Consider the following 144,179-nt stretch of genomic DNA (forward strand, 5'->3'; position numbering starts at 1 on the left):
GCACTTACCCATTGTATCTTGGTGTGCACATTCTGGTTGTATAGCTTCAAAGTACATGGGACAAACTATCCATGTAAAGAGCTTACAATCAAAGAGCTAGTAGAGAGTTTACATTCATACGTAAGAATGAACTTAGCCACTGGTAATTATTAGCAAGAGTTAGCAGAAAAAGTTTCCACTGGAGGAAGACAACAATAGCTAGATTGTTATATGGTATCTTGTAGGCTAAGTGGATGGCACAGGTATGGGTATATAGCAGAAATAAAGTGAAGGAAATAATGGCTGGCAAAATGGCATAGAAGGGGCAAGATTTCTAGAACATTTGGGGTGGAATTTGGCTAAGACAGGATTAGCCCACAGAAAAGACAAGGAAGTGAATGAAGAAATAAAAGGGTTGAAGGGGAATATAAAGAAACAGAGGAAGTCGTGTAGAGAAGACAGAAGGAGGGGAGTTAACAGCCAATCCAATGCCAAGTCCAAAGTGAATCCTCTGTAGAACAATCTGTTGATATGATAAGGATTTGTTGCTTCCCTCAGCAGCACCTAATGAGGAAGTTTTGGAGCATAGTCTATGGCATTAGAGTGTCTCCAAGACGGAGGGACTGACTCTTTCCATGATTGTTATTTTTGCTCAAATGACATGGTGTGTCATCTAGCTCCTTATTCCCAGAAGTGGATGAAGCTGGGACATCTCTGATTAATTCTTTGAGCTAGAGGAATGCTTTAAAAAGTACAGATGAATGCACTATCAATCCTCTTATAATACTGCACACCTTCTATGCATTCCATGTGGCCATTATACTGCCTTGAAAGCCGTATCATAATTGAATTATGGTCCTGATAATTTTTCTATAGAAAGTTTTTGCTTTGGAAGTGGACCGTAAATATAAGATCCCTAAAACAAAAGGAAATCTGCTGGCATTAATTACTAAGAAAGCCCACATTGTGCAAGTTCTTCACCTGTAACAACAAAGTAAAAAGTAATGCAAAAGAAGCTCTGATTTGGCTCATCTAATCACTGAATGCTGAAAGAATAAATTCTCTTAGGCTTGAAAAACTGGGCCAGAAGTACCATGAGAATAGATTGTCTCCTCGTACTGCTGCATGGAACAAGGACATTTTAATAATAGCAAAAATTAAAAATAATTAAAAGCAGAAGGCCTGATTCTCACTGTATCAGAACGTCCTTATATATTTTGCTAGAAAGGGGAAGGAGTCTATTTATCACAGGACCAGGTCCAAATTATACATACTATTTTTTCTCTAAATCATTTAAAGACTCTTCTAACTCTTTACAAAGAATCACCTCACTTTTTATTTTTTCTAAATTGATTCCCATTTGCTAGTGACTTACAACTGGAAAAATTCTGTACTGGCTAGGTAAATAGTTGGTTAAGGTTGTGGTAGTAGCTAAGGGTGGATGAATTAAATGACCTAATTGTTTTCTTCTGTCTTCATTCTCTGATTGTTCTGAGCCTGTGAAATGTTTCTGTGACCTTCACTACAGAATTAATGGGAGTTATTTCCTGTATTGGTGCAAAGCAATTATGCATGCCATCTTGCTTTGAGATGGTGTAAATGAAAGTTGCCACTAGGAATGTTAACCTTCACCTGTCATAATGCTATTATGTTATCTTGGGCTAATGGTAAAAAGAAGTCAGGATTTCATTTCATTTAAATTTCAGCTGGGTATTTGACCATAAAATTATTTATAAAAGGAAACATAATAAGGACAGTAGATCAAGAGTTCAGCACTGAAAAAAAAAGTGTTGTGGTATCGTCTCATGTTGTCTGTAAATACTATACATGAGAATGGCTGATACAGCATCACAGCCAAAACTGTTGGATCAGAACACCCATCCTAAATAGTGAAAATTAGAGGTTGGTCTAAGGTTGAATAATACCCTTGTTAGGTAAAAATACTTTGAGGCCAATTTTTATTTTATATTGTTATATTCTTTATAACCACAGTTTAATGAAAAAGAAGACTAGATAGTATGGATTCTCCAAAAGTAGCATCGAATGTAGAATAGTAATGCCACTTCTGGTCATTTCCATGTATGTGTGTGATTTTATGAGAGAGAAGAGTGAAAGAATATGCAGGTAAATAAATCAGAGAGAGTGGGCTGAAGTGAAAGTAGGTTTTTGTTATGGAAATTAGGCTTGTCGGCCATCATAACAGGGCCCAACTCTAGGTTCCTGCAAGTAAAGTTCAGAGCCAATCAAAGCAAATTAAATAATTAAATTATAATCACGCGGGTGCCGTAATTACAGCTCGAGCTGGGTGCCTCCGAAGAGGGAACCCAACAAGAAAAATCCTGGGCAATTACAGTTTTCTCAACTTAAGTTTCCCACCTTTCACGCAGTAGTTAGACCAATAGTAATTTTTAGGTCTGGGGTCTCCTACTTCTCATTGGATCTCATCGTTGTTCCTAAGTAAGCTGTTTTTCTCCTTACCTTTATTTTTGTGGTCTCTGCTGACGGTTGTACCTTTATTTTTTGTTGGGTCTTGCGGTTGTCTCCCAAGGTCTTATTTTCAAAGTTTTGACGTCTTCCCTTTCGGAGTGGGTGACACAGGAATGCAGACTGTGTGTGGCTTTCTTATCTTCCCAGCCTGAACCAGCTCTGAGGCACTTTTTTTTTTTTTTACTAAACTAAGTAAAGGTTCATTACTTTATCCAAGTGCGGCCTAAGGCTTCAGCAGATTTAGCTACTCATGCTAAGCAAGTTTTATGTAAGTTGTGCTAAGCGGTTATCTCTAGACAGTTTCAATTCACTATTCTTTAACAGTTTTCATTTGAATACATATGCCAAATAGGGGGCTGGGATTAAAAAAAATTGGAACAGTATCTGCTTGAAGATGTATGAATAATTAACCATTATTTTGGAAACAGTGGAATAGAGATGGGCTCCAGCACCCAGCACTGAGTGACCTGTGATCAAGTTTTTGCTTTAAATCATTAAAGAGTTGTTTGTTCTGGGATAGGCTTCTCCTTTTCTCACTTCAGTTCTGGACATAAGAAACAGATAAAAAAAAAAAAAAAAACAGCATTTGATCAAGCTGATATGAAGCAATTCATTGTTGGCAAATCAGCATTTTTCAGCAGAAAGAGGTTTCCTTGGAAAATTTCTGACCAACTCTAATAAAAAATGAATCACAGGCTCAGCACTACATTGAACAAACTCTAAGCTCATGTGAATTGCCCTTGCTCAGCTGAACTATTTGAACAACGATTGCTTTTTTTCATGCGGTAGAGTCAACCCCTTGATGAGAATATATCTCCGCTGATATTAGTTTTCTTACAGAGCAACACTGTTTCATGTAATAAGAAATGGAAGTGCAGGCAGTGAGATCTATCTTTGTATCTTATCGTAGACATCATCTCACTATGCCTTTGTTTCTCCCTTCACCATATGCCTTGGAGATTCTTTACACTGGGAACTCTTTGGAAAGAGGGTTCCTAAGGATGTGCACACATGCTGCAAGACCTGTGGAGCTTCCATTTTGGTTTGAGGCTCCAGCCACTGCTATAATGCAAACGATTAATAATTATATTTGACTGAAGCTACCCCTCAGTTTTGTAACATAAAGAATTGGTGTTTGAAGCTAAGACACTGTGACATATTTTTTTACTATTAGGTGACTATACCTATCCAGCTTCCAGGACCCATTTAGTTTTCAAAGAGATTCACACTCTGAGAGAAGTGTGGACCATATATTTTTCTTCTCAGGTGGTTTCTTTTTTTGTCATTTTTCTTAATCTATTGTAGAAGCTATTGAGGCTGGAAGTACATGGTGGTCAGTGTATAGAAGGATGGAAAACTGAATCCAACTGTTCCAGCTGGGACAGGACTGTACTCTGACAAATACTATTTTTGACCCCATACAATGTGCTAATCCACTGCACCCTCCTGGAAAACCTGCATAAACATAAACCTGCAGTCAAGAAAAGTGTAAGGGAAGAAATGCTCCAGTAATAGAAACAAACATTGCTTCAAGGAAGTTTTTGAAGGATCTGCTTTTCAGCATCTGAGGATCTGTATCTGTTTTCCAAAGTGTATGAACTCTAACAGCCCCCACTACGCCCTTTGGGAATTTATCAAAATTTCTGATTGAATATGGTTACAACATTTAATCGTCACGATTTTCCATTAGTTTGTTTTCACTAATGATCCATGCTCATTTTTAATCTTTGCAGACTGTTTAGATTGCACTATCAATGAACTTAAATTTTTTCCCCTCTGTTTTTCTATCAGGGTAGGAACAATGTGAACTCTGTAAATATATCAGTGAGATTTCCCATAGCATTACTATTAATAACTGTACAATATTTGGGTTAAGTACAAAGTACAATCTAACAAGGAAACATGTAGACACTTAAATTGCATCTTGGCATCTATATGGAATATCTTGTACCACTATAATTATATTATCAAGGTGAAAGATGGGTAAGTATGAAACAGTCATTGAAATGAATAGCATGAAGTGCAGTATTTACAAAGGAATATATTATATTTGTTTCAGCTGATGTTGAAAAGGGCATGTGGAATTACTCTTTTGTATCCTTTAATATCTTCCAGTTGTAAAGGATCTTTTGTTTAATGTCACCTCCTCAGGAGTTTAGCAAACACACAACTAGCTTTTTTTAATGAGGTCATTTTAGCAAGATAGTTCTGTTCTTATTCTCATTTCCATTGCACATTTCATTCCCTGATACTTCCTGCCATAGTTTCATGAGCTTTTGGAGAGTACAATTCTGCCAGCGTTCCCACCTTTCAATGTCTAATCTCTACGTGATTTGAAGTTGCAGAGTTAGAATATAAGCCTTAAAAATCAAACTCATGGTATCGTTTATGCTGAGCATACACTCTTCCATTGAACTCTTCTGCTTTTGTATTGCAAATGTGATGATGAGACAATGTGGCTATTTGCCAAATCTGCAATAAGATAAATGGAGACATTTATAAACATATCAGTTTTGTATAAAATGTCTGTAACAAGTGTGAAAGAGATTGGAATCATTTTCTGATCATACTTATAAACTGAGCTAGGTGCTGTGCAAGTGAAATGCAATCCGCTTGCCTCAAAGACTTCATAACTTAAAACAGCAACATAGATAAAGGGAATACTATTCATCTTTAAATGTGGGAGATAAAGTTGCAGAAGGATGAAATGAATTGCCTGGGGTCAAGTGGACAGATTGTTGGGGACTCAAGAATTGACCTGCAAACCAATTGCATCTACAGCCACTGCTGTATTGCAAAACTATGTACTCTTCAGCTGTCATTCAGACCTTTGTCACTTAAGTTGACAATGTACATTCTGTGAAGAGGCTGGAGCCGAATAAAATGTGTCAGTATCTTATGTCTTCTGAAATGATGTGAAAAGTCTGTACTCTGAGCACAGCTTACAAATTTAAATCCTATATGGATGAAACAAAGATGAAGGGACACATGAAAGATTCTTGGAATGCCTATAATTGGTTTTGAACTCCACAGATTCATTCACAGAAGTCAGTTTTTGTTTAGATGCCATTAAGGATAACGACCAAGCTGGGACTGAGGGGAAAAACAGTAGTCCCTTAAACTGGATCCATCTGCTCTGATTTAGAATAACGGTGCATGATTCTACTGAAACAAAGATCTTTAATACAACAAGCAGCTCTGGTTTGCAGAAGCAGAATCTATGAACGGATGACGACTTCCAAACTGAGATATTTATTGCTGCATATAGTGCTGACTATTTCTATGCTATTCTCAGATGAGAATTATGGATGCATCAGAAGTCATGTGATGGAAAAGGAAAGTTAAAAAATTAATTACTTTATGGTACGCAATTTCTTAGTTAGGGCTTTCTTCCTTGTTCATCATACTCAGAATTATGAGTCAGGTAATTACTGGTTCTTTTCCATTTCTCAGATCATGTGGAGATCAGATCAGTACAATTCTTCTTACAGTCACCCAATACAGTGGAAACAATGCTTGTCTGTTCTACATTGGAGACAAAACACTAGCTCCTTTATTTGAAGAAGGAAGGACAGGTGCAAGATGAAGAGTCACTTGCCTTTTATTCTGTTACTGTCTCCCCTATGGGCTGCCTGCTTGACAAGATGAAAGTCAACTGACTGTTGTGGGATTCTCTAGTGGAAAGGAAGAAAAAAAGCAGCCTGTGGGGCATGATTAGCTACTAATTATAAAATGCTTTAAAATTTTCTCCTGAAAAACTTTCTGGAAGGGTCCATCAGTGCTACCACAAGACAAATAAAAAAGTGTAATGCTTATTATTTAGTAAAGTTACCTCTTGCTGATACATCACCTTCCCACTCCTTATGTTACTCTGACACTACAGTGGCAACACTACCTTAAACTACACGCATATTGCACCCTCCGGGGGGGAATGCTTGAAGGAATCAGCAGTGTAAGCGAGTGGACCACTTGCATTTCAACCTAAAACCTGCCATTTCCATACCATTTATCTCACTGCAGTTTCCACTAGTCTCAGGCACACACACAGAATGGTTGAGGTTGGAAGGGATCTCTGGAGACCATCTAGTCCAATCTCCCTGCTCAAACAGGGTCACCTAGAGCATGTTGCCCAGGACTGTGTCCGGATGGCTTTGGAGTATCTGCAAGAACGGACATTCCACAGCCTTTCTGGACACCCTGTTGCAGTGCTCTGATACCACATGCAGAAGACCTACTCCTCCCTTTTTCACTGGCTCCCATGCTGTTGTCTTGCTCCTCAAGCACTGAAGCAAACATCTGAAATCGATACTATTATGGAGAAGAAGGAGCAATATGAGGTGGCACCAGTTTATTCACATTTGTTGGCTTTCAATAAGACTTAAAATGGGTTGAGCAACCTCCACTCAATCCAAATACAGCTTCAGTTGGAACAAGAAACATTCAGATTAGGTTGCAGGAGAACCCTTTTGATGCAGATAGTGCAGTAGAGGAATAGACTGCATGAGGAAGGTGCACAGTACTCAGCACTGGGAGCTTTTAAGGAGAAATGAAATGATATGTCAGGAATAATTTAGACACCATTCCTTTGGCTTTGAGAGGAGGGATACAGAGAACACACCTCCTGGACATCTCTTCCAAATCTGTGTGCCTGTTACTCTACTGTTCAGTCTGGGTTTAAAGCCACTGAAGATGCCTAGAAAGAGCTGGAATATAGATCGGTGTCTGGCTCATCTCATCTTACCAGGAGATTGGTTTTACGATGCTGTATGGGTGTGCATTAAAGAGCCCTGGCAGAAGTTTCATCATCACTTCCTGGTCCCAGACATATGACAGGGGTAACGATATGCAAAAGACCAATGTTCCTCTCAAGGTCATCCTCTGGGTTCCAGAGTCAATACCATCATATGACGCTCTGGAGGCTCCAAAAGAGAAGTAGAAGGGAGAGAGGGAGTTCATTCTGTAGACTGATACCCATTACACATCAAGACACATGTTTTAAAGTGTATTGCTGACAACTTGAAGATGCAACAGTATTTCAGTCAATGTCAGTCTCAAAGTTAAAAATAATCCAAACAAGTCTGTTCTGGATTAGAACAAAAGCAATTAAAAATCTGGGAAAACAAAGAACCTGGGGAAAAATATTACACAAATTGAAGTATTTTATTTTGATTTCAAGCTTTAAACATTTCAAATGAAATTAAAGAAAATCTTGAAAAGAAAAGTAATTTCAGATTTTAATAAAAGGGAAATGTTTAATGGTGAACAACTCATACTGGCTCATCACGACCACAAATTAGTTACCATGGCTGTGTAGCAATCATTATTGCAAAGCTGTTCATCTTCCACTTCTGAGTCCATCCTACAAATTCTGTCTTACACATTTATCTCGCTTAGATTTGATGTGTCAATCTACAGAAAAATAAGTAACTAATAGACAGAAAGCCTCTTTGATCCTTGAAAAACTAGCAGGGAGATGGAGATATTGTTAAAGCAGCAACAAGCAGCTGATAATGACCCTTAAAATCAAGTAACTGGGTTATAGTAAAGACACTAATCTCGTTCCTTATCTTTCATTTCTAAGGGCACTTGGATGCTTCATGCTACTAGACTGTATCTACTGTTCTCTCACATACCTCTCCTTGTAATACAACTAACTCCAAGCACTCTGTTTTTTTGGAAGACTTGTAATGGCAAGTCATCAGAAACTTTCTTTCTTTTCAATGCTTATTTTATGGAAAAAAAAGCATATTTAGTTTAGAAATTGAGTAAACATACAAAGATGTAAAAATAAGTTCTTTTGTACTATGGTTCTTAGATAGTCTTGCCTCTTTTTAATTGCTGGATCCTGTTTATAGTAGTAGAACATTAAGCTTGAATCAGCCCATCAAGTTAATTTTCGTCAAGTAATCCCTCAAAGTAAGGGTTATGTTGATCCAACCACATTCTATCAGCCAATGTGTATTAAACAAAAGTCCTTCTTCCCTCAAGATGTTAACATAGACTTTTTAATGAATTCCCAATTAATTTTATCAAAAATATTTTAATAAATAAAAGATGAATAGACAGATGAGTTAGAACTCTGCCCTCTAATGTAGAAAGAAAGCAGAAACAATTTTCTTTTCATTTTTGGTTAATTAACTTCGTCTTTTGGGAATAAAGATGAGTCTTAAACTGAAAAGGAGAAGAAAAGATGGAAAAATGTATATAAATGAAAAATCTCTAAGGAATAAATAGGAAGGGTAAAAAAGAGTAGAAAGAAAGCAATTTTTTAAAGATACCTATTATTTTATATTTCATTATAATTACATTAAATTTATAGTTAAGGCTGACATCACTTTTAGGAAGGCTACAGGCACTCAAACTTCAGTATTGACAGGACAAGTACAAAGTTTAAGGCAAAATATTTTCATAGGACAACTATCCCATGTCTGCTCACTGTAGACTGACATTCACCTGTCTTTGAAGAGTTCATTACTAGTCATTATCTCCGTACTGAAATAAAAGGAAAAGAAGTCTGAGCCAGCAGAAGAGTTCCTAACTTCTTATTTGTTTCATGCACTAGCCAAAGAAAAAAGGAAAAGTGAGCTCTTGACTGCTGAAGAATGTTTTGGTAATTTATTCAGGTTAATATGGAGTTCAAAAAAGGCAATTCTTTCACTTTTTCAATTCACATGAAAACCTTTAGCTTGATTTTATATGGAATGTTAATACAAAGATAGATGATCTTAGTACAAAATTTGTGAAGAGTGTATGCATGCAAAGGTTCTTTTAAGCTTGGTTTGATTTTCTCAATGGTATTCTGTAAAATTGTGCAGGATGAGGCCATAGAAAGTTCATCTGATATTAACAGCTCTGGCTTATTATAAACATGGCTTCTAGGGCATATACCCAGCATTTCTAGGTGTTTTCTGGTCAGCTGGGAGCATAGGAAGAGTGTGTCTCACTGCAACTGTTTGTTTAGATGTTCCCTCAAGGCTAGCCTAGGGTTCAGTTACTCCTGCTAACAAAATAGGGGAAGATGGCTAAATGTCAGCATCTCTGAAAGGCTAGAAAGTATTTCTTTCTAACATAACCGAATGGAAGGAAAATAACACCAATATCCTCAAAGTGGAGTACTAGGCAAACCCCAGTTTGTGAGACAGGGATGTGTATAAAACTATCCTTAAGTCTAACTTGTATAATCACTGCTTGCTTAAAACTCCTACCATATTTTCAGAACTTCTGCTCTGTGTACCTCCTCTTTTATACTATTTGCCCAGTAGCTATGATTTCTGAGACTCTAAGAATAGGAGCCAAGGTGGGTCATCATGTTACTTGCACAGAATACCTCCATAACTCTCTCACTTCTTCGCTCCATCTGGAGCCTTTTCACACCTAGCAAAGTTCTCTTACATTTTTATTGCACAGTACATTATCGTTCCTCGGTTCTGCAGGCTTGCAAAGATGATAAAAGGTGACAATAGCAGGACATTAAAATAGAATCTACTGCAAACACATCCATGGATCTCATAGCCAGATTTTTTTTTTCATTTATCCATTCAGGGGATTTAAATTAAATTTAAATTTCCATTTTTATAGAGGGTGGGGATGGTGAGGGGCTGCAGTGAATACCTTAATAAAGTTGCATAGCAGCATTAATTGTCATTCCTATGCCAGCTAAATATTCACTAACGATAATGACTCATTTTACCTCATTATATTTCCAGTATGCAGCATTAAAAGTTTTACATCGTCAAGGGTTTTATCTTTCTTCTTTCTTTGTGTTTGTATTTCTAATTCACTAAGGTCTTTCCCACTCTTTTTTCTCCTCCCTTGTTCAAAGCTAGCAAAGTTTTCATTATCCTTGTTCTCCTAGGAACAACCTATTTATGATTTGGCCCTGCATTTTTCAGTGTTCAATCATCTTTTCCTTTTCTTTGTTGTCACTCTTTTAAAGATGCTCCTCTTGCTTTCCTGTAATTTATAGCTCCTCAAAAAGTATAATCAATTTATAGCTTCCCCACAGGTTCAGATCTGACTTTTGGCATTGGCTGTTTGGAATTCACAGTAATAGGTGTTGCATTTTTGATAACACATTTACTAGTGGGCTAGCCAGGATGATTTATAAAGGGTGTGTGGGAAGGTCTGATTTTTTGCCATCCTTAACGCAAATGAATTAGGTGAAATATTTCTCAATCAAAAGCTGCCACACAAAGCTTGACTCTCCGCCAAAGCATAGGCTTGCTGAGATGGGATCTCCGAGCTTGAGGCATGTTACAATGTACAACAAATACTACAGCGGACAGATTCTTAAAAGGCAGCTTGTAGCCATGCGGAGTAATGAGATTTTTCAGAATACTGCTGGAACCCACTTAAATGCGCTCTGCAATGAGCACAACAAATAAATGCTACTCTCAGCGGTCATTCATTTGCTTAGGTTAGTCGCTACAGAGGGTTGTGGCCAAAGTGTTTTCCAGTTTACTTCTAGATGGAGTAAGAACGCCGATAAAAAATATGAATCAATTATCCTTGATTTTTCTGCATGAAGGCAGAAAAATCCCCTTAAGGCTTTGGTACTAACGCTCTGATTCAGATCAAAATCTTGCATGGATGGAAAACACCAACATATACTCATCCAACGCCCAATGACCTTTTCTAAAGTTGGCCAGTCCATTTATAAGTGATTATTGCTGAATTGGTTCCCTCTGCTCCTGCCCTGCAGGCAGAAAAAACAAACACAAGTGTTTCTGTTCCACCTAATGTCTGAACCAGAGGGTCATCAGGTATCTTCCAGCTTCTACAGAGCAGATCTGAGATCCTATTCCACTCAACAGCCCATTCATAGTCAACTTATATAGCATATCTGATTGCTTTAATATCTCAGTAGTTGAGTATGGAAAAGTACCCATCAGAATGTCCTTCAACAATATTGCCAAGGCTAACTCACACTTACTGGACAGAAATAATATTTTCTTTTTATTATCTGACACTGTAATAATGAATCAGTCCAATATGAAATTACATCATTTAATGTTCTTCTAATTGAGTCTGTTTTGCAAATTTTTATGCCACTTTCTCTTCTCAAATAGAAATCTTTCTACTTCTTCATTTCACCCCATCTCACAGTGCAACTTCAGTGAAATGGTTATGACGGTCCATTTTTAAGAAGGTAGAAAGCTATCCATCCTTGAATGTGGGGCACTGGCTAAAACCTGAAGTTGCTTGGCCTTGAGAATCTGTTTTCTGTTACCATTTATTAGAATGAGCATAACTAGTTTTACTGTAGCACCTGGAGCTAGCAAAGCACAGGAAGTCTGATGTATCCCTAAAGGAACATGAATATGCACAGAATAATTATATAACACAAAATAATTAGTACTGTCTGGGAATCTTGGATAGAAATACAGGAATCCTACTGAGAGCCCTAAGGGAGATTAAGGCAGTATAGTCTTAGGCAGAGAAGAGAGTTCTGCCTTGTGAGATAATTGATATTTCAAAATTTTCTTTAGTTCTGTTAAGAGAAAGAGCCCTCATAATTGTCAAAGTTATCAGTGGAAGAGAAGAGTTCTCTCTTGAACAGAGTTCTCCCTAGAGTTGTCTGTTGAGGTGACTGCCCTGAACTCCCTCTTGAACCAAGACTCTGAAACAAGTATTTAGAAGGCTGTTTTAGAATTACAAATGATGAAAACCCTGCAACTCCTAGGCTCACAACTTGCTCCACAGCTCTGGAACCTGAAGTTTGGAGGTTGGTTGTACAATATTTGGCCTGAAGGATGTGGGAAATTCTGGCATTTACTACCTCCATATCATCTACCTGCTGGAGTACTCTAGAAGCTCAGACTCCCCAGGAGGCTAAGGGGATGAGCTGTCAGGAAAGTATGTAAGTGAGGGAAACCTGCCTGAGTTTTATGAGGGTTTTGGCAGAAATAATCTTGCTTTTTCACGTTTTTTGCAAATCAGTATAGTGCTGAAATTCAAAAATTCTGACTGACTATAACATTCCTAATTGCCTTGCTGTAAAAGCCCCTGATAAATAACTTTTCAAAAGCCACACAAAAAGCTTTTCTAGAATTCAGTCAGACTTCTAAGGTAGAACCTTTATGACAAAATCACCTTTCCTCTAAGCTGGACATTCCTAAAGTATGGATATAAGAGGAAACGATGAATACAGCCAGGAAGGAAGTGGCTATTAATACAAGACCCAGGCAGGAACTCAGCAAAATTCCATAGTCATTCCTCAACTATTTCTGAGAGCTTTCGTCCAGCTTTCATGAAGCTTCCTGCCTGATTGATTAACTTTACGGCAATAAGCAATTTATTGCCACTTCACTCCCAAACAGAAAACATAACTCAGTTTCGGGCAGCAATACAGATAACCAGTAATCACTGGTCACTGTTTCTACCAGGGTTTACTTAAGTATATTGACATTAATGTCTCTCCGGCAATTAGCATTAAACCATATTAATTCATATTACTGTAAAATTCACTTAAAATCATCGGCATACAGGGAAACATTGTTCTCTCTCCTTTTTCCCCCAGAGTTCTTAATTACTTGTAATATTTTCAAAGTAATGGTGAATGGTCACTGGAGATGAGATAAAGCATCCACTACAGCTCTTGGAACCAAGAAGCATTATTCAATGAAACTGAGTGACTAAGAGAGAGGGAAAGGGTTTAATGGCCTGCTTGTTAAGGAATGAGAAAAGACTATGGCCTGGGGGAAATGGCCCAAATTTGGCCCTTGGAATTGACGGCAAACACAGCTGAAGGTGAAATCTCTGATATTCTTAAATTATGGAGATGAGTGGATCTCTGTCTCATTGGGTATGTGTGCCTGTGTGGCTGCATAGTGAATATGCAGTGAATATACAGTCTGAAACCAGAGCTTGGTCAGACTGGCCCAGGCTTGCCACAGGGCAAAAGCACTACCCCTGACTTTGCCTCCCCTCTCCTTATGGCATACTGTTCTGGTGGCTTTTGATTTTTCTGCTGTAAGCTTTAATCTTGCTACAGAGTGTGGGAAAAGTCTTGCAGGGAAGAGCTGTTCTCTGGGCAAGTCTTATTTACATATCTCTTACGTAACTTCATTTCTTCATAACCCTGAGATCTCCCAGAAACAAGGGCTATTCTCAATGCTTGGAAAGTCTCATGCAGTTTACAGATGCTCTCCTGAAGAAATAAGACGCCACTGACTGTAGTAATGATGTCTTCTGGTCCAATTTTTTTCTGATTTGATATTTTTGTAGGTTAAGAAATGAGGGAGAATGTGGAAGTCAGAATTTCTTGTAAACCAAAAACAGTCAAATGCAAAAGTATCTTGTAGCACCACTCTATGTATCCTGTCAGCAACCTGACTTTACTTTAAATGATGGCTAAAATACATTGTTTGCCGTGCCCCTTGATTTGTCAAACCATAATCATGAAATAGAATTACAGGATAGGAACGATAATAATAGATGAAACTATTATGTGTCATAGAGAGGCAATTATGCTGTAGCTAATGATCTTTACTAATAGGATAAGATATACTGCCACACGTGCCTCGAAGACCATCATCAGATAAAATGGAGTCATCCATCAACTAAACCTTTAAGGTAGTGTTTAATTTGAGAGGTGAAAGAAATGAAATTGGGCTTTGGAGGACACTGCAAATTCCATCCATGTAATGAGATGGAATATTGATCTAATGAACTACCTGAAGTCTAGACTGTATCATTTACCTGAAGCCTGGAGCAATTGGATGCACACACATGCATAACCAAAAGGTTGGTGGAGTATAAATTAACTTTTCTTACTCAAAGGCAATACAGTGTTCTGTATAAATTTGAATATGATTATGTCCTGTCCACATATTACAGCATCATGCACTGATAGCAAGATTTCTACTGAATGCTGTCTGGTGGCTTAATCAGGAAACCTGGATAATGGGATTCTTGGGTTCATCTTTGCCATTGACTTATGATCAGGCATTGGTGCAGTCACCAAGGTCTACATTAGCAAGTACAGCAGTGCAATAGGAAAGAAGATGTGGAGCAAAACAGTGTTAAAACTCATTGCCCACTATGCATATTTTAGAAGGTTTTACTTTCCAGCAGACTCACCTTGGTCTCATGTACTAAATTCTCCTTAGTGGCAGGTGTGTAAGTATGTATCTTGATGATGATCAGGTCATCCTTTTTGGAATATGGCCCCGTTTTAATTCCCATTCTTTCCTTTCTTTAACCCTTCCTCACTCCTTTCCATGTTGCCGTTAGATGTGCCTTGCTGTCCTCTCCAGTTGTCTTCCATTATCTTTTTAAGGTGATTTTCTGAAACAGAGACTGACAGTGATTGTAGACTTCTAAGCTTGAGCTAAATATCACTGTTGGGCTCTTAATCCCCTTACTCCCTCAGTTCATCAGTGAATCTCACTGAGCAATGGGGAATGGCAACTGGTTGTACAATCACCACAAGCAGTGCTTCCCAGGGAGCCCAGACTGCATGTGAAAAAGGGGTTGGACAAATGGGAGGTGAAATTCATCACGGGGATTTATGGGTATGCAAAGGCACAAGGACTGAAGAACAGCAATGGAAAGCCCTGATATGCTTGGTACATGGTGTCTTTAGGGATCTCTGGCCAGAAGTTCAGGGAAATTTCAAGACGGTGAACAGGTGCCGCTCCAGCCCTAGCTAGAAAATGAGGTATAAGATTTGGGAAAGCTTTGCTAGGGAGGCAGAAGGGAAGAACTCAGATGGCTTTGCTGTTGCTTGGAACAAGGAGTTACTTTGGAGAGAAATCAGACAGAGTGGATTATTGCATCTATGCGAAGCCGAGGGAAGCTAGACTGTGTTTAGGGCTGGCCTTGACTGTACAGTCTTCAATAATTAGGGCTCAAAGTATCAATCTTTTACAGCTGGCAAGAGGAAACAAGTGTTTACACAACAGTTTTTTTTGTTGTTTTCTTCACTGGGTAATTTGCTTTTCATTAGCTGGACCCATCTCTCATTTTCCACCATGCTCAGTTGCAAAAGCAGTTCTTCAGACAGCTCTGTCCAATGGCAGCAGAGGTTACTCTTGGGCCACCTACACCAATGGAGCTGCCTGGTTACAGGTGATAGCAAACAGTCAACCAGATTACTTTCATGATGAATATCCCTGTGCAGCAAGAGGAGGAGGTATTTAATTTTGTATCCAAAAGAGATGCCTACAAGTATTTGTGTGGGGGATATATATACACTTTTTTTTCTGAAGTGTCTCATTACACTGAATGGTATCTAAAACAATTGCAATTCATTTGCAGCAGCCTGAGGGAAGAAAATGCCAACAGACAGATATGACATTTATAAATACTGGCTAAACGAACAATATAAGAACCAAATAAACCCCAAATCCCCATACCTCCCCCCTCCTCCTCAAAAGAACTCATTCACCCCCCTCAACCTTTAAAAGAAAGACAGCAAAACCAAGTGGGAATGAACAGTTCTTGAAATATTAATTGACTTTACTCTTGAGTGTTCTACATGATAGGTGTTGACGTATACTTGCGCCCACTGTATAAATCCAAGTAAAAGGGGCTAAAAATGAACATGACCCCACATTCTTTTATGTGTTCCTGCTATTTTGAGTGTTGATAAAACCATTATTGATTAAGTGGGTTGGAAGAAGCATGGTTTCATTCTCAGAACAATGTTAAATGTGATATAGGCTTTCTGTAAATTTCAGAGGATTTGCATGAGACTGAGCCAATTACCTAAGATGCAGCCAGCAGAACGGCAGGAAAAGCACAATCTAAGTTGATCTAAACAAGCTGAGTTTGAGTGAGAGACTGCACAGTCCTCAAAAGGTATGAACATAGTTCTATCTCTGACTAAAAAGAATGCAGAATTTTGACCATGTTTTCTGTACATTGCCACAAATATGTAGTATTATTCTAAAGAAAATCCCTAATTTATTATGGATTTCCTCTTAAACTATCCTATTTAGCACAAATGATTTCTTAAACCAATTACTTTTTACAGTTGGAAGTTAAGGTAGTAAAAAGACGGGGGGTAATTCAACCAATTACTCCTTTTACTTTTTTGTTGTGAGAGAGAGAATAAGGCTGATGGCTACTTTAGATTTTTATAAAATTCAACCTATCCTGGCAGGGGGATCTGTGAAATTTCCCTTTAAGCAGATTTTAAATCCTCTTGTCTTCTCTGTCAATAAGATGACACAATATGCATAAATATTTAGCCATATTAAATGCAAATACAAAATGCTTAACTGGAAAGCAGTATGTGCTTAGTAGCATTGGCAAAATATGAAGACTAAGCCAAAGGCATGTCACTCAGAAAGTAAGCAATTTGGATATAAAATTGGATCCAGCTCTGTTAGAGAGAATTTTCATAGGTATTTTACAGAAACTAAGTATTCTACATAAAATAGAAAAAAAGCATCCTCTTCAAAAGCAGACATGCTGAATCAGTGTAATCCAGCCTGGAGTGGCCATGGTATAGAACAGCGGTATACAGAAATTTTTACACATTTGTTTAGTAGAAACAAAATTGATTTATATTTTTGGACAATCTGCAATGACTTTTTTCACAGATGATTTTCAGATAAAAGGAAAAGTGCTGCTTTGGAGCAACCAACACTGCTAAACTTATCCAATTGAAAAATTTTGTCTGCTCATACGATTTTATAGTGAAATTCAGCTAAGTTTAGTTTTAAAATATTTGAACATGAAAAGTTCCTTTAAATGGCAAAATATTTTAAAATCTTTTCTCCATCTTCCCACATTTTGGCATCCAAAATTATTTTCAATTAGTTTCAGTTGAACTGAAACAGCATTTTATTGTAATGGTGGAATTTTTTGGAAAAATTATTTCCCTATTCTAGCATGGATGGCCAAGTCAGAGACTATCCTAGCAAATGTGTCATTTGTGAAACTGAACTACTTGAGTATTCAAGCGAAGTCATGAACAAAAGATCTTGCTGGTTGAGGATTAGTGTTTCACACCTGTACAGGGAAAACTGACAGCATTATCCTGCCCATTTTCTGTGAAATTTTATCTTCTCTCTGCAACATCAGTCTTGATGGAATTCTGTGTTATCTAGTTTAGGGGGGCTTTAGCTACTTTTTCTGCCTCCAACATCAGCTTTCATGTAAATCTTCTCACCTTTTAGTTGTAGAATTCATCTGAGAACAAGGTATGATATATTACTGTTACATTACTGGCACACTAATCCATGATTTTTTCCTATCTTTAATATAGATACCGAATAATATGAAACACTTGCAAAATCCCTTTTAAAAAACTGCTGATTTGGGAGGGAGGAGCAATTGATCTTGCCTGATTATCAGTCTACAGAAAAATAAATATTGATCTACCGGTCCAATCGCACTTGCCTGTTTCATGGTTATGTATTACATTCACATTGATTGGTATTTTCAACAGAAAGTATAATTCTTCAATACTGGCCTTAAAACAGAGATATGAGTTCCCAGAATATGGGATCATAAAATTCTAGAATACAGAGTAATCTAATTATGATAATTTTAGGAATTTTGTTTAGGAAGAACAGATTCTAGTGTTCATCATTATTGAAAGCATAACTTGTAAAGTTTCAGAGAAAGAAAAAATTGTGAAACAATTCTTTATTTACTCTCCTTTTTAAATTCTACCTTTCTCCTTAAGTCAGAACTTTTATGCCAAGATTTTGTGGAGAGCCTGGGATACACTTTTAAAATCTTGTGAGAAGCACAAATATGGCAGGTTGCATAAGACATCACAAGATCAATCCATGTAAAACAATTTTGGAAGTTGTTAGGCTGCAATGTAATGCATGAAGGACAGGAGTTCTTCTAAAGAATCTTCCCCCATGGGGAAGATCTGTGAAAGCCTAATAATATGAATGAAGCATTCTGTTTGTTCCTCTGTGAAGGGGACATCTAATTAGCATGCTGGCATGAAGAGTATCAGAGGTTACGCTATCTCCTCAGGGAGTTCCTCTAGGATTAAATACAAGCTCTCATTTAGTTTGCTTCACTCAAGGGGTCAAGAAGGCAAAAGACAAATTCAGTCACCCAGTGTCTGTACATTAATTGACAAGCCTCATAGTTGTTCAAATGAGCTAAGCATGTCCCAACCTTGAACAGGTCTGTGGACAAGAAAAATTAAATCTTTGAGCTGCATTCTCCCCTTTTCACACTGGTGTAAGACCACAAGGGTATCACTGATACGAGAGTGCTGCTGCAGAATTATAATGAAGTCCCTGCAAGAAGGATATGGTCACTCACTGTGGCTAGCCAAAGCAAACAAACAATCAAAAGGTCAAAATTAGCTCTGGTTTATTTTTCCCCTTGCTGAGAATGCCCTTGGGCATATGGAAAAATAAATATCATGAAAAGATACATGGAATAGATTTCCTTAACATGTAAGGGCTTCCCCTGCTGTACAGCAAATATTTCTCGAGCTTGACTTTGAGCTTTACAGCTCAACAGTTGACTTACTGAGAGTATGTACACACACACTGAGCTCAGCCACTAGACTCTGTACATGGGAAGCTGAGATCCACTCATTGACTGAAAATTTGCGATGAGGCAGAAAATGACAGGAAATTCATCAGACATCTATCTTAAGGCTACAAATTGCTTAAAGGTGACTTCCCAGTGATTTTTGAAGCACTAAGAATGTTGTTTCTTTTCCCTGCATACAGAAGTACTGAAATGTGTCGGTCTGTGTGGAAAAGGCAAAACCATTTCTCCCCCCACTTGCTTTTACTTTAAAGTACCAGGCATGTGAAAAACTAGCCTCTTTCAGGCACCTGAGATTTGATTTGGCCTATGACACTTCAGTTGAGTATTTGATAGAAATAATATTTCAATGTAATCCTTTCCTGGAGTTACTGTGTACCATTAGCAGTACAGTAAAGAACGGGGTTAAACAGACCAACTAAAAATCAAGTCTCTGAGTGCTTCAAGACTGATAACATTTGAACAATTTTACAATAACTGTAGAGTCTTCCAGAGTAATTAAGGCATCGGTAATACCCCTGTTCAGTCTGCGGCATTGTCAGTTGGTTCCCACGTGCTGTTCTCCATAATATAATATGACAAGTGCCAAATTTGGTAACTAGGGTGAGGACTGACGTTGCTTTTCTGACCCCAGTTGTTTTGTGATCATGAGCAGCTTTTAATGGAATTCTTACAAAGAGGAACATGGGAAAGGAAGGAACAAACTGGGATACATAGTCCAGTGTCCCATAACTGCAAGCATCTGTTCAGCACAAATCTAAGTTCAGAGGGTCCATACAAGGTAAGTGTAACATGCCACCATATGTCAGGCTATGAAACACTTATCAGTGTTTAAGTTCGAGACTGATGGAAAAGCATTAAAAGAATTATAGTGAACAGTGAGAGTTTTGCTAGTTTCTACAGCCTCTTGCTTAGTTGAGTAAAACTTCTAGAGATTCTAGGAAAAAAGCGTAATTTCACACTGCAGAAGAAAGAAAAGGCCTGTGGCGTTTCTTATCAATATCAGTTTCCTCAAAATCTGCCTCTTGGTGTTTTGAAATAACTTGAACATCAACAATTCATGGCTCTGAATCAACATGACCATGTAAAAAAGCTTTAGGGTTTCCAGGCTTTCTACAGTATGGTTAAGACTGCCAAACCTCAGAGCTCCTATTTCAGTAGTGGCTTTTATGGCTTCTAATCTTTCCCATCTCCTGATATTTGACAGGCAAGCTCAAAGCCTGACAGTCTGTAATTAAACTTATTCAAAATATGTCAGCATAATGTTTTGTCAGATTATCCTTTCATATCAATTTACTCTTTTCCCCTCACCCCTCAGGTGGAAATGAGTATTTTCAGACTTTCCTGCGGGGGACAAATTCTAGCTCTTGACCAGCTGGGATTAGGAGAGGGTATATTATGTTTTTTTCTGCAGCTGGGATTTTGTGACTGCAGATGGACAAGGCAAAAAGTTAGGAAATGAAAAAATGAAACAGTAGCCATTTTACATAGTGTCATTTAATGCAGACTAAGATAACTTCTTTGGAAATTTCTGAATTTGCTTGTGCTGGCTAAAGGTGGTAGCTTAATTGTTTGAGTGTAGTGCTGGTGAAAGCAACACTGCTGTTGGTGAAAGGAAAAAAGAAGCAACAACTGTTGTAACTTCTTGGGAAATTTCCACTTTTTTTTTTTAATTGCCAAACTTCATCAACTCCAGCTAGCTCTCCTCGTAGGACAAACTCTTTCTTTCTAGTATCTAGTACCTAGCATCACGAACTAGAAAAATTCGATACTATGGGTTGAAATTTACTGTATTTCTTACTTCATCATTTTTTTTTTTTTTAAAAATAACATCATTTGGTTTGTTATTTAATTTTATAGGAATAAATGAAAGGACATAACGATGAAAGGACAAAGTAAGAGCATCTGCACTGTTTCCTAACAGTACAGGAATGTTTTGATTAAGGTACATGTCTGAGAGAAAAGATTGGTTCAGTTCATGACTCTTCTATTCTTCAGAACATCATCTGTGTCTCTATGCGGTTTGTATTTTACACAGGAACTTCAGGTGCCAGCAGAATATAAGTAATTAATGCGTAAAGAAGTGGTATGAAAGGGAGACCAGAAAATATTGCATGCACATAGCTTGAGAGGAGAGTCTGTCCATGTACAAATCTCATGATAAATAAAGGCCTGGTTCATAGCTAAGGGAAAGCTGCCATCTGCATATTTCAAAAGAACAACTGTCGGAGGAAGGAAAATAGATAGCACCAATGGTAAAGCTCTTTCAGTTTCACTCAAGGTGGAGTCAAATTTTCCCTGAGCAAACCCACTGTATATTTCTTCAGCTTTTTATTTCATGTATTAGACTACTGCTATTAGAGAAGCAACTGGAATAACAACAATGTCTAATGCTGGTTTCTCACATATCTCTTTTCCTATTTAGTTGTTTCCATTAGGCTGTTATCCCAAGATAATGTTCAGCTTTTATAGTAATGGTAATATCCCACATAGGTCACGGGAATACATTTCTAGTTTCCGGCTGCAAAGAGGGGCCGGCTAAAGCAAGGTTGGCTGCGCTCCATTTGAAAAAATCTCAGGGTAGGATCATCACTATTAGTAACATTGCAAGTGTTTAATGGAGTGGGAAAATATTCTGGATTTTAAGACAAAAAATAAACAAATACGAGAAAATCTGAAACAAAACTGAGCAACTAAAGGTATAGATAGAAAACTTTAACAGTTTTTTAGACATGCACAGATGGGTGAAAGAATTGGTAAAATTAAATTAGAGAGCCAAGTGCAAAGCTTCTGTTGAGAAAAAAAGGAGCTTAAGACTTAAAGAGCATGCATACACACAGTTGAAACTTGAGTCAAGTGTCCCTTTAGGCTTTAGTGCAAATTGAATAGACATTGACAGATCTGTTTTCCTTTCAGATTAAATTGAACTTTTGATTTGAAAGTAGTTTACCTGCTCCTGAACTTGAAAGCTACATTTTTCCTTAACTAATTTTCTTTTGTTTAGGCGCTTTAGTTTCATAGTGGTTTTTAGTGGTTTACAAATTGGCACCGTAATCCTCAGGAAGGAGCAGAAAAAGTGAATCACATAAATAACACTGAGCAGTACTTTCCTGAATTCCTCTACCCCCACAGTGGCAAGTTCTCCTCTTTAAAAAAGTCAGTTTTGAGCTGTTATGATTTTAAACACACTTGAACTTATTTCTAGAGTCAGATCTTACAACTTCCATTGAGCACAAGCCTTTCTGACCATTTTTAAGATGCAGCTGCAGTATAAGGGATTATACTACTGTCTAGTGTTCTCGGGTTATGTTCATTAGCAGCCTGCTCCCTGGGACTGGGCAGGCTACAGAAAATGGCTTTGTGGCTTCGGCTCTGCTGACCCCTGCAGAGCTCTCAGACCTGCTCTCACATCAACTCTGCCAGCACTGCAGTGCTTGGGCAGCCCTCCAGCCCAGCTCTGGAGTGGCCCACTCAGCACAGTTCAGGGGAAAGCTGTGCTCTGACTGGTATCTGGCTGCAGACTCAAGAGCATGCTACATATTGCAGGTGCAGGCTATGGTGCCCTGTGCTTGGGCTGAACATTCAATGTGACCTATCTACTCTGTGGCAGTGTCACAAAGTTAACGTCAGACAGGTGAGTGAATTCTTCCCACAACAGCCTCAATCTGGCCTGCCTGAAGGGCAAGGAAGTTTTAAAAGCACAGTGAGCTCAGGCTGGGTTGATGCTACTTGCAGTGCAACACACGTGTGTGGAGATCTGTCTTTGGAACTGTGTGGTTGGTCTTCTGGCTGGCCTGATACTGTCCAGCTCAGGTAAATGTACACTAAATACCTAAGCTGACATTTTGATACATTCAATGTTCCAAGGAACACCCACTTTGAAAAGAGAATCTTTATACTTGTTTTTTTATGATTTTTTGGAGTACAGTGAAATGAAGAAATTCCAGCTAGGGACTGAGATACTGCTTAGACCCATAGCAAGCTATATTCCTTTCTAGAAAAAAAACTCTCCCAGTCTAAATATGCAACTAGAGAAGGAATTATTACATGCTGCTGGCATGCTGGGTAACTAAGGCACAGAGAGCTTGCCTGGCTTGCCTGGAATCATACAGTGAACCTCTGACAGAGCTAAACATTGCTTTTCCCAAGTCCACTCCAGTGGTCAAACCATGGATAACCAGTTTGACTCAGATCAAGCTGCAGGTTCATGCCTGCAACCTGCACTACCCTGCAGGTTCATGCCATTATGCCATTTAATTCTATGGAAATACTCACATATGTGAGACAGAGGCTTAAACTACACAAAATGATAGCTAAAGCACTTCTGAGCAATCTCATGACAGACTCTGTTGAGAATATGATCCTAAGGTATAGGTGATTCATTGTATGTAGTTTGGCTGGACCAACTATTAAGGAGTGCTATGAATTGTATCCTATTCCTACTGGAAGGGCACCAGATTGTCTGTTTTGCCCAGTGCTTCTCTTTGTTACTTTGCATTTACATCTGATCCAGGGAAATATCAGTCAGTGGGTTTTCTGTTTCACACACAGATTAGTCTCATAACATCAAAGATTAATGACATATGCTCAAGGAAAAGGCAAAAAGTTCTTTGTGTTCACCTCAGCATCCTGCCCCAATCTCTGCCATGTCTCTCTTTTCAGACTTTTTCATCCTGGTATAGAGGAGTGAAGGTGGAGAGTGAAAGCTGAGAAAACTCATTAATAACTTCCCAAGCATCAAAAATAAGCAAAGGAGAGAGAGATGGGGGTGGGTGAGTTGGTGCTGTTTTGCATCTGCCAGCAAAGTAATATCACAAACACAGACAGCAGCTTCTCATGCCCTTGTCATGTTACTGGGTGCCTTGGCAGGTTACCACTTGTGTCAATGATATTCAGCTAGAAATCCTTCCCTGCTTGTTTCATGTTCAAATGCACAGAAATACTGAACCCAGGAACATAATTTGATTTTTTAAATGTTTTACAAATGAAATGATTTCCTACAGCACCAGATGCCCAGGACCCAGGCGTTCAATCAAGGTAAAGTACGTATCTGCACTAGCTGCACTTGAGCTCTGATGGTTAATGCAAATCAAGGATCTTGCACTCTGCATTACATTATTTCACAGGAAAGATGTAGCCTTGAATAGCTGCAGAGGCAACTAGTGCTCTAGAGATATGTGAAACACAGTCCCTCAGGATTGTTTGATTATCATGGTCCTTTCAGTCTGGGAGTTGCTGCAGAAACTTCTATTGCTAGTGGCAGAGTTTAGGCAGGTATTTGTCCCCAAAGTCACCCTCGCCACCCAAACCATGAAATCACTTTCATCTGGTAACAACTTTTTGTTAGTAGCTAGTGGTCAGATGTGGGCTACGTGAATCTAAGTTAGGCTGTGTATATAATTCAGCATCTAAACTGGAGCATAGAAACTAATGTAGACAAAGCCCCACAGTGCACAGATGTGAAGACTTACACAGGTCAACTGATATTTTGCTGCAGGTGCAATGGTTCAAATCAGGACAAAGTTTATAGCTGGGGCTGGTCTCTGTTAGACAGAACAATCTCACAGAAGTAGTTTAACTTTGTATTTAAAGCATTACTCTGCAAGTCATTCAATAGCATCTCAACTCCTGGTCTTCTATGACTTACCCAGAAAGCTTTATTTCCCTCTGTTTCCCCATTTTGAAAGAAACATGTGTGAGGCAAGGAACAGTGGTGGGATGAAAGCCTCTTTCTAACCTTAAATTACACCTTACTCCTTGAATAGACCAACTGAAGACAAGTATTCAAGGAAATCCTCTTTTAGAATACTGGCAGTATGGAGTTTATCCTGTCCCCAGAACTGTGGGATCCTACTCACCCTGGGACCTTCATTTTTGGGATGCAGATGAGTAGTCAGAAAGACAGCTGTTACTTGTCTAAAAAAAGTAAATGGTGGAAAATGCCAAAATTCATCTTCAGTCTTCGGTGTTTTAGTTTGATTTGAATTTTGGGACATGACTCAGGATTTCAGTAACAACAGAGTCTTTCCTCTTTCTTCCTTGTTGGACATCTCGTCCCTAGTTGTTTCTCTATTCCAATACGAAAGAAATTCATTTAGTATAAGAACTGGTGAGTGTCAGTCTGTGTATCCCATGACAATCCCTGTGCTGTTTGAGCCACTCTCTTAAGTTATGCTTGAAGTTTTTCCACAGTGCCCCTTTTTCTTTCCTTGCTTCTTTTCTCTCCCTACCAACAGCTCTGGGGAAGGATTCACAAACAGTGAGAATAACAATAACAACAGTGGCTCAAATTCATCCTTGAGGGGACTGAAATGCTATAGAAATCACCAGAATTAAATCAGGAATGAATGCAGCCATTTATGTGGGCAAGGGAATTGGGAAGTGTTGACTGCACATGAAATTGCATACACTTTAATGTGCCTGCTTGATCCAAATTCAGGAGGAGTATGCTGAGTGAAGTAAACTTTTTAAATTTCTGTTTGAGAGGCTGTCATCTAGGATCATGATGTTGTATAATATGATGCATCATATCCCATAATATAAAAGGGGAAGATAAGCTTTTTTATTTAAAACCTGTGACAATGCCCAGTGTTGTTGTTGACTGAATTCCAATTACCTGAGAAACATTCAGCACATCACATTTCAACATGTCATCTCTTCTAAGTGGAACCAGTTGCATTAAAACAGTCATGAAACTTCAGGCCCCCACACTTCAGTAAAAATGTAATCATAAAAATTTAAAATGCATATATTCATTTTCCCCCTTCTTCAACAATGTCAGGCAAATATGCCTCATCGGGATTCACCACAGGCACAATTATCAATGCTCTGTCTGCAGAATTGTTAATGGAAAAATTACATACACAGACTCTTGATAAACTGTGCATCTGATTTCACTGTTTGTGAAGCACACAGATAATAATTATTACAGCTGTCACTATTCTGGTTACTGCAAAAAAAGTGGTGAAAGTTTTCCATAAGTGTATCTCTGTTTCTTAAGCACTCTGCAACTGGAGTCTAGAGGAAGACACCGAAATATCTGTGGTATGGTTGCACCAAATACTGATTTATTGGAGAACCCACAGCAACTTTCAATGCTGCATTGTTTGTTTTTGTTTTTGTTTGAAAGTGCTGCAGAAAGCCTCAGTTTATACCCTTCTGGACTGTATTGTTCTCTAACATTTTTATAGTATATCTTAGTCACCTATAAATAGGAACCTGAGATAGGCCAGCAAAAGTTAATGTCTTCATAACAAAGATTTAAAGTTTTTCCTTAACTCATTTTGTTTTGCCTAAGCAACATAGCCCATGAAAACCCACATCTTGCTTCAACTGGAGGCAACTGCAAAGCGTTAATTAGAGAGTGTCATTTTGCTAAAATGTGTGAGGTCAAGCATCAAGTAATGACAACTAACGAGGATGTCTTAAGCAACTAGCAGCACGCCCCAGACCCTCCATTATTTGAACTTCTGCTCATATTTCCAACTATATTGAAGTCCAAGTATTTCAGGCACTAGACGACTTGGATGAATTTGATCTCCCATTGCTCTTGGAACAAGATCTGTTTAACTCGTCTGTCAGAAATTGAAGGCTTAAGCTTTGTAGCCTTTTTTATTCTTCTTTTTTAGATCCAGCACTTCGTTGGCTGCAGTTCTCTAGATTTGCACAAATTAAAACTGCTAGGGCTAGAGTGTGATCCTCTTCCAGCTTAGCTGACCCAATTTCAGACTAGCAGAGGTCCTCAGCATTCAATGTCACCTGCTATTAAGTAGCAGAAACTATTCCACTTTCATAATTAGCTCTTCCATCTGCATACAGGTATATAAAGCCTCCTGCATAGTCGATGGACATATAGTCGCTATTCTTCTTTGAACACGGCTTTCAGATAGACTACTTACAGATCAGATATTAGTCCAGGCTACTGCAGTCCAGACTAATGTACTCAGAGACATCCATGAAGCCTTCCCTTGCAAGTCTGTTGCAAGAGTTTTGCTTTTCCTCCACCTTTTTATATAACTTTTATCAGGTGAAGCCAGCCCTAACATACTGTTGACATATTGTTTTGCATAACAGTTGCTAGTTTAATTTATAAGCCAATATCTTAATTTTCATCACACATTAACTTGCATGCAGGAAGTTTTAGAGTTGTATGTTAATGTTCTGAATATGTATAACTCAATTGGTATGATATCATCTCTTTAACATTCTTGCTGTTGTACACTGGTTTCCTAAATAACTTAGGGGAATGCATTATTTCCTAACTTAGTTTTTTTCACTGGTTATTATTTTCTTAAAATAAAAAATATATATGTTCTAAATAAAGAATTCTGTTATTGCTCATTTTTAATTCACTTCACTTATTTCTTTCTCGCGGGAAAGAACAAACAATAAAGATACTATTATCCTGATATGCCCATAAATATACTGTATCACCGGGCAGAATGTTACTGAGTTACTGAACGTCAGCCAAAATAGCTTGAGAAGGAAACTGAATGAAGTGAACATTGTAGATAAACAAAATAATGCAAAATGTCTGAACCACTTAGATCGTGTTTGCAAGAAGAATGTTGAAAGTTGTTTGGAAAGCGTTTGTAATTTGTGAGAATACTGGATGATAATTAACCCCAGGTGACAAGTGAGATCTTAGTGAGAACTTTTGTGTGTGGCACTTCCAGGGCATGAGAGTTGCACTATCACACTGCAGGGGACAGAGCAGTACAGTGATACCAAGCATGTAGTCAGCGGCTTCCCCAAAATATTTTTCAGGTAAAATGCTCTTTTCCCTCCTACATCTTCCTGAAAACCCTCTAAAAGCTAGCGTAATAAAGAGGATATCAAGAAACTCTATTCACCTGAGATTTTTCTTCCTTTAACTTCTATTTTCTCTGAGCAATAAAAAGCAAAGATTTTCTTTCATCAAACATTTTCTGTGATGGCAGTGGTTTGGAGCAAATGTGTGATAAGAATATCTGCAACATAAAGATAGCTGGGAACTCTGAATTAGTCTCTTGGCTGACAGTGGGCAGCCCTGGGTGTTACAAAGGAAGGTATGAGAAATCTTACACTTGGCAGAAGTGGAATAGTTTGCAGCCATCCTAATCACTACTGCCTTAGAATTGATTTAACCCTGAAACATGAGGTGAGACTTCTTTAGCTTTTTTTTTTTTTTTTTGCATTAGCTCTGGATATTTTTATCAGAGTAAATGCCCATTTCTTCCTCAAACAGAGCCATACTTCGTATCAGTGAAATCCTGTAGCAATGAGTTTCATTGTTTAACTATTCAGTAACAGTGAAGAATTTTTCTTTTCATATAAAATGCGTCTTCCTTTAACAAAATATGTTCCCTTTTCACAGTTGCTCTCTTCAAATTTGAATGACTCACCCTTTTGTCTTATACTGACAGAGAGAAGCTCCCAGTGTAGCTGCTCTATATTGTGTATAATTGCATATGCTTTTTAGAGTCTGCCTTATTCATCTTCCGAAGGTAAATATGCCCAGTCTTTTCAATTTTCCTTTGTAGGGGAGTTTTCATGACCATATAATTCTAATCACCTTTCTCTGGACCTCCTTTAACACTACAGTATTTCTCTTCATCTGAGATGCTGCACACAGCATTACTATTGATTTATATCATTGTATTATATTTTCCATATTAGATCTCATCCAACTAAACAAGCAAACAAAAAACCCAGGGTGAACTATTCACAAAGATTGCCAGATCTCATGCCAGCTTGCCGAAATTAATATAAAGATCTGTATCAAGTATGCGAAAGCCGTATTTTCTACTCCACTGCACATTGTTTTTCAGGGTTGACAAATGGTCTTTATCTGCCATCATGTTGTTCACTGATTTGTTCTTGTTAAATCTCTCTGAAGATCTGACTTGCCTAGCCTAACAACTTAGGCCACCTACACATTTTGTTATGTCATTGCTCCCTTGCCCCACAACAATTATATTAATAATTTGATTTAATATGGAAGCTTCTAGCATTACTTAATTGAGGATGTCTTCAGAAGAAAAGCAAAAGAAAAAGAATCAGTCTAGAAAACAATAAAGCTTAGCTCTTCAAATGATCATTTTAATTTCTCTGAAAGTAACATGAAAATTTGGAGATGAAAAATTGGTTTCTTTGGATTTCTGCAGAGTTACTCTAAAAAACACAGAAAATTCCCACTTACAGTTCCAGCTCACTGACTTTTTGTCCTTGGGATAATTTTCCTAAACCACAAACAGGGCAGATCTTTAGTAGGATGCCACTGCAGGCCCATCTACAATAACACAGATCAATCATCACTGTCACTAATAATTAGTGAAAAACTGTAGTTGCTTGCCAAACTAAATGTATTGCAAAAGACAGTATTGTGAAAATATGATATAAAAATTTACAATGGGGACAGATTTTCTATTACAGTGACACTCAGTGTAGGTCAGGGTCCCATGGGGCTTGCTGACATAGGTTTGTCTGTGTATGTACTTATTTCCTGACCTAACAGGCTATCCTTCAAGCATTTGAGGGAAACAAAAGTAGTAGTTGTGGTGCTCAACAGTTATGCTCAGCAACCATATTATTTCTACTTTTATGGGTGGAGGGAAAGATTTACACACAAAGACTGGGATCTTGCAATCACTTACGTAATTTAATGTAAAACACAGGAATAATCAGACTGACTGCAATAGCACTATTTACATGGTTAAGAATAATTAAGCTTGAATGAACGTGGTTGTGGGGACAGGACTTTTCTGTGTAATCAGAAAGGTATTAGGTGTGAGAGGAAGATGCATGAATTGGATTATTTATTGCTTAAATTATTGGCTTTGCAGGGTATGAGTAGACTGTTACATCTACTATGGACACTGTGAGAAATCACACAGCATGAATGAAAAGAAGTCAGGAGAAATGCAACCAGCATTAGTGATATAAAGTTATTGCTGCATTTTACTGCAGGTGTTTGTTGAAGTGCCTCTGCAGGTGGTCATTAATTCTTCAGAAGGTCAAACCTGCCGCTACAAGTTGTTCTTTAAAATAACTATTGGAGGGGTCACAAGAGTCTTTGGGAAACCAGGCGAGACCTTCAGTCAGATCCCCAAACGAGAACTGAACAAAAGATACTAGTTAATAAGATCTACAGATGTGTCCTAAGCAACAGATGGGATGCAAGATTTTGTTGCAGAATGAAACAATGTTCTTAAAAACACTGCTTATGCCACCTTGGAAATATGGTGTTTGTGGATAGGGAATGTGCTTGCCGTTTATTTGCTGTTTGGAAGTGACAAAGCAGAACAGATGCTTTTTCTTTTGCTACTTGAGTGGAATAATTCCAGAGAAATTTGGAAAGTGGTGATGGAATTTTGAGAGATCTCACAGAAATGTTGCAAAAGCTTTTTTCTGATGCAGAAGACTTAGAAAGAAGTTACCTGTTGAATTAAATAAAGCAAAGAAGTATTCACAGATTCCAGAGAAGAGAGGTGAATGATGTGAACCTCAAAAAAGCAAGCTATTGGAAGGGAGCAGTTAATGCCTGTGCTAGAGATGAGACCACCTCTACAGAGTGGGTAGATACGGTGCTTACATGTACAAGTAAGAAGTCCTAGAAAAGTCTTCTGCTTACAGAAGGCATAATGAGAGGTTAGGAAACATATGTGACCCCACAAAGTAAAATTTCTCACTAATGTGAGTTTGGTCATCTCTTGACACAGAATTATCAGGGTGAGACGGTGGAGTGGTTCATATTTTCACCACAGCAGTTCCCTTAGCTCAGTGTTTCTCTCCTGTCTCTACACATGCCTGGTGCTTGGCTCACAAAGAATTCTGTACTGAGCAGTGTTGCATCTGACAGTGCTAGGTAATCTCAAAAATATAATGCCATACATTATTAATAATGGTAAGTGTTCTGAAAAGAGAAGACATCAGATATGGAATCATGTTCATGCACTATATGCCAACTGATCTTGTTCCATCATTTTATGGCAAATACAATTACACATTATCGATATTAAAGATGCCCATGTCATGGATAATGTGGATACTTACTGCATAGGGGTAATAAAATTCGGAATATCTCATTAGTCATGGGAAAACTACTTAAAAAAAAAAGAGTATTATATCTACATTTCCAACATCATTTTTTACACTGAATGACCAATTACACTTCTATTACATGCCATTTATTTTGCATATTTTAATTTCTAATTAGGGATAAATTGGTGATTAAGATGACACTGATCCATTAATGTCTACTGAATGTTTAATTCATGGATGCCTTAAAACGCTCGCCATTACAAAGGATTCTGATAGATCTTGGCTAGACCTCCAAAGGAGTGACACGTTTCTAGCCTCTGACTCCAGTATATCTACTAGCAAATTGAAGCATCAATGTCACTTGATTGAAGTGTCAATGTCACGGCACCCTATCACAAAATTATTCCCTTTAAATTATTAAGATATTAGGCTGGAATTAATCCCAGAAGGGAGCCAACATAATGCTATGAATGCACAACTTAAGTCTGTAAATGATTGCTGTCTGTTTTCACAGTAGGTATCTTACTTCTAATGTATGTTATGCTACCAGACAGCTAATTAGCAAATGATGTGCATTATTTTCCTCTTTGTGACTTATGACCATGCTTTTAGGTGCAATGTCCTTGTCAAATAGAGGCAAGGCAACAGGTCACCGAAAAACACATATGACTCCATAAACTTTAGTAACCAGAAACAGATCAAGCTGAACAAGTAGGTTAGTGCTTGCCAATCTTTTTGGACCATCCTACTACTGAATCTCTCAAAACAGTCTGTGGATGTCATGTTGCTGTTATCAGCAAACCTCTATTAGAAAATGCAGTAAAGGTTGTAGAGTAATACAGTCCTTTGCCTCATGGCCTACACCTCTGGAGATGTGGCTGAACCTGTACTTCGGGGTGGATGAACATCTTGATGACTCACCAGTCCGGATCTCCAGTTGCATGCAGTAGATACATCCTGCCTGTCCTGCAGAAGGTAACCTGGGTGCATGTGCAGGACAGGAATTGTGCTGTGCAGTAATATACCTCCCTGAGCCACTGTGGTGGAAGACATCGTCGAGGAGCAGCTAAGGCTGGCTGCTCCGCAAGGGAAGGCGAGCCAGGAGCTGAGCACAGTAACAAGGCTGTTGCGAACAGTGGCTGCACTGACAAGGAGCCAGGATGCTGAGTGGCGAGTCAGGGTCAGGATTGGTCCAGAGACAGTGATCAGGCTCAGACACAGCCCAGCCATCACCTGGCCAGTCCAGAGTGAGAAGGCAGGTCCAAGGTCAGGCCAGGAAGCACAACCAGCAGGTCAGGGTAGGGGCCAGAGTGCGGAGGTGTGAGACTGGGTGCAGATGTAGCTGCCACACAGCTGTGATATAGCACAGGCGGGGGCCAGCGGTAAAGCCTCAGCTTACGACCAGCTCCAAGGAAAAGGAGGAATAGGCCTTCTCCTCTAGTTTTTTTCACAACAGCTCTTACCAGAGATGGAGCGGATATTGGACTCAGACATGTTAACGCCTTAACTCAGTCAACAAAACTCCCAGACAGGGGCAAATACATGCAGGGCCCTGCCAGAGCTGCACTGCGGAGTGCACAGGGAACACAATTCCCCTTTCTCCAACGTTGAAAAATGATTTTAAGACATGTGGCACTATTCCCCAAGCAAGCTATGAAAAATACCCTTACATTCCTCAACAGCGTATTGTGCTTACAGACAGTTACTGGAGTCACAGAGGTCACAAAAGCACCAGGCTTTGTAGAAATGCAAATGTAAAAATCACATGGCAAACACCTATGGCTATGAGTGCTTTTTATATGAGTAGAGGTATTGGCAACAGGCATTTTTGAAAATCCTAGCTCTGTTTTCTCTGACCCTGTCACAAACCTCATTGGAGGAGGATACGCACTTTCTTGAGTCCTGTTAAACAGCAGCTGTTTTATACCCAGAGACAGCAACATTCCTACGGAGGGCAAAGTGATCCCTGTATCTTGCTTCTGGGTAGTGATATTAGGAGGCTTAATCAATTAGCATTCATGCTCCATAGCTAGCTGAGATTTTCTTACGAAAAGGCATGCAGAGTATTCCCTTTTGTCAGGAACCATCATGCCTGGCTGCTGTTAACAGTGAAAATGAATTTTGGGTGGTCGTGAGGTGGTGCTGGAAAGAAAAAAGACGTATTGCCGCATGTTAGTGGAAAGAAAAGTAGTTTGTGCCGCCCGTAGTTCTATAGAATAGGGCTTTTTGTTAGTTGAGATCCTGTGGTAAATACGTTCAATTTTGTCCTCAGTCGTAACTGATATCCTTGCCAAGCAACTGCCAAAGAAGGAGCTCTGAGATCAGAGAGTCCATTTCCCAAAGAAAAAATGAGTTTGGGAAACCTTTGTTTTCACTCGATTTTGCTGCCCTCATACACATACTCTAACTGCCACTGTGGTCACTCAGATTCAGTGCCAAGGTAGCCATAAGCCTTCAGGATGAGTGAGATACTGCTTTGTTTAATAGAAATGCCAGTGCAAATAAGGCAGCTTTCTGGAATCCCTTCACTCCTCACTTTGAGCACATGGCGCACACAGCTTTCACGAGAGGTGCACAACAAACTACTCTCTCACACACATGAATTGTTAAGAAATTATAGTATAGTCAGGGAGAATGTAAGGAGAAAGTGCCCTTCCGTAGACCTTAAGCCATGAGTGCAGTTCGTCGTAACTCATGAGTACCACAGCAAGAGCACTACAATTAGCCATTTGTATGCTTCTGAAAAGTACAGGTACAGTATTGCCAGGGATATGCCACATGGAGCCCATAAAACAAAACCTAGAAGTTAATTATTAATCAAAGCCAGCAAATATGTGTTCTGCTTTAATATGACAATGCCAGTGCATAAACTCTTTAGCTAACAGACACTTTAAAAAATGAATGGTGATTACAATTACACCAGCTGTTTCATCAGCGGCTTTAGAATCCACAATATGTTAGTCAGCAATATGTTAGGAAATGACATAACGACAGTTCAGAGTTGAGACTTTCCATACTGCAGGATTCAGTAAAATAATTAGCATCTATAGAAATGTCTTGTTGAGAATTCAGCAGAGAAGTTACAAATAGGGAGCTGGAAGGTGAAAAACCAGTGATGGTGTATTTGAACTGTCATATATCTATTTTGTCTAAAGAGGCTCAATTACATACATGTGGAAAAAAGTACACCAAATTCGGAGTTGGAAAGGTTGTATTCTCTTAGTGAGCGAGTTCCCCGGTACACGGTGACTCCACATCCTTGCTCCCATCTGCCTGTCTGGTCTATTTAAATTGTAAGTTCTCCAAGGCAGAGACCATCTGTTGCAGTCTGTCTGCAGTACTGAAACCTGGTTCTGCATCATTCTTTCACATATTGCTATATATAATAGACAACTTAATCTCCGGGGCTTTCAGTCTTGACACTTCACCAACACTAAATCCACTACCTGTACAAACTTAAAATTCTTAAATTGTAATTTATACAACTGTTGGCTCTGAAAACTTTTATTCAGGGGATCAAAGGAAGTTTAACAAGGTAAAATACCAACTACGAGAGCTGTAAAGATCCTATGTCGGACATATCCATCTTAAATGTGACACTGTTCAAAGCTCCACACTAGAATAAGTTACTGTGATTTAAAGTAACTTGATTATGAACTACTAGCAGGATTCATCCTCACTGTAGCTGGTTGGCATTCTAAGGGAAATTAATCCACAAGGAATTCCTCTGGCAAACTAATGGATAATGAATGAGACTATTGCACTGGGGAAGAATAATTAAAAGTGGCTTCAGAAATACACGAAACAAGCTGGCAGAAACTTTGATCTCTCCGGCCATAAAAAATAACCTTTCTAGCAATCCAGTTGCTGCTGGCTGAAGCAAACCCACTGCCCATACAAACACAACTGTGTTAATTGCATAGACTCTTTGTGACCCAGTGTTACTTCACACCAAGGTCCTGTTCAAGAGCCATGGCTACCAGAATGCTCGATTTAATAGAAAATGACTTAAAAACTCAGCCTGTAATTAAACCCCAAAAGCCTGCTGGAAAGTGCCATTACGACTCTCTCCTCCCTCTTTTATCTCATTTTTCTCATTCAGTAATTTAGCAAAAAAAACCCCTCCAAACTCCATACATCACCACTGCTCCCAAACCTCTAAAGACTGTTAAAGCATTGCTAGTACATCAGCAGGACTGACCAGAAAATTTGCACTAATTTCTAGCAAATCTTGCTGACTCAAGCAATTTAGATAAGAATCTCAGTTTGCATTTGTCGACTATGGTGAGAAGAGAAATTAAAAAAACCAGACAACTCTGGAGATTTTACTGTGAAATGTGTTCTGTCCTTCTGTGCTTTAATGTGTGTGACTGCTGTGTTTGTTCGATAGCTGGGTATCTGTGGTATTTGATTATGCCAGTTATTTTATAAATTTCAAGATAGAGATAGTCCACAGAAAACGAGCAAACAAAAAACCCCAGTACTTTTTCTTGCTTCATTTATGTTCAATATTTCTTCCCACTACAGTCTGTCAGAAAAAAAGGGCTAAATATGTTGCCTTTTTAGTTGACCTGTTCAACAACAAAAAAGCTTAGCAAACACTTCCAACTCCATAGTCCTGTAACTTTTCCTAGAAGGTTGAAGCAAGTTAAGCGCTCCACCATGGTGAGCGTGGCACAAACTGCACCTTGAAGAACCTGAGCAGACCAGAGTAGGGACTTTGACATGGAAGCAATGCCATGGGAAACAGAACTCCAAAGAGAGACTTCCACTTGACTACAGCCAGAAGCAGAAATAAAGCCCAGACTGTCCAAATCGAGAGTGCTGTTGAAAACCCTACCCTTCCTTTCTGCTTACCTGTTGCTGCACCTAACGGCATGAAATGGTTCTTCTGCCTACTTCAGTTGTTGATCAGGGAATGGTGCCAGTACCTCTGTCACCTCTGTTACAAATTGGTCCTGTACTGTACAGTGACTTTTAAAATTTGTTGCTTGCCCTCTGTTTTTTATGTCACAACTAAAATTCCTGCTGCTTCATGATGCCAAGCTCAGCCATCTAATAAAGACAGCCTTTGCATTATGTACTTATAATGCAGAATTAGTCATAGTGGCAGTTTCGAGGGCACATTTATTTCTACAATCTCCTGTTTAATTTATGATTCTGTCTTGTCTTTCACAGCTCACATTTTTCTCAGTAATGCTTCCAGTTCCACAGGTTTACCCATCCAAGGAATTTCTCTGACAACAAAAATATGATCCTGTGGTCTGTCATAAGGATGCTTGCTGTTATTGATTCATCCTTGCTTTTTGAGTACTGGTCCCTTTGGATGCTACACAGCAAGCGGTTCTCAAATCCTCCTTCTTTTCCCTCCTCTGGCACAGATGAACAGTGCCAGCATTGATCCAATACAGAATTTATCCTAGTGCACTTTTTGTCCTCTCAATCATTATTGCACAGACGCTTTCTCCTCCCACTTGCATTTTGCCGGCTGCAGTGACTGTTCATGAGTGAGTAACACGGGAATGAACAGCGCTTCCTACAATTTCTGCTGAAGTAGCTGATGCTCTACCCTTCCAGTTGGTACTCCTCATACTGCCAGCTCTTCTGTTAAATACGAACACTGTAGTGTGCTAAGATTTGAAGAAATAAATACTGTAGTATATGTACTCGTTTTCTTGGTTACCCTACTCCACACACACTCCAACTATGATTTCAGGCTACTTTGCCTAATGAAAGGAATCCCATATAATTGCAGGAGAAAGAGAAAACAATTGATTTTAGAAAAAAATAAAGTAAGCTTAGTTCCTTTAATTGCTTTTACTATATGAAATGTCAGCACAACCAAAGGGGAGATGTCCTCAGGATAGTCCAATGTTTTCCTTCTGGTATGCCTGTGCGCTCTAAAATGGAACAGTCCCATCACCAGAAATGCATTTTAACAGTCGTATTTCCAAGGTGTGTAAATGCGAGCCATTATCCTAATCTTAATTACATAGCTGGCTTTTACCACGATGTGAATAGTCCCCCTAGAAATTCCTTATAGTTGAATGCACACGTAAGCGCTTTGATTGGAGGGACAAATACATATTCCTCTCTTTTTGGACTCCAAGATAGAGATTTTTACTCAAGCAAATAATAAAGAAGAAATGCTGTATTAGAGAAGACAAAATGGCTTCCAAGTCTCAGAAGCACTTCACAGCGTCATTTTAAATTTGCTAACTTGTGCAGAGGATGGCTGGTTGCTGTCAGTCAGAGGGGTAACATGCATTAGCAAGCTTAACAGTTAGTGCTTGAACACTGCCTTGTGCGCTGACAGCACTTCACTTGAAGTGCACTTTATTTGTTCACCTAGGCAGAAGAAATCTCTAGGAACTTCTGCACCCACTTTCGCTCTATTCGAAATCAGCTGGAGTTTTGTCATTGACTTTATTAGGCATTGGATCAGCCCTTATGTACTGCATAAGTGGCAGACACAGGAGCAATTGAGAATAAACGGGCAAAAGGTGTATTGTTGTTGTTTATTTTTCTTTGCCAATGCATAGGTACTGATGAACTTAATTTTCCGTCTCATTGTTGAAATGGAAACTCTTAAAATAATTTTACATTATGCCATTTTTGTGTGTACTAAAATTACAATCTTAATCTTACTTTGAGAAAACTATTTGCAAGGATCAATGTAGTTTCAAGCATCACTTTAATGTTAGTTTGCTCTACCAGCATTTAGGACCCTGACTTCCGAAGCAGAACTGAGATAGAATTTAGACACACAAATTTAAAATTGGCATCCAGAAAAGTCTTGCTTAGCTGTTACCCAAATTGCAGTTTTCTACATTTTACTTTGAAATACCCAAGATAATGAAAACTTCTTTTCCATGCAAACTATAAAAGACTATGCCATGCAACAGTCTTTGGCAGTGTATGTATCTCACAGCTACACTTGGCTGACTGCCCACACCATCCAAGAGTGCCTGTTTTAGTGTGTCCATACCATCCGTGTCCCTTGGTGTGGCAGGCATTTGCAGACCATGCTGCACACTTTGTGGGCTGGACTCCATCAGAAAAAAAAACAGGGCTGGCAGATGGTTTCCTGTAGCTTTCGGCTATTTAAAGTTCAAGAACTGTCTGACCTTCCTGCTGAAACTACTTCTCTGAGGATAAATAAATTTGTTGGGCCAGGGAGAGTCCTGGAACATAAGTATGGGCTGTATCAAAATGATGTGTGTTACCACTGGTATCCTGGGCTCAGATGTCTCCCTTTAGGATCTCCAGTGTCTGTCAGACACGAATGAACTTTTCTTGGTGCCATGAAACAGGCTCCTGCTGTCCTACTGCCTGCTGAATCCTCTGCCACTGCAGTGACATGTACTGTCACTTTCTAACCCAAAGGATCATGAATGATTTGCTGCACATCAGCTTCCACAAGATGGATGGAAGTTATGTGCCACAGTCCAGAAAAAAACTGTAGTCTGGAAAACACTCTTATTGAAAGCACAGGTCTGAGCCCCTTCAGCAGAAGGAGAGTTGACAGTGTGACCTCCATGAACTTTTGAAGGTAGAGGGTCTCTGCTAATACTACAGCCAAGAGAAATTACATCTGTACTGTCATTTAAAGAAAATTTGTAGGCACCCATGTTCAAAGAGCAGTCCAAGTCATAAGCCTCATTTCAGAAAAGAGACTGCTGCCCTGTGTGAGAAGATATGGAAATCAGGAAATGTATGGCCAGTCTCATCTTAACATACACAGGTATCCTGAGCCCAAACAGCACCGCCGGGCAGCAGGGGCTGCAGGTGCCCCACATGCGAGGAGGCTGGGAGCCACGCGGCGCCGGTCACAGCTGGTTCCAGCCGGTCCTGTAACGGCTGCCAACAGTCCCGCGCGTGCCCAAACCGCGGCCAATCAGCGGGGCGCCCGCGGGGCCGCCGCCCCGGCAGAGCCGACAAAGGGCGGCAGCGCCGAGGGGCAGGACGCGTGGGGGGCGCTGCCCGCCCGTCTGCGGGGCCTGCGGCTGGCGGAGCAGCAGCAGCAGCAGCAGCAGCAGCAGCAGCAGCAGCAGCAGCAACAACCGCCGCCGATACAGAGCGAGCAGCGGCCCGTGGAAACCGCCCTGCAGCGCCCCCAGCCTCCTGCACCGCCCGTCGCCTGCGCGAGGGGTTTGGGCGAGAGTGGGTGCAGGGTGCGAGGGCAGCGGGGCTGGGGGGAGGCGTGGGCTGGCGGTGAGCCTGGGAGGGGGCAGGGGAGGTGTTTCCCGAAGTGCTCGTCTTTTTGAGAGTCGAGGCTGTTTTCTGCCTGCTTCAGGATAACTAGTTACAGCTGTGAGTGAACCAGTAATTTCCACTCTTCCTGGGGAGATCTAGTTTTTCAGATGAAGGTATTTTCATGATGCTGGCTGTTAAGTATAGGATGCATGAAAGTTGTATGATGCTTGAGAGCCAGAGGCCCTGAAGTAAGGCACCACAGTGTATGGTGGTAAGTGGTTAGATGCTAAATCTTACCTAAATTGTTGCAGGCTTTTTTTTTAACAGCTGCATTACCCTGTGTTTCACTCCTAAGCTGCTGTTCTTCAGTTGTCCCTATTGAACACATGGTAATTTGCTTTTGGGTTAGCTTGGTTGCTTTAAAACATAATCATCTGATATGCCCTGAGGACTAAGAAAACTCGGCCCTTGTTCTCTGACTTAGCAAAGTGATTTGGCACAAAGTGAACATTATTTGGAGTCAACTATTGCATTGAGGAGGGGAATGCTTTATATTTTCTTTTTACTTTTTGGAAAAACAGGGAGAAAAGTTTATTTTGGGCTGCTCAGGAAGAAATACCACTAATTGTTCTGCTAAGCTTTGAAATTTCAGGTGGTATGTGCTACATCGGCACTCCCACAAGGAGAGTGTGTGGGGGAGCATTACATTTATAGTGGAAAGTAAAACTAACAGGGTAGGCAAATACTTGTGTGTGTGTGTGCACCTGCCCTAAAGCTTAACAGGATTATCAGTAAAAATGATAGCTGCGGAGCTTTTTTGTTTTTATTTTTTTTAATTTCACTTTACAGCAGCTATTTCTTGGGCAGCAACTGAAGTACCAGAGTTATGAAATTTGGCTTTTGCCATTTCAGGGGGGTGGTGGGGGGAAAGGCAGTCATTTCTAGTCAAGCAAATGTGACTTACACAACAAAAAGGAATCTGTCATCTGGGAGATAAGGGAGCCCTGCTAGCTAGGAGATAAACGAGTAAAAATTATCTAGCTGCAACAGGTCACTGGAAACTTGCTTCAAAAAGCATCTCTAGCCTGATGTCCCTAGATGTACAGAATCTGGCTTATGTCTTGGAGGAATGTGAGAAGGCATATGCTGCAGCTGAAAGAGAAACTGGTATACTGGAGTACACTGGGAGAGTTGCTGAGATCTGCTGGTCATAAGGGAACATGGCAGAGGAGCTTTGTGCAGGCATCAAATCCTTCAGGCCAAGGCCACCTCTGAGTTCCACCACTGATTTCCTCTAAATGCTTGCAGACTTGTCCGAGTGTCTCTGCCCAACTATCTCTCTGGGTAAAACCCTCTGTGCATCACCTGCTTCTGGGAGACATTGCATCTACTCTGCCTGTAAAGGTGGGGTTTTTTTTAGGCTTGAGCTTTAAGGATTAATGTATCTTAAGGTTTACCTGGCAAATGGACATAGACTGCTGATACTGCAATATCAAACATTATTGTGTATCTCCAGTTTGTAGATTGCAGAAGGATAGAGGTACTGTCCAGTCAGATCTGAAGCCTGTATTTCAGAACATCGACTTCTGTCAACCTGGCAGGCATTTTATTCATTTGCTGACTTTTTCATTTTTCTATGGAACAACTGGTACTGGTCAGCATCAGACAGTGTGCTGCACTGGTGGGACCACTGATTTCTGCATACTTCGTGTTTCCTAATAGTGATACAACCTTTGTCTAACAGAAGAAACTGGGCTGCTGGAGCAGAGGCATATTAGTAGGGCAGGCTAATTAAGCTTGTAGCAATGCAATTTTTTGCTAATAAGAAAATTAATTTGATTTTGCTAAGCATCTGGAACAGTTGTAATACTAGTGTCTGGAAAATTAGAGTATGGATAACAAGAAGGCGCAGTTAGTTGCAGATGTGAGAGGAAAAGTAAATAACAGGGAAGAGTGTGGGTAGATAAAGGCTTAGAATACTTAAAGACTAATAGATGAAAAAGACAGCTTAGTGTAGATATAAATAATGAGTTCATGGCAAAGTATTACCAACACTTCTAGATGCTTCATACACTTGGAGAAATATAAAATATGGGAACAGATCATGCTGTAAATTAGCATAACTACAGTGAAGCTAGTGGAGCTTTGTTGATTTATACCTCTGAAGGACTGGACCCTTCCAGAGTGAGAGTTGGTGATGAATGATGAGAAATGAATAAATCAGTTTCTTTAGAAGCTGTGGGTGGGGCGGGGCAGTGGGGGTTACATTATATTTTTCATCAGTATCTTATTTGCTTCATTCCAAAGCTCCATTTGTTAAGGCAATGTGGAAGGTAGCAGACATCCCATATCTTACTCTGAAAAAACTCGTAGAACTTAAAAGTGAGAGACCATTTAAGAACTTCAGTCTACCAAAGGAAAAGTTGTCTTTTTCAAGACTATAAAGGGCTGTCACACGCTGAACTGTGGAAGAGGTTTACCTAAAAGCATTATTAGTTACTGATAGCTGCTGTTTGAAGGCACTTGGCATCTCTTCATAGTCCTGCCCTGCTTATTTTGGCAGTTAATGGGTTTTAATCAGTGGCTGGACTGCTTAGTTGAAGCTGTAACTGCTCCAGGGATTAACAAGATAAATACATATGTATATCTTTTTCCTACTTGTGCTACAAATTAAAGCCTTGCATCTGAAAATAACAACATTGTTCATTAAAATGAAAGGAGTAATGAAGAAACTCTGCTGTTAAACATGGGAAATACAGACCAAAACTTTGAAAGTTTCAGATGAATGATTGTTTCAACTTACCTCTTACAGATGCGATGTAGCCACCATACTCTGCACAATGGTTAGCTTTCAGCTTGCCAGTGGTTTTGTTAAAATGAACATCACTGTTTGTTTTGGGTTTATCTTACTCTGTATCTCTGGGCTACTGAGGCTTCACCAAGGAAACTTGTGGAGACCACATCAACCTAAATGATGAAATTAAAAATCTGTAACAACCTCTTCTTGGACAGGTCTTAGAGAAACTTATTCCAACTCTGACAGTCCTTATGTCCCTCCTTATTTTGAGACAACTGGTCATGCCATAGCTGTGACAGTTTTATCATTTGGGTTTTCTACTGATTTCATCTGCTGTACCCTGGTTGCTTTTTCAGTCTCTCTTAAATGTGTCCTTTTTGTTTTGATCTTCTGGTCTTGTGGGCAGCTGCAAAAGGGGTTGGTCTGCTGTTAAACTTCTTTGGCAAGGTCATCTGCTCACATGGCTTCAGCTGTGTGGTTTTTTTCCTCCCACTATCCATGACTGCTATTACTAATTTAACACTGTTTGAAAAGTTTTAGAATGTTATGACATGTGAGCTTCCTATCTGAAATGAGATCTTAATTCAAGGAACATGAATTGAGTCATGAGCTTCATTCCAGAAGATTCTGACTTGATTAAAACATTAATTAAGAAAAAAAAAACCCTTATAGTAATCTCAGAACCCTACAAAAAATTTATAAGCACACTTAGTCTATGGTTTGATCCCCCCAAATACTAAAATCTATTAAGACTTCTACCAGATGAGGACAGGAAAGAGACCCTGTAATTGTGTCAGCTCTATGAGGGAAGAGTCATTAGTCATCATTTTTCATTTCAGAACTTCTTAGCTTGCCAGTCAGACATTTGATGTGAGTTTTCTCATTTTGGGAACAGAGCGGATGGCTCATTTCATCTGGCTGACACAGCTTGACTAAAGTCTGTTAGGGAAGGAATGTGGGGGCAATGCTTATTTTATAGTGGCAAGAAAGTGCAATATGACTTGCCTTTACTTTTAAGAGTTCATTTGGGCTAATTGGAAGAAGACCAGTAAGTAAAGCCAGCTGTATCTGTCTTAGCTAAAGAATTTATGTTCAGGCCTGTTTCTTGTATGTTCAGGCCTGTTTCTTGTATGTTCAGGCCTGTTTCTTGTGTGTTCACTTTTTCCCACTTGTGTCAATAGCACTTGCATATTCGGCTTTGTGGTTGACTTTGTTTAAATGAATATGCATCATTCCTCAAAGAAATCGTGAGATAAGAATCAAAGAAGGGACCATGATAAAGCACAGCCTGAGATGCATTCACTGCACCCATTTCAGAAATACCCCATTTCACGTGACAAACTAACTAGTCTTCAAGGAAGATATTGACACTAAGTTGGAGCTATGGTTTCTTAGAGCAAAAGAATTCCTATTTCTACCACCTGGTTCATGCCCCAGCAGACTCCAGTAAGGAGAAGGAAGGAAGGAAATCCACTCTTAGGATGGCTTCATAATTTTTGAGTATATGCGCTGCTCATAGGAGAGCACGTATGAGAAGCTTTAGAACCTATTTCAGCTCCTCATGTGCAGGGACTTTCCATTAAGGGTAACTAGGAGGTCAAGGAGAAAGTTTTGACCTCTACTAGTTGTGTATGAGCCCAGTCCTCAGCCTGTGGTTGTGTGGGTGTTTTTAATATTTATTTCTCAAAAGTGAGTAGTGATTGGAAGGAGACAGTTATGTATGGATGCATCATGGGTTGATACCATCATGGAGAAAGGTGGAGCCAGACAGAATTGCTTTTGGTTCCTGATACTCTAAGTTTTCCTTTTCCTGGTAAAACAAGATCACTTGTGTCCCTCCCTGCCATCAAATACACTTGTTTTCTGTATCTTATGTTAGGATGCCTGACCTATTTATTCTGTGCTTCAATGTCAGTAAATACAGTGAAACTTTAGGAACATCTTTGAGCTTAAACTAATCTTGATCTCTCTTGGAATAATTTGTATTTTCCTACTAATGAGCTGTTAATATTTCCTCAAACTTTGTGCAATTTTACTCCTTCAGTGAGTGAATGAATCGTTTAAATGCAAGAGCAGAGATGCTAATACAGTTTTTAGATGCTCTTGATTTCCTTCTTGCTTATGCTAGTAAGTCACCAGTAATTCCACTGAAGTTGCTAAGAGCTATCCCAATTACAAAAATGAAATAAGCGGTGGATAACCCAGCCCTACCTGTTAAATTTTAAAAGCATTAAGTAATTAGTAATCAGGCAAATACATAAACATGAAGTGAATGTTGAGCAAAAAGCAAGCTTGTGTTTAAGGAAAGAAATACTTAACGAATGAACATCTGTGACCTGAAACAAATTTCACGTCACCCTTAGAAGTGACTTCAACTGCAGTGAGAATATTTGACTGAGGTGGGGCATACCAGCTCAGGCACAGTGTTACATAAACACTTGGCTATGGATTCTGGATTGGAGTTGTCTTAAATAGCTGCAGCAATATAAACCCAGCTCGCAGAAGTGAGATAACATCCAGTCTTTTGTCTGCTCTGTTCCTCATTTGAGATGAGCTTGACCTCCTTCTGTGTTCCCACTGGTATTTCTTTTTCCTTTCTAAATTCATTTTGCATAGTCCTTGGCTGTCACAAGGAGAAATTAATGGCTGGTGCCCATCCTTCTGACATAATATGAAGGGTTGTCATGAGTGCAGATTGACTTCACCCATTGTTCTGTCCTTTTAAAAAATATATTTGTCAATAAAACAGATGCAAGGAAAATCTTCTGGCACTGGCATTATGGGCTGATTCATCTTCACCACCAAGAAACTGGCTGGAAAGGATATGAAGCAAAACAGTCTCTTCTCATGATAAACCTGAGTTTTATTTAGGATAAACACTACCCTACTTATCTGCTGAAGCCACAGCACGTTATATTGAGCAACGGAAATGGAGTAAGATGAACTTATTCTCCTGACGCCATTCATTTTAAGATTCATTTCAAAGTTGCTTTCTTGTTTGAAAAAAAAATCTACATGTGTAGTCTAACAGGAGGACTTTTCTCCTATTATTCTGTTGGCTGGTTATGTCTTCCTATCACCGTTGTAACACTGAAGTTCACTTTTTTCTTTGTCTCTGCACCTAGTGTAAGCAATATTAATGTCTTGTGTTGATGTGGCAAACATCAAAAATACTGTGAGATTGGTTTAAGAGCAGTAAGACTTTTGTAAAATGATACATCTTGAATATATTTTATTTTGCCATCCAGACTTCACAGTTCTCTAGGTGTGTGCGTTTCCAACTTTCAAAACACCTTTGCATCTTTGGAAAGGACTTGTTTACAAAAAAAAGGGGAGAGGAGGCTTTCTTGCTTGCCTCAAAACTGCTGGGAGAGAGAAAACACAGATTGTCCAAAATACCCCCACCCCAGGACAACAACAGCAAAACAAACTCAGAAAACCTAGCAGTAGAAACTTTTGTGAAAGTGCCTCTCTGAACTGGGGAAACAAAGTTTCTCACATTTTTTCCTATTCCTTCCTCTCTCCAAACTCGCCATGTTTCTTCCTTTAGGAAGGTTGAAACAGTGTCTGTCTTCAGGTCTCCATCCAGCAGTATATGAAATTTGAATAGCAAGCAAAGAAATCACAGTTCTTGTTTGTTAGAACAAGATGTAAGTAGTTCTAATGCTTGAATCTTTAGATCCACTGATCGTAGGTGAGTGGATGGGACCAATTATCTGTAGTCTTCTGAAAACTACTGGTAGTTGTCTTTCCAAGTCTAGTTGGCTAAGCTGCCTTTATAGTCAGTGGAGAAGGAGGTGGAACTGTAAAAGAGATTCATCTCATTCTAAGCTGAATGTCTAAGACAAGTTGAAGGAATTGCCTTTTGGAGAAGTCAAATAAATTTTAGACAAGTGTCTCAAATTTAGAGTCTAAAAGTCTAGTGTTGACTTTCAGTAGCTGGAGGCTAAATAGTGCTAATAGTGTGCAGAAAAAGCAAAAGTTCTTTGTATTTGAGTAGAGAAGGATATGTGATACTGTGCATCACAAGGATGATGAAGTATTTTCAAGTTTATTTGTACCTGAGGGGGATGTTAGATACCATCTAAATGAGCAAGGCTCTGTAAATGGCACATAGGAGCCCTTAAAGAATTGGTGGGAGAGAACTGTACTGCTACTTTGTGCTTCTCTGAGTACTACTTAATGAATCGTTGAGTTTACCAGCAATTACCAGTAGGGTAAGTTATCAGTGGCAGTGTTCTTCAGAGAGCTGTGCCTAAACAGTGAAAGTTGCTTTTTGGTTTATTTTGTCTTGTAAAGCTAGGCGGCTGCTCTGAATTACGTGATTCTACTGGTAGTAAGGATCACGAAATAAAAGAAGCCTGTTCTCTCTCTAGCATTCCACAGAAAATTGATAGCTCTCTTTATTAAAAAAAAACAAAAAACAAAAAAAACAAAAAAAAACCCTCAATACAAGCTTACAAGCTTTTTTAACACATTTATGTAAATTTCCTTTTTTTTTCTTTTTAGATTTCTATTCAGTAAAGTTAGTTTTGTGGATTAAAGCAAGGAGTTTGTTCAGTATAAATCTGGCAATGCCTCAGTTCCTCATATGTAAGAAGTGGATAATAAAACTTTTTCTGTTCTTCCTATGATTTTAGGATTTCAAAGCAAAAATTTCCTTTGTGAAAGGACCCAGGACAATGGTCCTTTCAATTCTAGTGAGGACTATCAGACCACTCTTGCACTACTAAGTAAGAAAAAAGTATGTTGTAGAAATCTGCACATCCCATTCATAATAAATTCTAAGGATTCCTTTTTTTAAGGAAAGATTCATTTTCTTGTAACTGTTTACACTTTCACCCTCTGCATAACCATCTCTTTGTCTCTGAATTCCTTGAAATTAGCAAGGCTTCTCTGAGTGTTGTTATAGCAGTGAAACTCTGTTACTTCACCAAATCCAGAACATTAACAGTGAAATGGAACCAAAACTGAAGAACAGAAGGTTTCAGTGCCCTGCCCTCCAGGTCTTACTGCAAAGAAGGACTTGGCAGTGCAGGTCCTGTGAAAAGGTTTTATTCACCTCTAAGTTGAAAAAAAACTTTCAAAATGAAAAGTATGTGTAGCTTAAGTAGTGGAGATAGAGGAATGGATTGGCCCAGGCAATATTGAAACTAAACACATAAAGAAGCAAATTAAAAAAGAATGTATTCAGCTGTAAGAACATTTAATTATAGCTCTTGCAGAAGGACTCTGAATTAATATAATCAGTAATACACAACTATTTTTCAGAGCCTTTTGCTGGTCTGCCAGGTCTTACAGTGATTACTGTTTCTAATTTAAAAGTCAAACAAACAACATTTATCCAGTTATGGAGGCTTGAGTGATTAACCCCATGGCTCTACAACAGCCTTTGGATCAGAGGACAGAGTTGCTTTGAAGTAATGGGGTGTTCTAGGGATACCACTCCTAGATGGGAAAGCAAACATCTACAAAGCATAGATGGGACAAAACCATCCTCATGCTAGGAATAATGTTGTGTGAAGAGTAGAAAGATTCTTTGGGCAAATACTACTCCGTAGCTCTGATTTGGATGTTCTGTGTACAGCCCCTCAATCAGGAGAAGCAGTCTGAGTGCTGCTTGAAGTCTCTGGCTCCCATGCTTATTTTGTGCAGGTAACTACCACCACAGAGTGATTTGCCCTGTATCGAGAAGGTTGTGTTGGCAGCTGTTTGAGCTTCTAGCTCTGTGTCCAGCCACATGCGTACGCAGGCAAAGGTGTCTCTCTGGTTCTCTTTCGTCCTCTAATGTGGAAATAGTAGTGGTAGTAACTGCTGCTAAGCCCAACAGAGGAGGGGACAGGCCAGAGTGCGAGGGGAGCAAGGTGGAATTCCTCTGCTTCCCAGAAGGAGTTCTGGTGATAGGGTAGGTATTCTTCCTATAGTCTGTGGGTGAGATATCCCACAGCTCCCAGTACATGTACCAAAGATGCTGACTAAAAAAGCCTTTGTATATCAGAAAATTGACACTACTCAAGAAACAGTCAAGGAGAAAAGTTTGGTTTTGACCAACATTCTTTAGTGTTTAATATAATTTTAATGAAACCCATTGTTGTTTTCCTCCTTTAGCCTTTCCAATAGTCTGCTTTCCTTTCTTCTCAAACTCTTCTCCATTTCTTTTGTCAAACACTTCTTGCTTGAAGTTATTTCACTAACTGCCAAATAATAGATTTGTAGGGATTTATGGTAAAATAGTGCTTTCCATCAAGAAGATTACCAAGACATACATATTTTGAATTATAAATGGTGGAGCAGTTCCTTAGCCAGCTTAATTGCCAAGCTTGCTTGAAATCAGCAGGGCAGTGTTGATTGCACCCCTTGAGATTCATTCTGTGTTACAGAGTAGTTGTCTCCACAATGGTGCTGGTAACTATTGACAGAATACGGCAACAGTTTACTAGTTTTTAATTTTAAATTACAGCTTTTCAGTTATGCATCTCATGGTTTTTTTAAAAAAAGAATGTTACCTTTTTAGGTACCATTTATCTTGAGGCAGGAGAATGAACTGATGAGCCTTGGGAGAACCTTTCTAGCTGTACTTTTTATATTGCCATGCTTTACAACTTGAAACCACAGTGGACATTTTTGTAATTCTGTGTTAATAAAATTGTTCATATACAAATTTGGCAATCTGCGTCCCCTTCCTCCCCAGCCCTCAAAAAAAAGAGAAAAGAAAAAAAGAATGCTGAAACAGCTTCCAGGACTACAAATGGTCAAAACATGGTTTGTATTTCAGCGGTGTGATTACAAACACAGCAGTGCTATGTCCCCTAGAGTGGGGGTATTGATTTAGTACTGAATTACAGTGATGCCACCTACTGTTAAAAACTGCCACTTGCTCCTTTGTTTCTCTAAGGTCTGAGATGCATCTGCGTTCAGTGAAAACTCCGTGTGGGAGGGCAGTCTTAAAGCAGAAGGATCTATGATCCTGTCCAATAGAAGAGCATAAACTGCCGTGTCTTATTTTGTCCTCTTTGTGGAACTGTTTTAGCTTGTTTAACTGACCATATTACTTCTAGTATATCTGTGTGTATTCGTGCATTCTGTTGTGAAATCACTATGAGTTTTGTAGTATGAGCCCTTTGGTCTAGCAAGACACAGGGTCAGGGTTTAGCATGTTTTCTGTCTTGCAGTATCATACTACATTTTCAGGTCCAATACTAGCCAGGAAAGATGGATGGCATAATATGGCAAAAAGGCCCAGATTACCAAATTGGTGAGACAGCACATTCAGACCTATCAATCCAGTTTGAGGGACGTGACAGGTAGTTTCAAAAATAATGATTGATGCCCAGCTCGCATAGCAATGTTCCAAAACCCTAGTGCTATCTGTGTTCAATCTGATTTTATGGTAGCCATGCATGAATTGCATAACTGCCTATCCTGAGCTGAGCCTTGAGAAAAAGATTTCCCAGGGGTTATTCCAGTGAACCATTGATAAGTTTGCTTCCATGAAACCTGGACAGATGATGGGAATCACCTTGACTGGTTCAGTAGTATTCAAGAGGCTTCAAGGTCACAGGCTATCTTTTGTGGGAGAGATTAATCACCAAACTGTAGAACAGTTTTTGCAGAAGTACATAATCTCCGTTAAGAAAAGCTAACAATATAGATGTTAAATAGTAAGGAGTGGTCTATCAGGATCTGACAGTGTGATTCTTGGCCGTATGAATATAAGCCAAAACTGTGAGATTCCTGTCCAGAGCTCAGCATCTCCAAAAGCCAAGGACATTTGGAATTAACTTGTATCAGAGATGGGGTTAAGTAAGAATTTATATCCAGATTTTCCTAGATTTCAGGGATGTTTTAGAAAATCAATAGCCAAAGAAACTTTAATTTCAGCTGTGAAGTTTCATAGAGTCAAATATTACTGGCATATGTTGTAGCTTGGGATATAACCCTCAGAAAGATAATTTTGATAATTTAATAAACATCTTGATATCACTAATCAAGGAATTGAACAGTTCAGTCCAAATCTTAGTTTTTTCAGCTTGTTTTTGGTTTTACCAAACTTTCATTGAAATTGTGAAGATGTTCCTTTTTAATTGAAATGAGAATTTCAATCATAAATATGATTTCAGATAACTTCATAGTTTGCCAATAACACCTGCGAAAATGGGCAAGCAAATTGGCATTAAAATGTTGATAATAAGCTGGAAGGACCGATTCTCCCAGAAATTTGTAGATCAATAAACAGATAATTTGTATCTTACCTAGGATGCCTGTCTTTTCTGCAGATAGGTAGCATGAGAAATAGTGAATGGGCTTCTAGGGTGCAAAGATGAATGTAATGACTTTATATGCAATACCTACAGAGAACAGAATAGCATAGCTCCTAACCACCTAAGATCAGCCCCAATTACCCTCCAGGAGAATGATGGAAAGACCTGGTATATGGATTTTTTTTAAATTACCTTCTTACTCAACAATGTCTTTCATTCCCTTCAAGCTCATGTTTAGTGCTGATGTTTTAACTGAGCTAGAGAAAGAAATTGATGAGCAATGGAAAAATACTTCTCAGTTTGGCATGCAGTTAAGCAGTGCTTGCTGCAGAGAGAATTTGGGCTTTGTAAACCGCTTAAAAGACCATTCAGGTTTTTTGTCTTTTTTTTAAAGTTACAGAAGAAGCAACAGCATCATGATTATTCTGAAGTGATCGCAAAATCCATTGTTTTGTATTGGCTTATGAAATACTTGAGCTCTGTTACAGTGAGAAATAAAAGCACCAGAAACTGATTTTTATTCTTGCATAATTTAAATGAAAGACTGAGATGCAGAGCCTTTCAGTTTATCATTCTTTCCCTACTCATACTAAGATGTTTTATTGCAGAGAAAGGGGAAAATATTAAATGTATTGGACTCATCATTTTCATGAACCTTTATGAATACCCTTTTATATGTTTATTAAAAAGTTGCTAATTGTACACGTGTTGCACTAACAGTGGTTTTAAAAAAAATGTTGTTTACACTTTGTTCACTCATTGTAAAGAAGGAATCTTAAGAGAGAAGGCAATGTGGTTAATATATGAAGCTACCCTTAATCTGTCCTGCAAAGCCAAAGGAGACTTCAGAACAAGTTAGGATGTGTTGTAGCTTTTACAGATTAAATATAGTTTGTAAATTCATGCCCTACAATATGTTGTGGTAACTTGCCTACCTTACTTTGTGGTAACTTGCATATGTACCCAGATAGGGATCACATGTATCATAAGATACTGTATCTTGTGGAAGAATGTCTATCTTTGTCCCATCATCCCTCTACAATCCTGTGTTATTTTTTTGCTTTGTTATGAAACAAGGGCCAATAAATGTGGATCAGCAGAAACCTGAAGTGCACAAAAATGCATTTGTTTATGATTTATGACTCCTTATGGTCTGTTCCTGCACTTTTCACTTGAACAGAAAAAGTGGAAACAGATTTTTCTGAATAACAGCTACAGAGCTGAACCTTATGTTCATCTTGCATTTAAACAAAACTGTTAAATCTCATTAGATCTCAAACTATTATAGTTGAAAGGCTGGATTTGCTGGTGCATACTGGTTGCTCAACAGCATTTTAATAATGCCATTGAAACCATTTTTAAAGCTCTTCAGTGTCATTGGAATGGCACAGAAGGGGTAGAGCGCATTAGTCGGTTTGTCATGTTAATCCAACAAAATACATTACTGATGTGTTTCTTTTTTTCCCCTGTAGGGCTGTTCAAGAGAAGGTCATGTTAGTCCAGTAGAAGTGTCAGCAGCAAGACCATACCTGGTATGATTATTCAAGGCTTAATTTCTGAGTGTTCGGCCTGCGTGTGTTATTTATGTGAGCGGTAGAGTCATGTAGCAATTAGAGAAACAATTAAATAAGTCTATCTAATGTGATTGGAAGTGAAAGCAAAACAAACTTTATGAATTCTAATCTCTGAACCTTAACAGAGGTTAGATTGTACAAAACAGACTGTTTTCATGAGCTTGTCTTCCCCAAAATTGCTCTTTTTCAGTTTCTATCAGTTCGTCTAATGAAAAATACTCTCTCTCCAAACAAATGTTGCTTCATACTAAACTGATTACATTGTAGAATAGAGTTTTCAGAACATTCTCTCAAAAGAGGAAAGCTTTCCATTGCTGAATTTTTGGTTTTCCCATTAGATGACTGGAGTACTTTATTTTCCCCTCTTCCCAAACTGCACAGCCACTGCTGGATAAAGTAGTGATAAAAGAGATTGCAAATCTGCATCAGTTTAAAAAATCCATCAACTCTAGAGATTCTAAAGAGCTGCTGATAGTGGGTAACTTCTTCAAGGGTGTAAACAGGCAGTAGCCAAAATCGAGTGTTTTATTTATTCTAGTTTCCAATTTGATTAATACAGTGTAGGAGGACTTAAGAAACCACCTTAATTTGCAGCAAAGACAATTTATTAGGGGAAAAAGTATTCAAAAACTCATAAGAGCAGAAGAGTACTAAAGGCTGCTATGGAATTTCTTTTGTCTGGTCCTTTTAAAAATAGATTAGACAATATACCTCAGTACTTCAGTCCCAGCCCACTTTTCCTGCATTGTTTCAGGTCACCTCCTATATGTATTTGTCATTTCATTGTATTTTAGCCGTGTTTCTCAACTGATCAGTTCCAATGAAAAGTTTGACAAAAGGGCTGGAGTCTAGCTCTCACAGGTAATGATGAAGATAATGGGGTGACAGAGACCCAGATTAGAGACTTTGCATGAAGAAGGGCTGCAGGGCAAATTCAACAGCTAGCTGCCCTGTTTGATTCCCATCCCTCAACTCACGTGTGGGTTGAAATCTGTTGATGCCCCTGGTGGCTCAAGTCCATCCATTAGATGGAGGCAATGGGGAAAAGCTGAGTGCAGTTTGTAAGTGAAGCCTGTGTGTGTGTACGTGGTGAGTAGGAAGGAAGGTTATGTGGTACTGAGGATAAAATACCCAGTACTGGGAATGCAGTATAGAGAATAAAAGACATGAAAAATAAGAAATCCTTGTGTTTGCAGAACATCTCTTGAACAAGTGAGCAAATGCTCCACTATATTAAAAGCAAACTTGAGATTCAGAACTGAACAGTAATCTGACAGTGAAACAGCTCTGGAGTGCAACATCTTTTCAAGCTAGTCTGGAAAGCAAGAACACAGACTTAAGAAGAAAGATTCTAAATGTATTGGTTTGAGTATCTTTGTCACCAGAATGACAGTTTCACAGGTGGCACCATACTCCTTTCTAGCAAGACACCAGGTTCTTGACCATGTTAATTAAAAAAACTACTTTTCACAATTTACAGCTATTGAGCATCATTTTTGAGCAGGTGAACTTTTTTAAAAACTATACAAGTTATAAAGAGTAAAGGATATTTTCTTGTTAGAGGCTTATCAGAAAAATAACCCTCTCTATTCCCAAGAGAAGAAAGTCCTGTAGTATCAATTAAGAAGTCTAGCAGTGACTGCAATTCAAATGGATAATGACAAGGAGATCAGAAGGTTGCTCGTAAAGAAGTTTTACCATTATTGTTCTGTTGTGGGAACACTGAAGGCTGGCCAAGAGGAATTGAGAAGCAGGAGGAGGACAACATCTTTTTCTGAAAGAAAATAAAATCATCTAGCACCTCCAAACATATTCATCATAAAGAGAGAAGGGAAGATGAGAAAAAAGACAATGACTGTAATATTCTAAGTGCAACACAGGTAATAGCTGCCCATAGAATGCAAAAAATCTTAAATTCCTTATGCAGTAAAAAAGGCAACATTTTCATCCACTGATAAGCACACACCCAAACACCGCAGTTGTATCCATTGTTATTAATTTAAAAAAGGAAAGCATATAACCCAGTGGATGAAACTGGGTCGAGGAATGTGTCCAATTTATCATCTTTGCATAAAGTAGTCATTAAAAAAGCCCTAGTGGGAACCAGGTTCATTTATGACTTTTTTTACTTAATGCAAAAATATGCCAGGCTTAGCATCTGCTGCATTCGCTATTTTGGCAGTTAGCACATGCGTAGGGAACTGTCACAATTGTGGCAGTGAGATTGGCAGTGTTTGCATATCAGGTTTGCTGAAGTTTTTTCCTATTTAATAATAAAAATGCAATGAGAAGCAGAAGCATGCTAACCAGGAATCATTTTTCTCTGTTTCCATACTTGGTATTACTGGGATCCATCTGACCAAAGCAAAGACCTCTGCACTTCTTTGAGCTAGAGAACAGGTGAAAGACTAATGTGTCTCCACAGGAACTAATTCCTTTCCCCCTGAGCAGCTTTCCCTTCCTCTTCACTGTAGCAACTAAACTATTATCAACAATTATTCTCTGCTTTATGCTGGTTAATGTATGATAAACTGGAAGAAAGGCCAGGATTTGAGGCATTCAGTCCCCTTACCCGGTTGCAAGAAAACTGGCAGGCAATTAGCCAAGTTTAGTTCTGCCTAACTGCACTGAAGATCTAGAAAAGCCATGTAGGAATAGGCATACTGCAACTGAAGGTTGGAGGGTGATTAACTAATTCAGATAAAATGATGCCATTCCCCAGAGAGAGGCTTGACATATTTTTCTTCATTTAAAAAAAAAAATCAGATGAACAAATCTGATCCCCATTTACACTAGACTGAAAATATGCATGCCATTAATATGTTAATATTATTGCAGAAATTATTACAAATATTATTTGCTTTTATTTTTGTAGAATCAAACTATTGTGTAAACAAAGCACAAAATTATGGCTTCTGTCCTCTGTATTCCACCCCCAAGGAGTAAATTTGTCCAGTTATTGTCACTTTAGGGCTCCAAGTTGTTAGGATTTTACCAGTGTGCTTTGATGCTGGCGAATTCCCTACCTACTAGCTATGCAAACTTTTCTTGTTCAGCTTATGTTATAGCAATTTAAGCTTGGAGAATGTTGTATGATTCACTGTGTGCATTATGAATCTCACAGCTCTGGCCCAGCTTGGATATCTTTAAAAAGCAGCATGTACAGTAGCCTATAGATCTCATTACTGTTAATCAGTTCTATTATGGTACTGTCTAAAGCTTCCACTGAGAATGTGGCCCTCATTGTTTTACGCATTGTGTGAGCACATAAGAGGCAGTCTGTACATAAACATACTTTGTGTCTAGATAGAAGAGGCACACTAAAGAAGAGAGAGGAAACAAAGCCATAAGCAGTACAGGTAATTTGCCCAAAGTGTCATAAATGGTTGTGGGAGATGGGTCTGGTATTAGAACCTAGATCTTCTGACTTAATTTGATGCCTTATCTATTAGCATTTCTTCTTGCAATTTATGCAGAGTGCATTATTGCCTAATATTTCATGCTGGAGTTCTCTGTGAATGCATGGTTCACTCATTGCCCGACACCTTCTCTGATGAAGAAAGAGCTATCTGCCTCATACACTGTAATATATTGGGTCAGATTCCTCCATCTCAGCTGGAATCCCTAGACTCTACATTTTTTCTTCTCTGGGAATATCACTTTTATCAGCATGCCTCTCTGCCAATAAATGATCAAGGATCATTTTAGAAGTCCTACCTACCATGCAGTTGTTCTCTGTGCTGCTGAGCTTCAATTTGGAAACTCAGGTGCCACAGAGAGTAAATGAGATTTGTCCACCTAAAATTCTGACCCTGAGATGCTTCCACAGCATTAGATTCATGTTTATGCAAATGGCCAACATAAAGCTGTGCCTCTATAAAAAAAAGTAATAAATAGTTACATGAATTACATGGGTGTTTTAAGTATTCATGCATTGATGTGTATAAAGTAGTAGGACCTGGAGGAGCAGATGGTTATGACAGATTTACATTTTCTTGAAACTTTGTTTTCCCAATCAACTCTAACAATGCAATAATTAGTCCTGTTTTCACTTTTTCTCTTTTCTGTTTCTGCCAACTAGTGGGCCAGTACTACAGCAGTTTTAGTCAATTAGCTTATCCTTTTAACTGATTTCTGAATGAACTACGTTTGTATCCCGTGTGCTGATGCAGAAAAGTCTTGGACAAAAGCCTTATGGTCAGTCAGTTGCTGAATCCTCTGAGTTTTGCATCTTCCATTTTTATCAGTGGCTTGGGACTGGCAGAGCCAAGATAAACATGAGTAGAAATTAACTTGTTTGGTGGTAGTGCTAGATTGAAATGACAGGGCTTTGGGTAGGTCAGGATGACAAAGTTGTGCTTGCAGTGTACTTGAATCCAGTCAGCCTTGCTTGTAGTTTCATTTCCTGTGCAGGAACAGCAAATGCTCACAGATTTAAATAAATAAGTTGTAGGTGACTCCATGCCTAATTCTTTGCACAATTGACTGAAAATGCACCCCTTAGGAGTCGAATTGATATGTACCTGTCAAATACTGCTGTGGTATTGTTTTTTCCTGCAGATAGAATCCTAGACAATAAATCAGATCCTTGGTGTGCAGTTTTCTGAAGTACATGTCTGGTGTCATTAAACAAACAAGCAATATACTAGGTTACAGGAATGAGGTAAAGAACTGTACAGTGTTTTAAGAACTACCATAGAATTTGAAGCAGCAATTAACAATCTCCTTTCCTTCTGTGATTACCCTTCAAAACATTGTTACACTTGACCTGATTGGTGTCCTTTTTCACTTGCCTCCCTGTGGTTTATCCTCTGTCCCTTTTGTTGCAGCTTTCTATATCACTTCTCTTATATTTCTTGGGTAAATGCTACTACACAATGGATGAAGTGTAGTTTAATGGATAGGGACATGGCTAGCTTTATGACCCACTCTGACAATGATGAGGTCTTTTCACATCCCTGAGCTTATGTTTTCCGTCCTGTGGTTTTGTTTGTCTTGTATGATTGCAGTGTCTCTGGAGCAGAGATGGCCTCTTAGAATAGGTACTGTTGAGCCAAGGCAGGACTTCACCTTAGCCAAAGATCTTAGGGAAGAATTGTAATGAGATTTAAAGTCGAAACTGGAAATCACAGTTCTTGAGATTTAATGACTTTTTAATATGGAATCACTATGAATTTGATGGCAAAAGCATCAGAGGAGAGAGTTTAAAGGACCTTAGCTAAATTCTTTGATATTAGCAACACAGACTTGACTGTGCAGAGAAGCTTGAGAGTATTTTTTGTTCATGTCAGCATATTTCAGTGGGAAAGATGTCTTGCCAAATCACAATGTCAAAACCTTTCATTGCTGGATATACTAGTCAAGGCTAGGCCCACCTCTTACCTTTTTTTGATGTTGTTTCTATAACAATGGTTCATGATGGTTTATGGGATAATAATAAAGGAAATCTCGTCTGATATGAAAACGGTGGAATTCTTAGATAAAAGGCTTTTGTTAAGTATTCTGCACCAAAAGCAGTGCTCCTGCAGACCCAGCTATCCTGGGTCAGGCATTTGTTGTGTATTTCAGATGTCAGGCTGCCAAATCCCCTTTCTACAAACAAATGAAATGCAGTGAATATCTTAGAGGCAGACCAATGAACCAATCACAGGGTTACATTCAAGTTAAATTTTCAGTTGTAAAGCACAAAATCTGCTGGGTCAGAAAATACCTGCTGATGTCATCAAAGCCTATAAACAAAACCAAAGAAGTCAGAAGAATGTAATACAGTGAATTCAGCAAGCTGTCATCTTCTAATCTGTAGGCTATTGTGACAATCAACCTAATTTATCAGCAATGAAGACCCTTTAGCTGGATCTTCGTACATGGAATAAGCTGAAACACTTCCATTTTGAAGTGTCTTCATCGTAGCCTTAGTTTGAGCATGTACCAATTTTTCCTGGATGTGTATTTACTCACTGTTTAAGTGAAAAGGTTAAACAGGGTCCTCAAATTATGTTTGCATACAATTTGACCCGCAGATCTAGGAAGCAGATGAGAATGTCAGAGACAAATGCAGACACAAATGCTAACAGTTGCTCATGATCAGGCTATATAAAATCTGCGCTACGTTGTTTGCACCTGCTATTTGTACATGTGTGTATTCTAGCATCCAGGTTGGACAGTCACGAAGACAACCCTCTAATTTTCTGTCCTAGCCTATCCTCATCACCGCTTTATTTAAATGTCTTCCTGAAGTGTGGTAAACAACATGTCTAATATCTTCCTTGGTTGATGGTTCTTTTAACTTCTCCCCAGGGATAGAAACCTGATGAATTACCTGTTCGGAGGTCATCTAGTCCAGCCTCCCTCGTGGAGCGGGACTGTTGCCAAAACTGAGTCATTGTTTTGTCTATCTCCAAGAACGGAGATGCTACATACAGCCTGTCTGGACACCCTGGTCCAGTGATGCACTGGTTTTCCAGGGGAAATGTTTTTTTCCTGATCTCCAGCCTGAAGCTCCCAAACCACAGTTTGTCCCTTGTTCTATTGTGTGGCATTAGGTAGCACAGTTTGGCTCCATCATCCTTGTAACCACCTTTTGAGTAGCTGCAGATTGCTAGCAGATTGCCTCCCAGCCTTCACTTTGCCAGGTGGTCAAGCCCTTTCTCTCTGTGTAGGTCATATGGGCTTTGCTCCGCCACCTCGCTCGCTCTCTGCTAGCCCCTCTGCAGTATCTCCAATTCTGTTTTGAATTGGGGGCACCAAAAATGGGCACAGTAGTCCAACTGGGGCCTCACCAATGCTGTGTATATATAAAGGAAGTGTATCTAAACCCATATGTTGCTCTGTTTTTATGCGACAGAAGATCAAAAAAGCACCTTCCCTTTAGAAAGCTGGTGGTGAATTTTGGACTTGCTTTGTAGCTGTAATGTAAACAAATTCCACTGTTAAGGCTGGCACCAGTACTGTTTGTCGCTTTCTCGAGGAGGTTTACCTGAATTCTAGAAAATTCCACTGTTCCAGGGAGCCTAGATGGTGAGCTTGATTTGTCTCCCCAGTATTTTTGTCAAACTTTTAGTAACAGTAAGCTACTTGAAGGTAAGGGCTGTAAATTCACGAAGGGGAGAGACGGATCCTTACTTGCTGCAAATAAACCAAACTCCATGGAGTTCAGTGGCTGCCCGGTGATTTACAGTGAAAATAAAACTTAAAACAGGGTTTGTTTTTGGATTTCGAGAATTCCCAGGAGAAAAAGAAAACAAAATAATTTTTTATCAGTGTTGAAGGAGCTCCTATGGTATATGAGTTGCTAAAATGCATAAATTAATGCTAGTAAAAAGAGAAGTCAGAATGAAGCATCCCCACCATGTATAAGAGCTCATACCAAGAAAGGTACTAATCTGTAAATATCCCATGCATAAAATGTAAGTTAATATTCAGATTTTCTTGTCTTCTCCTGTGGTAGAAAGTTTGTGTAGCGAAGAACTATATCGATGAGATAAAAGCATTTGACCTTACTGGGTGCATTGGCTTCCCCTCTGGGCTTCTCATTCTGTCTTTAATATACAGCCCATTTATTACTTCGGCTTGAATTCTATTTATTAGAGGAACACCAAGGTTAGGTTAGTTCAGCCATTTGTAATACGGTATTATTACACAGAATAAGTTGACCAGGGAGATTGGGAAGAAAACCCTCCTCTCCCCTCCCTGCTCCCGTCACACACAGTGCCATTAAATACAGAACCTTTCAGAACAGATCATTGCTTTTTTGATGCAGTGGATGGAAATTCCAATTTCAATCAGGTAGTGAACTTTCAAAGGAAAGGATGATCAGGAGGAATGGGAGAGACCTTGATATATCAAAACAAGCCTTTAAATAATAAACACACTTCAAGCCCAGGGCTTATCCTGCATATAAAGCATGCGAACATAAGCCATTTAATGTAAGAGATGTTTATAAGGCTATTTTATATGCAACACAAAACTGGCTACTTTTATACTCGTACATAAGGTATATTTTTGTCATGAATCACAAATAAATAGTTTCTTTTCTCATGAATCCAAAACAGGATTTGTAGTTTTAGTCCTGTATTTTGGCAAAGAAAATTGACACCTCTTTGAAACTGCCAGCATAATAATGGGTAGAAAGTATCTAGACACCATGAATCTTCCTCAGTACGCTTAATGGGTTTAGTCTGTCTTTTCTATTTCCAGCCCAGCTATTTCAGAATGAAGAAATGCAAAGAAACGTCCCAAAACCTGTTCTCTCTTCTCTGTGGGTGAAATCTTGCTTTCAGAGGTGTCCAGGAGAGACTTGCCGTTGACTTTAGAGCAGTGTTGGATTGTATACAGTCCAGCTGTGTTGTCTTCTTGGACAGTCTTGGAGCATGGAAATACAGATCCTCCTATGCACCATGTAAAGTACAAAGCAGTTGTATGGCCAAGCAAAGTAAGATCTTGTTTCTTAATTTTACTGCATACCCGTAACTGCCTTCAAACTATGTAGAAAGAGAAATAACTTACATCCCGAATTTGCCCAGCCTGTGGTCCAGGACCTTTTTGCAAGACGTTATTCATGCAAGCAAAAATTGCTGTTTGCCCCTTATGTGCATACAATGAGAGTGTCAACAGGAAGGCAGTAACTGAACGCGATGGTGAAACTATTATGGTAAGTCACAGCAAAAGCAAATTTGTAGCTAATGTTAAGTGGGTTTTAAGACACGGCATAGGTAGAGTTTTTGAAATTTAAAGGTTTATCAAGAATGCATATGCCTCAAGGCAATGCAGGAATGACCTGAGGAACTTGTCCTGTGCAAGGAAGAAAACGCATGCTGGATGTCAAGGTCAGCATTAATAGAAGCTTGTAAGTACAGGGTGTCAATAGCTTCATGGAATATTGATGTGGAAAAGGAATAAAGGAACAGCGAGGATAGGCTTTGGAAGTGAATATGGAGAGATTTTTGGTATGTGAAATGGATAGAGGGATCATAAACATGAGGTACCATGACTGAGGTGATTGGTCCATGCAGTAGATATTTTTGCAGCAACATCCTCATTGGATTGAAAGGGAGAGGGAAACGGGATTATCAAAGCCAATACGGAAGAGGTTCCGTTGTCAAGATACTATTGCTTCATTATCTTGTTGGCTGTGGGTCAGTTTTTATTATCCATGATAAGCAATGGCTGTTGGATACATTCCAGGTTGGTGCTTCTGTAATTTCAGCCAAGCAGTAAAAATAGAATGAGGCAAAGAAAATTAGATTAAAACTTGAAGGCTGGCAATACAAGGCTGACAGAAAATGGGATATTCACACTGCTTAACTTTTAGACTAGTAAAAGCCCCAGCGAGGAAATGAGGCTCTCCGAGAATCAGCAGACCTTTATAGGTTTCTTCCGGTAGTAATTCTGAGACTGTCTTTCAGGTAGCAATCTAAAAAGAAATTCTTTTTCTCCCTCCCAACCTCTAGTTCAGACATTATCCATAGGTAAATGTTTTTTTCATTCAAATTGGGTATCACTTACTGCATGTCCTTCCCCCTGAGTGTGGAAGAAAAGGAGAATTTGCAGCATGTGTTTTGTCTTGCTAAATTAGTAGGATGGCTGCAGAAACAAGTTTTATTGGGAGATTCAGACATACTGATTTGCCAGACTGAACAGAAAACCACACAGATTAATGTATGAACAATACACACTGAAGAGTGAAAACAGGCATGGAAAATATTTCCCTCCTGGCTATTTTTGGAGAATTATTTTTTTCTTCAGGTTCTTCTCACAGTGACATGAAGTGTTATACTGGCATAAACTATTTCATTTTATTAATCTGGCTTTACACCAGAGCCATTGAGAGCAGAATTTGGACCCATATAATCTTGAATGTTATTCATTAAAATTTAATGAATAGCAACCCTCCCCAGTCCCCCAGCACCCTAATTAAATGGAAGATCATCAGACTACTGTCTTTCTCCCTGTTTTTCTCTTGCTAGCTATTTAATTAGTTATACAGAGAGGAATCCTCCATTAGGAGAGCCTGAGAAAAGCAGTAACCTGGTGGTTAGAATCTTTTTATTTGGTGTGCAAAACCCACATTTGAATTCCTAGCATGCCAAAGCAAAACAACATTTGAGCCAGTAGTACTTCCCCTTTAAAATTCCCTGATTTGTCCCCAGTGTGGAATAGATTGTTTTAGAAACAGCTGTTGGAATGAAAGGGAATGTTTGGACCTAAACTCCATGATTCACAGCAATTTAAAAAAATTATATAAAAACAGTGGTTTTGTTTTTGACGTGGCAGTAGAAAGAGGAGTTGTTTGTTGTAGTGCACATGGGTTTTTGAATTAAACTAGATCTGAGTAGATCTAGCCTTCACCCTTAAAAGTCAGCTAAAAGCTGTAGAGCAAAGAAGATTTTCATATAAGATCACATTGTGGGACACATTACCATATGTTTGAGAGGAACAGAAACAGGGAGCATCAGCTGAGCATCTTACTGCATATAAGCTTTAAAAAAAGTGGATTTTCAGTACTGAAAGAGCTGAGTGCTTTGGACTTGCAAGACTGGGAAAAGCCCTTTTTATTAAGAAAAATAATCTCTCTTCATTGTATTGCAGAATCCCATCCCTCACAGTTTCCTACTTTGTCCTCTTTCTAAGCATTCCCAATGGAACTAAAACTTTCAAAATAATGAACAGCCTTATGGAGGTTAGTGTGATGATTTCAAAGGACCAGTTACTGCTCTGTGGGTAGGCAAGTTCCCAGGTGGCACAGGCAGAGTCAGCTCCGTTGCTGGGGCCCTGGTTTCTGAGGTGACCTTCAGTGTGACTTTACTGCAGGGTAGCACACTGGGAAGACTCTGGGAATACCAGAAGAAGACAGTTTTTTGTCCTGTGACATGATTGTTGTCCTGAAACTCAGAAACCAGAATGCTCAACATTAATGCAGCAGCCAAAACCCAAAGAGGTGAAGAACATTAGTTAGCTCAAGGAACAAGAAATATGACACCATTATTCTGAAGGTGTAAAAAAACATATAGAAGAATAATAAATGCAGAAACCGTTTTTTTCAGAACAAAAAGAAATGCTCACTGTTCTAGCATCAGGCAACAAGACAGTATTCTGTAAGATGTTTTGCAAAGGCTCATGCTCAGAATATATATACCATTGTGATTCTGAATATGAAATTAATAGCAGCATTCCTTGTTCGATGGAAAATTTCTATTTGAAAGACTGTTAAAATGTGTAAATGATAAATTACTATTAAAATTTGATTATATAAAATAAGTACATAGTAAGTTCTAATTAAAAGCTTCAATTTTTCAGTATTTTATTTATTTTTTCCATTTGGCTCACTGTAGATGGGAAGAAGTTATTTTCTTGGGCTGTCAGTGGACTAGGCTCCTTTTAGAGTACCTACATGAGCACAGAATTATAAAAGTTGTCCTATTAATAAGATCTAAGTCCAGCAAGTTGAAAGAGAATTTTAGCAGTGCCATTAAATCATTTTATTAATCTTACAGCAACTCTGCATCAGAAATGCAGGATTGGGCCCTCTGGTTTTGGTATGCAGTAGACATAACTTACACAACTCTTAATTATTTGGTAATAGTGTTAATTGTTAAAGATGCTATCTCCATTTATTAGTGAACAAATAGTTCTCACTTAAATTCATGTTAGTATGTGTATAAGGCTTAGAATAATTTTGGTATGGACTCCAGTACCATCAAGAACATTTCCAAGAGTGATTCTAGTCTATTCAGTGAACCAGCAGCAACTATGTCGAAACAAAATATGCTTTCTGCTTGACAGATAAGAACAGTTTTCATGGTATTGGTATTTTTATCCTATCTTTCTTAATGAAGCACACAATGTATCCAGTAATTTTTCCACCAACTCAAATTCATCGCAGAGGTTTGATCCGTGGCCTGTGCTTTCCTGTCCTGCTCTGCTCTGATGCATACTGTTTTGCTGGATGTCTGTAGCAAATGTCTACATGAGCAGATCAAAGCTTAAACTTGACTTTCGTTGCTTCTCTGTGGTTTCTGATGCTTATTCTAATCCTACTTAAACTAAGTGGTCAGAGATTTGGGAGATTTGAAATACAAAATAGATTTTAACCTTGAGATGGATTAGGGTTGTCAGATGACACAAAACTGTCATGTAGGACTAATGTTATGAAAACAAGAGCTGGAAATACTGTTTTAGTGTAGCTGACAACGGGGATTTATCCTGAAAGAGACCTGGATGTGTGTGGGTTTTTTTTGTCTTTTTAAATCAAACTCTTGAGTGCATATGTAGCCTGAATGCTTTGCAAGGTTATTGATTATGTATATTAAGTCAGAGAGACAGCTTTTTCTTGAGGAGATTTGTTTTCTCATCCACTAAACACAGTAGTCCTCAGAACATGGATACTCTGTTTCAGAAAAGTGATTTTTTTTTTTTTTGCAAGATAAGGAGAGAATTAACTTACATTATAATTATATATCTCTGAACTGTACTTCAAGAAGCATGCTTGTCTTGGAAGTTATTTTCAAACAATAATGAAGCTTTGTAGCTAAAACTCATTTAGCATGATCCGATGGGGCAATGTTCAAAGGATCTCAAAGGGGAGATGACACTGAATTTGCTCTCATCTGTTTTAGAGGACAAAGACACCTTGGCAGTATAAGTTACGGGTCTAATTTATTGTTCAATTAACTGCCAGACAGTTGTTTGCAGCCAGATGTTGTGTGGCTGGTCAGTAGAGACCACAATGAGGGAAAAAGGGGTTGTGAACGTGTCAAAAATATTTCTGGGCCTAAATTTTTTTTTAATTATCAAAATGGTTTTCTATGTGTTTTAGCTTTTTTTTTTTTTGTAGTAACATCCCATTTTGTTTTAGAAATATTGTCCATGACCAATAGTTACAAGGTCTTGTCCTTCAGAGCAGAACTAAGTGGCTTGACCGTATCCTTATCTAGTGGAAATCAGCATCCCACCATTGATGTACTTTTTTTCCTGGCAGCTTGGGCAGTTGTTCCTCCCCTTGTTCTGCTCGGAAGTGAGAAGGTGGTTCAGCAGCTAATGGCACTGGGCTGCACGGTCTTCCCGAGGCCTCCCTCCCTCCCAGGTTGAAGTGCCGTTGCACCAATGAGCCTGTTAGACTACACAAACACACAAAAAGTGTGGTCTCCTTCCCACAGACTGTACAACACACATGAACGTTGAATGAGTGGTCTATCCTATAACCACATTCAACCCACCTCCAGCCTTGGATTCATGGGTTCCCAGAAGGTAAACTCGGGGCAGGGGCCAGGGGGGGTAATGGGAAGAGGGCAGTGGTCTGGCCCTGAAGTAGTTGTCTTAGCACTCATCTGTCATCTGACTGGAAAGCAGATAGTTACCAAATTTTCCTTTTGCTCTTAAAAACAGTGTGAGGAAGCACCAAGCTACACCAGAGCACCCTATTCTTTTTCAGTGAACTGTGAAGTAACTGAGTGAGAGAACCATTATCTCTTTCCTGTACAGGCATGTCCAAGCCCCTGTGCCTCTGGTCATACTTGCAGTTTTCTATGATGGATGTGCATTTTTTTGTGCAAATCAGCTGTTTTCTGAGGAGCTGAATTCAAACATAGCTGTTTCTTGATATCAAAGAATGAAACCAATATGCAAGTGACCTTTTGTACTAGAAGCATTACTGTGGTGGAGAGTAAGATGCAGCTGTACTTTTTTGATAGTTTTCCCTTCAGGAACCAGATCAAACAAAACGTGACAAACCAGTATTTATGTGTGTGTGTGTGTGGGGGGGGGGGGTTCCATACTCTTTACTCTCTGCAGTTTTAAGGAACAACAGCAATATGGTCTTTTTCAGACTAGTTGCTGTATAGCTAGGTTTGGGAAGCAGATGGAGGTGCAAAAGGTATCCAAGGAAGGAACTGCTTACATGAACCAAAAATGTAAACTAGCTACAAGAGAGAATGTTTATCTCCAGTTTTATTGAGGACAGTTAACAGAAGAACCACCTGGAGACCAGATGGGGACTCTGGATACCCCCAGGTGTCCTTTCCCAAACAGAAGCACAAACTTTTCTGGCTCCGCCTTCAGGATTGCAGGAATTCTCTGCCTGCATCTCTTCTAGGAAAGGGGAGGGGGACATGGCAGAGCTGGGGAGCTCCTTGCCACATCACATCTGCGGCGTGGGAGCACAAGGCACTACGGAGCTGCCTTTTGTAGAGGCTGTGCACATCACTACATTTGACTAGGTTTGGTGGCTGAACAAAGAATGGGAAATGAAATGGCAAAATATTATGTGGGAGAATACATGGGTAAATGATTTTTAAATTTATTTCCAGGAATTTTCTTGGTCACAAAATACATTTAGAGAAAGAGCTAACACCTTTTTTTTTTTTTTTTTTGACTGTTGTCATCTCCTCTGTATTTTTTATTGATGCTCCCTTTTGGATGAATAAACAGTAAGTTGGAAATATTTTACCTGCCTGTACTTATGCCTCCTTAGTTCCTAGTGCAAATCTGAATGATGAATCACTGCCAAACCGTATCGGGTAAGTGACAATGCTAAAAAGACTACTGTCTTTATTGATCCTGCTGCTGCTCTTCTCCAGACTAGAGGAACGAAAAGGATTTAAATCATGTTTGCTAACACATTAATATCCTTTAAGCATCTGTTATCACCTTGTAGACAAAGAAAATCATGTTGGAAAAGATGTAATGTGGTCATGCTCAATTAGGCAGCAGATTTACACCTGCAGAAGTTCAGGACCAGACACTTCCCAATTTAATATATAATTTCACTGAGAATGAAACACGAGAATAAGAAATATGAGTATGGTGAAACCATTCAGATTTATTTTATGATGACAAAAACCTTCTGTTAGCTATGCTGACAATCAGGGATGCAGGACCAAACACCATGTCCCTCTGAGAATCTGGGAAAGCTGTTGATACTTCAAGCTTTTATTTCTTAATTTTCAAGTTCAAATAACAGCTTTCAAACAAGATTGGACTGCTCAAATGTTGATTGCTCTTTGTATACTTGGAAACTAGACTAACAGCAAAGGATGTTTTTTTTTTAAACATGACCTAAGTCAGTGGAGATTCCTATTGGCCATCTGGAAATGAAAAAAAAAAAATCACGTTATGAATCAGACCTCATTAAGAACAGACACTGTTTGAACTATACTTGTGAATAACATGCCCTTTTCCTGAGTCAGGATGCATCCAAGCAATGCCAAGAAAGAAGAGGATGCACTTCTCATGTATTTTATTTATAACATGTCCTTCAACTAACTCTGTTTATAAAGATTAATTAGTAAATTGTTTTGAAGGTGGAAAGCTTGGTAAAAGTACTAGGCATTATTAATAGTTACAGGTAAAATTTTACTGTGATGTAACACCTGAATTTTTTCTTCTAAGAAATAGTTATGGAGTGATAGGTGCACTGTGTAATTGAGGTTACATTATACTTAATACAGGACATACCTCCTTGCTTTAATTTGAGGGCAAGGCTTGCATCGACTTTAACAGTATAGGATTAAGTCTTAGATGGAAATGGCCTTCCACTGTGAGATTTCAGATGTTAGGTTTCATGCTTTTTGAATTATCTGCATAGCTTTTGTTTGATGCCTTTTTATACATTTTTAAAGGAGAGTCTTTGAAACGTGTACATGGCTGAAATCTCTGTGTCAGCTTTTTTCGTCAACTGGTGTTTTTTAGATCAGTTTCTCTTTTTTTTTCTTTTTTTTTTCTTTTTTTAAATGAAAGAATCTTCCAGTCATAAAATAATAAGATAAAATAAACCGCAGTCAAACACTATAGGAATTAGGCTAGTTCTGTATATGTGTTAGTTCTATTTTATCTTTTTTTGCTTCCTCATTGCATATTTCATTAATTAAAATACTTTAAGTTTTTAAATACTTGATCACTATGTGGGCCAACTTGTGATGCTTCACGGCCTGTCAGTTGTCCGTATTGTATATATGATTACCTTTCCTTTAGGAATATTGGTAGAAGTGGAACATAAATATCTCTTGTGCAATGGGTAGATGATCCTGAAATCACACAGGGATAATGTGGAAGAAAACAATCAGTGAGTATACCTCACTAGCAGGTAAAATATTCTCCATCAACAAGATGTTTTTGTTGCCACTTGTTGGTCTCTGTATTTTACAGGCTGTCAAAGAACACTTTCTATGACTGCAATTTTGACTCCCATTTGTAATATTAATCTTTCATTATCCTCTTCAAAGAACTTCCTTTCTAGTCACAATTGACTGATACGGCAAATGCACAGAAATACTTGGTCTGGAAAGAGTTTGATTAAGAGACATGCAGAATGACAGGTTTAAGATCCTAAAGGGAAACCTCCTGTGTTGTACTGTGTGGATTACTGATCTACAGAAGTAGTGAGATACAATACCTTAGGACAAAGCACTTAAAACTAAGTACTGTTAAATTAAATTTTTGATTGTTATTCCACATTACTGGAACTGTTTGGGGGGGAAAAAAAAAGTCTCCTTCCAATGAAAACCTCCAAGAAGTGAGTTCTTTTCATTCAGGAGGGAAAGGAGGCCAATCTAAAATATCAAAATATCCTGTAAATGAAACCAGCAACATTTGACTTCTGAAAAAAAGAAATTAAGGTTTGCTTAACTGAGCTTATGAACTTTTTTTCCTGGAAAGAAAAAACTTGTTTCAATTCAAGTTTGTCAGCCTCTTTTTACAGTTGGATTATAACCTGAAAACTGATAGTGAAGTCAAAACAAAATGTTTCAACCATAGCAAATTAGGAACATTTCAATATAATTTGGTTAAAATTTTTATTTGATAAATTTAGAAGAGTCATTTAAAGCAACTTCAGCCATCTTTGCTGGATCATATTATCAGGAACATATGCAACAACCACACTTTGCAACAGTATTCTAGTATATTACTATAAAATAGTGTTAATGGTCTAAACATAGCAGGTAGTTATAACTCAACATGTGCAGTTTGCTTATTTTAGAATTAGCACTGACATGTTGCTCTCATTTTACAGGAGAGTAAGGTTAAAAGGAAGGTAAGAACATGTTTATGCAAGGAATGATGGCAGTGTTGTGGTCCTGTGGTTGCTCATGATGCTGCATTGAGGGTAAGTACAGAAGTGGCTTTTCTGTTCTTTATGGTCCATCCAAACTCTTCTTAGTTTCCTATTAAAAAGTTGCTTCCACTGATCAATCCATCTAAACACCTAAACATTGTATCATAGTACCTGATCCACAAGTTACACAGTCACAGTATTCCCTAGTAGAAAGGAAGTTCCAAGAGGAACCTTGTACAAGACAAACTGATTCAAAGACCACTGTTTCCTTTTGGGTATTTGTGTATGTGTGTTTGTGTACTAAGAATAATGAAAATTTTCTTTTTCAGTATATACTTAAATATATGCCACACTATCTCCTTATTTTCGAACCTTACCCCACATAGGAATCATTTTTTTCCAAGTATACTTGCCTTGGTTTTTCACCTCACTGTTTTAATGGATACATATTTAGTATTAATAGCTCACAGATGATTAATGGATTATATTTCAAGAGATAAATAACAGAGAGGCAATTAAAAAAGTCGTGATAGATTGTCTTTTCCACAAATCAAACAACACTTACTTTATGCACTATGCATTGCTAATTAAAAAGGTTGTTGTACACTGGGAGAAAAATGGTTATAAACTCTCCTATATCAGAAAAAAGTACCTGAAATAATTGCCTGTGGAAAGGCTTTTTGAATACATTTTAAAACACAGGACTGATTCCATTGCTTAGAAGGACCAAACAGTATTTATAGATAAGGGTGAATGAAACAAATTTGATGATACAAGCCTTACAGCCATTAAAATTCAGTCCATAAACAAACTGGAAGGCTATTAGGGCAAATGTTGACTCTAAGCTGTGTTCTGGATCCTTTTTGTATGTTAGACACATTGTTCCAGAGGCAGTGAAGAGCACTGCTGCAGGAACCAAGTCAGTATCCCAGTTCTAAGCAATCATGGCTGTCTTACAGCAAATCCAGATCTGACTGGTAGAGTTGTAGCCTATTTCTTTGGTATAAAAGCAAGTCAGAGGAAGGCTCATGAAAACTATATCCTACAGAAGCTCTCAAAGTGGAAGTTAGAAGTACAAACACATAAACCCTGTGTTTGCACTACTGAGTGGAGTCAGTAGTATAGAGAATGGTCAGTATTCCAGCAATTACTTGTTTTTGGGGAATGGGACAGTTAGTTACAGTCTCCCAAACACCTTAATATGCCAGGCAAGTCTATTAATGGTCAGAAAACCTACTGCTGATTTCTTTTAAGAATAATGCTATCCCTTGGGGCATGCAAAAATAATTAGGTAGTCATCCATATGACTGCTAGAAATGTTGCAATTGCCATAATACAAGCAGTGCACTCTCGTGGGCAGCCAAATAGGGCATCTTTTCATCTCTGAACTCGAAGAAAAATGTCTAGTCATCTCTTCAGTGAGACCTGTAACAGTGGTCAATCTGGAGAAGAGAATCACTAGAAATGATGGAAAGTACCCCAAAAGTGTTGGATTGGACAAAGAAAGGGTGGGGTGGGATTTACACAGCCAGTTCAAAGGAGCTCAGGTCTGTGGTTTTAAATGCAAGTAGTTTCTTTCCATTCTGAGGCAGCGTAATTATTACCAGGTGACTAAGATATCTTCTCTTCCCAAGCTTCCTCCTTACAAAGAGGGCTGCTTACCTTGTTCAGAGCTCTGCTTAACACTTCAGTGGGACATCTAAAAACCCAGGGCATGGATGGAGCAGGTGTGCTGAGACAGCTGTCTGTCAAGCTAAGGAATAGCTTCTCAGCAGCCCTGCCTGAACCACAGAGCTGCCCTACAGAGGTAGTCAACTCTCCAACCATCCCCACGAGGACAGCTATGGGAAGGAATGTGTGATGCCCTTCCTGTCACCTCCCTTTGCACCCTTTAAGAGCAAACCAAGTCGCACAGGACTGGGATAAGATGGTCCCCAACATAGTATGAACGTGGCAGAGTAGGCACTCAATTCAGGAGCCAAGAAACACCCATAGGTAGTGTAAGCTGGGGTGTCATCATGTCTTACCAGTTACGTATTACCCTAATTTGGGAGCCCCTCAAAGCTGAGGTCATCTGTGGATTCTGGGTTTATCCAACACTTTACACAGTGGGACCCTAGAGCTTAATGAATGCTAATGAATATGTTCCTTTTAACCCTCTAAGTTGTGTTTTGTTGTGCTGCTTACAAAGTAGAGCAACCTGCCACTTCTGTGGGATTGTACAGCCAAAAAGTCTTAATAGTGTGATAAGAATGGTCTTCAAAGCCTTTTTCTCATCTTTTGATGAACATTCTCATGAGAATAGATAAATATTGTACTACTTTGTTTTCCTGACACAATCTTTGTTACATGAATGAGGCAGTAACTCTTAACGTCTCATACCTTGTGTGAATTACAGGAATCTGCTTTTAAATTTTTGGCCTTTTCAGTAGACTGCATTTTCGATAGATGGCCATTCCACTCCATTTTATCAGCTTCACTTAATTTGTGAGGAACGGACAGACATGTTCAAGTGCAAACAGTTTAAAGTACTTACTTTTTTGAAAGGCTGCAAAGCGCAGGATGATATTTCACAAGTGATACTGAGCATTAACATCCTGGTATTTTAGCAGATAAGAAAACAGAAAATCGGACAAGCAGAACTGTTTGCTCATAGTAACAATAGAAAGCAGCATATACTTAAAGTAGCTTTGTTAGGTAGCTGAGATAAGTAATCTTGCATTTCCTCCTGAATGATAATATACAAATGTATTGTCCTAGAAATATAATCGGTGTTGCACTATACTTGAGTATCTTTGAACAGCAACAACACAAATACCACAAATGTAAGACCTACTCCTTCAAATCCCCCACCCCCCAACCAAACAATTATTATTTCAAAGAATAGCTTAAGGGCCTGACTCTAGTCCTTATTTTTTAACAACCAGATTTACTGTTATTAATGTACACATCTATCTGGGTTACCATACTGGCCAATAGCATGGCAAAAATTTTAGCCAGCTATCATCGGTTGTAAAGAAATTAAGGACCCAAACATCCAACGTGTTACAAAATCTGTTTCAAAAAAAGTTGGTGTAGAGCATAGGGAAGCCTAAAACAAATCTGCCTGAGCCAAAAAGAGCATGAGTGTGTGTGGGGGGGATTTAGAAAAAACTCTGTAGCAGGCCACTCATGTATATTTGTGTATGCATGTGTATATTATTTATGCACAGCTGTATCTATTTCCAAATTAACAGATGAGTCCAAGAAACAAAAGCAGCTTGTATCTTCAGCTGTTTTTCCTCCTAGCTTGATACCAAAATCAGTGTTACATTCTGCAAGAGACAGACTCATGGTGAAAAATCAGACAAAAAAGTATACAGAGACATTGCTCCAAATAAAATTACAGAACTTCCTTTTGATGGTATTTGCTGCTTTATCTAATCCATCCACTTACATGGCTGCTGTAACTATACTTTCTCTGTTTTTTTTTTTATTTGCTTTGTAGAAATACTCATGCCAATGAAATTTTGTTCACCAGTGTATTTATGCAAATCCAACTGTAGATGTGCATGAAAGGGAAACTTCCAAACCAAAAAGTTACCTTGTCAAATCCTGGTGGGGTTTATAGATGGCCATGTTTCACCATTGCCTTATCATGTAGGCATCTAACCACAGACTACAAGTAAAGAATTAGAAGCAGAAGACATTCAGGATAATAGTTGCAAAATGGGATTTTCAAACACTCCATGGATTTCCAGAATTTGCTAAAGTTACTGATCGGATAACTGGGATTAATGATCATTACTGTAGATGAACTCTGTTAATAAGTTTTTGTAAGCTTAAAAAGGGCTTAATTTGATGACAGATAAGAGTGTATTTTTTTCAGCTCTAAACCTGAATGAGAATTTGAGATAAAATATACTGGTTGACATCTTTGGGTGTGAACCTTGTGGTTCATATGTTAACATATGCTGTCAAAACTCTGCTCTAATACTAAAATGACTTTCCTGTCTGTCAGTCTTCATTAGGACAGGGACCAATGTTAAAAATCAGAGTGTTAAAAACCTCTTACCCTTCTGCTTGAAATACTTCAGCTCGCCATTAAACAGGAGTTCAGTTCATACTCAATATAAAGATAATAGGTTTTCAGATTAAGGGGTGGTACACATTCCTAGAGTAAGTAGTAGGTAGACTAGTAGAATCCAAAGCCTGTGGCTTTTATCCTCTTCAATATGCATTTCATGTGAGTTTGCAAAAAGTCCATCTAACTCCCAATACAAACTACAGCACAGAGAAGTGAACTAAGATCATATTTAGTGCTAATTGTAGAGCTTAACACTTGTAATCAACCACTCACCCAAAAAAACACCTCTGTGCTGCCTATTCATTTTCACCCACTGCACAATTAACGCTCCATTAAATATTACACCTGCAGTGTCAGTGCCTTTTCCTTTCAATCTGTTACTAGTTTTTCAATCTCACTTGCACCTTAGACAGACTTGCTTTAGAATTTTTCTTTTTTCCTCCCCCTTAATGATTCAAGTTTTTGATAACAGTCGTTGACAAGTTTGAAGCTAAAGACTCTTTATTCACAGAACGTGCACGAGAAGAATTCCCCGGAGTGTGTAGGTACACAGCCAACGTGAAAGAAAAGGGCAAGCACACAATGATATTTTGCCTGGTGCATTCTCCCAGGCTCCAGGCATCTCTGGATTATAGACTTCTCGAGCTAGAATCTGTATCTGTGTATCCTTTATGGATTTTTTTCTTCAGTAACGTTCATGTAATGTTTTCGGCCACTGATGCTTGGTTTTCCACAGAAAATCTGAAGCATTAACAATCTTCCCCCTTGCCATCTCCTCCTTGTGGCTTTTCTGTGATTGATCCTAAAAAGGTCGAGTAGATTTTTGGACTTCCACACATCACAGTAAATGCCTGAAAACAGAACTATCTTGAGTTTTTACAGCCCAAGCCTATCATTTAAGTACTCCGCCACATGCCCCACTTTTTCAGCCCCCTTTCATCTCTCTTCCTAGACCTTGTCACTTCAAGTAAGCCATCTTTTGATCATTTGTTAAGCTTCTGAGCTTTTAACTTCTACCAAGTTCCCTCCAGCACCTCTAGTCCCCATTTCTCCTGGGCTGTTCCTGCCATGGACCCAATGTAGGGCAGAGAAGTTTTTGCTTTGCTTGTAGGAAAGGACACTGGAGCCTGTTCAGCACAGCCTTGTGCTGGAATTGAGCCAGCTCTTCTTGGAAGGAGAGGCTCTTAGCACCCAGGCCAGGTTAATTCCAGGACCCTGTTCCTAAAACTGTCAAGAAATCCAAATCAGCAGTGATTTCCTGCGTCCCAGGCAGCCTTAGCCTTGCACAAACAGCAGCAGAGCTGCCTACAAGAGAGCCAACACAGTACACTAACTTACTATTGGCCTGACTTAGAGTTTAGATGAGATATTCACTTTGAGATCAAACCTATATATGGCACTTCTAGTGTCTGCCAGATTTGAGCCAGCTGCAGACAGGTTAATATTCTGCTCCATTTGTTGAGTCCTCAGCCTTCTCACTGAGACCTACCACTTCTGAACATGACAGGTCTTGTTATATACAAAGAAAAGAGCATTTGGACAGGAGGGAAATCGGCTAAGTCAAGCAAGAGACAGTTACGGGGAATATGTCCATCTCTGAATCGTCCTGAATTCAGAGTCCCACTGCAGTGTGTGCCTTGTCCTGCCTGCACTGAGAGCCAGGCAAATGTAAATGGACTCTGAACTTGAAGCTCTAAGTTGTGGTTAATGCAGCACTGGACCTGGCTAATGAACCCTCCTGGGGCTGTAAGCCTGGCTGTGCACGCGCTTGGCTGGCAGGAAGCATGGGTACCACGTGCTCACATCTGCTGTTGGCACCCACGTAGACTGACTGAAGCCCATCTGGAGGGAAAGACATATTGGCCTTTTATTTAAAGGTTGTTGAACCAAGCTCTGCGTCCACAGTGTTAGCTGCTAATATTATTTCCCCAGTCTACTGCTTAAGGAAAGACCTTTATGGGAAAAATTTACTGCACACACTCTGTAATTCCTTGTAAACCAAAAGCAAACAGTTTAATCCCTGCTGGCATTACCTGTGCTTTGTTTGTCAGAGGGAAACAGAGAGGCATAATTAACTGTCATGTTCTGCGTGGACAACTGGCTCACAGATAAAACAAGGGAGAAACTGAAGCTTAAGGCCTGGAGGTACCCCCAATAAAACATGCCAGACTACAGCTTTTATTTTGTTGTAATTGTTCATATTCACAAAGGCCTCTCAACAATGTCTCAAAAGAGAGATTCTTCATTCCTGCTACCAACACTCTCTCCTGCTTGCTTAAATAGCTTCAGTTTGAACCTACTTACGAATGACATCTAAATCTGCTTATAAATCACTGTAATTAAACCAGGGAAACAAATCACACCTCTTCCAGAAGTTTACTAGAATTTTTCCTCCTCCTCCCCAAAAATCTATTTTCCACTCCCCAGATTTCAATGTCTTCAGACAATTTTCAGTCTTGAACTGAGAGAATATTACATGGTCCTCTGACTTTAACTCCAAACAGTCCAACTTTTTATCATTTGGCAGAAACAGTCTCACTTAGCATAGCTTCAGAATCTCCTTGGTTTCCTTCACTGCTCCTTTAACTTCCTGATGATCCACTTTATTCAAGTTAAAGTTCCTGGTAACGATATAAAACAACGCAATTCAAAGTCTCACTCTAGCACAGTTGCAAGGTGTTCCTCTTATTCTAGGACCCTCTAAAGCATACTACAGAGAAAATAAATTGCTTTGAAAGGCAGAAAACTCACAGTGTGGAATAGAAGTGAATAGCAAAGGAAAATGTGCCTTGCTAGAGAAAGAGCCAGGTGAGAGCCCTCACACCTTTAATATGGAGACTCTTACAACTGATCTGGACTGCTGCTGCAAGAGGTGGCCAACAAAGCAGCCTCTCCAGCTGTACACAGAGCACCATATGCAGTACTGTAAATAAATAATTTTTATTTATATAAAAACAAGGAATATGTTACCATCTCTCAGGATTAGACTAATATTTAGGCCTAATCAGTGACACAAGTGAATACTAAGGTGTATTCACTAAGAAGTATACTGTCATAGATTTGGGTTTCTGTCAGACCAGGGAAAGAAAAGGTGTGGGAACAAGAGGAAGAAACTTTAGTATTTGTGAACTTAATTCAGTACGTTATGAACAACACAGCAGGTTCCCTCTTGAGCAAGGTATGACTCACCTCTTGCCCACACCCACTGCCTCCCCCCTGCAGAACATTATTAAATAACAATCTGCAAAAGTAGCTAGTTACTAAAAGAAATTTAATTCATCTTACAGAAGAAGATGAATGCAGAGAAGTATCAATCTTTTTAAGGTTTCCTGCTTCTTCCTCCAAGCCCCACTCCTCTCTTTCTGGCTCTTAATTTGGATAAATCTGCAGTCTTTGGATTTAAACCCTGGGAATTTTCGAAGACGACAAAGGGAATTAGGTACACGTCTGATCAGCATTCCCCAATGCCAGTTTGAAAACTGTAGTGAAAGACTTGAAGAAATCAGAACATCTGGTTCTGTCTTGGCACCTTGGTCTCTCTTTTTATTATGTTTTTCCTCATGCTCCAGTGGAAAATACCATCCTCCTGACTTCGGGATTGTCTTTCACCATCTTCTTGCTACTGTCTCCTCTGTTTTGGGGCTGCAGACCATGATTTTTAAATTTATGGCTTGCTTTGTGTGTATTAGTCTACTTCATGTAACTGTTTACTACTATCTTATGAAACTTACTACCCTCACTGTTAAACATGTACATCTTATTTCTGGACACCAATTTTCATCTCCAAATTTTGGGATCTTGTCATTCCTTGCTTTTTGGACAGAAGAACCCCCCCCCCCCCCCCCCCCCCCCCCCGCAGCAGAATGAACTGCCATTCACTCTAATATCTATACACCAAGACGAAGTCCCCTGGTGCACAAAGATCATGGCTCTCACTCACTTGAGATTCAGCACTGCAGCTTCTCTTCTCCTGCAGGCTCACGAACTGCTTGCAGCTTTATGTTTTAACCTGGCACAAGATCGCTAGGCTACAGCCAAAGTATGCCACCTTTTCAGACAGCTTACTCAAGCGGGGACACACTCTGAAGAGCCAGTGAGAAGGGCTTGCTTCATCCTGTGACCCCCAAGTGGAGTCAGCGCACTCCTACCTCACGGCTCAACTAGCACTGGAGAGCCTCAACCCCCCCCCGCCCCACCACCTTGTTGTGCTCACCAACAGTCAAGAGAGTTGCAAGGTCTGCTGCGTGTCATGCAGACTAAATGGAAATAAAAGACAGCTTTCTTTGCCGAGACAGATGCAGACTTAAGTACACATTGGCCCCCAAGGCTACCACCAGGGTACTGCAAATACTGAACATTTGATGGAGACCAGGTAGGAGATTTAAGAAGAGCAGGACTCTCCAGAAACACTAAGAGCAAACCACTAGTAGAAAAGAAACAATAGATAGACTTACAGTTAGGAGCTGAGAACCGCGGTGCTTGATGCTAGGGAGCAGCAAGGGCCAGCTGCTCCCGCAGGGATGGGGCCAGCAGCCGAGCTGCTCCCACCCCAGCAGGGCAGGATCTCACCAGCCAGGGCTCAGTGCCACTGTACCCGAGCGAGGCAAGCAGGGCAGCCCCAGAGATGGCCAGGTCCAGATCATAATGCAGTATCAGGGTGATGAGGCAGGTCTGAGGTCTGGAAAGTCAACCCACAGTTAAGGGTTAGGATCAGGTCCAGCTATCACTGGGCAAGCCCACAGTGACAGAATAAGACCAAGATCAAAAGAGGAACTCGGCCTGCAGGTGAGGGTCCAGACTGGCAGGCCAGAGGGCCTGTGGCCCCTGGGCTGAGCTCAGATAGAGGACAGGCTGGGGGGAGGCCCCAGGTGAGGCTGGTCAGGGCCACTAAGGCCTGTTAATGCTCTCAGGGCTCTAACACTTGAAGTCCTACCACTAAGAGCAACCTTATGGTCCTTGATTAAGAATTCAATAGCTTGCAGAAACTCTTAATATTAGAGCAAATGGGAAAGGTGAAAAGGCCTATGGAGTATCTTGGAGGGGTCATATTTGAATATATTTGCTCCACTGAAAATCTCCAAGAAAGAAAAAATCCTGTTTAGAGTGTGTGAACTTTTGTGATATTAAAACTGAAGCTAGATGCCAGCATGGCAGGGTGAGACGAGCACTGCATGCTGTTTTCCGTCTGTCATCCAAACCACCAGGCAGGGAGTGCAGCATGGCCAAGGGGAACAGTGTCACAGCCTATCCCTCTCCCTTCCCTAGAGGGACAAGCATTTTAAATATGTTGAATAAAAAAGAATCACCAGAATTTTCTCTCCCTCACGCTCTCTCCAATTCTCTGATGAAGACATACACACACACCCCTTCTTTTGGCATCAGAGATCTCTAAAAATTCTTCTCACAGCCATTTCCTGTGAAGGAATACACACATGAAATAAATTACAACAAAAATATGACTTCAGGAGTCATTAGCATATTCAAAAGACATCTCAATTATTTCTTTAGTGAACAGAGCAAAGGGAGTAGTGTGAAGAAAATAGGTGAATTAAAATGAGGAAATCAAAGAAAAACTGGTCCAGTGTAGTCCCGGTGGTCTCTCTTTACCTGTTTGTTATTACTTTCTCACAAGTGTATTTCAACCATTTCTGTCTATTGTAATTCTCCACTGATAATCCATTAGGATGCAAGGAAACATCCATTTAGGTGCGAAAAAATATGTTTCATTTAATTATTTAGCACCTTTGAAAGAGATTTATCACAATTAATCTCAAAAAGAAAAAAATGACTTAGATGCCTTCAGTGTAAATCAGCTTTGCAGCTAAGGAGCTAAACAGTTTTGCCTTGCTAATAAGAAAAGCAAGTTTGCCACAACATGAATCTCCCTTTTTAAAACCTCTGTTTGAAAACCTATTCCTATTCAGGACTGAAAATTGAAGCATATGCTTGAGTACCAAACTCTCAAAGCATGTGCTTCAGTACTGCTTAGAATGGTGATGGATTTAAGTACATTTAAGTGCCTTTTGATGTCTCATCTTTTAATTTTACAGTGGTCATCATTTTCTCCTCCACCCACATAGAGTTAATGATAGCCTCAAGACCGAGGTCTTTCTTCCTATAAAGTTTTTAAATCTTTTTGCAGCTTATAAGGACATAGTTTGACAAGCATTTCTTGGCAACTGCAGCCCAAGTTCATGCAGCCACAACCTATGTCCTCCCACTCCCCCTATCCTGGGACAAGGTTTTAGCTCAGCCAGGTTCCCTCACTGCATCCACCCGGAAAGCAGATGAGTTTCCTGCTGGCACTTTGAGCCCAGTTTGGCTATGGGGTGACTGAAAGGAGTAGAAACAATCACGGCAAATTCACTGATGTTTTGCCTGAACTTGTATTAGTACTTCACACTGATGGCTGATCTTAATGTAGAGTTTGGTTTATTTATGGGAATGGATTATGCTTGCTTCTCATTTTAAGTGGAACCTGGTGTCGACCCCACACTTTAGTTATGATAAATCCTCAGCAGGCATTAAGATGTAGGAGTCCATGAACTTACATAATGATTACACTGATTGGGGCTTTAGTCCAAATCCTCCTTAAAATTTAGCACTGGCATCTTGCTTGTCTGGTGCTTGGCAGGCTAGGGCTCTGCTCCAGCCTAAAGGCAATTTTCATTAATTTTATATTATCCTGTAATGGGATGAAATATGGGAGATCTTTTTTCCCCAGCTTCAGTTGCATCCCAGAAAGGATATTAAGTGCAGCAAATAATGTGACATACAGCAGGTTTGATCAAAAAAATCAGTTTTTGATATTAAGGTTATGAGCAAAATTATTCTTTCCCTGCCTGTAACCAACTTGCTAGGGAATTTCCTTTACTTACCTCTTGCCAAATAAAAAACTTTCTGTGTTATGGGAAGGTTTTGTCCTTCTCTCTTCCCATCCACCCCCCCACTAATTAGAACGAAAACTGCAGGGCAGGCCAGAATAGCTGCTTAACAGATTGACCAGTGTCCAACCTTTATCTGGAACAAAAACATTTACTAACAACTTGATTGTAGTAATTGTGCTTATAATTCCTTTGAACCAGTACACCATCTAAAATGCAGAATCCCAGTTTTAATTAAAAATTACTTAAACAATGTCTAAATTGGCCAGATAAACTTAATCCCTAATGTGAAGTGTTCTTTGTGGTTAATGAACCATTCCCTTGTCAGTAAAAGCTTGGTACAAAATCACTGGTGTTCATAATGTGGTCCAGTAATAATGCTGTTCATTATTATTGTGATTATTTCCTGCTACAGTACAGCTTAAGGGGGAAGATGATTCATTAATAAACTCCTATTATTTTTTCTAATTCTAGTAATTATTGCCTTTGCATTTTGTACCAGCATGATGCCTAAATTCAAAGGTTAAGCAACCAGCCCTAAATATCAGATGGTCCTACAGCATACCTCAGGATATTGTATCCATGGAAATCTAAGAACGACATAGAGTCTTTCTGTCTGTGTCTGCGGCTTCTTGCACAAACTATGGGCTGAGTTTATGATAAATTACATCAAAGCTGATGTTAGATCTTTGTAGTGTTCACTCCTGGGAGAATTAATATCAAAAGCCTTGAGAAAAATATGGAGAAATGAGAGCAAACGGACACGTTTCTGCGGGGATATGCAGCTTTCATTATTATGGATAAAAACTGAGGCACTGGGCTAACTTTAAGTGTGATTTAGCCATGCACAGGTATGTGTGTAAGCAATAAAATACGTAATTCAAGCAAATCTTTAAATTTCTTGTGGAGTAACCTGATAAGAATAGGAGGCCAGACTTTCTTGTGCTCAATACACACAGTAGGAAATAGGACTGCTGAAAAGTTCAATGCACAGAAACTTCCTTTACTGCAGTAAACATCATGTTAATTCAAACAGACTTGATTACCAAACTGCCATAAATTCGGTGATCTTCTGATATATAATGTCCCTTAAATAAATACTTACATAAAGTACCAAGTCTTACTGAGACTCCTTAGTACAATTTATCTTGCAGAGACAGGACAGCAGTGTGTGGTTATGGACATTATTTCCAGAAGGATGAATTGGGCCTCATCTTTTACAGAGAAAGATAAAACACAGGTTAGAATGGCCATACTGGTTCAGACTAAAGAGTGTGTCCGGCCTAATATTTTTTCCTCAGCAGGCATGAAATCTGTTGATGGTGGCATGCAATTAAAACATAACCCAGAAAAAAATTTAAGTGTGCCTGTGTGAGTACAGCTGTGAAATGACTAAGTAGCTAGGTCCAGGTAACAGCTTTAGGTTTCTTTTCCATATATACCACGGGGTATCACAGCATGCTTTATATAAACCAAGATATTGGCAAGAGATAACTCAACAAATAATTACCTTTATTTCAGCAATAATACAGAGCAACAGACTGGCCTGTACTGCAGCGCTGAACACCTTCTACTTCTTTGGCTTCAGTAAGGAGGAGTGGGGGAAGTTTTCTACAGCTGGCATGCAGCTACTGCAAGGATTAGGTCTGCAGCGGTTTATATAAACGTAAGACAAGGTAAACTGTGACTTTAAACTTAAGACATTAACCCAGTATGTATGGCTCAGTATATATATGAGCTTTAGGCTTGAGGCCTAACAATTAAATCCTTAAGATAAATTCTTACAAATTAAATAAAAGGTAATAAAATACGACAGCAAGTTAAAACTTTGATGGATGGAAATTATTAAAAGCATCTCTATCTGCCATCGTTAATGCAATGATTCAAAAAAATTTTTGGAGCAACTCGATAGGAAAATCAAAACTGGCTTGTCAGGTCTTTCAGAAGATTGGCTCTGAACCTGGAAAATCTTACTCATGCCGGCAGAGTATCACAAGCTGCATCTGTGGCATCAAGACTGCATAGGCCTCAAGCTCTCATTCAAACCTTTCCCTGAGTGAAAATGCTGATTAGAGGATGGCTCATGGTTTACATCTGACCTCTAGCCTACGGACAGTCTGCACAAAACTATGCAGTGCTATTTGATCAATAATAGTTTCCCAGAATGAAAACTCTCCTGTAGCTGCCCTGCTGATTAAAGACAATGTGTAAATTCCTGGTGTCTTTACCTAATGCAGAATGGATTGCATTGTTGCTACCTATGGCGACAAACAGGAATGTGAAACTTGATAGTGAACAATGTCTGATCAGAAACTGGGAAAAGATAGAGGAATACTGAGCCCTCAAGAGAAGATGGGCATCTGGATAGACAATAGAGTTGAAGAGCATTTTTTGCAGAAATTGTCAGAAGCAAACATTGACGTGGATGTGTCACTGATGCTGCTACCTCAGTTTTCTATTTCTGAACTTGGGGCTCCATTGCCTTCAGATCTGGACACCAAAAAAACTCTCCTGACGTCATCCTAACAGTGGCTTGTGAGGCAGAGAAGAGTAGTAATTCCCTTTCTACAGAAAAACCATTTCTACAAAAAGCATAATCTCTCAGCAGTGAGAGATTAACTGCCAACGTGACAAAAGAAGTATAAGGCAGGACCAGAAACTCAGACCAAGTCCCTGACCACTCAGATTAATGCCTTTACCACAGGACTATTCTCCTCAGAGACCTCTTCACCACACCAAAATCCCAACAATGGGCTTTTCTGTTTGCACTTCTTACAGCGAAATGCTGAAAAATGCTCATCTAAAACTCTCGGAAAGGCCTTGATCTTCATTCCTTTTTGCCTGAAATATCATAGTAGTCTTCTGTCTCCTCATCAACTGTATAAACAGCTGCCCCTGCGGTAGGCTGGATAATAAGGAAAATCCTCCCAGCAGGCACAACAGCACAGAATCTTTCCAGTGTTTTGCACGTCCTCTCTCCCTGTGACCAACGGGAAGAACTAAAACAAAAGAGGCCTAATAAATGCTAGCTGTCACTAGGATGTATTAGGGGCAATTGCTCCTGGTGGCAACAGTCTGTTTTCACACTCCTCTTTCCTGCTGTGGCAGCAGGAGCATGTGTTCAGCCATCTTCTGGTCCTCTTTGGAGAACTTACTATAAGGACAAGATCCAACTAGATCAACCTTCTCTCAGGCTGAATCATGACTTTACTACAGCTTCTCTAAAATAAATTCAGTTGTTTTCACTGTTCCAAGATATAGCACCAATGTAAAGCCAGCATATTAAACCTGAAATTTAAGCAGAATTTAATCCCTAACTCATGTTGCCTTATTGAGAATTAAGGACTCAATTCTTTAAAGTATTTTGTTCAAAGCAAGTGTAACGTCATTGTTTTATCAGTGCAAATCCATTTCACTGGTCCTTTCCAGCCCCACTTAAGTCAAGGGGAAACTTCCTATCAACTCTGTTTGGAGCTCTCTCAAACCCTGGGAAGAGAGTGGAAGTTTTCTCTGCCTGTTTTGTTCATGCTTGAATCACATATTTTCAGGGCAGGGACACATGCTTGTTTTTTTAGTGATTATGTATTCATTGCCTGCAAAACCCAAAGCTTATTGGTGGACTTAATATAGATGTAACAATTCATGAATAAGTCTATAAAAAGTCTATGCGTTCCTTTTGGTTTGATGCTAAATGTTTATGCCTGTGGCATTGTAAATACAATTTCAGTGGGTAACTGAGAAACATACAGCATGCTTTAGAAAGAAAAAGGTTTGTTATTTGAACACTAGTGTTAGCACAGAGTTCGGATAATTATGTCTAACAATTTCCTATGTTTAATACAGTGTTTTTCTGCAATAGCATCTCTTATCTCACAGCTGCCTGGAAGGAGAAGTTTTGGGGGAGAACATTTGGGAGAAAGGCTTCTAGAAGCACACTCTTGCAAAGAATGACATCTTTGTCTTCTTTCCTAGTATATCTGTTAAGCGTGGATAAAATTCGATAGTAGTATTGGCATTAACAGAAGCTTTAACAAAATAAAAACTGATTTTCTTTTGCCAATCAAAAACTGCATTTGCAAGGAGTGGATTTTTATCTGCACTGACATCTGAATACAACAAAGAAATCTGATTGAACTTCAGAGATGAAAAGCAGCAGCATATGTATCCCTAGGGTCAGACAGGGAAAACAACATGTGAAGTGTCCGGTGGGAGTAAAATGCATAGGCCACTCTAATAGTATCAACGACAAGAATGCAATAGAGGCAGCAGCAAATCTTCCTGGACAGAGTTAGAGTTATATATCCTGAAAAGAGCTAAGATGTTTCCCAGATCATCTTCAAAGGTGAACTTTGGAAACTGCCCACTGCCTTTTGCCAGCATGATGGGATGTGCTGCTAAAATGCCTCCTTTTCTTTCTGCACTTAGGACATAGCAACAAATATGAATTAACATTTTGTTTGGCATGTAAGAACTATGAAGGCTGCTGCACAGTAGAAGATGCTGCATAAACACGGGGAGTCTGACATGATGATAAGACATCAATGATTCTTTTTGACATGACTCTATGACAAGTGAAAGTATTTTTATATAGTGATGCATACTTAGGGGAGCATGCAAACGCACGCAGAGAAAGATCACTAAGACTACAACAAAGCAAGGCAACAGGAACCCAGAGATGATTTGAACTGTAGCCATGAAACACGGACTTCACCCTCCTAAAATGATGGCACTATTTTCACCTTGTATCTTGATTAAAGGACATCTAACATAATCCAAATCTAATGATAATTTAATCTAGATTAGGAAGTTTCTTTCTGTTATTTGATATTTGCTGTTAAAACACTGATGGGGAAAGGGAAAGTACTAATGTTTTTTCATTGAAAAGGAAGGGAATGTTTGGTCATAGAAAAAAATACGCAAGAAAGATACAGCAAGAATGAACAAGATATGAGAAGGGTGAGCTGACACAGAAATCATAGTCACAGACTGTCAAAGCACCAGACTGCATAAAAAAAATTTGGATTAAGCCACTCAGCACTCTCAAACGGAACCTTTTTAGAGGACCACATAATTGGTTCAGTCTCTTTTCTTTACCCTCATGTACTACCTTGCAACAGCCAAGAATAAAAAAAAGAAGAGCTGGCAAAGTCACAGCAGGAGACTTGTACTTGTGATAGAGCAGAAAAATGTTTTATTCACTGAAAAATGCAATTTCAGTTGTCTGAAGTTATTGTAAATTCATGCTGAAGTAATGGCTAACAGGCCGAGTCAAAATACATTGAAATATGCTTGTTTTAAAATAAAAATTCATTTTGACATTTTCAAAATGAAATATTTTGATATTCTATTTTGAAGCAGTATTTTGTTTCAAATCTGCTTAGTTCAAAATAATAACAATGAGAAGAAAGACTGAAGAACTAAAACTAATATATTTCATTTTGAAGTGGACAAAGTAATTATGTCAATGACATTATTATTTTGGTTTGATCATGAATCCAAAATATCAGTTGTCCCAGCAGTTTTAATTCTGACATGCTTAGTCCTGCTTTATTTAACCATCTTCCCAGGTATGGCTATGTCAAAGTGCTGTATGCTATTTATTAAGAAATCGTATGTGAAGAGGGACTGCAATTAAAATGAGAAAATAAAAAGGACGCAATCATAACTGCTTTTGCTGATCTTTTCACTGACAGACAGTAGGAAATGAACCCTGAATCTCCACTCTTAAATAATTTACAGTGTGCAATAGAAGCTTTATTTCAGAATATGCAAGTGCTCATGGTGCCAAAATGCTGCAACGACCCCCTAAGGATGAAATCAACAAGAAAAGATGGAGAGAAAGAAGACTAAAAGTAAGACTTTACTCATTTGCAGTCTGATGGAAATTGCCCTGTACTGAATGTATATACTTTAACTGGAATGATCAGCTGCAAATTTTAACACTTCAGACTTTAATTTTTCTCTCTGTTGTCGAGATGACATCTTTCTGCGGTACCTCTTCATTCCTGCAAAGGAGGGGGAGGAATTCTTTGCAGTGCCACTTGGCTGGGGTCTCCCTCTCAGGAGACGTGTCCATTTAACTGTGATAAGCAGTTCCTATTCAGTGATGTTAATCAGGGAGCTTAGTAAGGATCTTTCTACTCGTTTTGTGGATGTGCAAACCTTTAAAAGAAAGAAATGAATAGTCTAAGGTCAGTAGCACCATAATCATAGTCCTTTCCAGTCCATTTGACTGTACCACACTACAAGAATAGGAATTTCTAGGCTGAAGATGCAGCACATTTTTCTTTTTTTTTTTTTCCCCAGGGGACTTGAAGCAACAAGGGTTGAAATTGATATCATAATGTGTAATACATACTGCAAAGTAGAAATCCATCATACAGCAGATTAGGAAAAGCAGTTTTCCCATCAGTAACTTATTTGATGATCCTATTGTCTTTGTATTGGCATTATTTGTATAATATAGACACCATTTCTCTTTCTCATGTTTATTTATTATTGTTGACTGTGATATGCCTGTCCATTGGTCAGTACGTTTCCATTTAGCACCATAACTGAAAGCTTTTGTTGTATCACAGAGAGACTGTCTATGGTACAAAGCCATCTATCTGGACATTCAGGAAATCTACTTCACGTCCACTCTGAGAAGTGTGACAGACAACAAGTACACAAATCTAGGCAGTGATAGAGGAAACATACATTTTTCAGTGTGTGCAGCAACTTAACTCCTAAATACACTCGATGGGTTATGATGTACACCCAGCTTTCCCTGACAGGCCATATTCAGGTCACCAAGAAAGCATGTAGACAGGATGAAGGGTAGGGTAGAAGGAGACATACAAAAAGGAGGACCTTTCACTGGAAATATAGAAATAGTCCATGAGTTTCCTCAAATCTATAGATCATGACTGCCCATACGTCCTGGATGGTTGACGGCTTGCCGGATAAGCAATGGGGTTGTGAGCTTTATTATGTTTGCACCTCTGCTCCCAATCCAAACTCATCTAAGCCTGGAACAATAATTATGCTAATACATAAAACTGATTGTTCCCACCTATATTCCAGTGATCAGATATCCTCATAGAGGGCCTCATTACCATGTCATTGGCATGTAAAGATAAGGGATAAGAAGGGAAAAAACATATCCTCAACATTTCATTTGTGCCTTTCCTACTGGGCTGTCTGGGCAGGCAGTGGCACTGTGGAGTGCTGAGTGGCTATGTCGTAACGGCTAGTGGTGGTGCAGCAACAGCAATAGCTGCAGGTGTGAACTCAAGTACTGTCATCTTGGGTCAGCCAAAAAAACTCCTACTGAGATGAGTTGCACTTCTAGCCTGAGAAAGTTCATCTCTTGCAAAGCTTCCATGCAGGCTATGTAGTTCCAAGATCTGGTGCTACACAAGTTTATTAAGGGATAATATTCCAGTCATGCTCCAGGGCTTAGGTACCAAAAAGTTTTTCACCATTCTGTATGATGTAAGGATAAAAGTTACACAACATTTTCTTGAGAAAAAGTAAAGAAATTGTCTAAACTAACCAGAGGAGATGAGATGGGCATTTCTCTATTTCTGAAAAACTCACACATTTCTGGATATTACTGATCTCTCAGTTTTAGAAATGAGTAACATTTCATACCATCTTCAGGATGCAAGTGATTGCTCTAAATAACATGCAGGGATTGGTGCTTCTAAAACCTAAAGGATCAGTCTCTCTGCATATTGGTCCATTCAAATGCTGAAGAAAGGGTTTCCAATATTGAGAGAAATAAGGGTATTTTCCGTTTCAGGGAAGAAAATTAAGGACACAATCTCCAAGTGTGAAATGCGAAACAGAGTAAAATTGAAAGGCAATAGAGGAGAGCAATCATCCTATGCAATTCTTTCATTTTGAGCCTCAGCGAGCAGTGAAGCTGATGAGAACACTCAGCTTGCATTTACCAAAAAGTATCATTTTAAGTTTGAGAAAGCTACTGTGTGGGCCTCGCTTGAGAGGGGCTTTTACATAAGGGGGGCCCTGAGGACTGAAACAAAGCAAGCATCACCTTTGACCCTGCAAAATTTGGTTGTAAGGAGATGAACATGTCCTGACAAAAGGACGAGGCCAGAGTAATGAAACAAGAATTTGATTGACAGCATGCTGACTGACAAGAAAATTACCCACGTTATATTGCACAGTGTTCAGCTGTGGTCTCTCAAAGTGGGAAGCAAAAATATTACAGATAGGTCAGAGAGTTTATGAACTTAAGGATGCAAAACTGATTTTTCATAGGGCAACATCACCTAAGCTAGAAAAGCCCTAACAGGAGAAAGGTTCAATTCAATGTTGAAAAAATGACTCAAACTCATAAATTTTGTTGTGGTCAGGTCAAAAAAGCTCTTTTATTTTCAGAGCTTTTCTGGATGATGTTTTTTGGCCTTAATATGCCATAATCTCCCAAACCTTTGTGCTGCCATTGTTAAATGAATTCCTTCCTTGATCTTCATCTTTAAACTAATTTGAAAAGACCTTCTCATTCACAAAGTAATTTTAAGAAAAAATATGGATTCTCCCCCAAATTACTAACCTACAACACTTGTTTTCACCGTGTGATACAGAGTTCTGTGGTTCTGACATTCACTTAGGACAAATCCCCAAAAAGGTAACTAAGAAAAAAAAGTCCATATTCACTTACATTTGCTATAGAGGGATCTGTACTTCCTGTAGGAAATGTTTTTGGTGATTGTTATCAAAAAAGATTGAAGGCTGCCTGTCTTCAGGTGTCTTCCAAGAAGTTGAGAAGAGGACTCCAGAAGAACCTGTCAGGGTTATAGTTGGTCTGTGCATGATCTCTCAAATATATTATTAGAGGTCAGAATTATTAATTCCAGGCTTGTGTAAATAGGCACAGAAAAAGCACCATCAGAACTGCTTGCTATGAAACATTTCGGCTTTCAGAACATACTTCGGCACAAGTACATTTCATTGAAAAATACTCTGCACAGATCTTAGAGCAGAGGCACTGCTGTGCAGCATGTTGCTACACCACAGGAGTGTGCAATGTGCCAGGCAAATGCCTTAGATGTGCATTAGCCCAAAGGAATGAGAGCGTTTCCCTCACTAATATCCAGATCCTTTCATTGTGAAAAAGGGCATACGCGTGATGAAGTTGAACAGTTACCATTAGAGGTCTGTGCTTAGGTGAAAGCAGCCAAGGTCTGTGCCAAAGGCAGTTATATTCCTTTGCAAGTTTTCCCTCTTTTGGTGTGTCAGTATTAGCTGAATTATTTTTAATCACACACCATGGCCTGTCAGCCCAAAAGGGGGAATTTTCATAAAAAGCTTTAATCGCTTCTTCCATAGAGACGGAGTTTCAAAACCAGGTGGTTGTGCTTTCTAGAGCATGATGGAACAGAGATGCTATTCCAGCAGTCACCCGAGTGCTGCACACTTTACGGTCCGAGTTGCTTAAATACCTCTGCCAAATGCTATTTCTGAACCTGTTGAAAAGTGCTCTTCTGGGTAAATGTGTGTGTGTGGGGGTATTTTTCTTTCCTAAAACTCATGTTCTTTCACTACTTAATGTCTCATCTCCTCATTAGAAACACCAAGCTCACATTTCCTATGGCTGGTTTAATACTTGTATTAGATTATCCCAGGCACTAGGGTGATACCACATTGTCTGTGCTCCAAGGAGTTCAAAGGTTTAGGATTATAAAATCCAGAAGGAAGACAAAGAAAAAAGGTTGGTGAGTAGGAAAATGAAGTAACATTTAAAATCTTTTTTTTTTCTCTCTCTCTCTTGCTTAACAGGCTGCATCCTTTGTTTATAAGCTGAATCCCTGCTGTGAAAAACAGAGCAAGGAAAAATACAGGATCTCATTTTTCTGTAAGATTGCCCTTTCTTAACTGTGACTTTCTGACCAGATCTTCTAAGAAATTACAAGTGTACTGGCTCTTCTGGGGGATAAGTCTTACTTCGTAGAGATAAGGAAAGGAAAAGCTATTGAGTATAGATTTGGCTAAGGAGTGTTTCTGACTGCTCAAGAACTGAATGGGCAAGCATGTTAAGGGAAAGGGCCAGTGCTTGGATTTGGGTCTTTGTTACAAACCCTTATGAAGTCTAATAGCTGAGACAAAGTTAAGCAATTAAACCTGGAAAATGCATTTTCTCTAAAATTGCACCACATGAGAATTAGTTATGTGTCCTTCTGCATGCCTATGACATATTCCTGTAGACGTTTTCCTGGCTTGGATGAAGCTGAAAGCACACTGGTAACCGGAGGTGGCCCTGAAGTCTCCAAACAGGATGCCAACATTCTCGCTACAACTGACTGGAACAAGAAGCTAATTTAATTATGAACTGCTGCTCCTAATGCAATCAGATCATCGATCTGATTTTTCATTTAATTTTTCTATTATTCCTGATGTAAGGTCATGTTTTATAGGGGAAAATTTTGTTTTCTTTTTTCAAACCTCCCTCTTGTCCATGTATCCCTTATTCTAACAGTAGCTGAGTGAGTCAAGGTGTCCACCAGTTCTCTGTAACAACTGAACATGTGATGTTTATGTAAACAGATTGGGCATGTGATGTCCTGTTCTGTATTTCTCTTCTAGCTATCACTGATTATTAATAGCACTCGAAAAAGAAAAGGAGAAAGAAAAAATGTTATGAGATGGCATGCTAATTCAGTCTTCACCTAGGACAGCAGCTGTCTGTGTCATATATCCTACATGTGTGTCTCACTTTGAGGTGTGTTTCAGAAGTAAATGAAATTTGAAAAATTAGAAGGGAACTATTTAGGGGAAAGCAAAATCAGTAAGATCACAAGAAAACGTCATCTGTCTGCTTTCGTCCCTTGCCCTCTGCCACTAACGAAGGCAGAATCAACATAGCAAGAAATTGGATTTCTTGACCCTGCTCCCTTTCAAGTCAGTGACAAAATTCCCATCAATTTCTACAGAAGTAGGCTTAGATTTTTCATCTGCAGTGTCTACTTCACAGCAGAACAGTATATGTCGTCTCAGCAGCACACCATTGTGCTGCCAAAATTCACTGAGATGCTTTGCACTGTCATTCAACAAAGTGAGTTGGGCTCACCTAAACTTTGCTAACAGCCAAATGTGTATAGACTGGCTGCTTTCAACGTACTAGATTTTAAGCCTTTCCTTCTTTTCCCCTTCTACTCTCCTAAAATACATGATATTCTCTGGACATTCTTGGTAAAACAAGCAAGATCTTTAAGGATATCCTATGTATTGACAGAGTTCTCAAATTGCTAGAGGGAATGTCATTCACCTTTCTAATATCATCCAAGACCTTGTATATATGCAAGTGTTGCATGAGCTTAAGTGACTCAACCTTAAATCAATCATGTTAGAACAGGGCAAACTCCCCCACTAAATGTGTTTGAACAAGTTTTAATCTCCCTTAAACTGATTTAGCTTGTGGCCTTTTGCAAATTAAGCCAAGCAATTTAAATAAGTGATAAACTGGATAAAGTGCATCACATGAAGAGGCATGCACAAGATTTCACTTGCTCAATTTAAAATTGATTTTGTTAAGCTGATGCAACTTCTCTTGTACAGGCAATAGTAAAGAATAGACACTTCACACACAAATAGGAGCTTCTTAGAAAGATTGCATCTCATGAATATAGAAAATTCCAATTAACTTCATACATAAGTATACCAAGGTATCTACATAACTTTACTGTCTGAAAGAAAGAGCAGGATATGAATAGTGGTAAACTGATCTGAACTGGTACTTCCACATGCAGTCTGGGGAAGGGTAAACACGGCTCACGCCGAGTATCCTCTTTATCTCAGATTTGTTTTAAAATGAAAGAAATGCGTTCAAAGACGGACGGGCTTGCAGTTAAGGCAGTCATCTGGAGCCCATTTCTATCCTTACCACAAGTTTATTTTACTAGGGATGCCATGTAGGGTCAGATTCAAAACAGCTCCTTTGGATGCTCAACTGTTCTTGGCCCTAGCAATTTGACCCCCACAGCTTTCGGATGGAAAGCCCAAATGCTGTGACGTGGGCTGCTGACAGCTAGCCAAAGGCAGCTGGCTCGACTCCCACCCCGTGCTCAGGAATTTAAGACCTCGAATCAAAGCTGCTCCTGAGGTGCTGCCATCTACATTGGATTCATACTACAGTCCTCCTCTCAAGGAATGAGAACCATTCTCATGAGAGGAACCAGCTAAGAAAAACAGTCTTGGGAAGAGACAGGAAAGGCATCTAACTTTTGCTCTAGGTGCCTATGGCAAGAACATTTTAACTGGGAGAGAGTGCCCTGGATTTTGTCTTGGCTTCGAAGAGTGACAATCCTTTTACATTAGATGGCCACTGGATAACAAAGGAATCAAAAGAAAATCCAGAGCACAAGGACTACAATGCATATCTCCCATTCTGAGCTGAAACCAACCAGTGTTCAGAAACTGATGCACCCAGGATTAAGAGGTGGACTTGCAGTGCTTTTTTATACCAAAATAGATCTGTAAAGGATGCAGATGCCAGAAACCAAAGACATGATGGTGTTTACCACCCAAGACCAAAATGATTTCAAATGAGGCCTTGTTTAGCTGCTACTGCAATCACAAAACATCTTCCTATCTGAATCCACAGCATCCTAACACTCTGCTTCTGTGCACAATACTTCCGCAGAGTGGGCAACCTGGCATGTACCAGTAGGTCAGTGTTTGAAGGCCTGAAAAGATATTTACGTATGGAGCATTGACTTATTGTCAGTGTAACAGATGTTCCTCATTCTAGAGTTCTCAGTCTAAATAAAGGAGATAACATTTTTTCCCCCAACCTCTCTTTATCTCCATTTTATAGAATAAGCTCCAAGAGCTTGCTATATCTTTCTTAGTTTATGTTCTTCTGTTTTAAATGAACATCCTGAAGAAGTCATTATATTTGAGGTAGACCTTGACAATGAGACAATGCATTTACCCAGAGAAAAAACAGACATACCGAGCCAGAAAGAAAGGTGATGCACCAGGTTATTTGTATCAGGTTCAGCATTTCACATTATTGTACTTCATTGAGAGCGATAATAGATCCTGCTAATGCCCTGCACTTCCAAAGTAAGTTTTCGGACCCTTCCAGCAGTTGCATGCACTGCCATCCTGGAAAACATATCTCAGTTTATTTTGACAGGGACCACTTTCCCTCAGCCATAAATGTCTCAATAATCCTTCGTGAATGGCTGAAGTTACTGAAACCTCCTGCACTGCAGTAATATATTCCTTCCTCTAACAGACAGGCTTGTTTTCTGAAGGTTTATTGAAAAATGAAAGTCTCATATAAAATGTATTTCAGATCATTTAACTTTTCTATCTCCTTTTATAATCCAATGAATTTTATTCATTTTAGTAATCTCCTTCTGGGCCTAAGTACTGTGGGGCTGAGATTAAAATACAGTGCATATGAATCTGGGTTCATAAAAGAAATTAAGTCTCTTCTTGCTTATGAGGTTGCAGTCACTTGAATCAGCCAACGCAGCTGAGAAATGGATGAGAGTAAACTGCCTGCTAACTGATTTTTATTCTTCGGTGTCTACACAAATCATGTTCAGATGGTTCAGCTACTATCAAAATTAGGGTTGATAAAGCTGACACCTTTCTGCAGGGAATTCTTTCTTGAGACATGAAACTGAAGCCCGTATCAGTATTTCTATAGCACTATCAGCTGATCAGATCAGTGACAAGGTTTAGCAGCAAGCTGACGTCCACAGCAGTTTCTCCTTGCTCTATTTCCGCAGAGATGGTGCAGTAGTGTAAGCACAGATGTGGTTGATGGTGATGTGCTGCCCTAGGCAAATACCAGAGATCTCTGAAGAGATAAGGTACTTGTCCTTTGATGCATGTGGCCTCCACTGAAGCAGTGCAACTGTGGCCCAGCATAGTAAAAGTGAAAACCTCTTTCTTGTGTATTGTCTTTCACCATCAACTCAAAGAATCAAAGGACTGTTCTGATTTCACATAATTAGTCCAACTGAAACAGTTCAGGTCAATGTCCTTAGAATGTCAGAGGACTGGAAATAAACTAATTCATGTTTGGCTCAACCCAATCTCAAAACAAATCTGAGAGGATTTCGCTTACTGTAGGTTTTTTTATTCTCCTGCATAGTCCTGAGCTGTATGGAAACTATTAGTTTGATACTGAGAAAGTACAAGATCTTTTGACCTATCTTCTTTGGACATTAAATGTTTTTTAATTCATTAAAATGAATTAAAAACAAGATGTAATTTTACTGGAAAAATTAATTAGAACTCTTTTACTTGAAAAAAAAAGTGACATTAAAAAAACAGAATATTCCTTCTGGAATCAAATAAATAATTCCTTACACTTTTCAAAACCAAAAGAAAAAGCTTTAAGTAGAAAAAATATTCATGCTGTTTCTAAATTTGTTAACTATGAAACAAAATCTATAAAAAATGGTATAAAAGTATGGTTTGGGGGGATTTTTAATTGGAAAGGGAAAAAATGAGCAATGCTGCCCAGGCTTTTCTGTCACCAGGAAACACTATAGGGTAATATAGTGCTTTTTAATCTCTGTTGAGAAACCTTCCCAAATTTCGTTTCCTTTAGCTCATAACTGGAATATTCATTAGTGTATAATGCAGACTTGGGGGACTTTGAACAAAATGCACAATAGATGTGGATCCAGGATGGTATAATTACAGGTTTCCATTATCCATGGTGAGCAGAGCAAGTTCAAGATTAGTTTCTCTTGCTATATTATACCATTTGAAAGAAAGTGTCAGACACATCAGGCTAAAATAGGATGATATTCTTCCTACACAAGCACAGAGCAAGCACTAATGAGCTGACTCTTCTGTCAAATTTGGAATATACAGGAATTGACCTGCGAGCACGTCAAGGAGGTTTCTGAAGTACATAATTTAACTAGTAAATAATAGGAAAAGTAGGTCAATTGATGCTTACCACTCTCCCAAACCAGTGAATTGCCAATGAAAAATACTGGCTGAATGGTGTAAAAAAGTTATGCTAAAATTTGGAACTTGCAAATCAGTAGAACACTCCCAGAAAATCCTTCGCTAGGAAATTAGATAAGCTGGAAACATGCAATGAAACATGCTCAACTGATTAAAGAGAGACTTTCCAGATAGCTTTGGAAACAAGAACACAGCCAAAGTCAAGAGTCAAAAGTGGTTCATAAAATGTGAATAAGCACTCACTTTTTCCCTCTCCCCATTAGAAAATCTGGTATGTAATGCACAAACTTTGACGGCCCATTATTTATCCTCCTGTGCCTTTTTGCTGGCTAGAGGAAATACAGTGTGGGTGACTTCTCATCATCCTCATGCTTAATGACCAAACTTGAATTCCATCCTTAATTTCAGCATAGTCTGGCATTGGTCAGACTTGGAGAGGCCAATGGAGTACTGCTAATAAGGATGGAGTATATGTAATAAGCATGAAATGCTTATTACATTTCCTGACTAGACTAGATTTGTTGTCCTAAGTGCTGGTGTAAAAAAGGATGGGGAGGAATTTTTATGAATGTTGTCCTTGGTGTTGTTCAATAGAAAGAATAGTGGTCGTGGGTCTACAACAATCTCTGCAGTGCTGAGAGCATCCTCAACACCTAGCATTTGGTTTGCATCCTCTACTGGGTACTGTGGCACTGGAACACTCCTGGGTCAATATACATTAATTCAGGTCCAAACTACGTAAATACAAGACTACACTTGAGTCTGCAAGCCCTGTATTTGAGTAAGGGCAGTCATTTAGTAGTTCTGAATATACTGATTTGAGGTAGTCTGGAGGTTACTGCATCTCATTCTGTTATACGATGTAGCCAAACGCTGAGATATCCTGTAAGGTGGATGCAAAAAAAAGTTTACAGTTACATTGCAAACATGATGGAAGTTTCCTCTTTCTTCAGTGCTAAAGCTTTTGGAATGAAACCCTAATGGTAATGCACATAAATATAGAAAACATTTACAATACTGGACCATGATTTATCACTTAGTCTCCATTCATAAGCCAAAATGTAAGTTAAAGTTTGTACAAAAAAAGGCACACAAAATGATGACCTGCTGGATTTGACACTGAAGCCTGTGATTAATCATTAACCTCACCTTTGACCTGGCTCAACTTCTTTGAGGAATAAAGGTTAGGGCTACCTCAGGACAAAGACTGTCCATTCCTCATTCTGCAACCAAAGCTATTAAACCACTGAATTTCTGATGTTGGTTCACATCGTAGGCTCAGACAGCCTATTCTGAAGGTATTTACCCTTTTCATGTTGTCCAAGTCACAGTAAAACTGTAATAATGGTGACTCCTTTTTAGCAAATAGAGCACTTAGTAAAACCTTGGTGTGCCCAATACATTGGTTCACGCCACTGTGAAGTTATGTCAGCAGAAATGAAATGCATCAAAATCCTGCTTCTGCTACAATGAAAATAATTCCTGTTATTATGACAGTACTCTTACACTTTTATCCAGAGACAGGTCACAAATTCAGGATGCCAGATAAGATGTGGCTGAACAACTTGGTCTTCATTTTTCTTGGGTTTGGAAAAAAAATAAAAGAAACCATATACATCACAATTTATGGAGCAATAAATGGACTGAATAGTGGAATAAACATCAGTAGAGAACATAAAGATGCCATGAAACATTTCCACCAAAATGGCTGAAATCTTGCTTCCCTGACAAATCCACCAAGAGACATTTTCATTCCTTTGTATTTCTGTAAAACTAAGGATAGTCTGTACAAAGGGAGAAGAGACTATTAAGAGATTAAAAACAAAAGAAGTTTTAACTTCACACATTACATGTCTTTCAGTGATGCTATTAGGGAAATTAATGAAACCCATTTTCTTTACTCTGGGGCTCTGGAAAAGTCATTAGATCGGAATGAATATATAACACTACATCAATCTAATTTCAAGAGAGGGAATCGGCAAACCAATGAGCAGATGCAGCTTCAAAAAATTCACCTTAATGGCAGTAATGCAAGCTTCATGAGTTACAGTAGAAAGCAAATTAAGAACAACACAAAGAGACAATGATTCAATGGAGCACAAACACGACAATTAAGTGCCTCTGTCTATTCAGCATCAACTTGACAATTAACAATGCCATTTTACTAATCTCAGGATTTGGCTCTTCCTGTTCATCTGGATGATACCCTCCCAGCCCTCTCTTTCTCAAACACAGATTGAAAGTATGTGCCTTTAAATAGCATTGCATTTGGTGACTTTGAAATTTCATTTAAGGAGATAACTTTGCAGATTATTGTTTGGGGGAAGTTGGGGGGGGGGTTAAAATGTAACTACTTTTAAATTGTACCTTCATTCAAGCATTTATTTAAAACCTTAATATACACTGTTCCTCTTTTTAAGTTACACACTTGGTTCTTCTCATTTTTTATTGCTAGTATTTACTTTTTAAGAGTCACTCCGAAATCAAATTAAAAATAAAATTGACGTTTATACAAAAAAAAGAAAAAACCCAAACAAATTCTATAGGCCTCTGTGGAACCAGCAAGATAACTGAAACTGAGAGAATGCAAGTTTGTGACATGAGTGACTAAAGCTCCTGCTTCTGTAGTATAACAGATAAGCACCTTTGCTGATTTTTAGAGGTTTTGCAGACCTCCTACCTGCATTAGTAGTTCTCTGGAGCTTGGATTTTTCCTAGAGATTTTGCCTTGCATCATGGGGAAAACGCTGCAGACTCCCCACATACACCAGTGGGCTCTAGTACTCACCAGATACAATCGGCTGCAAGGAGGCTGTATGTAAACCAGGAACAGCATAAGATACTACTACCTCAGCTCTGTGTTCAAAATAATACACCTTGCATAGCTTTGCAACTTAGCCTTTACAGCTGGCTCTTCACCAGGTGGCTAAGTACAGAGCAAAGCCATGTTTGTCTTCTGCAGCTACAGCCTTACAGGCAGGATCTTCAGACCAGCTTCTAGCACAAGACCTTCCCCCACCAACCTCTACTTTCTTTGGAAGAATGAGATCAATTAATTTCCAGTTTCTTGAAGCCAAACCCTGCCCTTCGATTGAAAATTTTAGTGTAAAACTCTTAGCTCTCAGTTAAGACTTGTTATATCCTTGATGGCAGTCAAACTGGCATTTCCCATGTAAGTAACATTTTGTTTGTATAACATTCAAGTTTTTGTGGGCGTATCTGCACAAAGTAGGAACATTCTTGATTCCCAACTTACTGTTTATGACTGTTCATCTCGTATTATTCCTCCTCTCTACAAGTTAGAACACTCCTCCTTTTAATGAGTCAAATACAGTATGTTTGGAGAAATCAAGCACTCACCAAGAATATCAAACACCAAGTCAAAAGCTGACTGGAACATGCTGCTTGAAAATCTTTCTTGCAATAAATGACTTTTGCTGCTAGTGAGCAGCAATGAATAATGCCCAGTGGGAAGGATTCAGACAAACTGCTGATGTCCAAACAAAAGCAAGAGACAGTAAGACCACTTGGGAGCTGGTTAACCTTAGGTGGGATGCTTTGATCTTCAGAGTATGTGCGAAGAAGCACAGAGCTCGCATATTGGCCAAAATAATCACTGGTGCAGTGACTGTAACTGATACTGTCTAACAAGTGCCCATGTTGAAAAATAAAAGACTGCATGACCCAGCACTTCTCCGACAAATATGATTTTCCCAACAACCCTCATCAATCTCCAGTTAAGATTTAGTGTGACAACTGACTGACTTGCCACAAAAAAGAGGCTTAGAAACAGTATGTGTTACATCTTCTCTTGGAAATACTGTATTTTGCGGAGTGGTAACTGTCATTCCACTAAATTTAATGAAAGACAAGTATACAGAGCAGATTTACAAGCCTAATGCTTTATTGCTACTGCAACAATGTTTTTGTAATCAACAGAACAACTATGCTGTAAATGTAGTTTATACTTTTCCTGGCAGAAAGTTTTATAACATTTTATAAATGTCAAGAAAGGTGGAAAATAAAAAGAGGGAGGGGGAAGCTGGAGGGAGCCTGGTCTATTTATTTATTTTTCTCTCTTGACAGCTTCATTCAGAGACCGGGATCCTATTTGTGAGTAAATGGCATGAGTTCAGAAACTAATAAATTCCTCCAAAATGGAGAGACTTGAACAATTTGGTGCTAAAGAGGAGTTACTGTAATTGTGAAATGAAGAAAACCAGCTTCTAGGCTGTGCTTTAGCAAAAAAATTGCGGAGCTAAGAAAGTTTACATTTTTAATAAAGCCCTTCTGAAATGGCTGAGGTGCTTGAAGCAGATTCTGACTTAGCGGTGCTCACAGAAGGACAAACTTCTTCTGGAGAGACAAGGGCTGTCACTGTCACCACTGAAAAGAATAAAGGCAGTACAGACTCAGGGTAGTAATTACTTGCTAGACAAGGCACTGAGGAAGCGACTCCTGCCTGCAGCCAAGGAGGTGCACTGGAGGCATTCTGACTCACCGAGGCACCTTTGTTGTGGTTCTGCAGTCCTTATAAACGTCCTGGACCCACCAGCACTGCAAATCTGATTCAATCATATGTGTGGCACTGCCCCTCTCCTGGGTTTAGCGTATTGTTCCACATTACAGCTTCACTGATGTGAATGCAGCCTGCTGCCAAAATATGCCTTTCTGCTCTGCCGCCCCCCCCCCCAACCCCCGCTGTCCTGTGCATTTCACTCCACCTTCTCCATGTTGGAGACAGTACTCCTACACTGATGTAGTACCTTGATAGCAGGAGTGAGTTCTCATCAGGAAATGGAAGAGCAGAATCACTCTTTCAGCAGTAGCCTGTTGGTACTCTGGGGTTGTTGTAATGCAAAACCGGATCCTTAGCCAGAATACCTGCCTTGAGGATTATGCTTCTGCTCTAGCTGGACACCAGATCCCAGTTAAAGTTAGAGCACTAACTAAAGTTAGGGCAATATCTGATACAACATGAAGCCTGATGCACAAAGTTTCACTCATCTCAGTTTCTCAAACGAACTTGAACTAGCAGTGTGGCCGATATCAGTTCACACAGCTGTGACATTTTTGAAGTGATGTCAGGAGATTGAAAACTTGAATTTACTGTATCATCGAACCATAGCCTCAGACCCAACACCTCTTGAGACTTCTAATCAGCTGGTGAACCTTATGCATATCCCATTGCCCAAGGCCAAGCCTCAAATCCTCTAGGTTATTAGAAAAGAAAGAAATAACATAAGCACAAATACATTTAGGTAGCGGAAAGCTTTCTAAAACAACAACTTCTCTTAGTTCTAATCTATTCACATCGTCAGTCTCCAGACACTAGCTATGGATGGACATATCCCTAAGTATAAACGTATTTACAGCTACAGTAATGCACCTCTGAGACATCACACTAACACCTTTACTCTGCCTTTTTTACAATACAGGCATCATTGTTGCTGCATGGGTCTAAAAGAGACTTGATTTTGAGAAAATTTTGTTTCTCTAGTGTAGTAAGTACTGCCTTGCTTCAGTTTCTACAATGACTGCTCTTTGCCCTTTACAGTAAACCCAATTCCTCTTTTTTTAATTGGTGATATACCTGGCTTATCATTAGTTTCTCTTGAAATTTCAAGATGGGCCTCTCAGCCTTGATGCACGTTCCTTGTCTGTCTCTTTCACTCGTGATTTAATTTCAGTTGGAGCTTATCAGAACACAGTATTTTTGTATGAAGGTTTGAAGATTTTTTTTCTTGACCAAATTTGTCATAAGTCTGCTACTTAAGCCTGTTAAGAGCCAACAAAAATTATTTTCATTCACAGTTTCAGCCAATCCTCATTCCAGTATTTTTGCATCTACACAGCATGGCACAGAAATACCTTTATACTTTGACATCTTTTAACTGAGACATACAATTTAGGTATGATTTAGCTTAAACCTTTTTCACCATGGACCAGTTTACTCTGGATTAGCCACTGGTGTAAGTGTAAACACCAGCAACTACCACAGAACAGCTAACAGGTCATAACTTTCTACACAGCCACATCACTTTTTTTTTTGGTAGATGCATGACTGTCATCCATCCTTCTCACACAACATCCCTGTTTCTCAGTTTATCTATGTCTGTCTGTGATTGTAAGCATACACCTTACTAAAGCAGTGGACATAACCTGCGTTAAAAAGCCTTTCTCATCCCCTTATCATTCTGTATTTTGATCATATGAACACCAGAGAACCTCAGCAAATATGCATTTGAACAGCTTCCATTCTTGCACTGCTGTAGAAAAACCTTCCAAGGAAGTTTCTGATGTGTGAATTTTTCATATGCATGCCTAAAATTTTAGCCTGTATAGCCTGAATATTAGATTCTGCCTTCAGTAATGAGTCTTATCCTAAGCTGTGATGTAGCCCACAGAAATACAGTGGTAAGTTGGGTCATTTCTTTTGCTGTTGATTTTTCTTCCCTGGCCCCTAACACATCATGGGATTTCTAGGAAAAAGCAGCGAACTACTGGTGAGCAGTACTTGTAACTACTAAATGTACATTTGAATACAAGAGAGAAAGAAACCTGAATGCTTTCAACTTAGCTTGTAATTTAGTGTTTGGTTATACTGTGGCCTGTGTTTGTAAGAAAGCAGGATTTTACAGCTCAAAAGGTAAATGCTACTGCTTTTTTTTCCTGGGGCTGCTCTTGTTCAATGCCATGGCAAAAAGCCTTCCTGACAGTAAGCATGAAGCCTAGCAGGGAAGGAGCAATATGCCTTTCTCCTTGCTTTGCAGACTTTCAGGAACCCTCTGAACTGTAGAACCTTTCTGTGCCCACACAAAGTTGTTTTGCATAGTCCACATGAGTTGCCTTGTTATAATCCACATATCTTATTTTGCAGGGAGCTCTCAGATACCTGAAATCATGTTTGAAAACCTGTGAGAAAAAAGAAGTATCAACAAAAATGTGGGTATTATGTATTTAAACTGGAACTGCTGTCATTATCACTTCAGGCCAAAATAACAATGTTAATAGCTGAGGTCCCAGGAGCAGCTAACTGACCTGAAACTGCCAGCCTAATTCACATGTTCCATCACACACAGCCTTATTTTTCTTTAGTTTTGGAGTAGGTACTACTCAGTATGCAGAAGCATGAAGCGTCATAACACAGTATGAATCGACATGGGCTTAGACTCTACTGTTTATACTCATGATGATTAATATTGTACTAGAGCTGCGTGAAAAATGGATTTCTGTTTGTCAGCCAACAAAGTAAACAAATGGGGAAAAAACTGGTGACTGAACAAATATTCAATTCCAGGCATTTAATTTTTTTTTGCTCTCGATTTTATTTTTAAAGGGAACTTTTTTTCTGAAGACAATTCAGAAAGAAACAAATCAAAATATTCCAGGTAGAAAGAGACAAGGGTTTTTTCCTTTATGACCTGAGTCCTCTCTGGTAGTCTATTGTCGAAAGAGTTTTAATTTGCGAGTTAAACCGCAATTACCTTGTTGATTTTTGGTGCCTTACTGTACCTCAGCCTTTTGCATTGCTAAGGGCCTTGACTCCCCCCAGCAGCTGGGTACCTCAGGTCAGCAGGGCCCCTCCCAGTGCCTCCCTTGGGGCAGCAGTGCCCCAGGCTGTTCTGCTTTCGGGCCACGCTGGGGAAGCCAGTGGGGCATCTGCCCCAAGTGGAACAGCCGATCAGCAGGCAGTGTCTGCTCCAGCAGCTACGTGCTCAAAGGGGCGCTGAGCACATCACCAGTGGGAGCAGCCAAGGGGGAGCCCAAGCAGGCCTAGTGGTTGCAGGATGGGGTGGGGACACTGATACCCCAGGGAGGCCCTCGCTGAGGACCCCACTGCTTTGCCTCTCTTCTTCACTCTCTCTCTCTCCCTTCTGTTTTAGTTTTTTCACCCCAAAATAACTCTGGCCCTTAGAGTCAACATGTGCCCTCAGCTATTGACTCCACAGATAAATCTTTGTGCCTATGAACCTGCCTCCGCATTACGCTATGCTTTTGTTATCTTGCAATAAAAGTATTGCTTAAGTCATCTTATCTAGGCTCTTTTAGTGCTTCTATATGCAATGTGTGCACACATGGGGAGATACTTTCTTCAAATGTAGCATTATTCATCTTTTTTTAAAAAAAAGAAAAGAAATGAACAAAAAGCTTCACATCCCCAACCCATGCATCTTTTACCATTTCGGCTCATACAGTTTGGCTAAAAATTTTACAGGTTTTCTTAAAGGCAACTTAGCTCATTTCGCAAAATACTGAATAGTGTATCATAAAGGAAGATTAAAAACAGAATCAAAATTTTGGGGCACAGAAAGAGAGGCTGCCCTGACAGTGTTAGCAACAAATATAGGTGAATAGGCCTTGGGCCACTGTCATTCCCCCCCTCCCCCTTGCTTTATTGCACAGCTTAGCACGCTACAATGTCTTCTCATCTCACTGGTTTCAAACACAGCATGCTATTGTGATATATTCAAAACAGCATTTATCACAATTCACAAAACACCTGCTCTAAACAACTGTGCTAATCTGCTAGAAACATCCAATGAGGATCCTATATAATCCTTAATAGCTCTTGTGTTTTTAACTGGTAGGACTGTAAAAATTAGTCACTGCTGGACAACACTGAGACAGTGTTCACCTGACTCACTGTTCACCGTGACAGCACTCTGCTCACAATTCCTGCCATCACCAGTGCACTGCTAGGGATTCAAGTGTACGTTTTTGTGGGAGGTGGGACAGGTACACCATCTTTAGCTTAGGAAAGCAGTATCTGTCATTTGACTGGTGAGTTGTAGAGAGTGATCTGTGTCAATTGGTACACTGATCTCATTCAGCAAACAGTGCTTTCCACCAAGAGTAACACCAGGTCCAGAAGGATGCTAATCTGCAAGAGAAAGTCCTTGCAAGCACCAACAGAGAAAAAGAGACCACAAAAATTAAATCAGAAACCAAGTGGAAAATGAATTATTGAAACAAGCTACCAATGAAGCTACCAAATGTCATTTTGTACTACTTTGTTTTTACAGGATTCATTTTAAAGAGGGAAGAGGGGGAAGAAAAAAAAAAGCTTTTAATAACTCTTAAAAAGAGGTTTATGAAGAACCTTTCCTTTCCTATCCTATCCATCCATCAAGCACTGCAAGGCAACAAGAAGATTATGGTGAAGAGAATTTACATCCAATGATCCCCTTCTATGGGTGCCACTTCTCTAGTCCATGTGGTGCCACAATGAAATCTTGTTGACTCCTGTCATGGCAAGCGTGATTAGCTAGCTTTGCATACGCAATGTTGCCTGTGCTACTTTACCACACACTCACAGCAGTGTTCCCTGACCACCACAACTGTACCTTCATCTTCAGGGACTCAGCCTTGAGCTGAGCAGTCCTAAGTTAACCTTCTCTTGTAAGAACAATTTAAAGCATTTGGCTGTGGGGTAGAGCCACAGCCACTAGAATAGGCAGCAGGACGCTTCTTGCTATCCTGGTGTTCTACCTGTAGTAATTTGGTTATTCACTAAAGCCAAGGACTGCCTGTATAACTGGTGCTCCTTAGTGTGAATGGTAAGCTCTAAGTTGTAAGACCCTTACAAGGAACTCCTGCTACAGTCTCCAACAAGGATACCCCAAACCATGGTAAAAGGGGTAATATGGAGGACATCAGCTTAGATCACTTGTGTGCTCAGAAGCAGCTGAACAAGAGAGAAAACAAGTAAAGAGAGGCAAGACAGGAAGATGCCACAAACAGTTAAGGAACTACTATCACAGCAAATGAGTCATTACAGAAGGATTAGCACCTAGTCTGATGCACTGCTTCTAGTCTGCAGATGTTCATTGATCCACTTGGCACAACCACGTAAGATGTACCTCACGCTTTTCCAGGATGGGTTCTTACACCTCACACTCCAAGCTGATGCGAGAGAATGAGAACTACTTTCTTCCCTATGCAGGAGATATTATGAATTGCACTGATAAGCACTTCACACATTTCCCCCCCCCCCCCCCAACTTCCTTCCTCCTAATTTTGTGTCTCAGTGTTAACAGAACAGGTTTGACCTACTCCTGCCATTTGTTGCATCTGTTTGGTTACTTGCATGGTTTTTTTTAATGCATGGGTTTTTTCGCATGGTTTATCTGTGCCATTCTTCTGAATTGAAACATTGAGCTGGTGTTTCTTGTTACCTCAGATAACATCTTCATTATTATAAGATGAATTTCATCCTGTAGTCTTAGAAATTCACAGCTACCTACATGCATAAATACATAAAACACCAACCACTACTCCCACTTTATAAGGGTTCATTACACTAAGGAGTAAATATACAGGTGCAGCTGATGACACAAGATCACAGTGGTCAAGACTTCCTTCAGTCACCTGCTTCTTGATGTAAAAGATCTCCTCTTTCCTTTCAAACACTGGAGGGCAGGGTTGCAAACAGCTCTGCACATGATGCCTTCCGCTTTCAAATGTTTTGTATTCACTGTTATTCATCCTCCAACCAGCTTTGCAATGCAGCATCATTGGTTCTTGCTGGTCTGCAGGGCACAGAAATGACAGTTGGCAATGACTTGAGACATCATCTAAGATCTTCAGCTGTTGATCTTTAGCTATTTGGTCTGTTTCTGCACATTCACCTTCCTTCATTCACTTGACAGGGCATTACCTACCTTGTGTGACCCATGTGGGCCAACTGCAAGAGGGCTGCACAGCCCGTTAGCCTGACAGATTTGATCACAGCAGGAGTCACTCCAACAGCTGAGTCATGCTACAGAAGAGCAAAGGTGAGACATTCCAGGTTTTTCCATCTACTGGAGAGATCAAAGGATGCAGACAGTGCTTTTGTAGGAGGGGAGGCTGACCCCAAGCACTTGCAGCTCCTCTCAATGCTATTCTCCTGTCCAGTGGTGCAGTATATTGGAAGATCTCACAGGAGCCTCTCCACTGCCTTGGCACCTGTTGGCCACGATGGTTGTTCATACGCAGGAGGTATGAGGATGGTGCATACATCCAAGTGCACTGACATTCTGCAGGCTCAGAACTGGCAGCAGCTTTATACCAGCAAAACTCATCTAAACCAGCCAAGTGTCCTGATGTAGCTGGTACTGATGGTGTCACAGACTGGCAGACTTAGCTTTATGGTAACTATCAAGGGGAGAAAGGCAAGGAGGATGGATGGATCACAGTTCCAGAGAGCAACACAAGCATACACCCAAGGCCACCTGCACGCTTATACAGCTTGCACTGAAGTCTGGACCACAAACCCTTTACTTTTTGATCCAAACACAATTGCTGATTCTTCCTGCTCATGAAATTGATGGGAGATGTCTGCACTTACCTTATGAGAAAAACCAGGCTGGCACAAGACATGTCTAATATTCACACATATTCAAACACTGTAATCCCAGGCTATAATTATGCTGCTGAAATTTTATGGTTTCAATGAGCATAAAACTCAGGTATTTCTATCCCAAAGGCAAAGGCTTCTACCAGCGGAACTGAAGAGCAACTCTGGGAGGTTTTAGTCCACTAGAACTTTATGGGTCACACTGGAACAGTTGCAGTTTCATCTAGCAAGGGTAGCAAACTTATATCCACTATTCTGCTCCTTCATAATCCCTACTAGACTGCTGTCTGTATGGCTCCTTCACTAGCAGGGATTCTCTTCATGCATTCTGTCCCACATATTTTAAATACCCTGGATGTTTTGCTCTCTCCTCCCCACCAGAGGGAGGGATTTATCAACCCTATTATCCCTGAAAAAGGCTGTTCCCCCCGCCAACACACACACCTACCCCCACTCCTTAGTTTGTGAAGTCAGCAGACCAAGAACACTCAATTTCCGCACCGTAGAAGACCTTTTTCCAAAACTTTGCACCTTGCTGACAGCATGGCTGATCTCTCCATCCCACTCCTCTCCTAATGCCTTTTTCAGAAAGCGTTTCCAGCCTGCTTATCCTTCCAGAGCAGACTTGGCAAAAAATTGCAGCCTGCATCATCCATCAATTGGGAGCTCAATGCAAAGTACTGTGGTCCCCAAGTGTGTGAGAGAGATATTTCCGTTCTGAATAGGAAAAACATAAAATTTTAATATGGGGGATTATACAGTGAACTTCCAACACCCCTTCTTTATTAAAAGAATAAAACACATACAACTGATGCTGGCAATAATGGAAAGTTGTCTTCTGTAACAATCAGGTTTAATTGTTCATTCTGACACACTCCAGCACTCTATTAAACACAGATTACTCAGGACTGAATAAATGAATACAAAGTAAGCTGGCCCACCGCTCTGCACACATCAGTGGAAATAATGAATTACATCATTTCATGAAAATGCATAAGGGCCAGGGAAGGTCAAGAGCTTGTTATAATTTCATGTTGACCGCTTCTGCTCCATATTTCTAAAACAGAGCATTTTATGGGGATGGCTTATTTCTTGCAAGAGGTCATTCTTTTATACTGGATTTTTTTTTTTTATTAAAAAGAGAGAATTTGTAGAAATCAGGTGTAGGGTATTTGCTTTTAAGTACTTTTAAATTATACAGCCTATACTTTTATTAGTTAAAACAGTTATAAAGTTATTTGTTTTTGTTCAATGCAATGATTGATTTTGCTAGTGAATACACAGCAGGAGACATATCCACCAGCAGAGGGAGTAGACTAGAATGCTTCAAATTCTAAGTTTCTCATTGTTGTTGCAGCACTTCAAAATCTCTGCTAGTCAGAGAACTATTTTGCTAGGTACAGTACATAGGAATGGTAAGAGAATCCTTGCACTAGTGGTTTTAGAGTTCAAATATGTAAGAAAGCCTAGCTGCAAAAATAGCAAGGCTTGCCAATTTTGTGCTTTAAAAGATTTACTTAGTTTATAAGAGAAAGCATAATGAAACAAAAACATCAGCAAATAAAGGTACTGTGCATGTTACTACCTTACATACTAATAAACTCTGTGCAGCTATTACATGGGTAATGTTCTGTAAAAGCATATCGTATACAAAATGATTCGCATGAATGGTATTTGGTTTACTAATCCCATCAACCTTCCTGCTCAGTCCAAAGGACAAACTGACATTCCCTGTGATATCCCAAGTCTATAATTGAATAGATACTATATCCTTTTCCCTTTGCTCATGTTTTGACATTTTCTGAAGCCTGTGTATTTGAAGGTTATTAAGTTCTTGGAAAGCAGAAAAGCAGAAGCTGGTGCTAATGCTCCCCCCCAAATTATTTTCCCTTTAATGCATTCAGAAAAATTACTGAAAGCTCTAGAACATACTATGCAAGATTCTCATCAGGCTGAAAGCAAGTGATTTGAATGACCATTTACAAATACATGTCAAAAAAAAAAGTCAAGTACTCAAACTGTTGCTTTGCACAAGAAGTATGACTTTAACTTATGACCCAAAAAGCTCTTCATGGGGTTTTATACATACATATATGTGTGTGTATATATATATATATATTCTTCTATGTGTATATATATGTGTGTGTATATATATAAAAATATAAAAATATAAATATAAATATATATATATAAAAAAAATATACATAGAAGCTGATCCAAGGCCCCTTGAAGTTAAAGCTCATTACTGTTACTGAGACTCCAACGCCAGATCTCTACTTATCTGGGAAAATCCTAGCCCTTTTCTGTATTAGTATTTTTACTATTTATATTTCAGTAATTTTTACTATACTATTTTTACTATTTATATTTAGGGCAGACACCCTAAACTGAAAGCATATATCCCCTCACTCAGCTTCCCTCCATACATCCACGCACAGTGCCAGGTAACTGGACACAGATTAGATGTGCCCTGCAGAGCGCCAATTCAAATAATCCTGCAGTTTCCATAACAGTACTCGCAGTATTAGTAATTGCCAGCATAAGCAGGGATGTTCATTCTGTCCTTCAGAAAGGGACCATCTCTTCCTCAAAGCAGGAAGATTACAAGCATTTGTAGAACAGACAAGTATCTTCAGATGCATTTTAGGATCCTTAGCTTTCCAGAACTTGGGAGGCAGCCAAAAGGACAGAGCATAAGCAGAGTATGCAAAAATCTGCTCGAGTAAAAAAAGTACATACAGCTACAGTACGTTATTCTCATGTACTACACAAGACTTACTAAGTCTTACTGTCAGGCCTCAGGCTATCTGCTACCATTACAGTTTAGGAGAAGCCTTGAAGCAGGCCTGGGTCATCTAGGATCTGCTTAAACAAGAAGGTCTCTGCAACTTTCTTCTGAAGCATCTCGCTGACCATGGACCATATAATACAAACATTTGTGTCCTAATGATAGCTTCCCTTCAAAGCATTGGATTGGAGATCAGACATGCAGCTCAAATTCATTTATGCCTCTTTCAGGTTTCACACCACTGGGCTAGAAAAGATACCACTGTCCCTTTCATTTTCTCCCCTAAAGTCTGTCTAATACCTCCCACAGTATTATCAAGTACATGAAGGCTTTCTTCAGGAAGTTATGTCAACATTTTAGATGCAAATTTATAATAATGGTACTTATACATTTAAGGTGCCCTGTCTGCATCTGCCACTAGCCATTACAAGCACCTCAGTGAGTACTGATCACTACTGATTTTACAGATTGTGCAAGGACCCTGACCCTCAACTGGCACCCTGGGATGGAGCAAAGATTGCTTCGAAGTCCACTTCCAGTCCTTTATTCTTGAGGAAGCACTTCCTTCACCCTAGACCAGAACGAAACTTGAATCAATTCAAAACTGGATTAATCACAGCAGACAAGCAGCACTGTCCTCCACCAATGACCAAAAGAGACTCCTAACCCAAAGAATCCAAGTTACACTTCTTCCTCATGTAACATACCAGGCATTCTTTTCCTAGTTATAACCTCCCCCATTGTCTAAAGTGATTACTTCATTCATACACAGTGAAACACAAGCTCCAGCCATTGGCAGCACTGTGTTCAGTTCATGCCACAGATCTTTAGTGTTCTGGCCTGCGCCTTCTCCTGCGTACAACACCCATGTTTTCTGTGCTGTCCCATACGTATCCTTGGCAGTCCTTTGACAGTCAACTGGCATCTTGCTCACCAATTTTCTGGATGTTTCTCAGTTATCCTCTGAGGTTCCAATTATTTCATCTACATGACTACAGTAATTAAACTTCATGTTTTTAGACCTTAGTCTTGCTTCAGGCTACAGTGCTGACCTCTACCAAGTTTGAAGTTTATTCCAAACAAAATGAATAGATGCTTCTTCTTTTCCCAGGTGTTGTGCTTTTAATCCCTCGTGGGGAGTTTTTTTCCCCACTTTAAACCACTTAGGAAACAGTAACATGCATCTCAAAGACAGCAGAGATTCCTGCGAAGGAAGGTAAGCAGGAGTCTTCTCAGATTATTATAGTCAGATTCATTAACTGGAAGGCACAGTAGCTGTGATGCAAACCACAGGATAGCTGGATGGGTAAAATGTCACTTTGACAAAGGAGCTTGACAGAGACTCCACAGAGTCTCTTCCCATCACTTTGCACCACGTCCTACTACTGTAACAGGCTAAGCATGCACCTATTACAAACCTCACCCCCTGCAAAACAGAACCAAAGCTACAACAGTTTTAACATAAATCCCTTACAACTCCACTCCTCCATGTTTCTACAGGGTAGATTATCAGGTTTAACCCTAATAATCTGAACCCTTAACACAATCTTCAGGCCTTGTCCCTGCGAGACACGTAACAGAGAATATTATGGCAGTTTGAATAGTAATAATCTACCAGAATTGCACACTTCGGTCTTCCACGGGGGTAACTCATTTGCAGCAGGACCAGGCCACTGCTTAGCATATCCCTCCACCGGCTGATCCCAAAGCCCTCCCTCTTCCCGTGTGCAGGGCAGCATTTACAAGTGGCACTAGCCCCAAACTCACAGGAGCAATGCTCTCCCAAGCCATCAGCTGCATCCCAGCAGCTGTTTTCTCAGCAGCTCTACAGCCACTGCAGGGTCATTTCCCCAGGGCAGCAGCCATACAGGTCCTGCATTTCTTGGAACTGGCTCTGAGTAAAGGGCCATTGAGGGGTCACACTCGGGGCAGTGGCATTCCCACAGCTCCGCTTCATTGCTGTAACTGAGGCAGCCTGGACAGGCCCCATCCCTGCCACCCAAGCCCCCTGCTTCCCCATCCCAGTGGCCAGGGTCCCCCCGGTGCAGTCACTCCCACCCCAGCACTCCCCACAGCTGACCGCAGGCCTCCTTCCACACCAGGCACCACTTAGCACCTCTGTAAGTGGTCCATCACCCCAACAAAGGCCTCCAGCCTGGCTCCGCAGCTCTGTGGGGCACCCCAGACCCTCCGGAGCTGCAGCGGGAGCACACAGCGAGCCCCTGGCACCTGCAGCACAGCAACACCCACTCCCCGGGGAGCCACAGCAGCCCCAGGCCCTCAGCAGCCCCCAGGCTGTTGCTGTTGGGTCCTACCTGTGGAGAGGGCTCCAGCCCCCCGGAACAGGGGGCAGCATCCAGCCCAGCCACTCCTCCTCACCATCCCCTCCACTCCCACCTGCTCACAGACTGTGAATGGCACCTCACAGCCCTGGCGGTTACTCCCTGCCCAGGGCAGGCCCAGTCCGGGTGCAGCCCATGCTCCCCACCAGCCACCTTCACACACCAAACAGCCTCTGCTAGAAAATTTCACTTGATTTATCACACTGCCAGTTAACACAAACCTTTAATTCCAATTCAGGTATTGAGAGAAGGAGGGAAAAAAAGGACAAGCACTTCAGGAAACACCTCTCCCACCCCCTCCCAGGCTCACCGCCAGCCCACGCCTCCCCCCAGCCCCGCTGCCCTTGCACCCTGCACTCACTCTCGCCCAAATCCTTCGCGGAGGCAACAGCTGGTGCAGGAGGCTGCGGGCGCTGCTCGCTCTGTATCGGCCTCTGCTGCCTCCCGCTCCTCCACCAGCCGCAGGCCCCCGCAGACGGGCGGGCAGCACCCCCCACGCGTCCCCCACCCCTCAGCGCTGCCGCCCTTTGCCGGCTCTGCCGGGGCGGCGGCCCCGCGGGCGCCCCGCTGATTGGCCGCGGTTTGGGCACGCGCGGGACTGTTCGCAGCGGTTACAGGACCGGCTGGAACCGGCTGTGACGGACGCGGGGCGTCTCGCAGCCTCCTCACACGTGAGGCCATCTGCAGCCCCTGCTGCCCGGCGGTGCTGTTTTTACATAATGCATTCGCCCATCTCTTCAGAAAGCCAGTGTTGAGAGAGAGGAAAGTTGTGGTATGTGCCCGCATGCTGTTCAGAACAAGACCTTAGAGCTGTCCCATGCTCTTCCCGCTAATGCAGAATTGTGGGCTGTGAAAGATTGTGCCCCAGCCTGAAAGAGGATTAGCCCCATATATTTCATTCCGGACAGACATTTCCCAAAACTCTTCTTAAAAGAGCTCTAGGGCTGGTAGCTGCACAGCCTGCCTGGGCAGTGTGTTCAAAGTTGAGTTAGATATTTTTCTTCTGTAGTGATTTTTAAGCACTGCCAGTTCAGAAACAGATCTCACAGACCCACTGCTGAGCAGAAGATAATATTAATGACCTAAAGTAGCTTTGAGCTCCTGGCTAGTATTTATTGGAAATGTTTTGTTATTACCACAAAGAATGAGAAGATTTACAAAAATCAACCACCTGAAATTAAAGGTCATAAATTTGATTAAAAACATAGGGGTGAACTTGCGTGCTTCTGCTGAAGAGGTAGCATACAAAAGAGCAGTGGGAGGCTTAGTCTAGTAAAAGCACATATCCAGCTCTAGGCAAGTGCTTGAAATGTTTTCAGAATTTGCCTGAGTGGGTGCTGTGGGTGTTTTTCATTGTTACTGAGGGATAAACCAGCAAGACATTGATATGAAGTGGATTACTACTGTAATTATGGGCAGTGCACTGTTCAATTTAATTTCCCTTTATAATCAAACTACAAAAAAGCTATAAAAAAGGCACCAAAAAGCTCATTAGGACCACCAGTCCCAGAGATTTTTGAAATCCTCATGACATGTGTCTCCTGACTGTAGTTTCCATGATAGGAAAAACCTAAAATGGGTTGGCAGGTGATTTAACTGGCTTATATCTCCCATGGTCCAAACTGAAAACACCTGGAGAGAATCCTTTCCTTAGTTCCCTCACTTGAAATTTCTGACTCATCCCTGTGAGTCCCTAAGGAAAAAAAAAAAAAAAGATTGCTGTATAAGTATGTGTTGGATAAATATATTAGAATTAGGTACTCTGGTGGATGTTAGAATTCATCATTGTAAATGTATAGTGGTAGAAAAACAAGTGGAATGAGTTGTAAATGGTATCAAAGCAGATTCACAAACACCTTCACTGTTTGTGTCATTCTGACCATGGCACATGATGAGCAGGGCAAAGAAAAAGTATCTAAATTGGATTCTGGCCTGGAAATGACTGTCTTCAAACCTTTTTATGAGCCTACTGTCCATGAACTATAAATTTGGATCATTAAAATTATGATGACTCATTTCTAATTTTTGTTTATCCCCAAATATATGAACTCTACTTACTTACATACAGATTCATTTTGCAACCTAATTATGCTCATGAGAGAGGTGACATTCTAAAATTCTACTTAATAGTGCACAATTTGATGGCATATGTTTTAACTCTATTTAACTAGGCTTTGTCTAATTGCATAATTGGATTATTTACACAAAGCGTTGAAATCTAAATGGCATTCTTCGCTATGTAATCATTTTATGCACATAGATTGTCAGAGCCCTAGTATTACTTTGTTCTTGAAAAAAATAAAAGCAGCTTTTAGTATGTGCAACAAAAATGTATTTGAAATGTATAAAAAGATTTACGACAGCTGTAATTGATCAAAATATTAAAAATATGCAAAGTTCTGCTTTTTACACTCTTGTTGAATAGTACTTTACTTCATGAAACCAGTAGGACTATTCAAACGATACCATTCTATGCAGGGGGTGTGAGAGTTTCAGACTGTAATCCTAAGTGAGCGGGGAAACCATGAAAGGTTAACCTGGGATGAAAGCAGAGTCTGTAGAAGCACAATTTCTGTAAGATAGTCAAGCAAACATTCGTAGTCAGGCCTTTTATACAAAGGCAATGGCAGTATTCATGTGTTACTAAAAAGACATGGCAGGCACAGATCTAAAAAATAAGGACGGTAAAAGAAGCGATACTTCAGTTGTCATTAAAACAAAAGAATTCTCTGTTTTACCAAGGGGGTATCACCCAGTCCCAGAGCCTGACTTTATTTCTGTTGAAATTAAAGGCAAAGCTGCCATTAATACTGATAATAGGGGACAGGGAGCTAAGCAAACATAAAAGCCAGTGCTCTACACAAGTGTTTAAAAGATAGGGGTTCAAATTGAAACTCTTTCTTCATAGTCCTCCTTGCTTTTGAAATACAGCAGTGTGGGAACTTAGATGGAAACCGCTCTGAATTCTGTGAGGGTAAGATACAGAGATAAAATGGCTCGGACAGAGCAAGCATAAGGAAAAAACCTGTGGTTTCAGTAAGCCCCACAAAAGGCTGTTGTGGTTTGACTAAAATGCATCCCAGAGCTGAGCTGTCGCTCTTTTAAACTATGCATTGCGAAATCAAGCTCAAACCAACAATGTGCTAAAGAAAACAACATACTTAGTGTTTGTGCAGTAATTGTTTTGCTTTACGTAGCACTGGAGAAAAATCTCCTGGAGAATTTTTGTATTATGCTGGTACTTATTGTACAGAAGGACATAGAACAATCGGGAAAAAATACAAAAAAAGGCAACAAAAATAGTGCCCAGATTAGAAAGGAAAATACATGAGCAGAGGCAGAAGGAGCTAAACTAATATATGACCTGGGGAAGAGCAGATTCGGGAGGACATGATCACAGTCTGTAAATACCCTACACAATCTATAAACACATTCAAGGTAGCCATAAAAATAAGGAATAAAATTATACAGCTTCAGAAGATACCAGGACAGGGTTCAATGAGGTGAAGATAAAGAGGAAAAAAGTTTAAGGAAAATTTTGGGCAATAGGTGAACCCCAAGCAGGACTGGTGATTAGGTCCTATCGCTACTGATACTCCATAGCAGGCTTGAAATCACTCCTATTAATATTTTATAATAAATATACCTGTAAATTTCAGGGTGACTGAAAGTAGAATGGGCTTTTAGAACCACTGTCTAGACAAAGAATTATCAATTATGGGAATATTTTCAACTACAAGGCTAATACGTTGCTTTTAAACAGATAAGTTCATTATGGAGTACATGAAGTAACATAACACAAATAGGTGCACAGCAGAAGGTTATTTATAAGAACCTTTCAAGATGCGCAAGAGAGTACTTACCTTCCTGCTCAGACATACGTCTGAGGGACAATACCATGCTCATTCTCGTCTCTTGTTTCTGCTTTTGGGTTCTAGTGGACTGTGCCTGGTGTCTAACCTGATGTGAAGGTTATGAACTATGTGAGAGAAACCCTGACCCTATCAAAGTCAATAGCAAAACTTCAGTTGCTGTAGTTCCAGGAGTTCACATTAGTGTTTGTTTTTCTGCTAAGGTAGTAATTAATTTGGATATAACATTTGTCTTTTTAGAGTGGGAGATGGTAGAGACCTTTAGGAGAGCTTCTTCACTGCCATACCAAGGTGAGAGGCAACCAAAAGCCCTGTCCTAGTTGGAAGTCAGTGGCAAAGCATCAGGTGTCTGGCCCTATACTAGCAAAGGTAAGTGAAATACAGACTAGAGACTTCTTTTCTTCCCCTTTATTTTTTAAGACATAAATGAACCAAGTCTATGTTATTAAAAAATGCATATTTTATATATCACCAAGGTCCCTCCAGTTTCTATTTGTTGAGGTAACTTACTGTCATCCATCAAGCAGACGGCTGTTCGCACTTCTTTGGGGAGTTCAGTCTCCCTAGAAGTACTCACAAGCTACCTCCACACTAGGTTGTGTTGGATTGCATGTAATACTTCGATAGTGGCATACTTTTTCTGACTTATGCATGAAGCATATATCCATACACAGGTATCAGCTGCTCATTATTTCACCAAGAAACAAACAATAGAAAGGTATTACAATAATAACCGAGTTACTGAATAGCTGTATTCCCCGCTGAGTTCAACTGGAGATGTTGCTGCATTCTCTCTTTTATAATCTTAAAATTAAATGTGACATATCTCAAACTGGTCACACATATTAGTGGACTGTTTTGAATAACTTGATCTTACAGGCTTCCCCAAGTTCACTCAACCATATTTGGCACAGGTAAGAAATCCGTAACTCCCAAGCACTAGAGTGTTAGTGAACTTCAGGTTCACTTGCCTTCTCTAGATGAAATAAATGACAGCTGCAAAATTGGAATTAGCTATAAGTGAATCAGAAGCAGATTAAAAAAGGAATAGCACTATCCCATGTTGAAAACAAAGTTTGTAAATAGTAGAAATGAGAGTAAGATCAAAGTTGAAAGAAGAATAAGAAAGGGAGAAACACAGAGATAGGAGCTGATACAACATACCAGTCATTGAGAGATAGAGGTGAAGGTATTTTAAATTCAGCTCCTTGTCTATGGGGAAAAGAATGGTTCTGTTCTGATTAAACCTTTGTGGTCTTTTCTCATATGTCAGAATGCAAATATGTATGTACACATCAATCTTGCAGCCTTCAATATTATTTTCAAAATACTTCTTTCTGAAAGTGGAGGTTAATAATAACCCATTGTGATTCTGACTGAAAAGCTTTGGCTTAGACAGTCAGGGAATATCAGACACTTCTTGGTAACTGTGGCTTCTTTCCAGCCAAACAGTAATGCTGTATTGGCCATGACTGATCAAAGTCTGCTCTGAAATCTTGCTTCTAATAATCGTCAGTAGCAAAGGATGCAGGAAAGAACAAATTGTCATAATGGAAAGTCATTCTAAAGCTTATGGAAAGTCATTCTAAAGCTTATTTTGCTAGGAATTGGTTCTTCTCAGTTTAATAACGGGTCACTTTAATTCCTGCTTAATTCCTAAAGCACAAGTGTAATAATACAGTAAATTATGAGAGTCAGCATTCATCAGAGAATTAGGAAAAACCCTCTTTCCTGGCAGTGGTTCTGCCTGTGCTTCAGACTACACACTTGTGCAAGCCACCTATTCCACATCACTTATTTGGATATTGATACCTATATAGAGATCAGATGACTCCAAAGACTTAAGCACTGTAATACTAAGCAAGTATCGTTACATTTCACTTTTAGGCTTCTTCCCATTAAGACCTGAAGGATCTAAATTGGGAGTGAAAAAATGTAATCACAAATACTGACATGATGAGAGAAGAGTTGCTTAACCTAACTAACAGGATACACTGTACTTCAAATTCTGCCTCTATTCTGTATGTGTTCTTAGCTGTAGGGAGGTGAAAGCTGTCAGGATTTGCAATCTTAACCTGTGAATTGTTAGGGCATTTCATTCTCAAAAACACAACGAAGAGGAAAGGTGACATTGGTCCAGATTTATCTAATAGCTTGATGTTTAGTGCACTTCCCCAGTATGTGGTAAATATCTTTATGTGGTAAACTTCTAATGAAGACTTAATAACAAGTAAAATAGATCTATTCTAAAGAACAGCAGCAACTTCACAACTCCCTTTTTCACCTCCAAGTGCTGGTGATTTGCAGGGAGTTGCAAATGCATCTTGGAAACCAGGAATTAATGAAGTATAACTGCTCAAAGCAATAGGTTGATGTGACAAACTTGGTGTTAGTGTAGATGTCAGTGTGCATTCAGGCCAGAAATCCACATGATCTATCTATTTCTTTAGGGTATTTTCTGCCTGTTTCAGAGGTCTTCCTGCTTTGCCTTTCCAAGAAGAGTAGAAATATTGGGCAAAAATATGGGTAAAGTAATAATGTAATGGTGACTTCTTTAAAATCAACAGTCAAATGAAGCAATATTGTTCTATAAAGCCACACATTTTTGAAAGGTTTGGTTGTGAAACTATTGATTAACTCAGTCTTGTGTGAAAGGTTCGTGAACCTAGGTAAGGTACAGACTTGTAAAGAAATCAGAGACCAGAATCAGTTGTCATGGTTTCAGGTGTTACAGCAACATTTGCATAGAACTATAAAGATAAAACAGTCAACTACAGGAATTTCAGTTACCTTCTTAAACAGAGACGCTTGTAAGAAAGGATGCTGTAGGTATATATGAGTAAAGAGTTTCCTGCTGAAAATTTTAGAACTGTTTCTGGGTTACAATATTCAAAATTCATGTTTTAGTGTGAATGTTTCTGCATTGTTTACATCAGTATAGTTAAAAAACCCGATGAATATTACGTTTCAAAATTTTAAGAAGATTTTTTAGTCTTTGTGAACATGACCATATTTCAGTCCTCTCAAATGCAATCGACTCACAAATTTTTGCTTGTACTTCTTTGAACCATGGAATCTTTTTGTTGAAAAACTCCCTTTGTTTTCCTAAGAGGCAATGAAATCTCTTTCTTGTCAGTCAGACTTCTCTTGTGAAAAATCCAGTCTTGATCTGGTGACTTAGCATTTTTGGATCCAGTGCTTCAGTCTGAATGGTAAATAGGGCCTGTTTTTGGTTTGCAAGCCAGGATCTTATTTTAAAATGTTTCATGAAAAGTGAGAGTTCTTCATTTTTTCACTTTCACTGCCTCTTTTCAGGCTTCTTTCTTAGAGGATTGAACACAACCAAATTGCCAATGACATCAGCTTTGCTGAGCCAGGTTCCCAGCCTGACTTGGGATTAGTATCCCAGGAAATTTTTTTTTCAGCTTCCCAATTTTGGTTTGTTTTCCTTGTTCCACTTTCATCTAATCTAGCCAATACCATGCTATGTATCTAATACCACCTTAAGAGCATTTAAAGCAGTGTGTCAGAAAGATACGTAAAACTCAGATCTTCAGAAATGTATGGTAGGCTGCTCTGTCCAAATCCACAGGTTTTAGGCAAGTAAATATTTGTGACAGATGTAAACAGCTATTCCTCAGTGAACTAAAACAGAATCATTGTCATGCAGCCTTCAAGGTAATTCAAAGACCTTGTCTGTCATTAAAAATGCTCTTGAAATTTTTTCTGTTCCTTTTTTCTCTGTTTTGTAGCTATGATTAGAACATTTTAAAAAGTTTCAGTCGTGGAGCCATACGTTTCTCATCTTTACAAGCAAATTAGATACTTGCTAAGATGCAGAATTAATGCAAGGTATAAATCCAATAAAGGCAAGGTGATTGGTACTTATAATATAAATAAGCAGGTTTACATAACTATGTTCTTCCATGAAACTGATAAATTAACATATGCTGAAAGCCATGCAAGGGTTTTATATAGCATACAGAAAAATCAGGCCTGTGTTGTCATTGTCCTTTTACATTGCTATAATAAGTAGCACGAGCGCTGAGAGAGGAACACCACCATCTTGAACATATCTCCTTTGCCCTCACTGTATGTAGGGATAAGTCTAGAAGAAAAGCACTGATCTATTATCTCCAATTCAACCAAGGAGGATATGTGGGCTTAAAATAAGGCTGAGCTGCAGAAAGCGGAGGAAAAAAAGATTATAGCTGCCACTTTTAAATGAAAATGCCAGATTCTTGAAAAACAGTTCTAAATCAGGACCGGGAAAAAGTTTGAAAGCTGGGATGCACAGGAGGAAAATCTTCTAAAAGTCATTTGGATAGGTTATTCTTTGTCCTGCCAAGTCCCCTAATTTTGCAGCAGACTCAGGAAAGAAGTCAGCTATGACAGTCAATCAGCTGGGAAGCCCGGCAGCCAAGGCAGCCTGGAGTTGTTTGTCTGCAGAGCTAATCAGCTCATGCAGAAAAGGTGTAACCGGTCTGAGTGTCCAACAAGTCAAAGAAACCTTGTCCCTTTCAAGCCCACAAGCAAGATATCAAGGATCCTTTGGGAATAAGGAGTGGATCAAGCAATCTACAAGCCAATAGGGTCTAAAAGTTCAGGCAGCCTCCTAATGCGCACACGAAAATGGGCAGCCTGGGGGCATGGGGACATGGGCAAGCTAGGCAGGTACTATACAGCTTTCATGTAGTCAGCATCTTACCTTTTGACTCTGTCAGATCAGATTTTTCAAGCACAATATTCTTCAGTCAACCAGATCCCAAAGTACATTCGTATGATGCAAAGCAGAGATGCAAGGCAGATCAGAGATCCCTGAGGTAGCTCCAAATAAACTGATACATCTTGCATGATGCAGCATCATGCAGAGATATTCATTTGGGTTCCTGAAGCAATAGAGTGCTATCAACGTTCCAATGCATGTAGGCTAAGTAAGTCTGGCTCAGAAGAGCTTAATCTTAACACTGTGCTGAGTGATTTTTTTTCTTTCAATCCTGTGTTATCGCAAAGCTCGGATCCCTCTTTGCACTGAGAGTATTTTAAGAAATGTTTCCTCAGCCTGGTTGATTTCAAATGTGGAGCTAAATTTATGTTTGGATGAAGCTAGTCTAATATTTCCCACACCTTAGTAGCTGGCATCCTAATGAAAAGTAACACAAGACCCAGTCTCAGCTCTAATGTCTGGATAAACAAGAATTTCTAGAAGAGTTGAAATTTCAATGTCTGGATTTTCTTAGCTCTTCGTATGTGGCTTTATTTTATTTTCAACCTTTTGTGAGCCCTGCAGTGTTATTTATAAACAGTTTCTTTTTTCCGTCTTACTCTGAAAACACAGAGCCTGTTTCATCCATTTTGCTATAACACTAGCTTGGTGCTGAATGTGTGATTTAGTACTGTGCCTGGTTACTTCAGAGCATTCTATCTATTCCTACTTTCTACTATTCCTTAAGTGTATGTCTAGCCATGATCTGAGTATGTTTTCACTAAGTCACGTTACACATTGAAAAATTTGATTTAGATTTTTAGAAAAGTTGAAATTATCCATTTTTTTTAAACTTTAAGAAATATTTATATTAGGGCCATAGTTTTGTGAAAAGTGTCTTCTTTCTTCATTGGACTGATTTGCCAGATGTAAGATATAGCTGGTGAAGCTTTTGGTTAAGTAGTATACTAACCTGAAGTGCAAGTTCGTGTGTACTGAATGAAAAGTGATTTTCAAATTTGTTAAATAGGGTCATATGAAAAACAGTCTTTTTGTTTCTGATAGATGTAGAACATTTCTGTTTCAAAATAAAAGAAATGAAAGCTTTTAATTTTCAAAACATTAAAATGAAATTAAAAATTTTCTTCTAAATTTTCCTGCATTTAATTTTTAAATTAAAAAAAATTCTCAGTGTACGGTAAAATCTGTTGCTTTGTCAGAAAGTCATTTGGCTTGCCTGAAAAAATCATAATTTTTTTCTTTTCTTTTTGGCGGACAGGTGTTTTACTTTCCCTTCATCTTGGATCACCCCAAAAGTTTTTTGTTACTATTCCAGACTTCCCAGAACTGGCACTCAGTTAGCCGTCCTTAGGCCACCTTTCCTGATAGTTTGACTTTTGCAGTAGTGATACTGTTGTGAGAGTCTGTCTCCAGTTAATTGTGGCAGTCACACTGCTAAAAGTACGTGTTTTATATTTGCTTTACCTTGTTCAGTAATTAAATTAGGAGATAGCCAAGTGTAAAATTGGACCTTCAAAGTTTTGCCTGCACTGCCCAAGAGTACAGAATCGACATCAGAAGTAATTACAGGACCTAAAAAGGCAATTTGGCTGATTAACATGTTTGGCAGAATTATGTCCTTCAGTAGTTAACTACATAGTACCTAGGCAAAAAAGAATGCACTTTATGGCAGTAGTGCTGGAAGTTGACATTTCAGTTCATGTGACCAAACCATGTGATTGATTGCCCTAACAAGGAGGTATGCATTATTGCATATCTGTAGATCTGAGTTGCTTCTCTAATTTCTAGTGTGAATTTTGCACATTCAGATGATTTCTTGAACTTTGTGGGAAGAGAAAGCATCCTTATTGTCATGCACTTCTAATTACCTACATTACAATTAACAGGAGACATATTTTCTGCCTTTTAAGCTTCTTTATTAGCTGTTTGGGTGGAGGGGAGTGGAAGGAGAGGATGGTACAACAGATCCCTCCTCTCAAATTTCTGGCATTGAAGCCAGGGTTGTTTTTTTTGTTGTTGTTTGTCATCAAGAAAGCACATGCATCTCCTTCCGAGATTGTATATATTGTTGTAATTCCTCCCACAAAGGTTGCACACACAGTGTAAGTTAATGGAATGGTATGGTATCAATATAGAAACAATGCAGTAAGATTTAATGGAATCATATTACAGCTAACCATACACTTACCATCCTAATCAGTTTTGTTGCTCTAAAACCTTTTTCTACACTGATGATAGTAGAAGTTTTATACAATAACAGGTTTTACAGTCAACCATTAGGGTCCACCTGCTAAGATTTGAGAACATACCAAGGCACTAGCAGAACTGTCTTTTGCAAACAGAAGTCATTAATGTCATGGTTAAAAAAAAATTGTGTGTGCATGCATGTGTATTTATGGATATACATTTGCTATGAATAAAATAAAGTGAAACCCCAACTGTAAAAAACTAATTGCATCATTCAGAATATTGAAGCACTAAGCAAAAAAAAAGGCTAAACTAAAAATGTTCTAGGCATCATTTCAGCTGCAGTTTATAAATAACAAGCAAGACTAAAATTCAGCAAATAGCCAGCTGGTTATTTACACTAAATAGAATGCAAAAATATATGCATTTAACCCCTCCCCTGGCATATATTTTCCAGCTGTTCAGCCCATACAGAAGCTTTTATTGAGTAGTCAAGCATAATCTTATTAATATTTCACCTTTCCTTTCTTCTCTGTTCAGTCCCATCTTATTACTTTCTCATTGTATCTTACTGAACATTTGTTTGTAAGGTCCTTGTAAGGAGGTGCTGTGTACCCTCTGCTTGTTTTGGGTGGCACATTATTAAACATTAAGAATAGTAAAAGCTATTAGCAATGACAGTTTCCTAAATGACCCTTAGAGGAGTTCCCATGCCCGAATTCTTCAAGCTGAAATGAAGTTAGACATGAAACAGTGTGTAAGGGTAAGGCGGGGGCAATGCCTGGACTCCCAGCAGGGACAGATACACAAACACAAGGCACACTATGGTCAATACTGAGCGTTTATTACCTCTTTGTCTGGGGCGGGGAGGTACCCAGCGATTTCCCAGTCGAGGCAAAAATGGAGCGGGAGAGTCCCTGGCACCACTGAGCGTTGGTCCATGGCGAGGAACGCCAGTGGGGGGCACTGTATGAGGTTTTTATGTACTATACACATGTGCAGTAAGCATATTGAGCTCATCGGTAATTCAATTCAAAGCCCAGGTGCAGTGCCACCCTGGCACAGGCTCAGCCACGTGCCTGTGGGTCAGCATGCCCTGTTGATGCTCCTTTTCTCACAGAATGGTCTCGCTAGCTTCCATCGCCTATCTCCTCGTCATTCCTCCGCGTTTTCCCATACACTCCACCCCTGTGATAGAAATCTAGTCACAGACCATCCTGATCTTCAGAAGGGTGTGGGGTATGAGGGCAAGGGATTTTACAAAGTAATTAAATCAAAATGTAACATAATACAAAGCAAAAGATAAAGGAGTTCTCCTTGTATGAGGTGGCCCAGCCATTCCGTTAGGGAGCCAAAACAATTAGCCAGGCAGGCACCTCCGTTGTTCTGCCAGATATGTTGGATAATGTCTTGTAAGTGGCTGATACCATCCTCAGTAAATGCCGATTCATCAGTGATGTTGAAACAGCACATCCCAGCGAAGTCATGATATCCGTGGTTATATCGCAGTAGGAGACAGTCGATCAGTAGATGGTTTTGCAGTGTTCCTTGCCATACTGCTCCCAGCTCTTTATTTAAAGAGGCAGTGGCTCTAGATGTCCAATTTAAGCCTTGAGCTAAAGCACAGGCAACATGCTCTGTTTACAATTGTGCACCACCACCCCTGGGATCCCAACTAGGCTTAACAATAGGCCTAAGGCTTCTGCATGAGAAAAACTTATATGGGGGTTACAAGTGGAATCTAGGATATGCCACAGGGTCCTTCGCTGCTCCATCATAATGGGAAGGATGCTTAAAGTAACACGACCTACAGTGCATAGGCCACCTGTGGCGTTGGCAGGCACATATGTATATGCTGTAGTGCCACACAGAAGGAGCCATCCTGATGGTAGTATAAGGTGAGTAGATGCACAGGTAATATGTGTAGTGTCATTACAAATTAACTGTGTATTGGTTACATTCTGCAGAACAGAGGCAGCATTTACAAGCGAAAGCAAATGACTGCTTTAGATATGTTAGCTACATGAAAAGAGTAAGTCCAAGGTGTCAGCTTTTGGGAAACAATACCCAAATCATATAAATTCATGGGAATAACATAAATATCAAAATTTTTTAGAAAAGTATGATTCTGCAATGCTGCGAGTGGAGCTGGTATACCTATGCAACACATAGTTAAGACATCATCCACTGATCGTCCTCCTGCAATACAGAAAGCAGAGAGGTTAGCTGATCTTTGTGCGAGCCAAATCCATGTATTTACATGGGAGGCTGGATGGTTTGCAGATCAATGGCACTTGTCGTGGTCAGCAAGAGGCAACATTACAACAGCAACTTACAGATGCCAGTGTGATAACCTGTTGATGGGAAGATAGAAAGGCATGGTATCACCATCAGAAAAAACCAGAGCAGTGGCTCCTGGACCATCTGCTAAAACAGTGCCAGGCTGTTTTTCCTTTTGAGGAGTTAGTATCCATACACTGGCTAAAGAGTGTATTGAGGGTGTTTGCTGAACTTGAGGCACTCCGGCACTGTGGATCAGAATTCCTTGCAGTATTGGTGTTCCCTCTGAGACATTCACTGGTGTGGATACAGATATCTGGAAAGATAGATCTTAAGAGGTCAGTAAGAGTGGGGCTATTTGAACAGGTATTAAAGGTGTAAACAGCCATACACACTGTGAAGGGCAGTCAAGTTTTAACTGTAAGCTTATAACTCTTTGTTCAGTAACCATAAGTTGCTCAGATGTATAGAATTCTACCTCCTCAGATGCAAGTATGCAGGGGGCAATCCCTCCTTCCATTACAGATATCCGAGCAGGGATTGATAGGGTCAGTTTGGCTTGTAAGTAGTGTTTCCATTTCCACTGAGTTGCAGTTCAGGCCACCCCCACATGGGACCTGAGTGTATCATCCGTCACCCATGCCTGAATGGGGAGGGGTGTGTGTACAGTCACTGGGTCACGATATCCTGCAAAGCGCACGCCACAGCCAAAAGCTGTTTTTCCAGAGGTGTATAATTTGCTGTGGCCCTTTGCAGGGAATGGGACCAGAAACCTATAGGTTCCTGCCTTGTGTGGGCACATTGCTACCACAACCCCCAAGACACTGTATCCTCCATAACCGTTACCTCCAGCTCGAAAGATTGTCCTTCATACGAAATGAATAGTTTGGAATGATGGACCGCCGCTTCCTTGCACAGGTCAAAGACTTGCTGCTGTTCTTTAGTCCATTGCCACTGGCTACCTTTTTTGGTGAAATGCTGTAGCAGCCTCATTAAATATGCTAAGTGGGGTATAAAGGTCCACCAGAACCCCCAAAAGCCCCCAAAAGCTTATAGTTGTTTTACATCAGTGGGAACAGGGTACTGTTGAATAGTATTGCACAATTTCTCAGGGATAGCTTTCATCTGCCCTCTCCAGACTATCCCTAAGTACTGCACACTGATGTCTGGCCCCTTTACCTTCTTAGGGTTTACAGCCCACCCCCTGAATAATTGGGTTTTCATCTGCCACGTTGTTTCCACGCCATCCAGTCCGTCTCCATCTGCTAATCCAGTTGCTTCCCCTAGCTGCCGCAACACGTTGATTCCTTCCTCAAAAGTACGCCACGCTCCCACTGTAGCGGCTAATTCACCTGTGGATGGGTAAGCACCTACCACAGCAGCACATAACCATTGATACAATGCTGGAGCTACAATAACTTTTTCTGCCCCATCCTGCGCAGAAGTTAATTGGGTAAGATACTACTGTACTTGAGCATCAGTTGGTAAGGGGCTCATTAAATTCAGCTCCTCTCTTCAGAGAGTAAGCAATCTGGCACCTGCATCCTGTGCTCTCATTAACCAGGCTAACAAAGACTCCCCCAGGCTGTTGCTGGAAAGTAGTTAAAAATTCACGCAGTTCCTTTGGGGTATGTGTCCTAGATTGCTCCACTGTATTCCAGTCTACTTGGCTCTCCCCCTTCAGTTGCACAAGATGTCAGACCTGGGGAGTAGCCAGTTTTCCCACTAATCTAAATTCGATTTCCAAGTCAGATGAAGTACTCCAGATATTACCATCCCACTCCTCTGGGTGCCAGGAGGGTCTAGTTATTATTGCTCTCACCTGGGCAACTGTGGCTGGGGTTTTACCATAGCATGCACGGCGTTCTTTAGCCACTCATCAAGCTAACTGCTCTACCCTATGGGTTAATTCCTGACTCTTGTCAGTTTGGGTCGTAATCAACTCCTGTGCTACCTCCTTCATGTCACACACATCTCCAGTCTCCTTCTCCAGATCTTTTACTTGTTGCTGCAACAACGATACCTCAATATCTAAGGCTCGAATGCCTGTCAACAGTGCCCACCCTAATCGTCCAGCTAGCTTCCGAGCCGCTTCCAAAGCGGTGTGGAAGGGCATAGCCCATAAAGCGGATTGACCCACCTTCGGGGTAGCATTTTCCCCCTGTGCCAATGCTGGCCAGTCCTTGGGGACTGCCAGAGTGGCAAGCAATGCAGCTACCAGCCCCCACCACTCAGTCTGGGGCCATCCTGGCAGCCACAGGCGAGCAGTCCCTCCTTGGTTCTTGCCCTCCCCCCTTGCTCTCCTCCGACACAGCATTGTCGTTTGTGTATCCTGCCGACCACACCAATTGCAAGGGTAAGGCGAGGGCAATGCCTGGACTCCCAGCAGGGACAGATACACAAACACAAGGCACACTATGGTCAGTATTGAGCGTTTATTACCTCTGTGTCTAAGCAATTGCCTGATCGAGGCAACAATGGAGTGGGAGAGTCCCTGGCACTGCTGAGCGTTGGTCCATGGCAAGGACCACCAGTGGGGGGAACTATGTGAGGTTTTTATGTACTATACACATGCGCAGTAAGCATATTGAGCTCATCGGTAATCTCAGTTCAAAGCCCAGGTGTAGTGCCACCCTGGCACAGGCTCAGCCACGTGCCTGTGGGTCAGCATGCCCTGTTGATGCTCCTTTTCCCACGGAATGGTCTCGCTAGCTTCCATCACCTCTGTCCGTGACATTCTTCAGCATTTTCCCATACACAGTGAAAACACAGATGTCCAGATTTACAGCAACTTAAAGGCAAGATGGATATTAAAGACCTAATTCTCCATCTCTTCATTCACCAAATTTCTGAGAGTTTGCATGTTTGTATGAGGAGAAGCTAAATGTGTGGAGGGCAAGGGTTTCACTCCGTGCAAGCTTCTTCCACCAGGTTCAGTGGGGTTTGGATCAAAACAATAGCAAGGTTAAAATACAGATAAGCACTAAATGGCTCTCTGGGGCAAGGAGGCTTTGGCTGAGGTTAGAGACATTCCAGCTGAATAGTTACTCTTTGGCCTGAAACACACATTGAGAAAGAAACATTTAGTCAAGCTTCTAATCTCCAAACATTTGTCCTTTTCCTACATAAAGATTGTACCAACTAGATTAGAGTCTGGTGAGGCCTGTTTTGCCTTGTTTGTTATGCTAAAGGCTGAATTCTCTCTGAATGTATAATCATAAAAATGCCGGCCTGGAGGGACTTCGAGAAACCATCTCATCTGTGCTACACTAAGGCAGGATCTTACACCTTCTTATACCACTGGAGACAGCTAGAAGAAAACACGTTTTTCTTAGACAGCCTGGTCCAGTATTTTATTAACCAGATTTACTTTTTTTCCTTAGTGTTAAACAAAAATCTGTGTGAATGCAAAAGAAGTTGATTTCTTGACTGATTCCCCAGTGTCCACAAACAACTGAATGCCATTACATGCATGCTGAGGCACTTTTTATTATGTTTCTTCTTAGTATTCTCTTCCCTATGTTAAGCCGACTCATTTTCTTTAACCCTTCTTATAGGACGTGCTTTTTGACTCTTTCCAATCTGCTTACACCTTTCTGTGACTGTGATGACCATGCTCACATCTCACTGAGTAGTGTGATTTGAAACCACCCTGGAACATTTGGTTTTTCAAAGAACATCTTGAGTTAATTCCAGTTCCTATAATCTCTAACAAGTATCAGCTCTTTCACTGGTTACTCGATGACGTTAATCTGTTTTACGTCAGATTAGAGAGTTTGTATAACATTTCATCCTCAGTTTGCAACAAGCTCTACTTCTAGGACAGAATAAGAGTATGCTCTACTTATGCCAAAAGTCCCAACACTCAAGCAATTATGTTCTCTCTCTGCTTTCACAGCTCGATCTCCATCACACTATTGTAGGAAAATAAAAATCCCTAATATGATACGAAAGGTTCACGTAGCTTTTTGAATGCAGTATGCCTTCTGAATCTGGAACAATAAGCAAGTGTCTGCTGTGAAAGTGATCAGCTTTTAAATAAGAACTACTATAAGATATTAGACCCTGTTTTTCCATCAGCTCCAAGGAGCTTGATGCAGTTGCACTGGTATAACTGAGAGGAGGATTCAGTCTCTTAAGCTTCCTAGCTCAAACACCCCACACTGTGATTCCCCAAAAGTAAAAGGATGTAATACTAACACATGTTCTTTTATCATTTTAAATTTGGGTTGGGGAGTGTGACAAAACTGCAGGATACAATTTTAGCATGTCTCCTATTAAAAAGCATAGCAGCCTGGTTGTTTTTTTCAAGAGCAGAGAGAAGGTGTGGAACACTCAGGTCAGTTGTGTACTTGCAAATGTCTCCATTTGATTTTTAGCTTTAAAATCAGGTTGAACAACTGTGGCTAACGGAATTCCATGACTGTCTAAGCCTTTCAAAATTGAAACATTTCTGAAGGATTTTACATTTGCAAGAGGGAAAATAGGATAGAATTACAGAATTCTGTCCACAGAAGTCTTGATGGACAAATCATAAAATTGGTTGTCAGTTGCCTTCTATGCAGAAAGAAACAATAGTGTTATGTCTTGTGTTGCTTCAGGTCTTTATCAGGCTATTTATTATGAATGTTATACAATTGATTCCCACAGCAACCTGTTAAAATTGGTTTCAGCTGAAAGCGCTGAAGAGCTTGGTTTCAGCTGGTTTCCCAAGAGCAAAAAGAGGCTTCTCCTTTTTTTATTTTTCTTCTCTCTTCTTCATTTCATGGCCTGGGTAGCACTTGTAGTATTTCATTACTGATTTATATTCAAGAACATTTCCGATTATAGCGCCACTGTAGACTGTTTTCTCATACCACTCAATTGTTCTCTCCTTTTCGGTACGTCCTCAACAGCTGAAGTGAAACTTTGCTTCAAAGCCATTATTGTCTGTCTGGAAACATTGAAAGAAATGACATTTCTAAGGAAGAAGTTGCAATTAAAATATCATCTCTCATCTAGAACTATGCAGTGAAAAAGGGAAAGGTCAAGGAATAAACCTCAAGCAATACATTTCCTAACATTTTCATAAGAAAGAGTAGAAAGCGACTGCAGTCCCAGAAACAAGCAAAGATGTAATAAAACAAACCCTCTTCCTGTATGTAAGATGTTGTCCAACTCAGATAATCCTTGTGACTTAGATTTTTCCTATCTAAATTTAGGAATCTGAGGCACCCAGGTTAGTCGCCATGAATTCTTCCAGGTGGTGGAAAAAGACAGGTGGTTCCAAAAAACAGATTGGATCTTAGGTTGCTCCATGGAGGTGCCCAACTCTTTGTGTTTATGAAGAAATGCAAAGTTACAAAAGCAAGTGCCTCACTTAGGTGGCTAATGATAATTTCTTGAATTTGGACATACAGCCTGGGATTCTATGAATCCATGAAATCCATGCCCTTTCCAAAGGAGTTTATCATGAAAAGCATCCTAAACAATGAAAGAAGTAAGGCATGAATTTGGCAAAAAGCCCTGAAGAAAGGCCACAGGTAAGTTACATTTGGAGAGGATTAAGTATGTTGGTGATAACCTTAGTAAAGCCTTAGTGAGAATGGGAATATTAACTTTTTTCCTGTCATTATTTACTATTCTAACTGTACAACAGCAGCAACAGGCATATCAGGATGAATTAATAAAGAATGCACATTCTCTTTGGGGGAAAACCTCTGAGATCTTAGATTGCTCATCTCAGTTTGTAATGTTTCTGGACCCTGATTCTGTCAAATACAGTGAACATTTTAACAGCAGGTTTAACTCAGTCCTCGAATAAGAGAGACCAGGATGCTCTGCTGCTGATGGTATGTCAGTTGTTGTCTCAGATTAATTTCACTATGTATTTACACATAGGACAAGGTGTTTTATTTCACTCTCACATTCTAGCTCCATTATTTTGGAAAAAAAAATACAGAAAATCCACAAAGGAAGAAGACAAATAAATTATCTTCATGAATAATGAATTTATGGCAGATCCTGCTATACCTGTGCTCTTTTACTCTGATTTGGGTGAAAATTGAGCATTCGGAATTGACTAATCCAAGTCATTCAGATGGGTTTTCTAATAGTGGTGGTGGTGAAGTTCACCACAGAACTCAGAAATACTCTTTCTTATGAGCAGTTTTCCAGCCTGCTTGTGGGGAGTTAGGGCAGGGAAAAAAAAAATGAGCTGGGGTCTCAGACTGTATAGTCAGTAGTACTGTGACCATGAATCTTGAGCTGTTTCTGTCTGGATGTGCATTAAGTCCGGTATTCTGAATGATCAAACTGTGATTTACAGTGATCTTGCCAGTATTTCATTCTCAGAAAGCCTTCAAAGCAGAATGAGCTTAACACCACCTGACATGTTTTCTCCTTCATTGGTTCTAGCAGCTTTTTCCAAAATTGAGAAGTCAATGCATTTAACATGAGGCTAAACTAAAGACTTAATTCAAGTTACAGAAGTCGAGGTTTCTCCATTGACTTCAGAAAGTTTAGATCTGGTGCTAAAGATACTTACCAATAGGTATCAATATCCATGCCTATTTGTAAAATTGTTCTTCTTTGTTCAGCACACCATATAAATCAGGCTCTCTCTAGCACCTTGGTCTTGTTTCAGTTACAATAGTCAATAAAGATCTAATTCCTTCCTTCTTAGAAGGAGGCTTGGCAGTTTCCTCAGCAGCAGGGTGTGAAAAAGTTAACAGGTATTACCTGTAATGAATGGTACAATAAATGCTTAAGAGATGTGAAGACAATTCTGAATCCTGTCAGTTTATGTGTTACTAGATGAATGTAAATTATTGTTCTTTAGGCTTTCTCATTCAGGAACATTCTTTGCAAACCAAGCTGGAGAGGTAATTTTTCATCTTGGACTTAAAAGTAGTGACAGATTACAGATCTAGATGCAACTGGAATGCAGGTAGAACATAAAAGCAGGGCAGTCACTCCTTTAACTCACCTCAGCTGTCTTCTCCAAAATATCAGACAGAAGCTGAGTTCTGTTCAGAGGCAACACATTGCCAAGCAATATGCACTCACTATCTAATCCCTGAAGGAGTCTTCACTTCTGCCTTCCTTGCTTTGCTCTTGTCAATATTCTTGTGCTTTTGAAAGTCAATGGGGAAACTTTTGGACTTGAGCAGGTTTTGTATCAGAAATTTTGGAGGCAGAAGATGTTTGCTCTTATAGAGAGTACTTCTCTGTGTGTGCATAGGCAATTAGAGCTTGGAGAAACAGGTGTGGCAATGGGCTGTTTTTAGACTTTATTGTGTTCAAAAGTATTTTCTTGTCTTAGTCTAGAGTAATTTCTTCTATCTATCTGAGTGATTCTTTAAAGATTTCAAAGATTTTTTTTCAATATAACCAAAAGTTTATTCTGCTTGAATGCAAAGGCCTCTTTTTTGTGCACAGGAGAATACTGCCAGATCTTTCCATGAATAAGTTATAAAATTAATTCCTCATTTATGTCTCTGTTGTGATTTGCTGAAGTTTTGCATAACTGTGACAACTTTTAGTAAGAAAGGGGTATCTTAGTCATACTGATTATTACTGTTTTCTGGTAACATTTTGTTGCTCTGTTTCTCCTGTTGCCTTGAGCAGATAAACAATATTCAGGGTATTTTTGAGGCATATCTGTCAAGAAGAGAAATTAAGGATTTAGCCAATCACAACCTCAGCGCGAATCAAAGAAAAAAATGTATCTCAACTCCTCTTTCCCCAAATATTGCAGAAATAGAAGTGGTGGGAAACACTCTCTACATGCAGTATTCAGAAATTCTTCTGAGCCAACGCTTTGGGCCTCTGGAAATCCTGACCGCAGACGCAGCTTGTGAACAGAACAACACCACTGCTCGTGTATCATCCGTTGGAACACTGGTCATATCTCAAACACACTGGACACACTGCCTGTGCCTGGACAACAAGCACAGCACATGCCCAGGATGACAGATGCTGATTCTTGCTGCAGAACACATGCAAATAGGTTTCTATTTGAGAAATCCTGGACAGAAAGGTAGTGCTCTTCTAAGCAATGGGAACTCTGACAGAATGGCAGAGAGGTTTTGAAACAACTCCTGAGAGAACAGGGAGGTCAGCCATATAGCAGAAAAATATTATACTTTAAAACTGTTGAGCACCTCTGGGCAAGTGAGCTGTATGAGCTGGTCAGAATGTTACATTAGGTAAAGATCAAGAAGACTTATGTTTCATGACATATTAAGAGACTCAGAAAAAAGTTCATGTCTGTTCAGGTCTAGTATTCTCCTTGCCATGCTCTTTCAATTCTGTTTTGTAATGAGATTTTAAAGCAGAAGTCCATGAAGGTTTTCATTGTTAATATATGACAGTCTAAATCAACTACATCTTGTGCAATATCCATCTAGAACCTGTACAAGGCCACACGGGTTTATTAAATGATTTGGAAAATGAGAGGTAGGTGACTGATTGGCTTGTGACTATTTTGACAGTTTCTATTAGGCTATATAAACAAAGATCATGATTATTCCTGTCAGATCGGTACTACCCTGTGAAAAAGGGAAGTGAATGATCAAAATACCATTAGCATTAACAAAAATCTAAGTATTAGGTGGACCATGAATACCTTCAGGGAACTGTAGCAAGAATGTAACAGTTTAAATTACACTCTTACCAATTTTCACTCACTCAGAGAGAGCTTGGTCTTTTCAAATAGGCAGATGATTTTTCTCCCTCCTGATCTGAGAATATCTGAAAACTCAAAAACAGCCAGTGAAATGAGAATGCTTCAGATACAGACAAGTCTTTAAATCCTTTATCAACAGCATTTGAAACAGACTTACAATAGAGGGGAAACAGCTGGGGACAGTAACCACTGGGAGTAAACAGCTGAGATGGGACAACTGATTTGTGCTGCCGTATTAATATCTTTGCTAGTTGCCATCAGATAAATGGAGCTTTGGCATAATTAAGCATCCCAGATTTCCAGTTTTGCAAGAATATATTCTGTTACAAAAACAACTGATTTCTATCACAAGGGAATCATCAGGCAGGAAGACATGAAAGTTTTCTTCCTACACCCTCTCTTTCTCCTGGCCATGCTGCAATATTTTGGTGTTTGCTATAGAAAGGGCAGACATGCTGGGCGGGTGCTTTGCCCCTGCACACTGCATGGAATTCCTCTCTGAGCATATTTCACCAAGCCATAAAAACAAACTGAAAACATTCAGGGGTTGAAAAGATCCTTTTTTGCAACCCTTTTTCATTCCACATCACCAGTGTTTCCCCTCCATATAAAAATCATCATAACTCATAACCATTGTCAATAGTAGCAGTAGTACTACTAATGAAACACATCCATCAAAATTTAAGAAATGAATTTTTTTATAAACTATAATCCTATCACTGTGTGTGTACTTTGCTTCTGGAAAGCAGTTTCATTTTATCATGTTAGATGTTTTCTATTTTCACACTGTATGTCAGATAATAGAAATGGGAACTGACAGAGACACTTCTTTGAATACTGTTCTGTACAAGTTCTTCCCGATTTTAATTGAGAGGAAGCCCTGATCAGCATTATTTGTTTGCAGTCTAGATCATAGCTTCCTGTGCATTTTCTCATGCTAGGCTTCTGAAATCCGATAGTTCTTAAAGTGCTGTATAAAGCTAAGTAAACCTCAAAACAGTCCATTTGGACAAGCAGGTAAAAGGATGTAACGGTATTGAAACTGAATGTGAATATTATTCTGAAATGCTAGGAAAAAAACTTCTCGAAATAGTTATTTGTGACCCTTATTTGTGATACTTGTATTCGGTATGAGTAACTTAGGAACATTTGACTTCTGAGACACTCTTGTGTACTCACTCTTGGCTTATACACACAGTACTAAGAGTTTTGGTCTCGAGAGTCTCTCTCTCTGTTTAGGATTTTTCTGCCCATATGCAAGTCATCTTTTCCAAAACAGACATATCACATGGATCAGATTAATCATGTCCTCAAGTAGCTCCATCTCTCAGTTGACTAGAAAGGGAGCCCAAGGTGATGAGATCAGACGTAAATACATACCTGTTAATTGCCTAATGTTACATGAGATAAGTGCCATCCTTATTGCCAGTTAGATCAGATTACAAGGTAGAATAAGCACTACCTGCAAATGAAAAAATGATGATTCACTGACTAACTTTACTTCATATAAACTTGGTAGCCTTAATTGAGTTAACCTTTAGAATGATTGTAATAAAGAAAGGAAGCTTACATAGGCATTAATAATGTAGATTAGGATGCTTTAAAGATAACTATAGAGAGAAAGCAGATAAGGTAGTGGATGGAAAATCTGATCAAAGAGAAGTCTGATGCAGATGCTAGACCTTTAATTTATGAGAGAGGGTAGCTTCATGTGTCTTCTTCTCACTGCTTTACTTGAAAATATGCGGGTATTTGCTGGGGCAAAAGAAAAACTGGGGAAAGGAATTGTTCCAGGATTAAAAAAAAACATGATTATGGCAATTACATGTGCTAAATCTAATTTACATTCCTGCATAATGATGGAATATATATAGAGAAAGGATTCACTGTGCATGTTAAGAACAGCTATGTCACGAGCAATGAGAAAATACTGACAGTCAAAAATGTCAGTGCTTTTTTTAAAGTAGAATTACAATCTTGCAGGATGATGGGAATTTACCAGATGCAACTATGTTAGTGACTAGAACATCTGATACCGTGACATGAGCTACTTGAAAGATTAATTCCAAACTGGCTTTGATGGGAACACTCGTGCAGACTGAAACTCTTCTCAAAGCCAAGATACTGAGAGAAAGAAAGCAACTGAAAATGGCAATATATCAAACTTCAGAGAAGCATCTACTGAAATAGTGCAGTTGTTAGTATGAGGGCTGGTCTGATCTGGGATGAAACAAAATATTAACATGTACATTGGTCTCATCCTCCAGAGTAATCACTCTCTCCTGGGGACACAAAAGAACTTGCCACTTTGCAGGATCAAGCCTCAAAAAAAACCAGATTTTATTTTGAGGCAGTCCAGGTGCTCAGGTGCAAGTCCTAGAATGCAGCATATGCAGCACTAGTGAATATGTTTGTAAGTGCATTTTACACAGTAACAATGGTACACATTGTCTTATGTAAATGAAAGCACAGATGTGAGAAGCATTATGCAGAAAAACACTTGCACAGAAGGAGCTTAAGTTTGAAGAGTTGTACTTCTTAAGCCTTATCTTGTTCCCCGATATGGCTGTGATCATCCCTGTTTAAGATGGAGAAAATGAGGCAAGAAAATGTGTAAAATACCATGTTCCTAGAGCTACGTTCAGCTGTAACCCGGAACAGAATGCCAGTGTCTCCTTTTATCTCAGTAAGGTATTCTACCCGTCTTGTCAACGTAATCGATGTTTACTTCAGAAGCAGAGTATTTAAAATTTTTTCCCCACAGCATTCAGTCTTCTTTAACAATTGGTGGAGCTTTACAGCCACCCTTTTTCATAGAAGTAAATTGCTTCAGCCATGCAAGTTATTGACATTTATAAGAACAATCATGTTCAGTAGCTTTTATCTGAGGATTTCAGAGTATCCAAACAATAAACTGAACCTGACTTTTATTCATTTTTTTAACAGATCTGTCAAATGAAGGATAGGGAAATTCAGTAACTTGAGCAAAGCTACACAATCAATATTGGAACCAGGAACATAATTCATTAATCCTGACTACCAGTTCACTGCTATATTCTCTAAGAAACACAGTCTTCTCTGATTCGATAGTCAGAAAGCCTGATTTAAGTGTACTATGGCTTATTTCTCTCCTTTATTCCCCTCCTTATTCCCCACTTTACCTTTTGCTGTATTTCATTGCATCCTCTTTATATTTCTCTTATAATTCTGATGCATTGTCTGCCTGAAGAGATCCATAGAGAGAGGTGCACACTTGTCTCTGATGGTATATGACATTGCAGACTCCCAAAGTTCAGGCTGTTACAGAAAACATATATTTCTGCAAATGTAAACAAAGAGTTTTATGGCTATCATTTTGGTTTCAGACTTGTACAGTGCTGTCATCTTTGTTGACTGTGGTATGTGTATTTCTGTGACTGTGAGTTATTTTCTCCAGATGGATGCAGATAAACTTCTTCAAAGCAACTTCTGTAACTCTTGACAGGTGTATGCTGCTGAAAACCACTCTTGCCTAGCAAAAGTCCTGGCAGCGAGGATCCTGAGTGAGAAATGCTTTGCATCCATAGATTTCTGCTAGCAGGTGTTTAATCATCCTTCTCTTTCTCTTGGCTTTATGTTCTATGGTGATAAAAGCAGCAAAGCCTAGAAACAAAGATATTTCAGTTTTCAGTCAGACTCCAGAGCTTCACAGCCCTTTTCCTTATAGAAAGGGCAACCTCTACACTTATTTGAAAGAAGCCTCAGGTGCTAATTCTCTTCCCTCTTTCTTTGGGTAAGTGAAGAGCAATTCTAGTCAAGACTCCTGTGCCTGATTCTGATTAATACTCCTTTATACTGCTATCCACTCTAAGCCAGAGTGGTGTAAAAAGGCATTAGTACAAATGGGAATTAAGTCCAGTGGAATTATGTTGGTATATTGATGCATGTGAGAAGAGAATCAGACTCTTAGGCATTTCAATTATAAATGGAAGGTGAACGGTGTGTCAAGGTATGATTCATTGGAGAACACATTGGAAAGCTTCAGTGGCTCAGAGCAGAGATCCAGCTAGCCCTATATTGTATCACAGATACTTTCTAGGCCCACAGGTGCCCGATGTTTTTTCCAGTTAGGGGAACTTCTGTGAAAAGTCTCTGGTCAACCTAAATTGCACATTTGAGTTGGGGGGCATGGGACTGGAGACTCCTGCATTTTAGAGCATGCTCAGGAATGCCTTTTCTTTTTGCCTGGTAGACCCTAGAACTATCTTTCATACTCCTTAGAAAACCTTGGTCCTTACTCGTGTTTATATAGTCTAATAACTGCCATTTCACAGAAAGGTACCAGAAAGTCTGCAATAGGCAGAGTTAGGCATATGAATAGAGGATGTTCTGGATATGGACCATTCTGGATTAAACACTTCCTGCATGGATGCAGGGAATTGCTTTCATTGACAATGGGGTCTTTTCCAGACCTAGGTACTAATACTTGGTTTCAAAGCCTGTTGTAACAGTAAGTTACTGAGAGTATTCTGTGGCTCAGAACAGTTAAGACCTCAACACTAGAAAGACTAGGTATTGAATTAGAAACAAATGGAGGAAATGGAGACTAAATGGCCTGCCCACTAATGTCCAAAACTTTGGAATCTGCTTAAAGATTAAAACATAAGTCACCAATATTTGCTTATTAAGGTACAGATCCCAGCCCCTTTTCTCTTTCCTCAGAAATTTGATGCTCTGCATTTATCTCAGATAGTCTGCAGTGGGGCCTACAATGTCATTCAAGCAGTGTTCAGGTAGCAGAGTAACGCTAAAATTTGTGCTGTTCAGCAAATGTATTACTCAATTCGCCCATCGTTAAAGAATGGTCTTGTTCATTCCAATTGCCACTGCATCAAGCATAAAAAAATCATCCACACATCTCTGGCTTTTATTGCTGTTCTCATCTTATAATAGAGGTAACCTGGATGCAGATATTTTTTAAGTAAAAACAGGTTACACCATCAGCTAATAGTTTGGATATTAATACCGTCCTAATGCAAAGGGGAACTACTAGTGAGAAAACCTGTAGCTGGGGAAAAGAAATTAAAGAGGAGTTAAGATTGACAACAAAGCTATTGATGCTAATAAAAGTGAAGTGTGTGCTGTATTGAGTGGCAAGAACAGTAGTGGAATAGGATGCCATGGAAATACCAATTCCAGCTTTGCACATTGACAGTCAGTAGGGACAAGCAGAGATTTATTTAAAAGATACTTCCTGGCAGAGACAAATGAGCCTGATTTATTTATTTAAAATGTTCTTTCTGGGATGGCCTTAGGAGATACATAATCTCATTTCCCAGTGGACCCTGAGTAGGACGTGGGAGGGGAGTTGATAAACCCTAGTGTTTCATATAAATTCAGGTTATATCCCTTAGAAGGAAAATGTGTTGCTGCAGAAATTTCAGGAGTTATGTGTGGGGCCTTTTAGAAAAGTTAAGTCAGCGTTATCAAACCAGCTGGTTTGACAACCTAGAGATCCTTTGGAACAAGAACACCAACTTTACTGAACACTGCCTTACTGAAGAAACTCAACTCCATCACATAGATGAACTTATGAGACAGTGGAAGTGAAGCACTGCCCCCAGGGAAAATTCATTCTGTGGCGTCTCTTCTCCAACTATTGATATCAGACTGCCTAATCAGACCCAGCTGCAGAGAGATTTCAACACATGCCCTCAGGCAGCTGGATTAGCACCACACTATCATTTTGCTCAGGCAGCACCCATCAGTGAAGTGTTTTTAGCTATGAGTGAACCAGTTTCTGTCATGTAGGTCCTCTGAGGCTAAGAAGGTCCACAGAGCTTAGTTGCCCTAGCCTCAATTTTTCTAAAAAGCTGTTGTTGAATTTGTGCTTGGGGGAGGAACAGCAAGCTTTTTTTGTCACCAGAGTGACATCTCATGCCAGATAGCTCAGACTAGGTATAAGAAGTGGGGGAGATGGAGGTCCTGTCCCTGCTCCCAGGGCTGTTTCTGCATACCACACAAAACCAGATAAAACACATCAATAGCAATCCTGGGATGGAAAAGCTGGTAGCTTCAGAAACAAAATTTCTCTTACTCTTGTTCCAGGTAATGGATGCTTCATTTTTGCACCCCTATCAGTGCTACTTCTGAGCTGGGTGCTGATCTGTTCAGTTCCTTAAAATACATACTTGAGGACTTGGGTAGGAACAGAAGTTTCAGGAGCCTGGGGACATTTCAGGTTTAGTCACGGGACAGGAATCATCTCACCCAACTGTGCCCATGTAAAAGACAACAATCAACTAAGGCAATAATCTATCCTCCTTTTATAGCCAACAGAGAGAGAGCTTGGCGTTTCAGAACTGGGTTCATCCATTTCTAAGGTAGAGTCATGGTATGAATTGCTCCCTGGGGTGACTGTGTAAATGATAGCGAGAGCCAAGATAATTAGCCCATAAAGGATGCTTTTATACAGTTAGAGTTAGGTGTAGTGACGGTCATTCTTAAAATCTGTTACAATCTGCCTGTGGGCAGGCATCTAAGTCCTTTGCAAAGCTGGTCCTAGGACTCTATGCATGCATGCAGGAAATAATCTTCTAGTGGGGCATAGTCTTAAGACACCAAGCTATTTTAACTTGATGCACGTGGAATCGTTACATATCTGTTAATACTGTTCCCTAATATTACAGAGGTTGGCAGCCTTTTTATATTCTGCTCGGTGGAAAGTTCCAAAGAGCCTTCTCAGTTATTTTATTGTTGTTCTTACTGTACTACCATTCAAACCTAGAAGTAAAAGGTAGCATTAAAACCATGCCCTTTTGTCCAGGCAAAGAGCATAGTCAGCCCTTCACTAAAACTAAGGAGACAAGTTCAATTCTGTCTGTACTGCAGCATGGCTTTTAAGGGTTGATTATTTCCTCTATATGCAAGTGTGATAAAAATACTAGGAGGGATCATGAGCAAGAGGGACAAATTAGGCAATATAGGGCATGAAACTCTGAATCCCAGCTAGAGTATTCATTTTCTTCCTGTGTGTCACAGATGAGGCCTTCTTCTACTCAGTGGTCTGAATCCACTCTGTCTCATACTGTAATCATAAGCACAATCTCCCACTGACTCCCCATTGCTTAATCTTGGAAAAGCTGTTTAACCTTTGTGTCTTGCTTTCCCTATGTGTTAAACAGTAATAAAGAAAACCTGCCTTGGGATATGTGTTTCCCTGAGAATATAGTCTGATGATTACAGAGGAGGGTAACCAATTGCATGAGCTAATGATTGAATGACAGGCATGGCAGTTGAAAATAGGGTGCAGGTATATAAGTTATGATAATTAAGAAACTAGGATAACATACTAAGAAGCTGTAACAAATCTGCATCCTCATGTAGTAGATATAGAAAAAGATGTATAACAAACACTGAATTCACAAACTGGGACACTGAGTTATACTGCATACAAGCACATAATGAAAAGAATCCACTGAAATATGAAATAAGGGAGGAGAGACCAGGATGAAAGAAGAGGGTAGGAGTGACAGTGGAGGAATGATCAATACTGTTTTTGACATAATTACCTAGGTATTTCTGTTCATCTGGGTTTCTTAGGGAGGCTTTCAGAAAACACCTAAAGGATTAGGAGAGCTGTCCCGCCACAATGCATTATATCTTGTACGAAAAAAGTCTTCAGAGTTATTTTGGAAAATATTCCCATATGTAAATATGGCCCAGTGGGTGCTGGTCCGATTTAAATCTGCATAGTTTTCCTGGAAAAAGGAAACTCAATGGTGTTCTTCTAACTAAGCCCTAATTACCACAAACAACAATTTTATATAGGATATCCAAATGAATCAAATGATAATTCTGCTTGGATGCAGCAGCCAGTAAACACCAAAGCTGCTTTTGCTCTCTGGTTCTAGTAGTAAAACGCTTTCTACTTTTAATCAGTCAAAGTCAAAAAATGTGTCATCAAATTAACCCAGACAGTAGATCCACTGGGCAATAGGGGTTACACTTACCAGGTTTTGGGTCTAGTTTTACTAACCTTACTTTTTTAGCTGTAACCACTCTGAGAAGCATCCCTAGATAGTTTCCATTACAATTTAGCTTGACCTTTACTTAAAACCCCTCTTCTATTAGGTGACAGATGGTTGTGGTCCCTGGGGTAGACACTGAAGGAATATCTCCTGGTCTATTTTTAATAAGAGTCTGACAAGCCATTAAGGAACCCAGACACAAAACAGGACACTGGTCAAAGCATAACTTTTCTTAAAGTTGTTCACAGTTCACAGTTGCAGATTAGCATATTTTTTATTGGAATAATATGTGGGTATCTTGTTATCAATGAGCTTATGGATAATATGCACATAGTATCATAATAGGCTAATATCAGCACCACAGTTCCTACTGTTGGACTGTCTTGACACCCATCTTTGGCCTAAATTGTTTCTACTGAAAAACCTTATTATTTATTGTAAAAGGAAAAGAATTAGGCTACTCCTGGCCATCTTTTTTGTGAAGACCTAATTTAAATTATTCCACTCAAGTTAGTCGTTCCAGGTTGGTAGTGTTGTCACTGTAGTGTTGAAGTTTCTGTAGGACACATCTGTTTGCAAGTATGTGCCTACAGCATCCTGTGGGTCCAGTTCTTGCATAAGATTGTGCAGGTAAATGCAAGGAGTCAGTCTTCTAACAAAAACGAAGGGCTTCCTTTCACCTGCCTCATTTCACCTAGGGCTCTTTTTAAGTCCAGTCCTGATGCTACATCTTTCCAAAACAGGGCTTTGTGCATTTATTCAGTTTTTTGGCTAGCTTCTGGGCTTGTAAGGATGAGATCATAGCTCTTTTTTGTCGAATCTTATTGCCTTGCTCCTTGAATGAAGTAGCACCTCATTCATTCTGTTTCGTATTTGAACTAGTGCTCACCAACATTTTCTTTGTCCATATTTTTTCTTACTTGATTACAGATCCTTCCAGGGCATTGGTACACACCACCAATGACAGTACAGGTACAGGTCTTTTTTTTTTTTTTTTTTTTTTAATTACATGCTTGAATTTGCTCTCTTTATTCTGATTTATTTCTGTTTGCTTCTGTTCCTTTTCACTGCCTCTGGTCTCATTGACAGAATGGACCTTGTTAACCATGAAGAGGGTCTCCTCACAAGACAGATTTTAAAAGTATTTCTTTGGAACAGAGACACCAAAATACTTTAGAAAATCTCTCCTTACTTCTCTGCACCTACAGGTACATAAACTGGCATGTTTTCCATTAAGCTTGACTATGGGCTGATGCTGTATTATCAAGCATAACTTTATTAGCCTCGTGAGTTTGAGATTTTTAGCATCCTGGAAGGTGGAACCCAAAAATGTATTAGTAGGTGAAGGCTGCTTTCTACAAGTGAGATAGAATTTCTCCTTTCAAAAAATTATGGTACCTAGAAGAAAATAAATCTGTATTGAATTAGTGTGTGACACGTGGGAATAATTTTAGTCTCTCAGATTAGGTAGTATTGAGAAATAGTTGGACTCAGAGTCCATATGGAGCATATTCTTTATAAAAATGTCTTGCTGCTTCTAGTGTTTCTACTTCTATACTGTTTGTTTTCCCTATGGATGTATTTCCTATATATTAGATATAAGGCAAAGGCATTGCAAGTGTTTTTGTCCAATTGATCCATACAGAAGTGACACTGTATTGAAACAGCTAAGCCTGGAACCAATATGTTACCTAAACAGATCATGAGTTAATGACTTTTCCAGTAGCTCAGGTGCACTCTGCACTTTTAGATAGCATAATTTACATTGAAAAACATACTGTGGAGCTGTGAATTACAGCATTGAGGTTGTTGGTTAAATGACTGCCTGAGTATTTAGAGCTTTTATTTTCTGCTGCTTGCTGACTGATTGACATTCTGGGGCATTTTAATTTCATGCTTATTTCAGCATGGCTTTACAGGGATACAGAATTAGAAATGATCAGGTAAGGTACTCTTGTCTGAATTAGGCAAAGGATCAGAAAAGATGATAACAGTCCCTCCTATCAAAAAGGGAAGAAAAAGCTATGGAATTGCTGAAACTACTTCTTTGAAATTAAAGACAAGCTATACGTATATACACATATATATGTTGCATTCACCCTTCTTTCTCCCCCCCTTTTTAATCTTTGCATACTGTTAGTTTTTTTAACAGAAGAAAGAAACCAATTACCTAAGATAATTCCCATATAAACACCTGCATATTATTATTATATATTCTCTTGCTTGACACTCTCAGATCCACTTTTCTTCATGAAAGCCAGCAGAAGATTAGCAGAAGATCCTTATCAGCTGTGTTAACCTCACTGCAAACACTAACCAGTTACAGAATGAGGGAATGTAACTAGTTTTGTGTGGTAATAATAGCACCCTTAAGGAAGAGGAGGCAAGGAGGTATAAAAAGGTATGAGAGTGTTAATAAGTCACTGCTGAATTTTGATAAATCTTTGATGTAGTGTGGGAAGGAGGAATAGAAAATGGTGGGTGGAAAGGGCTGTGGAAGAAAATGCTTTTGCTGATTAAAAGTGAACTATAGGAAGAGTTTTTTGTTTCTAATTAGGTCAGCCTCTGGACTTGAGCTTACAGAGATATTTTTCTCTTTACTTTGGCAAGATAGTTGTGTTGTGGGGATTTTTTTTTCTTTTTTCTTTTTCTCTCCTTTCTCTCTCTCTCTCCTAGAGCTGGCTTTGGAAGACTAGGGAAAAACTTTAGCTCAGGCTATCAGTCTTTGAGACTGTCTGTATATGTTAGTTAAGAGTGCATGGGGACTCTGCTTTTGATTTGGACTTTTTTTTTTAAATTCAGCTACAGTAAACTGTTATTAATAAATACATTGAATTGATGGGAGACTATTAAATGTAACTTCTTTGCAGGAATATTTTCTTCTTTAGTTCTTGGCTGCTTCCTGCATATGGCTCCAGAAAGGAAAGAGGCACAGGACAATCTATGCAGTGAGGCTCAAATCTTTTCTCTTTCTATGTAAGAGGAAAAGCAGTAACTGTCAAAGGCACGCTAAGGACTATAAAACCTGAGCATTCTCATTTGAAGGAAAAAAAACTTTCTTAAAGCAGAAAGAGAACTGGCTGACTACTTACGAATTTGATTTAAAGGTCTCTTTGATTAGGTTGTGCTGATCTAGATGATTCTTTGCATTGAGGGAGAGCCTAAGACACACAAACATGCAATAGCATCCCAGTGAATACCTTAAAAAAGGTGGTGTTGCAGCTCT

General features: G+C 39.5%; 2 long non-coding RNA genes across 16 annotated transcripts; one reads left to right on the plus strand and one right to left on the minus strand.

Annotated features, from left to right (window-relative positions):
• Nucleotides 1-38,927: 38,927 nt before the first annotated feature.
• Nucleotides 38,928-102,763, plus strand: LOC112994232 (uncharacterized). Of its 13 annotated transcripts, none has more exons than XR_010389957.1 (7): nt 38,928-39,129; nt 51,693-51,752; nt 59,991-60,444; nt 68,800-68,892; nt 81,313-85,643; nt 89,581-89,656; nt 101,621-102,763. It is a non-coding gene; the product is annotated as an uncharacterized LOC112994232 (long non-coding RNA). The 13 variants fall into 13 exon arrangements; XR_010389956.1 differs by lacking the exon at nt 101,621-102,763 and adding an exon at nt 90,006-93,702; XR_010389955.1 differs by lacking the exon at nt 101,621-102,763 and having other exon boundaries at nt 81,313-81,467; nt 82,029-85,643; nt 89,581-93,702.
• On the minus strand, nt 73,388-111,749 carry LOC112994233 (uncharacterized). Of its 3 annotated transcripts, XR_003261898.2 has the most exons (6): nt 111,573-111,749; nt 105,112-105,272; nt 80,897-81,005; nt 78,214-78,321; nt 77,362-77,585; nt 73,388-75,528 (listed from the first exon to the last, which is right to left on the minus strand). It is a non-coding gene; the product is annotated as an uncharacterized LOC112994233 (long non-coding RNA). The 3 variants fall into 3 exon arrangements; XR_003261899.2 differs by lacking the exon at nt 105,112-105,272; XR_003261900.2 differs by lacking the exons at nt 80,897-81,005; nt 105,112-105,272.
• Between the last annotated feature and the right edge of the window lie 32,430 nt (nt 111,750-144,179).

This window comes from Dromaius novaehollandiae, chromosome 7, assembly GCF_036370855.1.
Source record: "Dromaius novaehollandiae isolate bDroNov1 chromosome 7, bDroNov1.hap1, whole genome shotgun sequence".
In the NCBI taxonomy this organism is placed as follows: Eukaryota; Metazoa; Chordata; class Aves; order Casuariiformes; family Dromaiidae; genus Dromaius; species Dromaius novaehollandiae.